Genomic DNA, 144,179 nt, shown 5'->3' with positions numbered 1-144,179 from the left:
AAACCTCACCTCTTCTCACCCTTCAGAATGTAGTCTCTTCAGGGACTCTCTATTTAAACAGCCCTCCTCCTGGAATTTTGCAATTCTGTTGGATGTTGACTTCTATATCCTTAAGCTCATGATGCAAAACAAACCACCTCAAAGTCAGCAGCTGAAAATGATCACCTATCTTTCACTCTGTGTGAAAGATAGGATGGTCCTCTGGTTTTAACCACCATGCCTAATCTTCTTGGGGCTCTCTGATCAGCTGGAGTCTGGAGGGTCCAAGATGGCCTCACTGGGGTGTCTGACGGCTGGCAGGCTGACGGAGCGGCATCCTGGTTCTCACATGTGGCCTTGCAGCCTCCTTCAGGCTGGCTCAGGCTTGTTTACTTGGTGGTCACAGCACTTCAACCACAGCCAGAGAGCAAACCTCAGTGCACAAGTGATTTTCCAGCCTCAGCTGGTGTCACATTGGCAAATGCCATTGTCCGGAATGAATCTCATAGTAAATGAAATAACCAAATGATGAATAAATGAAACATAATAATTTCTAAAGAAAAATACAACTTATAAAAATTGACTTCACTAGAGATATAGAGTCTAAACAAACTAATTACAATAGAATAAAGAAATTAGTTAGAGTTCTCCCTTCCAAACTGGTCTGCATAGCATATAGGGTCTGTCTTGGTTGCTGTTCACTCGCTAAGTCATGTCCGACTCTTTGCGACCCTATGGACTGTAGCCCGCCAGATTTCTCTGTCCATGAGATATTCCAGGCAAGAACACTAGAGTGGGTTACCATTTCCTTTTCCAGGGAGGGTCTATCAACTCAACTGTTAAGAATAAGATAGTTTCAGTTAGGAAATTTCCAGATTCTTTCTGTGCAGTGGGTTTAACATTGTTCCCTATGCTTGACAATGATTGCAATACAAAGAAAATTACAGGCAATTTCACCTATTAGTATTGATGTAAAAATTTAAAATAAATTATTAGCAAATACATCTAATAGTAATTAAAATTAAGAAACTATGACCAAATACTTTTTATTTCAGAAATACGAGGATAGATCAATATTAGGCAATGCATTGGTATAATCCATCATTTTAATTGAGTTTGGGAGAAAAATAATATGATTGTCTCTATAGACACAGAAAATACATTTGGAAAAATTCACCCACTCATGTGAGAAAGACTAAATGAAGTAGGAATCGATGAATACATCCTTAAAGATTCTTATATCCATTCTGTGTGTGGGTGTGTGTGTGAGTTCCAAAGCCTTCATCTTACTTAATGGAGAAACTCTAAGGGCTTTCTTATTAAATATGGGGGAAAATTCTCCTTATATTTAACATTGTGTTAGAAGAATTACTCATACAATTAGATGAAAATAGAGCAATTACAGGCATAAGGATTGGAAAGAAAAAGGTGAAACTGTCTGCACTTGTAGATGATGTGGTTATATATTTAGAACACTTCAAGGAGTAAAAGGAAAGTTACTTTAAATAATAAATTTATTTAAAATTTTTGTAATGTAGCAGGTTACCAAAAGCTTCTTATATTCAAACGCAAACCTGTTGTAGAATATGACATCTGTGTCTATGACAGCAAAACATAAAAAAATTATAATGCTAACTTTAAAAGTAATTTCAAAATTGTCTATGAGGAAAATGTATAACACCTGGAATGACACATTCAAATATTTATTTTCCTTGTTTTACCCATATTTTTATAAAGTAGTGTCAGAAAGCAAAATATATATCTATTTTTAACCTGTACACATTTGTATTTTTTAATCCACAATTTAAAAGTAAAAGGTATTCATTTTCCCAGACACAGTTCTAAACAGAAAGAATAAATGAACAAGCATGACTTGATTAAGTCAGAGCCCAATCATGGGATAAGTACAGGTTTGTTCAGAGAGAGAATTTGAAAGTGATTCAAGCAAAATGTTAGGTGACAAGCAGGAGACGGATGAGGCAAAGTGTGAGATGTTAATTGATGCCTTGAAGCTTAGTTTTGCAGCCAAGGCAAGTGTTAGCGGGAAAACCTGAACAAGAGCAAGTTCAACTCAAAACCAGAGATGAAGACTTAATTCATATTAAAATAAAGAGGCTTGGCTTTCCCACACCCTTTCCAGAAACGTCTGTGCTTGTGTTGTAATCCAATTTTTCTAAAGTTCTCCTAAAGCTCTGTGACATAATAAACAGAAGCCAGAGCTGGACCTTAGGAATTCAAAGTCTAGCTTCCCTGTCATATGGGAAACTACCCAACAGGCTTGGTTCCATCTGTTTTGACAACAGCTTAGGTTCATCATTTCTCATTAATGCTTCTTTATAGAGTATCTTCTCCTTTATTGCTCTGAATATGATTATCATCACTTTGTTAGTTCACTCACTGATCATGCGGCTAATTTTGGATTCTGTAGAGTTAGATTTTTGTATGCTCAAATTGCGTAGCAGTCCATGGGGTTGCAACAAGTCAGCCATGACTGAGCAACTGAACTGGCTAATTGCACAAATTGTAGGAGTGTTTAAAACACACACACATGCAAGCATACAAACACAGAAACACACACAAAGCTTGCTTCATAAGGTAGAACTTCTTCCATACCAGTACAGGATTTATTATAAGTAACATGACAATGGGCTTCCCAGGTGGCTCAGTGGTACAGAATCTGCCTTCCAATGTAGGAGACACAAGAGATGTGGATTCGAGCTGGGTTGGGAAGATCCCCTGGAGTAGGAAATGGCAACCCACTCCAGTATTTCTGCCTGGAAAATTCCATGGACAGAGGAACCTGGCGGGGTACAGTCTGTTGGGTCGCAGAGTCCAACATGACTGAGCAACTGAGCACATATGCAATATGACAGTAAATGAGATTTTTTGCTTTAATGTAATCCTATGCTTATAAATTTGCTGTGTTCCAAACAATTGCCAGATTTTGTTTTCGTTTTTTTACTTTTAAACACACACAGTGCCACAGTGGGTAGGTTCCTAGACAAGCACCCAGAAGGTCATTTATCGAATGCTGGGCCTGAAAGTTTTAGTTGCATCAGTTGTGTCTGACTCTTTGCAACCCCATGGACCATAGCCCTCCAGGCTCCTCTGTCCATGGAATTCTCCAGGTAAGAATACTGGAATGGGTTGCTATTCCCTTCTCCAAGGGCTCTTCCCAACCCAGGGATCGAACCTGGGTCTCCTGTACTACAGGCAGGTTCTTTACCATCTGAGCTACCAGGACCTGAAAACCAATAAAAACCATCTAGTGCTCTTTCCTTACTTATTAAAAAAGAGAATGAGGCCTATACCATATAATGAGATATCAGAGCCACACAACAATAAGTGGTCCGGGTGGGTCTGGAGTCTGGGGTCCTACCCCTAGTATACAAGATTTTTTCTGTGATCACTGCTTCACAGCATGTTCTCAACTCATGCATTGGTTACAAACTATTTTCAAAGCCCAGCAAAAGTGGGGTTTTATCAGGAGCCTGAATCTCTCTGATAGCCTAGGCTACCCTGAGACCGGAGACTAGCCTTGAAATTCCTGTGATTGAATGCAAGGAAAGTTGGCTCCTCTCTCCCTTTGGGTGGCAGGGGTTGCTACGGGCCCTGGTCTCTGTAGTCATTAGAGAAACCTTGTGAGCAGAGGGTTCATGGCCTTTCGGTTGTTTTATCAGCCACGTGTGGCCCTTTTGGTGGTGGTGGCATAAGCTATTTTATAGTGAAAAATACTTGGGATAAAATGAATAACAAACACATTAAAGATTCTTTTTGAAGGCTTGTGCTTGAACAAAGGTGGCTTCTTTGGAGCAAGAAGTGTTCATGTATTCAGATTGTGAAGGAGGCTATGGAGGAGATATGTGAGGACTTGCAAGGAAGGATTTGAAAAGCCAGGCGCTGGTCCTTTTCCTGGGTGAGCAAGTCCAGCCGCGTGATCCTAAGCCCATCAGACTCCAGGGGGATTACATTTGGCCTCATAGGGCAAAGGGAGACAGTTAGACATGTTCACACAGAATACATCTAAGTTTACAGCCCCATTTGGCAGATAAGATATGTGTTATCATCTCAGCTCTATGGATAAGGATGTGGGGAGCTCCAAGGAATTTGAGCTAAAAGTATTAAACAGTTGTTTGGCTGTGAGGACAAAGGTCTGGACACGACACAGTGCTTTCCCTCCTGTGTGTCCATGGGCAGCCGGCAAGAAAAGGGCAGATCCAGGACTGGAATCAACATTTCCTTACTCTGAACAACAGCTCTGAACTCTACAGTATGTTATTTCAGCTGCAAGGCAAGTGCTATGTGTGATAAATGCTGCTGACAATGGAATCTTTCATCTTCCTGGGGCAGGTAATAACTGACAGTCCTGAACCTTACATCAGGGGCTTCTGGTCTGGCTGAGCTGAGACCAGGATGTTATCCATAGGGATGTCTTTGTCCTCCTCCTCTACCTCACCTCCTCCTCCCCCGACCCAGTGTCTGCTGGGATCTACTGATGCCCACGTGGGAACTTGTGCAACTGGAAAGGGTGGAGGGTTTTAGTTGAGTGGTAGAAGATGCAGGAGATACGATGGCAACTCTTCCTCTTTAAATTCTGCAAGTTTTGCTTGAGGTACCAGGATGTTTGAAACTAATTTTCCTGAGAAATATGGAATGAGGCAAAGACAAGGAGTCAGCAGAACTATCCAGAAGACACTTTGTTTGATGTGAAAGGACTGTCATCGAATGGAAAAGAGAATTTCCCTTAGTTTTGCCCTGGACCTGTGCCTCGAGCATGTTGAAGCCTAAATGTTTTAGGGACACTCAGAGATGCTTTTTGGGATGAACAGTGGCATTTTCATTATGTGATGTGATGGTGACAAAGCTTTTCCAAGTGGCAAGTGTGGTCAGAAGGAAGGGGACGATAGGGAAGATGATGCTAGTTGGTTTGTGGCACTGGCAGGAACCTGTCTGGGCTCTCGAAGAAATAAATGGAGATTATTTCTGGAGGGAGAAGAAAGTCATGAGGTCTTGTTATTGTGGGGCTCAGATTCTTAGAGCCAGTAGGCATTAGGATTACCTGTCTTAATAACATATAGGAGTTCCCAGGCAGTGCTAGTGGCGGTGAACCCGCCTGCCAGTGCAGGAGACACAAGAGACATGGGTTCGACCCCTGGGTCAGGAAGGTCCCCTGGAGAAGGGCATGGCAACCCACTCCAGTATTCTTGCCTGGATAACCCTATAGACAGAAGAGCCAGGTGGGCTATGGTCCATGGGGTTGCAAAGAGCTGGACACTCCTGAGTGACTAAGCATGCATGCACAATAACATGTAGATTGTCTTATGGAAAAAAAAAACAAACAGCCAAATTGAGCCTGTTTTAATTTTTAGACTACTACCCCAATGCAGTCTCTGCAGGAATCTACTGACCTAAGGAAGAGATGCTCCTTTTAAGATAAAAATATTTCCTCTGCTATAAAATAAAATGCTCAGGATAGTTTTAGACAAGCATGCTCTTTCAAAGAAAAAAGAATAGAGGAAACGATTTAAGAGCACTTTCTGAATTAATCCCAGAGCTTGTGCTTGTAAACTGGATAAGGCTCCTATGGACCAACCCCAGCTGGTTTTGAAAACCCAGAAGTGTATTAGGAGCATACTCTCCCAGGGCTTGAGAGATGAAGAGGATGGCAGGTTTCCTTTTGTACTTAGTGTGGGCCATTCAGTGTGGCCGGGGCATTGCACAGCATTTCAGAGTGTGGAAATGGAACATGCAGGCAGATTGATGAATTCTCTCTGCCTTGGTGCGGATGAATGGTTGGCACATCTCCTAGCCACTGCAGGCATGCAGAGACCCTGCTGGAAAACCGGATGGCGAGGAGGCTGCGCTTTTCTATGACACAAACTGTTCCTTCCTTAACTTACATGTAGATGTCAAATATTTTTACAGTAAACACCTACAACATAAGCCTCATAAATTATTGCACAAGGCCATTGTCGTATCCACTCAAAAAGAGTCGTTTATTTTCTCATACAGGAAGTATGACTTAAAATAGTTTTGCCTCCAGAAATGACGGAATTTTTTCCAAATGGATCTGCCATTTTCCCCCCAATGACTTCACAATATTTTATCTCCCTGCCTAGCCTTTCCTTTGCTCACATGGGGACAAAAATATCCTTAAAATAGCTCCCTGCTTTCTACTGATGGAGATCTTCAAACTTGAATACATACACCCAGCCAAGAGACTTCAGAGTTAGGTTTGCCAGCTGACGTGATTGAACCCAAGCAACATTGTGGAAAAAATGATGAGAAACTGTATTATCTCATGCATGCTCTATTCTATCTTTTCAGTTCAATTTTAGAAAATATCTGATTTTTCTTATTTTAATTTCTTTTTTCAGGTGATAAAAGAAACTTATGAAGAGGTACAGATTTTCAGCTACAAAATAAGTGAGCCCCAGGTATGAAATAGAGAGTGTGGGGAAATCAGATGATAATTACATAATATCTTTGGATGGGGACAGATGGTAACTAAATTTACCCTTTTGAAATATTTTGAAATACAGAAGCATTGTGTTGTGTACCAGGAACTAACATAGTGTTATAGGTCAATTATATTTCAAAAATGTTTGCAGAGCAAGGATTCAAGCACATGTCTGCAGGAACACAGTGTTTAAACTTTTCACGAGGCCACTCAGCTCTCTGTTTTATGTAGTGTATACGTGAGCCACCACTGCAGGAGGCACTTTGCACGGAGTGTCTGATTTCACCTTCAGAATACACCAGCAGGTAAATATCCCTGTCTTCTGTCATAGGTGAAAAAAAAAAATAGATTTGGAGGGATGAAATTGTGAACTCAGGATCCTTTGATTTGTACCTGTCTCGAGTGGGTTGTTGTATCAATGCCATACTTTTCCTCTTAGATTCACCTCATCTCATTACTGATCTGCAACATGGTTTATTTGCTTATGAAATGCAGGCAACCTGGCCTGCTCCTTGTACCTGATATTGTTGTTGAGTAGCTAAGTCGTGTCTGACTCTTTGTGACGCCAGGGACTGTAGCCCACCAGGCTCCTCTGTTTATGGGATTTCCCAGGCAAGAATACTAGAGGGGGTAGCCATTCCCTTCTCCAGGGGATCTTCCCAACCCAGGGATCAGACCCTCCTTTCCTGCACTGAGGGTTGATTGTTTACCACTGAGCCACATGGGAAGCCAATCCTTGTACCTGATCTGATGGTTCTATCTGATTAGCGCCAAGTACAGCACTAGCATAATGTGGTCCCAGTGATTTCTAATTGAGTGAATTGAGGGTAATGTATGTGAATATGCTTTGTGCACCATGAAGCAGGCTTGTGTATGCTGTTACTCTGCAAGTTAAGACAAAAGGGGAAAGGAGATGAAGTGAGGACTGTATGGACAGGGGTGGAGAAAAGAAAAAGAAGAGCTAGCAATGCCTGCTGAGGGATTTTTCTGGTGTGATAGGAGTTAACATTGTTATTGAAGAGTTGTAAAAAGACATTTTAAAAAGAGTCCAGTAAATATGACCACATCAGCAGGAAAAATAAAGCCCAAATCCATTAAGGGGAAATGGTCTGACTTTGGAAATCAATAAAGAGAAAAGGGACCAATCTTTAATCATAGAGGCACATATTTATTTACTTTTTATTTAGCCCCTTTTTATTTTCCCATTATTGATTCTCAAAGACCAAAACACTAGTCTAGACTTCCTGACTTTTCCCGCATTTGTCCCGAGACATTTCCTTAATCCCATGCTTGCTGACCCTCCACTCAGCTTGTATTCCTGTAGATGTTACTCAGTTATATTCAAGCCTTTGTACCTTTCTTTCCCCACCTCCAAGGACTTCCAGAAAGTTATCCTATTCAATTCAATCTTTCTTTTGCCAGTTTGTTTGCAAATTGCAATCAAATATAAGGTCACTTCTAAAATGCAATTTCACTTAATTTAGCTGTTGCCTCGTTGTTTCAGAAGTAGCTGTTTAAGTTTCAGTGACTGATCTCTGAGCTGAACCGACCTCCATCAGCTCTCTTATGCAGCCGGCAGTGATAAATCACAGCATTGCATCCTGGCAGCCTTGAGACAAGGACAGAAAAGTGCTGAAAGTGAAAGTAAAAGTGGAGTCGCTCAGCTGTGTCCGACTCTTTTCAACTCCATGGACTGTAGCCTACCAGGCTCCTCTGTCTATCGGATTTTCCAGGCAAGACTATTGGAGTGGGCTGCCATTTCCTTCTCCAGAGGGTCTTCCCAACCCAGGGACTGAACCTGGGTCTCCTGCATTGCAGACAGAAGCTTTACCATCGGAGCCACAAGGAAAGGGCTGCTGCTACCGCAGCTGAGTCGCTTCAGTCATGTCCGACTCTGTGCAATCCCAGAGATGGCAGCCCACCAGGCTCCCCCGTCCCTGGGATTCTCCAGGCAAGAACACTGGAGTGGGTTGCCAATGCCTTCTCCAATGCATGAAAGTGAAAGGTCAAAGTGAAGTTGCTCAGTCGTGTCCGACTCTTAGCGACCCCATGGACTGCAGTCCACCAGGCTCCTCCGTCCATGGGGTTCTCCAGGCAAGAGTACTGGAGTAGGGTGCCATTGCCTTCTCTGAAGGAAAGTGCTGGGTCTGGTTTATTGCAGGCTCCTCCTCCTGTGCTGTCCCTGAATCGCAGATGAGGGGAAGTGGAGGAAGCGACAAAAGTGATAGTGGCTGCAGAGCAGAGAGAATGGAAGACTTAAGCCCCCACAGCTTAGTCCCCAGGTCTAGAACACCCACCAAGACTGTTGAAGGTAAAGACTAGCACTCATGTACTTCATTTCAAATCTGTGCATTTTAGGACTATTCATCTTCCTCACAAACTCTCTCCTTTCTTTTACTGTAGGAAGAAATAATATAATATTTTGATATGCAAAAGATTTCTTTTCTTTTTTCTTTTGCCTTCTCCATGGAATGAAGACATAAATTCTATCAGAACCCCATAAAGTGGCTGAGTTTTACCATTAACCATCAGAGAAATGCAAGCTATAATTCAATGCCGCTAGGCACCAACCACATGGTGGTATTACAACTCATGGTGTATAAGTTGACACAACCACTTTGCAAAACCATTTGGCAGTATTTATAAAAAGATGAACATATCACATCTTGTGTATGTGTGTTCGTTGCTCAGTTGTGTCTGACTCTTTGTGTCATGTTCGTTGCTCAGTTGTGTCATGACTCCCCCATGAGCCTGCCATGCTCCTCTATCCATGGAATTCTTCAGACAAGAACACTGGAGTGGGTAGCCATTCCTTTCTCCAGGGGATCTTCCTGACCCAGGGATAGAATCCAGGTCTTGTGCACTGCAGGAGGATTCTTTACCATCTGAGCCACCAGGGCAGCCCATACCACATCTTATGACATAGGAATTTCACTCCTAGATAATTCAGATACTTATGTATATTTGTGAATCTAGCACATGTATAGGAATTTCCATAGCAGCATCATTTGTAATAAACCCAGACTGAAACATCCTAAATGCCCATAGTAACAGGATGGCTAAATTAATTGTGCTATATTCTTACAATGGACTAGAGCAAGGAGAATAAATGAACACAGACAACAAAATGATTTTCGTATACATAGGGTTAGGCTTAAAGAACCAAACCCATAGAAGTATACAAGACAAAATACCATTTTTTTTTTCATTGCAGGCTAAGCTTATATTTGATGATAGAAGTAAGAATGGTGGTTATCCTTGCTGGAGAGGAGTGAATAGAAGCAGACTTGAGGGATTTACTAGGAAGCTAGTAATGTTTTCTTTCTTAATCTGGTGTTTGTTACAGGGTGAGTTCACTTTGTGAAAATTTATCAGACTCTTCACTTGGAATATGTGCACTTTTCTGTTGTATGATGCACTCAGGATAAAATCAAGAAATGGACTGGGTTTCAGAGATTCTTATGTATGAGAGAGCTTCTAGTGTTTTCCTAAAGGCTTTTTCCATGGCTTTTTGTCTACTCTACCTTAGAGGAATTCTGAGAGATATTAAATGCAGAAAGCACATTTTATTTTAAAAGGAAAAGAGATTGAGACCACTGGCAGTAAGGGTTTCTGTGGAACATAAAGCGTAGTGACCATTTTGGACAGGAGCCTCTGGAAGCTCTGAATTTAAGGAAACACTGACTTTTGCTTCTCAAAGCCAACTTAAAGGATGAGGAAAGTTGATGCTGGCAGTCTCAGCTCAGCATGTAACAACTGCTACCACCTCCACCAAGAGCGTGCTGGCTGGATTCATTCCATCCTCCAAACAGGTGGGTGGCTGTGGTGGCATTACCCTATTCCTACCTGGATGGTTTGGCAGATACTGTCCATGCCAGTTTCTGCTGATCTTTCCAGACCAAGTATTTCAACAATGAACACACTTTGGGTAGCTTTACCATGAGAAAAGAGAAAAGTGAGAAAGCTGGCTTAAAACTGAACATTCAAAAAACTAAGATCATTGCATCCAGACCCATCACTTCATGGCAAATAGAAGGGGAAAAAGTGGAAGCAGTGACAGGTTTTACTTTCTTGTGCTCCAAAATTACTGGAGATTGTGACTGCAGCCATGAAATTGATACATGCTTCTTGGAAGGAAAGCTATGATATACCTAGATAGCAAATTAAAAAGCAGAGACATCACTTTGCTGACAATAATCCATATAGTCAAAGCTATGGTTTTTCCAGTAGTCATGTACAGATATGAGAACTGAACCATAAAGAAGGCTGAGTGCCAAAGAATTGATGCCTTTGAATTGTGGTGCTGGAGAAGACTCTTGAGAGTCCCTTGCATTGCAAGGAGATCAAACCAGTCAATCCTAAATGAAACAAACCCTCACTATTCATTGGAAAGACTGATGCTGATGCTGAAGCTAAAGCTCCAATACTTTGGCCACCTGATGCAAAAAGCCAACTCACTGGAAAAGACTCTGATGATGGAAAAGATTGAGGGCAGGAGGAGAAGAGGGTGGCAGAGGTCGTGATGGTTAGATAGCATCACCAACTCAATACACATGAATTTGAGCAAACTCCAGGAGATAGTGAAAGACCAGGAAGCTTGGCATGCTGCAGTTCATGGGGTCACAAAGAGTAAGAAGTGATTTAGTGACTGAACAATGACGACAACAACAACCATGGTTCACTCATTAAGAGCATGTATATCATTTACTTACTCTGATAACCTAAACCAAAATAATCCCACAATTGCAGTAGTATTTATCTCTCATTCACATGACCTGTCCACAAATACAGGTTGATTGTCATGGCTTAATCCTAATTTCTTCTCATTCTGGGATGAAATCCTCTAAGATTTGCTTTCTTACTTGCTTATATCATTTTAGGTCATATTTCCTTGGCCAAAGCACGTCACATAACCACACTCATTTCTGGTACTGGTTTTGTATTTGTCTGCTTTATACTAGGCTGCAGTAACAAGTAACTCCCGAATCTTGCTCACATTGCACAGGAGTTGTCTTGAGTTGGAAGCCATGCCTCTTCTCCACATGTCTCCTCACTTTGGGATATGAGTTGAACGAGAAACCATGTTCATGGCAGAGAGAAGAGAACAAGATAGCTAGGAGAAACTCCTGATGCTTCTTGCTGTTTTCTTGTTCAGTCATGTCCAGTGCTTTGCGACCCATTGGATTGCAGCCTGCAGGACTCCTCTGTCCATGTGATTTCCCAGGCAACGATACTGGACTGGGTTGCCATTTCCTCCTCAGGGATCTTCCTGATCTTGATCAGATCTTGATCAGATCTTGATCAGATCTTCCTGATCTTCCTGACTCAGGGATTGAACCTGCGTGACCAAAGTGTATATTATGGACAACCCCAAGAGCAGTGGGAAAATGTTTTTGCCTTTCACATGGAGGAAGCATTGCCAACTACATGACAAGAGGTGAAGATACAATCCTCTCATTGACAATAGAGACTCATAGACAATGATTGACTCATAGACAATGATTGTCTCATAGACAATCACAGTGAGTGATTGGGATCAAAAATTAGTTGGAAATGATTTAACTTGAAAAAAGCAGAATATCTAACTGTCCCTTGAACTGATTGATAAGAAGTTATTTTTCTCATATAAAAGGAAGTCTAGAGGCAAATGTTTGCTAGAGTTAGATTTTAGTGTTAGATTTCTCACCAATATCATAGGGACTCAAATTCTTTTTTTTTTTTTAATCTTTCTGTTAGACTATCCTTAATGTGTTAGTCATTCATATTTTTACACATTGTTTTTAATGGCAATGAGACTGCAGAGTTCCAAGAATTACATGCATCTTGAAGAGAGGAAGAAAGAAAATGGATGGAACAGTCACATGGATACCTTCTATCAAGAATCCAAGCACTTTTCCAGAAGTCCCTTCCTTCATCCCAGCAAAGACATTGGCTTTCATCTTATTTTGTAGCACTTGGCTGCCATGAGTTGTAAGGGAGGCTGGAAAGTATTTAATTTCCACAAACTCTAATGAAGACAGGCCAAGGAGAGTGGGGCTTGAGTATCAGTTGACTTAGCCAATCGATATCGCTTCCCCAGAAAATCATTGGAAAGCTGGATATTTGAATCTGAGCATTTGTCTTTGTTTGTAACTGTTTATAACAAAAAAATTTACATCTTTTATTGGCCTAGTTGGTTAGGTTTTCATCTGTTATGCACATAATTTCTTCAATAATGCTATTAAATCTCTCAAACAATCTAGTCTCAGAGTTTATATGGATATACCTTGCTATTAAGTATATTGTTGTTTTCCTAGGTAACTCACATCTTCCGTAAGAGAGAAAAATGAATCACAGTGATGAAATCACATAGAAGAATAGACTTTAGGATGGAAAAAACCTTTTATTTTCATTTGACTTGCCTATATTTCTAAATGCTTCATAATTCCTTTATGTTACTAAAACAGAAAATAATTGTGTTGCCTAATGTGTTACTTAGAAATTAGAACTTACTTCCAAGGGTAGAAACACATTCTTGTTTCCTGAGAGGAATGTGTTATTAACGTCTCTCTCTGTTAAAATTGTGAACTGCGAGGAGTCTGACTGATTTGTGATAGTGTAATATTTTAGAAGAACCTCATGAATAGAAGATATTTTTGTAGCACAAGCTTAGTTTCTCTTTCCTCTATGTGTGTGTGTGTGTGTGTGTGTGCACACATGTGTGTCTGTGTTAGTCACTCAGTCTGGTCCAACTCTTTGTGACCCCATGGCCTGTAACCTGCTAGGCTCTTCTGTCCATGGAATTCTCTGGGCAAGAATTCTGGAGTGGGTTGCCATTCCCTTCTCCAGGGGATCTTCCTGACCTAGGGATCTAACCCAAGTGTCCCGCATTGCAGGAAGATTCTTTATCATCTGAAACACCTATGAATTCCACTATGGGTTCTGGAAACAGTGACAGAGTTCATTTTCTTGGGCTCCAAAATCACTGCAGATTATGACTGAAGCAATGATATTAAAAGATGCTTGCTCTTTGGAAGAAAAGTTATGACAAATCTAGGCAGCTTATTAAAAACCAGAGATATGACTTTGCCAACAAAGGTCCATATAGTCAAAGCTATGGTTTTTCCAGTAGTCATGTATGGATCTAAGAGTTGGACCATAAAGAAATCTGGACACTGAAAAATTGATGCTTTTGAACTGTGGTATCAAACCAGTCAATCCTAAAGGAAAGCAATCCTGAATATTCATTGGAAGGACTGATGCTGAAGCTGAAACTCCAATACTTTGTCCACCTGATGTGAAGAACTGACTCATTTGAAAAGGCCCTGATGCTGGGAAAGATTGAGGGCAGGAGGAAAAGGGGATGACAGAGGATGAGATAGTTGGATGGTATCACCGACTCGATGGACATGCATTTGAGCAAGCTCTGGGGGATGTTAAAGGACGGGGAAGGCTGGTGTGCTACAGTCCATGGGGATGCAAAGAATTGGACACTGAGTGACTGAACAACAACAAAATGAGTTCTGGAAGACATAGAAAGAAGGGATATCTCCTCCACGTGCTCCTGGTACTGTCTCCTGCTCAAGAAGTCAGGTAGCCTGTGATTGGTAGTTAAGACTGGAAGGGGCTTTACTGAGTTCAGAGGCAGAAGCCACCATCTTCGAACAGCAGTTGAAAAACTTCTACAGCACATGAATTCAGGACGCAGGATTTGGTAGCAAGACCAAGTAGCCACGTTCTCTGCTTTATGAGCATGCCCAGGTTAGGTGTACCTGGGCTAATGCAGATGGGACCTGTGGTTCCTGGACCATCATCTTTTTTGCACATAGTCTAAATTGCCTGAAGTTCACCAAGGCTCTGAATTACATTGAGTCAAGAATTAAGAGTTTTTAAAACTGTAAGCATAAGAAAAATAATTGTCTCTTGGTTATGTACGGTACTTACAAACTACCAAGGTTTTCAGTCCAGGACAGAGGCAACGAGAAAACAAAATGTGGTGCTAAAAGGGTAAAAAAATTGTCTTGAAATAAACTCTGTTTTCCAAAGCATAGTTTTATGTTGAATTTTCCTTGCTAAGAGAGTTAATAACATGTCCATGTCTTTTTAAATGTACAATTGAGAACAAACAGCCTTCATAAAACAAAGCATTTTGGCCACTAGAGTCAAACTTCATGAGAACTTGGACCCGTTCCACCTTGCCCTGACTGCATCTCCACCCCTGGAACAGCTCCTAGGACATCATGGGTGCTGCATAAAAAGTTAGTTGTGGAGTGAAGTCTCCAATTATGTGTTTTCATATTCATATGATTCAGTGTTTAAATGTTTGAATGTTTGATATATTTATTGCCTCTGATATCATTTATGGGTAACAGAAGAATCTCAGGAAAAAGAAACTATAAAATTATTACTAAATTTGAGATAGGACTGCAGTTCAGCTATTTCCATGCCCTGATTTTATTGTGGTCATTACAACAACATATGAATAAAGTCTTCACTTATTGTATAAATTTAATAGTTTATATTTCCATAAACATAATAGATATTCAACTTAATGAAAGGGAAACTATTTGGCATATATAATTTATAATACTGAAAACACACTTGCTGTTTCCAACCTTGCTAGTGATTCTTCAAATTCAGGAATACAAGACTGATAAATACAAATTTGCTTTTTTCCATAATAGCATGGTTATCACTACAACTCATTAAGATTGAAAAGAAGATAAATAAAAAGATGAATAGCTATTTATTTAAGACTGTCTGGATTAATTTTCTACTTTCTTCCAGGCAGTGAGACAGACATCAAAAAGGAAGGGCAATAAAAATGATACAGACTGGGCATAGTAATGATCTGGATTAGTATCAAGAGCTATTCACATCCACACGTATTTGGCTGTCTTAGAAGACTGTCAGATTAACTTGACTTACTTTTGTCTTTGGAAGAATGTGTTTGCAGTGGCCAGCTTTGAGCTGGCTTCCACCAGCATTTACTAACTGCTGTCACTATTCCTAATAACTCTTATTGATAGCTTGCCAACATCGGCACTAGGGGATAATGTGAGGATCAGCAGTTTCCTGATGGGTACAGACATCTGATTCCACCTTCAACATTGTTGTCTGGTTACAAGGCCAAGGTTTGAGTCCACCATAGTCTTCTGAGACAGCAGTTTCATTTTTGCACAAGAAAGGGGCAAGCGCAGAAACCAAAGTGATAGGAAAGAGGCAGTCTAAATCAACATTTTCTAGAAACTGTATGTTCATTAAAAGTTTTGGCTTTTATTTTGAGACATGATGGTATGGATATATATATCGGCTTCTCAGGTGACACTAGTGGTAAAGAACCCACCTGCCAAAACAGGAGACGTAAGAGACCTGGGTTCAATCCCTGGCTTGGGAAGATCCCCTGGAGAAGGAAATGGCAACTCACTCCAGTATTCCTGCCTGGAGAATCCTATGGACAGAGGAGCCTGGCAGGCTACAGTCCATGGGATCACAGAAGAGTTGGACACGACTGAAGCAACTTAGCACGTTCGCTGTATATATGGGCATTCTTTCCATTGTAAACTCTCACTGGGAAGAAATTTTCTAAAATGTTTCAATGATATGGAAGAAATGAGGAAGCCAAGTGATTGACTTCATAAAATAGATTAAGTAGCTTATTTTTTTGAGTTTATATCCAACTAGGACTAAGCCACACAGGTAACCAATATTCATTAGGATCTCCTTAAGTAATAAATACTGGGCTAGATGCTGGGGTTATGGGGATTATTTAGACATGGTCTCTATCCTCAAGAGGCTCACAGTGTGGGGGCAGATAGATAGGTATGTGAGAAGAGGCTGGTTTAGCTCAGTGTGACATCTCTCAGAAAGTCTCCCCTCTCTCACTTCTGTCCTAGGCTCCCTCCCCCAACATATGCTCAGAGCACACCCTTGTCTTTCTATCATCAAGGATCAAGTCCACTCATTTCACTCAACACATATTCCCTGGTGTTTTTTTTTTTTAATTACAGACTGTTTTCTTCAGTTGGAGGATAATCGCTTTACAATGTTGTATTGATTTCTGCCATATGACAACATGAATCAGTCACAATTATATATACATACCCTCCCCCTTGAGCCTCCTCTTCCCCATCTTCATATATGTGGAATCTAGGAAAAGAGCACTGATGAACTTATTTACAGAGAAGAAATGAAGATGCAGACATAGAGAGCAGACTTGTGGGCACAGTGGGGGAAGGAGAAGGCGGGATGAACTGAGAGGTAGCATTGACATACACACACTAGCATGTGTAGGATAGATAACTAGTGGGAAGCTGCTATATAACACGGGAACCCAGCCTGGCGCTCTGTGATGACCCAGAACACATAGTCCTTGAATGTCTCCTACACATCAGTCTATTCCACGCATATAAGTAAACACATGCATTTTGATATATATATATATATATATATAGTTATATATCATATGTGAGCTATATGGTATGTGTATATATTTTCTTCTGGTTTCTTTTATAGACCTGTAAATAATAAGAATGTATACTAAGTGAATCTTTGCAAAATCCAGGTCATTAAATGCACTGTTTTTGAGCTTTGAACACACTCAGTGTTTCTCTTGACATTAAGTATTCATTGTCAATGTGCTTGTAATATAGAAAATGCATCAGATTCCCACTCTGTGGTGAACACAACTCAATCTGTTTAGTCAATTCCTAATTAAGAGTCATTTGGGTTTTAACTTTTTCCTATTACAAATATTACTAAAACTGTTGTTCCTCTATGCAAACCTTTGATTGCATTTTTATCACAAGATTATAATTAGCAGTCAAACTTCAACGCTAATCAGCCTTTGGAATCAGATATGTTCTCTTTGGCTCCTCAGTTAGAAGTTTTCTTAGCTGTGTTGTGTGATGTAATTTCACTTTTGTGTTTGACCAAGTTTAGATTTCTAGCTCTTTATCAGGGTATGGAAGAAGTCAGTCACAGAGAACAAAGACTGTGCTTTAGCTCCTCGTGCAAACTGACACACACTTATCTGAGTGTATAATGTACAATCCTTTCTGTCACTGGCTTGGAAAGTGAGGAGGATCCTCAGAGGGCATGAGGTTGGGGGAAGTCTGAGGTGGACACTGTGGTCCCAGTGCTGGAGTGGCTGGTAATGCGACTCGGCCCCCCAAGGACTAGTTTCACCACTATTTCCAGTTTTCAAGGCTACAGTCTGGATGATCTTCTCCCCAGTCTTCTCTGAGTCCTGTTGGAATGTCAGGAGAATGGGAGGTGCTAATTAGGGGTTGAGCTGTGTGCTCCCCAAAAAGATATGTGGAAGTCTTACCCCAGTGACTCTGGATGTGACCTCATGTGGAGAGTCGTTACAGAGGTAATCAAGTTCCAGGGAAGTCATTAGAGTGGGTCCTCATTCAATATGACTGACATCCTTATACAAAGAGGGCATGTGGACACAGAGGCAGGCTTAGTAAGGAAGGAGACAGGTGAGTGAAGATGGGTTATGCTGCCCGAAGTGAAGGAGCGTCTGGGCCAGCAGGAGCTGGAGGGAGCTAGAAGGGTCCTTATTTGTAGGTTTCAGAAGGAGCATGGCTTTGCCAACACCCTGATTTCAGACATCTAGCCTCCAGAACTGTGGGACAGTCTATTTTTGTTTTTTGTTCATGGTTTTTTTGGCCATGCTGCGTGGCATGTTAGATGGAACCCATGCCCCATGCAAGGAAGTGTGGAGTCTTCATTGAACCATCAGGGAAGTCCTGTTTCTGTGTTTAAAGCTCCCCGGTCTGTGGTATTGGTTACGAGAACCCTAGGAAACTAATACCATACTTACATGCTGTGACTAATGATCCCAGCTGATATTTGGCATGGGTTTACTTTTTAAAGTTTTATTTCTTAAAATATATTTACTTATTACTTTTTATTTTTATTGGCATATAGTTGCTTTACAGTGTCATATTATTTCTACTATACAGCAAAGTGAATCAGCTATAGGTATTCGTATATGCCCTCCTTTTTGGATTTTCTTTCCATTAGCTATACAGTGGCAATCACACCCCACTCCAGTGCTCTTGCCTGGAAAATCCCAAGGACGGAAGAGCCTGGTAGGCTGCAGTCCATGGGGTCGCTAAGAGTCGGACACGACTAAGCGACTTCACTTTCACTTTTCACTTTCATGCATTGGAGAAGGAAATGGCAACCCACTCCAGTGTTCTTGCCTGGAGAATCCCAGGGACGGAGGAGCCTGTTGGGCTGCCGTCTATGGGGTCACACAGAGTTGGACACGACTGAAGCAACTTAGCAGTAGCATGTTCTCATTAATTATCTATTTTATTTATTTATTTTATATCAATAGTGTATATATGTCAATCTCAATCTCCCAAATGCATCCCATCACCCCCATACCTGCTTGGTGTCCATACATTTGTTCTCTATGTCTGTGTCTCTATTTCTGTTTAGCAAATAAGTTCATCTGTACCATTTTTCTAGATTCCACATATCAGATCAGATCAGATCAGATCAGTCGCTCAGTCATGTTTGACTCTTTGCGACCCCATGAATCGCAGCACGCCAGGCCTCCCTGTCCATCACCAACTCCCGGAGTTCACTCAGACTCACGTCCATCGAGTCAGTGATGCCATCCAGCCATCTCATCCTCTGTCGTCCCCTTCTCCTCTTGCCCCCAATCCCTCCCAGCATCAGAGTCTTTTCCAATGAGTCAACTCTTCGCATGAGGTGGCCAAAGTACTGGAGTTTCAGCTTTAGCATCATTCCTTCCAAAGAAATCCCAGGGCTGATGTCCTTCAGAATGGACAGGTTGGATCTCCTGTCCCTTGCAGTCCAAGGGATTCTCAAGATTCCACATATAAGTGATATTATAAAATCTTTGTTTTTCTCTGTTTGACTTACTTCACTCTGTGTGACAGTCTCTAGGTCCATCCACGTGTCTACAAATTATGACATAGAAGAATGAGACTGTAGCATTTGCTAGAGTGCAGCTCTCATTGGAAAAGAATTTGATCCTGGGAAAGACTGAAGGCAAAAGGAGGAAAGGGCGGCAGAGGATGAGATGGTTAGATAGCATCACTGAGTCAATGGACGTTAATTTGAGCAAACTCCAGGCGATAGTGGAAGATAGAAGAGGCTGGAGTGCTGCAGTCCATGGGGTCGCAAAAAAGTTGGATACAACTTAGAGACAGAATAACGTCAACAATATGTAATGAAACCTAAGCAGCACAGTAGTTGACACATACTTAGTGCCTATAGACAGCACATGATCAGCTGTGGGACCAGCAACAGACTTCCAGATGGTACTGAACAATGGGGAGAATGCCCAGGCTTCGGATGTAGTCAGATGGTGGGAAGATGCTGTGGCCATCACTTGACTGGAGTCATATGCAGGTCTGGACTGTAATATCATCTCATGTACTCTGAAGAATGCAGCATACCAGGGCTTTCCCCATTTTTAACCTTTTATTTTCTTATTCAGTTTAACACGTTTCTTTGATCCCCCTGCCCCCTCCTAGAATTCAGTTTCTTGGCAGTTGACAAAAGATCTTGAAGTAAAATCCAATACCATAAGTGCCTTGTTTCAGCTCTTCTGTCTTTTGCTCCAGCACCATCTAAATTTTTATATTAATTTAGATTTCCATCAAAGTCTTCTGTCAGTGATATTAAAGGTTTTGAATGTAGACATCACCATCAATGGAACAAAACCCTTTCAGTAGCTATCCTAAAAGAGAATATCTTGCAATTCTTTAACCCTTCCCAGGGGACTAACTGGAGACTTTCAGAGGCAAACTTTATGGACGATAAGAAAAAAACAGTCCCAGGGCAGAAAAGTTATGTAACCCCAGTAAACACCAAAATAGCACATAAGCTACTGCACAGAAAGGCACTGAAATATGGAGCTGTTTATTGTGTCCGACTGCATCAGATTTCCACAGCTTTATAGGGAAGGAAATTAGAACGGTGAGTCTCAATTAAATTACGAACATGAAATCTCCCTCAATTGCGCTAATAGAAAACCCTAATGTTGATCCTGGCATAACTTCTGAATTTTAAACATGAATGCTTTTCATTACTCATAATCACCATTAAAACTTAAGCACCATCCATAAAACTAGTCTTTGTTTTTAGATGCCAAAAGGTAAAGCAAGAGCAGTTGAAGTTTCTAAATGTAATAAAATGCCAGGCAGAAATATCAGGTTATAGACCTGTTCATTTTCAGAGATCCCCAGCTCTCTAGGGGCCACTGGGAGTTTATCCAGTCTATTTGTAAGCATACATGCTCAGTCACTTCAGTCGTGTCTGACTCTTTGTGACCCTGTGGACTGTAGCCTGCCAGGCTCCTCTGTCCATGAGATTCTTCAGGCAAGAATACTGGGAGGTTGCATTCCTTTCTCCAAGGGATCTTCCTGACCCAGGGATTGAACCTGTGTCTCCTTCATCCCCTGCACTGCAGGAGAATTCCTTACTATTTAGTCACAGGGGAAGCCCATCTATTTGTATAGTTCAGATTACTAGTACAATCTTACCTGATTTAGGGTATTTTGGTAAATAGTTTCATTTATTAGTAGGGCTTATAATGTTAGAATGCTTCTGTCGATACTATGGTTTTAAACCCGCTATTATGCTTTGAAGGCTTCTGGCATTCTTTTTTCCTCAAAAACCTTTTAAAACTTTCAGTAGAAGTGGCTGTTGGTGCTTGTGAGGTGGGAAAGGTGATAGCATCTCCTAAGGTGAGCAGGGGAAATTTTCTGTAGCGCACCTGGGGCCAACTGGCAAGAAAGCGCCTAACACCTATAACTGCAGACTCGTTTTCAGCTCAACTGCAAGTACGGGAGGGGCTCAGGACTCAGATAACCCAACTCTCAAAGGGTGGGAAATGCTAAGATTCAGTCTCTTGACAGCAGGGAGTTTCCCCTGAAAATTAAAAATAGATCTACCATATGCGCCTGCAGACCTACTTCTGTGTATATATCTAAAGGGAAATAAAATCAGTATCCAAGAGATAATATAATGAAATCATCATTATATTATTATATTCATTGCAGTATTATTCATAGTAGCCAATATATAACAATCTACACATCTATCAGGAATTCCCTGGTGGCTCAGACGGTTAAGTATCTTCTTGCAATGCAGGAGACCTGGGTTTGATCCCTGGATCAGGAAGAGGGGAGCCTGGCAGGCTATAGTCCATAGGGTTGCAAAGAGTCAGTCATGTCCGACTCTGGAACCCATGACTGTAGCCTGCCAGGCTTCTCTGTCCATGGGGATTCTCCAGGCAAGAATACTTCAATGGGTTGCCATGCCCTTATCCAGGGGATCTTCCAGATCCAGGGATCTGTCTGTTACGTCTCCTGCATTGGCGGGTGGGTTGTTTACCACTAGCACCACCTGGGAAGCCCTTGACTTCCTCTGCATCCACACGATTCTAATCAAAAGGTGCAGAGGTTAATAAAATTCCAGCTAGAAAGTGACAGCTACTCTAAGATTGTGCAAAGCCAGTGGTCCACGTGGAGAGAGTGGAGGTCCTTTTCCAGAGCAGCACTGGATAAATGTGACTGGGCCCTGGGATTTCAGCTGAAATTATACTAATTAACCTTTGCAATGGGGCCAAAGGAAATACACATTTTGCCCAAATCTCTCCAGAAATAAAACATCCTTCACTTTTCCTGACACCTAAGAACACAAAACATTATTGTAAAGGGTCAGTAGAACAGCAAACCTCCTGAAATATCTTACTACAGGAAACATCAGACTATTTAGAATAGCTCCTAAATGAATCTCTATCAGTAGGATGAAAAAAAAAAAAAAAGACCTCTGTGAAATAGGTCCAAAAGGCAATAAGAGAATGGGTTGTATTAATCATGATTCCTTTGCAATAGACAGAAAGCCCAGGACAAACCAGCATCAGCAAAAAGGATTTAACTAACTCCCTTATATGAAATGCCCAGGAGTGTGCTGGTTTTAGATGCTGCTGCATAGAAGACTCCAAACTGTGTTCTCACAGAATGATTTCTTGCTGTCTTGCTCCTCTTTGAGAGAAAAACTACCATCCTCTCTGTGGGTTCTATCAGAAAATCTCTTTCTTTTGGGTAGAAGGATAGCTGTGAGCTCCAGTCACACCTTTCAGGTTCGGTATCCATGGAAACAGAGCGGTGCCTCTCACCCAGCACCTCGCTCTTGTAACTTCATTGGCTGGTCAGGTCAGGTTGTCTTTCTAGAAATCAGTTGCTGGGGCTGATTTCACTGAGCCGCTTTGGTGCAAGATTCCTGCCTTTCCCTGAGACTTGTCAGGTCACAAAGACTTGAATAAATCTCTAAGGTAAACCAGGAGACTTGGCTTGGAACAGTGGAAATGAAAACTGGAGATGCAAACAGAGGCCCACTACTTAGGGTAAGATTACAGTGCAGCAGAGCATGAAAAGATTCATGATAAAATTAAAACTAAAACAGATTTGAGTGCAATGCACAAGGATGGCAAAAAATTTACTGGAAGGACAGAATCAAAATTTGCATTGGGACTAGTTAGAGAAAAAGAAAGCAAAGTGGTACAAATATTAAATTGTGATATGAAGGAAAAATTAAGAAAACCTTCCAGAGCACAGAGGAAAAGGAAAAGAGGAAACTAAAAGTCATGAAAGACTCAGAAAAGAAAACCTACTTAAAATTAAATTTTAAAATAGAGAGTCCATGAATAGACCCACATAAGTATAGTCAACTGAACTTTGAAAAGGAGCAAAGGAAATACGATGGAATAAAGATAGTTTTTCAACAAATGAGTGAACAACTAAGCAGCCACAGGCAAAACCCTGAATCTAGATACAGTCCTCACACTCTTCACAAAATTATCTTGAAATGGGTCATAAGCCTAAATCAAAAATACAGAACTAGAAAAATCCTTGATAATAACAAAGATGAAAACATAGATAACCCTGGGTATCATGATGACATTTTAGATACAACAAAAGAATGATCCATCAAAGAAATAATTAATAAGCTGCATTTCATTAAAATTAAATTTCTGCCTTGTGGAAGACAATGCCAAGAGAACAAGAAGACAAGTCTCAGGCTGGGAGGAAATATTTGCAAAAGAAATATCTGATAAAGAACTGTTATTAAAATACACAGAGAACCCAAGACTCAACAATAAGAAAATAGACAACTCAACTAATATACAGACTAAAGACCTTAACAGGCTTCCCTGGCGGCTCAGATAGTAAAGAATCTGCCCGCAGTGCAGGAGACCCAGGTTCAACCCCTGGGATGGGAAGGTCCCCTGGAGGAGAGAATGGCAACATGCTCCAGTATTCTTGCCTGGAGAATTCCATGGACAGAGATATGATCCAGGGAGTCTCAAAGAGTCAGACATGACTGAGTGACTAACACTTTCACTTTCTAAAGACCTTAACAGACACCTCATCAAAGAAGATATACTGATAGAAAATAAACATATAAAATGAAGCCCCTACCTCATATGTCACCAGGGAAATGCAAATTAAAACAACAATGAGATGAAACAACACACGTATTAGACCAGATGCTGTGATCTTAGTTTTTTGAATGTTGAATTTTAAGCCACATTTTTCACTTTCCTCTTTCACCCTCATCAGGAGGCTCTTTAGTTCCTCACTTGATTAGTAAATCTTAAAAAGTTATGCTCTTTGTTGTTTTTCCAAAACTTAATAAATTAAAATCCTTCACATTTGGAGGATTAACACTTCCTATTTTCAATTGTGGGTGGGCTACAGACTTAGTCAAAACTTCTCTCCTACTAACCACTGAATCCATCAGTTACTAGCAAAAGGGTATTCAAGGTTCACTGCATATGTCCACAAACTTATTCCGGAGAAATTATTCCAGTGTCTTCAAGAGAACTTAGAAGACGCATCTGATCTGTAAGGACACCAAATAGCTCATTATTCAGATTTTTGGAGAGAGGGACCATGGGGAAGACAGAAGCATTTCATGATCCCAGACCCAGGACCTGTGGGATAGTAAATGTGAAATGTGTTATCCATGAAAAAAAAATGGAAAAGAACATCAGACTTATTCATTTCATTTCCTTAAGATCAAATAATAATAAAGTCAGTTAGAAAAATGTACGTACATGTTAAGCTTCCTATTGTGTAAATAATCCAATATCTGATTTAAAGGAAAAAATCTCCAAATGGGTATCACTTCTGTGTTAATAGACAAATGAGCTCATAGGGTCTTTCTTCTCAGCCTACGTTGAGAATAGTTAATTAAATAGCATTCGCTGTACTCAGAAACTACCAATAACAAGCCATCAAAAGACATGAGGACATAAAAATTAAACTTCTCACATCACGAAGAGCAAATTCAGGGAGAATCTGAGTCTCTGTTCACCACAGGCTTTGCTCCCATGTGGTCTTGGCAGGATCCATTTCACTGGTGGTGTCAATTTATGCACACTGGTGTTCTGTAGAGAAAGTGATTGAACAAGACCCTCCAGAGTTTGCTCCACTCTTTCATTACCCATACAATTTTTATTGTATTGTGCACTGGCTGACATAAGCAGAACACAGATTAACTTGGTGAGGGAGGCTTGTGCACCTGCCAATAACCTATTCATTCCTATGTGAGTTTTATTACCATTGTGTCATTTAGTACCCGGATGGGAGGGGGAGTTGTAAGGGTAAAGAAACAGTCTCTCAATACACCTATTCATCTCAGCCTCGTTTGTTCCTACCTCATTTTTCTTCCCCTCCTTGACTGTGTGCAGCCCTTGAAAGGACAGTTATCAGCTATCATTGAACCAGCCACCTGTCTCCTTGACAACTCTTATCAAGCTGTACAGGCTTCTGGTGAATACCTTCAACCCTGCACTGAATAAAGAGCTTCAGACTGTTACCATCTGGTATACTGAGTTCTTAGAAAATATCAGAAGACTTGTATCTGACACTGTCTACACTATTCATTGTATAAGAAGATGTATTGGAATTCATAAAAGTTGAGAGGAAGAGAGAACATTCATTTTGCAGATGAGGGAAAAATACTTGTTGATCCCCTTTGTGAACTAAATATATAATTTTATGAAGAATGTTTGTCTCTGACTCTGATCAATCATATGTTAACATTCTTATGGTTTTCTCTATATCCACATCTTACCACCACATCCAGCTGCTGAAAGATAAAAGGAAGCTGCTTTCCTTAGGTTCTTTGACAGATCAATGTCTTTGACAGATATACGTCTTGGGCATATATCTTGATAAAACTGTAATTCAAACAGATACATGCACTCATTTGTTCATATCAGCACTATTTACAATGGCCAAGACATGGAAACAAACTATATATATATTGACAGATGAACGGACAAAGATGTATGTAATGGAATATTACTCAGCCATAAAAATGAAGGAATGCCATTTGCAGCTACTTGGATGGACCTGGAGTTAACCATACTAGGCAAAGTAAGTCTAAACTAGAAAGACAAATGACATATGATATCATTTATATGTGGAATATAAAATATGACACAAATGACTTATCTACAAAACAGAAACAGACTCACAGACATAGAGAACAAACTCGTGTTTGACTAGGGGGAGGAAGGGGAAGGATGTAGTGGGTGTTTGGGATTAGCAGATGCACACTGTCTTACATAGAATGGATAAACAAGGTCCTACTGTATAGCAACTATATCCAATATCCTGGGATAGACCATAATGGAAAAGAATATGAAAAAGAAGATGTATATAATATCACTTTACAGCAGAAATTAACACAACATTGTAAAATCAACTATAAAAAAAGACTAAAGGAGACACCATGGCTGTCTGCTGTCCCTGAATCACTTCTCCCTTCTTACCTTCAGCAGAGTTCCTTATTTGTCAGAGTGTTCAGCCTCTGACCCAATACCCACAGGCTCAGGAGTAAATTCTTACTAATTTAAGCTAATCACAGTGATTTTATTCCCTTTGCCAGTGATGACTTAGAAAAGGATCTTCACCTCAATGCTGGTTAATGAGAAAAGAGAGGAAGCCAACTTGGAGAGCTTTGGAGGGTTTCTTAGCCAAAAAGAGACACGGAGGAAGAAACAGCATGATGAATTGGAATTGGGAAAGCCACCTTCAGAGCTTGATGATACTGGTTGGGGGTGGGCAGAGGAGAGAGATGTGGCCAGCCTACTCCTTGATGACATCAGTGAGCTATTGAAGTAATTAACTTTAAAGGAGCTCAGCATTGGGGTTTTTCTTAAAGAAAGTAGAATTATCTTATTGTCCATGACAATTAGTTAATTTATTTTTACTGTCAACATCCTAAATATACTGTTCTTATTTTTAGCATCCAATTATTCAGAGTACTTCTCTCTGAAACCTTGCTTGGAATCTGAAATCATGAAATCCTTCTTCATCCATAGAAGTGCACCATGGACTGAACCATTGATCTGAGTTAGTCAAAAAGCAACCATTTGCTAGGGAAGCTGACTCAAGCATCTTTTAATGTCAAGTGGTTGTCACCTTAGCTTACATTAAAGATTTGATATAAGGGAAGGGATCACTATTATAACAGTAAGGAAATGAACTCCATTAGGGGTTCTGAGTGATGATGGAAGAACCAGCAAGAGGGTTATTGCAAAGAACAAGGGGGGCTCACTTTGAAATAGGAGTAGAGAGAGAATCAAGCCATTTAGTAACTGTACAAAGAAAGAGGAAGTGTCAAAACAGCCAGATTTTCACCTTTCTTTCTGGGAAGGTGAAGAACTGTTATCTAAAGCTGCTAAGTCAGGAAATAAATGGACAAATTTCTATTTCCAGAGTAAAGCTTTTTTTGCTTCTTCTTACATTAATTAAACTTTTTATTTTGTATTTTGGTATAACTGATTAACAATGTTGTGATAATTTCAGGTGGACAGTGAAGGGACTCAGCCATACACATACATGTATCCATTCTCCCGCAAACTCCCCTCCCATCCAGGCTGCCCCATGACATTGAGCAGAACTCCCTGTGCTATACAGTAGGTCCTCGTTGGTTATCCATCAGAGTAAAGCTTTTAGTTCTGACATTTGAGGGACTACAGGCTTAATCTCAGGTCACTCCCACCCCCAACACAGACATCCAAGAGAAGACACCCAGTAATACCCAGGACTCTAGAAAAGCTTCACATTAAAGAGGTGGATCTTACCAGAATGTGAATCTTCCTAGAACAAAGCAAAGAAAACCCGCACTGGCCAGCTTATATTTCATTCTTACGTGTGAACACATTCCTGGGATGACCACGTAATGAGGACTTAGAGAATCATGGATGTTGATTGTGGAAGATTGTAAAAAAATTAATAAAATAAAAAAATCGAATTGGGAAGATGTTTAAGGGTAAGAACTTACAACTAGTAGGTAAGTTCTGGAGATTAATGCATAGCATAGTAATTGTAGTCAATAATACTGCATTATAAACTTCAACGTTGCTAAGAGACTAGATCTTAACTGTTCTCACCACAAACAAGACACAATAATTATGTAACATAATAGATGAGATAGCTAATTCTACAGTGGTAGTCATGTCTAAATATATAAAAACATCAAACCAGCAAGCAGTACACCTTAAACTTATGCAGTGCTATATGTCAATTTTATCTCATTTTTAAAACAAAACTAATAGTGGAGGAAATAGATGCTTTCAAAACAAAGAGAGCTTGGAAGAATTTCTAATTAGAATACTAAGAAAAAAATTTTTTAATGTGATTTCTTATAAAATTAGAATAAGATGAAGAGAATACTCAAATAATGTGACAGGTCTTTCAAAGATTAAAAATATTATTGTAAGAAGAAAAAGCTTAATTAGAAGACTTAAAAACTAAGTGGCAAAATTTCTCAAGATGTAGAGAAAAAAATTTAGAAAGACAAGGAAGATAATTAGAGGGGAGGAAAAAGATCTACAGGGTCAAACCAGGAGGTGTGATATCAGACTATGGCCAGTTTTAAGAAGAGAATAGAAAAATGAGAGGAAATTATCAAAAAAATAATTTCATAGAACTTAAAAAAGGACAATGATTTTCAGATTTCAAAAAACAAAAAAATGTACAAAAATACTAAGCTAGAGATGGGATTTGGATGATGTAGGACTCTGCAAGACAGGTATTCATGGGGGAAAAATAAAGATTCCAAGCAACAATTAGAATAAATGATGTGATGGAAAGTTTTGAGGGTATTATAACGAACGTTATTCTTTTGTCAATAAGGAAAATGTTGGTGATAAGCAAACAAAAACTACATTAAGGCATCAAAAGAAAGGTAAAGGGAATTAATAGAGCTTACATAGTGATTATCACAGAGAAGGCAATGGTACCCCGCTCCAATACTCTTGCCTGGAAAATCCCATGGACGGAGGAGCCTGGTAGGCTGCAGTCCATGGGGTTGCGAAGAGTCGGACACGACTGAGCGACTTCACTTTCACTTTTCACTTTTATGCACTGGAGGAGGAAATGGCAACCCACTCCAGTGTTCTTGCCTGGAGAATCACAGGGACGGGGGAGCCTGATGGGCTGCCATCTAATGGGGTCACACAGAGTCGGACACGACTGAAGCAACTTAGCAGCAGCAGCAGCAGTGATTATCAAGGTGATAATTGAAAAAGGAACAGCTACTGTTTAAGTTTAGGAAAGTAACAAAGAGTGTAACTGAATTTATCAAACATTCTTAGGAAGAAAACGGAAGCAGGGCAAACCCTCATCTTTCATGGTGGAAAGGTATGAGATTATCATCTAAAATTGAGAAATTGGCCTTAATTTATTTCTAGCTAAACATGGTGGATTAACAACAGGCAATGATTTCCTTTTTCCCAGAGATGCCATTAAAACTGTAACAAAAGAATTTTAAAAAAAAATCTAAGATGACAGACAGGATGGAAGAGTATTCAGGAAGAAAATGACCAAGATTAACTAGATTCAACTGGATTCTACATGTGAACATTAAATCCAGCACCCTAACAGAATATAAGTAGGTAAGGGTCTACCTCCCAATCTCTGGCAGGAATTCAGAGGAAACCTTCTCTAGAAAGATCTAATAGCATCAAAGAAAAGACGTCCACAGTCTGGCATTTCTGGGTCACTCAGCATCATGCTGGTCATTCCCAGTATCATATCTGTGAATGAAGCTGTTCAACCCACATACAGACTCCCTAGTCAGCTTGTTAGTACCTAACTTGTTTTCATTTCTTTCTTTCATATATAATATTTAACACCTTCAAGATTATGTGATGTCTATGTAAATTATAAGGACTTCCCTGGTGGCTCAGTCGTAAAGAATCCACCTGTCAGTGCAGAAGAAGAGGGTTCCATCCCTGGGTCAGAAAGATCCCCTGGAGAAGGAAATGGGAACCATTCCAGTATTCTTGCCTGGAAAATCCCATGAACAGAGGAGTTTGGTGAGCTACAGTCCATGGGGTTCCTAAAGAGACGGACAGGTCTAAGCGACTAAACAACAACAATGTAAATAACAAAGCATAATAAATAAAAACCAAACACTGGTGAAACCTCAAACCCATGGAGAAGCTAAAATTAGAGTTACTGATAAGGTGCAAACAGGGTGAGTTTCTTTTCTGTATCACATCGACTCCTTTCACCCCAGTTTGTCACAATCCTGAATTTTATATTCATCATTCTTATACTTTTTAAAAAATATAGCCTTACCATGTGTTATTTATTTATTTATTTGCTGTATTATATGTTGTTTAGTTTCACTTGGTTTTGGACTTTATATAAAAATTATATTCAAAATTCCGTTTTTAATTGTTCAACCTTATACTGATAAGATATTCTGGAAAAGATCAGAGAGTAAATATTTTATCTTTGTGAGGCATATATGATCTCTGTGGCTCTGTTCAACTTTGCTATTTTAGTAGGAAAACAGCCAGAGCATCATGGTTCTTTCCATCATAAAGCAGTTTTAAGTTTTATATAAACAAATTTAGTAGTTTTTTTTTTAATTGTTAACTTTGTTGTCATGTGAACTTCTTCCACCTTTGTTGTTACTGAAAAAAGTCCATTTTTCTCCTAAGTGTTTACAGTATTTTTAAAATTTAATTCATATAAAAAATTTTTTAAAGAGTCATCTGGAATTAAATTTTAGGTATTCAGTAGTGGTTTAACTTCTCATTTCAAAAAAAGTTATCAACTTTCCAATTGCCTTTTACAGAATAACTTATAATTTCTCCACTTATTGGAAGGACATAGTTATCAGATTATAAAGTATAGTAAGTGTTTGTGCTGTTTACATGTATCTCCTGTATGTCCATGTGTGTATTTGATCTCATTTTTAGAATCTTTGCTTTACTCTAAAAGTGCCATGGATTTTCAGTTACAGTAGCTTTAGAGTAAGTTTGAATAATAGAAAGGCCTGCCTCCAATCTTTTTAAGACTGTCTAACCCACTACTACCCATTTATTCCTTTTTGTGAAATTCTAAGTCTTCTTGGCAACTTTTTCTCTCCTAAAAAAATATGACCTGTGTTTTTATTGTAAATGCATTTCATTTATGTTTCTCTGGGAAAGAGAAGTGTGGTCATCTTTACCATATTGTCTGCCCACCTGGAAAGATATAAATTTCTTGAATTACTCAGATCTTTTATTTTTATAACCAAAGTTAAGCCTTTGGGAGCTATAAACTTTCCTGACAAATTTTTTGAAGCATAAAACCCTGACATCTGGGGAAAATTGCATATACACAAACACAATATTTTGCATAATATTTCTGGAAAGTACATTTTTGAAAGTTCATCCATTAAAATATCTATCCATTAAAAACTGTCTAATACTTTGAAGAATAGTTTTAAAAGGTTTCATTCTTCTTGTGGGTTCTGCCTATTTCACATACTTTTTTTTTTTTTCTGTTCAGCTTTTAGATAATCTTTTTATTGTTTTCCAACATGTCAATGTGTCTTGGTGCTGGTCCCTAGAGCCGGTTCACCTGGGATCGAATCTTGACTCCTCCACTTACTACTAGCTGTGTAAAAAATCACTTAGTTTGATTGTATCTCCATTTTCTATCCTTAATATAGTGATGTTAAAGTTAGTATTCTTCATTTATTTTTAAGCCTTTTTATTTTGTATTGGGGTGTAGCCAATCAACAATGTTGTGATAGTTTTGGGTGAAGAGTGAAGGGGCTCAGCCATATATATGCATAGATCCATTTTCTCCCTAACTCCCCTCCCACCCAGGCTGCCACATAACACTGAGTGGAGTTCCATGTGGTATATGATCGGTAAAGGCAGTATACTTTAGATTAGGTCTTGCAAATACTTATGTGTTATATAAGTGTTAATTAACATTATTAAAAATAGAATATATGTTTAAAATTAGTTAACTATGTCTGGCTACTTTCTCAACTCTCTTTCATTTTTAGCAGTTTTAAAATGTAATCTCTCTTAGATTTCCAGAGCAGTGTACATCATCTGCAAATAGCACTAATTTTATTTCTTCCTTTTCAATATTCATACTTGTTTTTTCTTCTTGCTGCTTTATATTGGCTAAAACTTGCCCCAAAATGTTTTATTCTTATCATAATGGGTATGATGCTGTGTTACACTATAAAATATGGTTGCAACTAATGGGTTTTTATTATGATAAAAGAATATCCTACCATTCCTGGAAAAAATAAAAGATTTTATATTTAGCAATAAATTGAAGCTGTCTTTTAGCAATTACTTCTTTGGCATTTCTTTGGTAATTATAATATTATCCTCCTTAAAATACTAATATGAAGACTACTGTTGGCTGATTTCTAAATGCTGGTCCCAGATTGTCCCCACAGTTACAGTCAGGCACCCTCTAAACCCTGATCTTTTCTGATCCAGTGGCTTTCTGCTTCCATGACTGTCTTGGGACTTCAGAACATTTGCAAGCTAAGAAAGCCAGGTCCATGGTCCTGTCTCTGTAGACACACCTTGAATTTATTTCTCTCTGGGCTTTGCCAGGCAGGAGGAATTTATAATCCATTAATTCCACTGCCTGAATTGTGAGCAACTTGGCTTTGACCTCCCCTTTCCATAGAACAGCAAGAACTTTGCTTCAGTTGCCTCCAATCAGTGCTGAAGTATGTTTATAATACATCATTTTAGAAGGGCAGAGAAAGGGTGAAAACGAGACGTTAGCTGTGTTTCCATCTTTAATCCATCTAAATGTTTATATCTTAACTCACCAATATTTTATTTAAAATTTTGCATCCATATTCATAAGCAAAAGTTGGCTGTAATTTTTTCTTGGTTGATCTTTGTCAGATTTTAATATCAAAGTCCTAAAAAAATTTGGAAGCTTGAAATCATTTTCTATCCTTTAGAACACATTAACTGAAATCAGAATTATCTATTCCTTGAGGTTTGATAGAATTTACCATCTGTACACAGGGAATATTTTAGATAGTTCTTTACAGGTTTTGATCTCTTTCATGATTATTAGTCTCCAGAATTCAGTTTTGTTAATATTATTTTTCATGCCACACTTTAATAAAATATGTAACTCTTTTAATAAAACATGTGGAAACTAGTGGTCACTCATGATCTCCAGATCTTTTCCTGTTAATTCTTCTCTAGCAAGTTGTTTCATATCCCCTGTGATTTATTGGCTTATGAAACTATCTACAGAGAGTTAAATTGTGTTATGGTTTTCATATATTCAACCAAACTTGCCTTATTATTTCTTTTAATTATCCCTACCACCACTTGAAATGCAATTTGCTGAATATTTTTCCCTAAAAGAGACAATGGTAGGGTATATTTAAAGCTGAAGAACTGCATTTACAGCCCATATCAGAGTTGGAATTGACAGTCCTACCGGAATTTCCTTTAAAACAATGCCATGATTTAAGTGAAAGTAGTGACATTAGTTGGCAGTATATTGCTGCTAGATTTGTCAATAATGAAATATAGAACAATAAAAAACACACAAAAGATAAACTGGGTATGAAGTCAAGAAAATGGTTTCGCGACCCTGAGTTCTAAAACTCCTAGTAACTGTCCCATTCTCTCACTTTAAAAATACTTATTTAATAGAATTGAAGCCTAGAGAAGAGCTCAAACAACAAAAAATGAGGAAGTTTTACATTTACCCAGGAAACAAATTGTAAAGCTAAATGATCTGTGTATTCTGGGTTATTTTTTATTTTCATGAGGTGCCAAATTTCTCATTTCAAGTTGGTTCTTTGTTACTCAGATTCCTAGAGTAGAATCGAATTACATTTGTTTGTGGGAGGATTATTAGTTAAGTGTAAAAAAAAATGACTCAAAATATAATTATGATATACAGTACATGTATACATACATGGGCTTCCCTGGTGGGTCAGTGGGTAAAGAATCTGCTTGCAATGCAGGAGACACAGGGTTTGATCCCTGCATCAAGAAGGCATTGCAACCCACTCCAGTAGTCCTGCCTGGAGAATCCCATGGACGGAGGAACTTGGCGGCCTGTGGTCCACAGGGTCACAAAGAGCTGGACACAACTTAAACGACTGAGCGCACATGCACATATACATACATATTTTCAAATTGGACCATCTCCATACTGCACAAAAGAATTGATGAGAATTTCTTTAAGATTTCTCTCTATATATAATCAATGTGCCTTGGGGACGTGATTAAAATAAAAGAGAATTGTCCAGAAAACTGTACCTCTATTTCATTCAGTCAGTTAGAACTATGTTGCAATTCATAAAATGCTCTTTTCCAAAGGTTAGCAATGCATACTGCCACAGAGAGGATCAGACTGGATTAAAGCAAATCTAGACTCCACAATTTGGAGAGAGCTTGTTTGCTGTCTCATGGGAAGGTGCAAGGGGAAGAGAGCATCTTTCTGGATTAGAGAGCTAAGATTTCAAGGAGTAAAGTAAAAAAATATATTAAATTGAAGCTATTCCTACAACTGCAACTTGGGTCTCTTTTGAATGCTCAGGCTGGTAGATGAACAAAAAAGGGAGTCACTGGCCAGGGTAATTCACTACGATTAGCTGGTGCTTCTGTTACACAGGTATGGGACGTGTATCTGGAAATCAGTGGTTTGGTGGGATCCTTTCCTGGTGCTCCCATGCTCAGTGATAATAGTCACCAGAACCAAACCAAGCTATCAAGTGTGCTCAGACCCTGGAGGTGGAGTCTTCTAATCGTCTAGCCATCTAGGAGCAGCTGAAGACTGGCTGGGGATGAGAAAAATCTAGAAGGGGACTGGAACACAGGAGCAAGATGATACATCTTTGGTAGGAGCTGCATGACTGGGAACTAAGGTTTGTCCTGTTGCTGTGTGTGTATTTGTTAGAGATGGTGCCGACTGCCACCTTGAAGAGACAGTGATAAGTTGATGGGAACATAAGCAGATCTGAGCCACCTGAGGGTGAACTAAGGCATTTATGACTTTATGCGCAGCTCTAGAGAACAGTCTTCAGGCTACCAACTGCATCCATCTCCATCACCCTCTGTCCATCTCTGCTTTCCTGCCTCAGGCCTTTTATTTGTTTGAGAAACAGAAGCCTTTTCAGCCCAGATATAGATACAGCTGAGAAATGCAGGGGACTTAGCACTCCTAGAACAGCCCTCAGGTGGTGGGGGGAGTCAGGGAGTGGTGGTAGCTGGTGGGTACCCATCCTGTGGTACCCAGCTGGAAAATTCTGGGAGGCCTCTCACAGGCACACCCTCACCCAAGCACAGTCTCCTGGTTTCTCCTCCTTTATTGAGTTCCTTCTGTTCCTCACTTGTCCTCTTTTTCTTTCTTTTTTGACATGGACCATTTTTAAAGTCTTTTTTAAATTTGTTACAATATTGCTTCTGTTTTATGTGTTTTTTTTTTTTTTTTTTTTTTAAGCCCTGAGGCATGTGGGATCTTAGCTCCTCAATCAAGGATCAAACCTACACCCCCTGCCTTGGAAGGTGAAGTCTTAACCTCTGTATCACCAGGAAAGTCCCTGTCACTTCTCTTCTTATCAACCTCCTGCTTACAAGACCTGTTGTAGAAACCCAAAGTAAGAGATGGGATTTAAACTTTTCTCTTTAAATTATCAATGTTTGCCCCTTTGGAAGTAAATTTTTTATCCCTAGGACATTCATTCTTTAAAAAACTACGAGATTCTCAAACTGTGATTCTAAGTAAATCGGTAGAAGTATTTATTCAAAGAGATCTTATTTTTTTACTTGGCAAACCCATAAGAAAAAGAGATTCTATGGGATGAAAAGACCCAGAAGCTCTGAATGGCACACCACAACCAGACGACATGTGAAATGAAGAGTGTGTCCCCAAATTGCTCATCCTACTCCTTTGCATGAAACTATTGTGACATCCATTCCTTTCTCAAGGCTGCTCTCCTTTGTTTGGGCTCTTCCTCTAGGTTTTGTCTGTAATTTCACTTGTCCTTTCCTCTTTTTGCCACAGCCTCTATGTATTTTCTTATGGTGGTTTAGTTGCTCAGTCATGTCCTACGCTTGCAACCCCAGGGACTGCTGTCTGCCAGTCTCCTCTGTCCATGGGATTTCCCAGGCAAGAACGCTGGAGTGGGTAGCCATTTCCTTCTCCAGGGGATCTTCCCAACCCAGGGATCGAACATGGTCTCCTGTGTTGCAAGAGGATTCTTTACCACTGAGCCACCATGGAAGCCCACGTGTATTTCCATACATTTTCTTTTTTCTCTCTCTTTTATTTTTCTTGACATCTGCCCCTTCTCATTCAGTCTATAAATACTTGTGTCATTTGAGGCTTATTGTAATTCAGATTCCCTCTTAGATTCTTGGAAATTTTTTTTTTCCTTTTCTTTTCATGTTAGTACAACAATTTTTGAGAACTTGTCTCAACTCTCAGATTTCAGAGAGTCTCCCAGATTGCCAAGCCCTATGTCTTATTAGTGGGGACAGCCTAGACAATTTCTGACAAATTAAAATGTCCAAAAATAGATTGAATGTTTTTTAGAATCCTATTAACCTGAAGTATTGAAAACCAATTGCAAACACAGAACTCTATATCACAAGAGTTGAAAGCTTTTATGTCAATTATACCTCAGTAAAGTTAGAGGGGTGCTTCCATGGTGGCTCAGCCGATAAAGTGTCTGCCTGCAATGTGGGAGACCCGGGTTCAATCCCTGGGTTGGGAAGATCCCCTGGAGGAGGAAATGGCAACCCACTCCAGTATTCTTGCCTGAAAACTTTCCATGGACTGAGGAGCCTGGTAGGCTAAAGTCCATAGGGTCGCAAAGAGTTGGATACGACTGAGCAACTTCACTTTCTTTTCCTAAAGCTAGAGGGGATCTGAAAGCAAAAGCATTCCCATGTAAAGATACCACTACAGTTATTTTTACATGGCATCAGAGAACAGAGTGCTGTAAATTCACTGATATGTTCTTGCCTCAAGTTCTTAAGAAATAATCAAGATAGTCTGTGGACAGCTCAGAGCCAGAACTCCATAAATGAAAATACGTGTTGCTCACTGTGGTTTTTCTTTAAAAAATTAATATTTTATCATAAAAAACTTTTAAAAGAGCACATGAAAAGGTTTTGTGGCAAAAGAAGGATTTCAAAGGTGGACATAGAAGGATGCTGGTGCTGCTAAGTCACTTCAGTCGTGTCCGGCTCTGTGCGATCCCATAGACGGCAACCCACCAGGCTCTGCCCTCCCTGGGATTCTCCAGGCAAGAACGCTGGAGTGGGTTGCCATTGCCTTCTCCAGTGCATCAAGGTGAAAAGTGAAAGGGAAGTCGCTCAGTCGTGTCCTACCCTCAGTGATCCCATGGACTGCAGCCTTCCAGACTCCTCCATCCATGGGATTGTCCAGGCAAGAGTACTGGAGTGGGGTGCCATTGCCTTCTCCGACATAGAAGGATAGAAGATGCTAAATATGTGTCAGAAACTAAATATTCTTTCTATGAAAAGTATCTAGAAATGGAATGTGAGAAGAAAGCAAACAGCATCGGAACTTATTTTGACTTTTCATACTCTTTTCTCCTATTTTGTTTAATTCTCCAAGTTTCCACAGGATCTTTCATTTTGAAACAGTAATATTTAAAATTAATTGAATTGAATTTATCTGTTTTTTTTTTAAATTTATTTACATGAAACAGGTCAGCATGAAAACTGAAACAGTTGACTTAAGAACCAGACACTGTATATCCTCATTATTCACCACATATTGGGTTTTGGCTTCTTACCACCTCCACACCATTTCCCACTTGAATAACCAATGTAGCCCACGGTTTACTCCTGCACTCCTCTAAGACTTGACTCTTTGTGGGTTTCCTAAAAAGGGTTTCCTTCCCTTGAATCTATTGCTACCTCCTCTTTTTTTTTTTTTTTTTTTCATGCATTAAATCACCTGAGATATGGCACACTCCCATCAGGAAAAGTGGTTCAATGTGACACTTCTGGGGGTGAGTGTGCAAAATGGAATTTCAGAGAGCAAAGTTGTTTGGCCATGTGGTTCCCTCCCCCAGCAAGTGATGAGGATTTGCCACCAGAGCAGCCAGTGTCCACCATCTTCCAACTGAAGACCCTGCCCTCAGTCCTGGGCTAGTGGTGAGAAGGAGGTTGAATTAAAAGACAAGGTGAATTAGGGACATCCCTGGAGGTCCAGTGGTCAAGAATCTGTCTTGAAATGCAGGAGACACAAGTTCTATCCTTGATCCAGGAACTAAGATCCCACGTACCAGGGAGCAAGGAAACCCTTGTACCAGAACTACTGAGGCCAAGTGCTGCAATGAAAGATCCCGCATGATGCAGTGGAGCTCCACGTGCCTTAACCAAGATCTGATGCAGCCAAATCAAGTAACTAGTTCACTTAAAAAAAAGACAAGGTGAAGTACATGGTAGGAAGGGTGGAAGCTGACATCTCAGTTTAGATGTCCTCTCACTCTGCAGAACGTGTCCTACACGGTGAGTCTCTTTCTGAAGACTTGGCCTCAACAAACACTGACGTATCTCCCAAACACAGTGAACTGTGGAAAAACCCTTGATGTGAATTTACAGAAACAAAGCTGATTGGCTAAATGGGTTGCAGGATCCCACGAAAGACAGAAGAGAAATTGGATCTGATGTGGCAGGAAATGTTTTGTTCTCCAAAACCTGCTCTAGTTAATGAGGTTGCCAGAGTTTCTTAGCATCTGCAATGTGACTGTGTCCTCCTAATCATGAAATGTTGGTATTTCAAGACTCAGGAGTTTGGAAATGGAAGGACATTTTGTGCAATAGGTAGGCACGCTCTGGACATTAATGAGGTCACAGCTGAAGGGTAAAATAGGATTTTTCCAGTTTCTGGATTTATTCAGTATCTTTTGTATCAAGAGAGGAAAATACTTATAGGGGAAAAGCACGCTTTAAAGGGGCTTCCCAGATGGTGCTAGCGGCAAAGAACCCACCTGCCAGTGCAGGAGAGTGAAAGACACCGGTTCAACCCCTGGGATTCCCTGGAGGAGGGCATGGCAATCTGTTTTAGTATTCTTGCCTGGAGAATCCCATGGGCAAAAGTAGCCTGGTGGGCTATAGTCCATGGGGTCGCAAAGAGTTGGATGCTATTGAGGTGACTTAGCATGCACACACACAAGCTTTAAAGAGCCAAATATGTAAAATCCCACACATTTGTTTCCAATTACTTATTACCTAATCCATGTTTAATGCTAAGCCAAATCTGTATTCTGCATTATTTACAATTTAATTAAATGCTCCTTTCTGTTAATTGCATAACTACCTAGCCATTATTCATTACCAGCCTCGCCACCCCTCACCCCCCACCTGCTTTTTTTTTTTGCGTGCTGGCTGTATTCCAGACCATGAGACAAGGCTGAGTGACCATAAGGGCCTTGTGTTCACAAGAGCCCTGCTGTCCCAGGGAGGCGGGGACTGTCTCTCCCCTGCGTTGTTCTCTATGTTCTTTGGTGCCGAGTATCAGTCTGTTAGGTCAGATCGTTTTGTTTAACCATATGTATTTATTTAAAATGAACTTTAGACTTAAATATTGTCCTTGTTGTCAGTGTGACTGCTGGTTCCTTCCAAAATGTAAAGAAAGTTGGTTCCTATGATTTTGTGGTTTGAAAGGAGCCAGACCACACCTTCTCCCTGCCCCCTGCCCTCCAGAAGAATACCAGAGGCTCTGGCATTTTCTGGAGAGTACTGCCAACTCTGAAATGGTATTTCTTTTTTACACCTTTGTCTAAACTCTTTTGACCTGACCTACAGCCCCAGTTCTCCTCCCTTCTCCCTCAGGGGTACTTTTTCTCAGACCACAGAGCTCTCAATGTCAGGGGTCCACGACTCTTCCTGGGTTTTTTCCCTAAAAGAATTCCACAGTCAGAGCAAGCTTATGCTAAAAAGATATGAACAAAACCAAAATCTAACTAAATAAATCTAGTTGATGCTATTAATAACTCAGTTCATTCATTTTTCAATACATTTTTGAATGTTCTGTTTATCTCTATGATACTTATTTTTTTTTTTTTTTTGGTTTTTATCAGGACTTCTACTTTTCTGTTAGAAGAATGAAAATATTTGTAAAGGTGCTGAGAAATTCTGTCAACTTTCCAGTACCTTTGATGGACATAAAGGCAGATTCTAGAGACTATTTCTTACTATCATTTTCTCCTAAGAAATTTAACATAATTCTAAATTGTGTTGGCTAGAAAGTGATACTATAGAATAATGTATTGTTTCCTTTGTGTTTATTACACCAGCAACAAAAAATTATAGTATGCCCTTTGCTTTTGTTAATTTAATTACTTAATAGTAGATGGAATTTTGTTTTCAGCAAGAGAGTTATTGAATGCTAAATAGCTCTATAGAATAGTAGTGATTTAAAAATAAATGATTTGTTCAGATTTTTTAAAGGATAAAAAGCATAAGAAGGAAAGAAATCTTTTATGTAGGCTCAGGCTTCAGTGTTTATGAATATCGAACTTTATTTAGGCCAAGTTAACCCCGAACACATCAACAAATATGCAAAATTACAAATAAATAAGAATTTTTGCTGGAAAATATGTCATATTTATTTAATCTTAGAGCTTTGTTATAAAATTCTGCAAAGTATATTCTGTCAGCCAGCGTAAATGCTTCCCGTTTGTGGCTGGACTTTGACCAGTGACCGTGCAGTAAATGACTTTACAGAGACGTCAATGAGATGGTACTTTTAAAGAAGAGAGACTGTATCTTGGTAATGAATGAAAGGGTTGTGCTTCCGGAATGTGCTAATTTTGGCAAATATTCTTCTAAGGAAACTTTTGAGGGAAATAACTCCCAATGTGGGAGATACTGATTTTTTTTTCTCCCTCAACAAATGATTTTATTGCTGCTACATAAACATGTAAGAATATATTAACATAATGTGTGAGTGCGTGTGTGCTCAGTCATGTCTGACTCTTTGCAACTGCGTGGACTGTAGCCTGCCAGGTCCATGGAATTTCCTAGGCAAGAATGTTGGATTGGGTTGCCATTTCCTTCTCCAGGGGATTTTCCAAACCCAGGGATTGAACCTGCATCTCTTGTGTCTCCTGCATTGGCAGGCAGGTTCTTTACCAGCCTAGCCACCAGTGAAACCCATAGCCATATGAGAAATAGTGAATAACTTGACAGTTCATCTCTTTTTTTTAACTAACACATATTTTAACTAACACATATTCAGTCGTGTCCGACTCTGTGCGACCCCATAGACGGCAGCCCACCAGGTTCCCCCGTCCCCGGGATTCTCCAGGCAAGAACACTGGAGTGGGTTGCCATTTCCTTCTCCAATGCATGAAAGTGAGAAGTGAAAGTGAAGTCGCTCAGTCATGTCCGACTCTTAGTGACCTCATGGACTGCAGCCTACCAGGCTCCTCCATCCATGGGATTTTCCAGGCAAGAGTACTGGAGTGGGGTGCCATAGCCTTCTCTGAACACATATTAAGTTTATAGTAAATCGATCTATAGTATATCACTGTATCTCTGCATTTGTTTACATCATGATTCATGGGAGGGAATGAAAAGAACCCAATTTTCTTATGACACAGTCTCATGAGAAAGATTCTTATTTTTCTTGTGTGATTTTGATTTGCCTCCCAAATGCCGTCAGTTTCTGAAAGGTACAACCTGTCAATCCTAAAGGAAACCAACCCTGAATATTCATTGGAAGGACTGATGCCAAAGCTGAAGCTCCAATACTTTGGCCACTTGATGTGAAGAACTGCCTCACCAGAAAAGACCCTGATGCTGGGAAAGATTGAGGGCAGAAGGAGAAGCGGGCAACAGAGGATGAAATGGCTAGATAGCATCACTAACCAATGGACATGAATTTGAGCAAACTCCAGGAGACAGTGGAGGACAGAGGAGCCTGGTGTGCTGCAGTCCACGGGTCGCAAAAGCTCAGGCATGACTTAGCGACTGAACGATGACATCAGACAACGTTCGTCCAGTATTAGGTAGATACTGCCTGCGTTTTCCCTTGATTGTTGTGCAGAGGTTGTAGAAAGCCAGATTTGTCTCAGGGACATCATTATAAACATAGATTGCAAAGTACAGAGCATGAAGGGCTAGCAGTTCTGTTTCTCATCTTGTGCAGAGGAAGAATAGACCTGAAACACAAATACACCTGGGGTGATCCAGGCAGAAACCCCATCCACAGACTCTTTGCAGCAGGGCTCATTCTTTCTAAGGGCCCTGTAAATTATCGGTCAGAACCATTGCTCATGACCGTTGAATAGCCAGACACACTTAAAAGACCAGCTGCCATCATTAGTAAATAAAAAAGATTGCTTTAGGGTCAAATTCAATTTTGATTGTAAATTGACATTGAACCTCCAGGGCAATGACGCATGGCATTTCTTAAATAGTTGAACATATTTATATGGAGAAAATTATTTTGTCTCTGTACACATATGACCTCCCTGGAGCATCTCTGGTAGACCAGTCAGATCCAAGACCAAGGCAGATTTAACTGGAATGCTTACAAAGAATACGTGGTGACATCATCACACTTAGGGCATCTACTCTGTGCAACTTAGTCTCTCGATTTCATTAAATAACGCTTTTCAAACATTTATTGTCAATGGCTACACTGAAGTATATTAGAGGACACATGAAATATTTTAGTACACAAAGGATGCTGTAGCTCATTTGTAATTTTACTGGGACTTCCTATGGTCTCTGTCAGCTTTTTAACCAAAGGATTCTTTCAGAAGCTCTTTGCCAGCTCATACTATCGCATAGCTCTTTTTTTTTTTTTTTTAATTGGGCTATTTTCTCATTGAAATGCCAGAGGAAATCTTTGTTAGGATCACTTTTTAATATTGTTGTTGTTCAGTAGTTAAGTCATGTCTGACTCTTTGCAATCCCATCAACAGCATACCAGACCTCTCTGTCCTTCACTATCTTGCTTAGATTGCTCAAACGCATGTCCACTGAGTCAATAATGCTATCTAACCATCTCATCCTCTGTCACCCCCCTGCTCCTTTTGCCTTCAATCTGTCCTAGCATCAGGGTGTTTTCCAGTAACTCAGCTCTTCATGTCAGGTGGCCAAAGTATTGGAGCTTCAGCATCAGTCCTTCCAGTGAATGTTTAGGGTTGATTTCCTTTATTATTGACTGGTTTCATCTTCTTGCAGTCCAAGAGAATCTCAAGAGTCTTCTCCAGCACCACAGTTCAAAAGGATAAGTTCTTTAGTACTCAGTCTTGCTTATGGTCCAACTCTCACATCTGTACATGACCACTGAAAAACCATAGCTTTGACAATATGGACCTTTGCTGGCAAAGTGATGTCTCTGCCTTTTAATACTCTGTCTAGGTTTGTCATAGCTTTTTTCCCCTAGGAACAAGCATCTTTTAATTTTATGCACTCAAATTGATTTTCAAACTGTGGTCCATACATAAGGAAACCATCTTGGCCAATATTTTTGTGGGCTCTAACAACCTTTAGGAGCATTTTTGCTTCATTTAGTGCTGTTTGTCAACATACTTCCAGCCATTTGGAGAGTTCTCTGATCATTGGCAGTTGTAAGTGGAGTTGTTTCCAATTTAACATTTTTAATCATGTCGTTGAAAGACTAACTAGGGAGATATGAGACTTCAAGAGCTGAACTTGGTAGTGTAAGTGTTGGCATTTTGTGATCCAATCCAATCAATTTTAATGGATGAAAATACCATTAGAATAAATGCATGGAAGCCACAAAATAAAGTAGCAATGAAATAAATGCTTTGCTTGCCTGTTTAGTCACTCAGTCGTGTCCAACTCCTTGAGACCCTATGAACTGAAGCCAGCCACGCTCCTCTACCCATGGGTTTTTTCAGACAAGAATAATGGAGTGGGTTGCCACTTCCTCCTCCCTCCAGGGGATCTTCCCCACCCAGGGGTCAAACCTTCATCTCCTTCAGCTTCTGCCTTGCCAGTGGATTCCTTGACATAAGCTGCCACAATTCTGAGAACTGGCCTCAAGGAAATGGAACAAACTTCTTTGGAACTAAAAACTGTCAGACTGCATGACTAATTTCAGGATGACTGTCAGAGCTGACCATGCTGTTTCTGCATATAACCTGCTCCCTCAACTTTTTAAAAATGCTTGCCCACTGTTTGTCAGTCGGGGGGGGGGGAGTTGGCCTTTGGAAAAAGACCACCCCCTTACCATGGTTGCCAGCATCCAAAATAAAGCCAACTTTGTGTGTTAGTTACTCCGTCGTGTCTGATTCTTTGTGACCCCATGGTATATATAGCCCACCTGGCTCCTCTGTCCACAGAGTCCTCCAGGTAAGAAAACTGAAGTGTGCGTAGCCATTCCCTTCTTCAGGGAATCTACCTGACCCAAGGATCGAACCTGGGTCTCCTGTATTGTAGGCAGATTTATCATCTGAGCCATCTTTACTTTCCACCATACTTACCTCTTTAATGGCTTTTGAGCATCAAGTAGCCAGACCTGCTTTCAATAACACCTCCCTCCCTTCTTTCCTTCCTTCTTTTCTTCTTTCCTTCCTCTCTTTCTCTTTTCTCTATTTTCTCCATCCCAGTTCAGTTCATTTCAGTTCAGTCACTCAGTCGTGTCTGACTCTTTGTGACACCATGAATTGCAGCACACCAGGCCTCCCTGTCCATCACCAACTCCTGGAGTTCTCTCAAACTCACATCCATTGAGTTGGTGATGCCATCCAGCCATCTCATCCTCTATCGTCCCCTTCTCCTCCTGCCCCCAATTCCTCCCAGCATCAGAGTCTTTTCCAGTGAGTCAACTCTTCGCATGAGGTGGCCAAAGTACTGGAGTTTCAGCTTTAGCATCATTCCTTCCAAAGAACACCCAGGGCAGATCTCCTTTAGAATGGACTGGTTGGATCTCCTTGCAGTCCAACAGACTCTCAGGAGTCTTCTCCAACACCACAGTTCAAAAGCATCAGTTCTTCGGCACTCAGCCTTCTTCACAGTCCAACTCTCACATCCATACATGACCACTGGAAAAACCATACCCTTGACTAGACGAACCTTTGTTGGCAAAGTAATGTCTCTGCTTTTGAATATGCTATCTAGGTTGGTCATAACTTTTCTTCCAAGGAGTAAGCATCTTTTAATTTCATGGTTGCAGTCACCATCTGCAGTGATTTTGGAGCCCCCAAAATAAAGTCTGCCACCGTTTCCACTGTTTCCCCATCTATTTGCCATGAAGTGATGGGACCAGATGCCATGATCTTAGTTTTCTGAATGTTGAGCTTTAAGCCAACTTTTTCACTCTCCTCTTTCACTTTCATCAAGAGGCTTTTTAGTTCGTCTTCACTTTCTGCCATAAGGGTGGTGTCATCTGCATATCTGAGGTTGTTGATATTTCTCCTGGCAATCTTGATTCCAGCTTGTGCTTCTTCCATCCCAACAGAGTATAAATCCGTAGAAAGTGGGAGCTCACTTGGGACAAGGGTAGAGCATCTGAGAGGGTGGGGTCTGAGACGGCAAAGCAAGTCCTGGTGGGGATGATAGTGGGATGCTTGCGGGGGTGGAAGTGGACACATCAAAGGCGGACAAATACCTCCCAAGATCTCCTGGACTCTGAGACTACTTTCTGGGCAACTCAGGCTTTGAAAAGTACTTGACAAGTAGCTTTACAAATGAAGATGTATGCTACAGTATTTTAAACCGCACTTCAGGGTCCGGGCTAACTATTGTTCAGATTGAAGACAGAACAGGCTGGACTACATTGCCGCAGGGACAATATGTCCCACTCACCAGGCAGAACTAAACCACCCCTGACAGAGGCTCAGCTTTAATCTCTCCTTCAACTAAAGAGCAATTTTACTCTTCCTTGAGAATGCACAAGTTCTACAGAATGGGAACTTCAGAAGTACTTTACCTTGAAGTCATCCTCAGTATTACCTTAATTGCCCTCTTTATTTTGTCATTTAGACTGGGAGGCATTTCCAATTCCTGTTGTGCATGCAGGATGATAAAGTAAATAGCTCTCATTAAGAGCTTATCTGGTTTTTATTCCTACTACTAAATGTTCTTCTGTCATTATATATATTCCTGGAAAGATATATAGGAATGAGATTGAATTCAAAGGATAAAAATATATTTAGTATCTTAAAAGATGTGCTGTGCGTGTGTGCTTAGTCACTCAGTCGTGCATGACTCTCTGTCACCCCATGGACTGTAGCCTGCAAGGCTCCTCTGTCCATGGAATTTTCCAGGCAAGAATATTGGAGTGGGTTGCCATGCCCTCAGAATATGAATTTAAGACAGGTTCTAGATTTCAATTTTTTTAATTCAAGAATAATCTTAGTTAATTGGCATTCTTACAAGAAAGTTGAGTACTTCTTAGAAAACTTTTTCTTCAGTCTTTTTTTCTACTACTTAGTGTTTCTACATTCTTTTATTGTAAAAGATTTGTGCATACACAAAAATAGAGTTAATAATATAATCAGGTCAAAACCCAGCTTCAACAATGATCAATATTTGGCTATTTTTCTTTCATCCATATTTCCTCTTTTAATATTTTCCTCCACATTCTTATTGTTTTAAAGCAAATTTTAGAATTGTGTATTTTCTCTTGTAAATATGTAAGCATGTATCTTGAAGAGAAAATCATTTTTTAACACTACCAGAATATCATTATGATAGATTAAAATTTTATTTTTTAAAGCAAATTGAAGAAATCATGTAATTCTAAACACATCTATATATATTCTAAAAGATAGGACTGTAAAAAGCAAAACTATCACACCTAAAAATAACAGTAATTTAAAAATAACTTTTAAGTTCAGTTCAGCATTAAACATTTTTTTAATTGTCTCATAACAGACTTTCTTTTAATAGTTACTTTGTTCAAATGAAGTTCTAAAGATGCAATGGCATTTGGTTGGTAGGTTTTGTAGGTCTGTCCCAGTTCTTGAACCCCACATCCAGTTTTTCTGTTCAAACATACAGATCATTTTCTCAGTAAAATTTCTCATTCTCTGTCCTTGGTTGACCGCAGACTTTTACTGTCTTTAAACAAGTCCCTTTTCCTCCTGCATTTGCATAGCATTGGATTCAGAGGTTTTGTTGGGTTTAGTCTGGGGCAGGGTCACATGTCTAAGTGATACTATGTCCTTAAATGCGTTACAACAGGAGGCACACCTGCTTAGTGCTCAGTCGTTCAGTCATGTCCAACTCTTTGTGACCCCATTATCTGCAGCCCTACAGGCTCCCCTGTCCATGGATTCTCCAGGCAAGAATATTGGAATGGGTTGCCATTTCCCTCTCCAGGGGATCTTCCTGACCCAGGGATTGAACCCGTCTCCTGCCTTTCAGGAAGATTCTTTACCACCTGAGCCACCGAGAAAACCTGAAATATACAATAGTCCTCCTTTATTCCTGGTGTTGTTTTCTGAGGGTTTCAGTAACCCATGGTCCAGCAATATTAAATGGAAAATTCCAGAAATAAACAATTCAAAAGTTTTGTATTTCATTCCATTCTGTGTAGTGTGATGACACTTGCTCTATCCTGCCCTGTGCTGCCTGGGACATGAATCATACTTCTTTCTGTCTATGCTACCTGTTTATAGTAGGGGAAAAAACATAATATATATAGGGTTTGGTACTATCCATGATTTCAAGCATTCACTGAGGGTTTTGGACAAGGGGGCATCATTGAAATGCTATTTGCATATGTTTTAAAAGTACACTTATGTGGAGAAGGCGATGGCACCCCACTCCAGTACTCTTGCCTGAAATACCCCATGGATGGAGGAGCCTGGTAGGCTGCAGTCCATGGGGTCGCTAAGGGTCCGACCTGACTGAATGACTTCCCTTCCCTTTCCCTATGTGCTTAATATGCTATTATTATTTACAAAATGTTAATAAATCATGCTTTCCCAGTCATTTTAAGTTTCTTAATTTTCTAGTCTGTTTCTGTATCAAATAATCCAATGTAATAACAATTCATATGTTATCCAAACACACTTTGTTTTTAATAAAAGATGTTAACTAAAGGGTAGATATAAAGAGGAGATCGGCATTGTTAACTCTTTTTTATTGAAATTTTAAAATTCAAGAAAAACCATGCATTTGTGTAAATTGCAAATTAATACATCCTAAGAAATGGCTCATTTCATGGGTTGAAATATTTCAATCCCTTGAAACTAAAGACTTAGGAAGAGATACTTGATGATAGCCCAAATGTTTGGTAAAATATTAAAAATAAGATTCTGTGATTTACATTTAAAAAATAATTCTGTGGCTAATGAGGTGGTAAATTATTTCTATCCAGGATTATAAAACTTATAATTGGTCAGGAGCTAGAAACTGGAATATCTTCAACAATTTATGAAAATCTTTCTAACATATTCTCTTGAAATTTAATAAAAGTAGATGTGCAGTTCTTAACTATTACCTAAAGTTGCACAAAAATCACACTTCTCATATGTAGGTTGTTTTGCCTTGAAATGATTAGGTGCTAAGCTAATTACTTTGGCCACCTTATGCGAAGAGTTGACTCATTGGAAAAGACCCTGATGCTGGGAGGGTTTGGGGGCAGGAGGAGAAGGGGATGACAGAGGATGAGATGGCTGGATGGCATCACCGACTCGATGGACATGAGTTTGAGTGAACTCCGGGAGTTGGTGATGGACAGGGAGGAGGCCTGGTGTGCTGCGATTCATGGAGTGGCAAAAAGTTGGACATGACTGAGAGACTGAACTGAACTGAACTGAAGCTCCCTCAAGGTAACACAGACGTCATAGAACATATAACAGAATAAAGTGACATTGGTCCACAGGATGTACTACATGTTTTCCTTCCTTATGGCTATTCGGGGAGCATACAAAATAAGATTTGTGGTGGTTTGGTAGCTAAGTTGTGTCTGACCCTTTGTGACCCCCTGGACTGTAGCCCACCAGGCTCCTCTGTCCATAGGATTTCTCAGTCAAGAATACTGGAATGGGTAGCTATTTCCTGCTCCAGGGGATCTTCCTGACCTCGGGATCGAACCCTAGTCGCCTGCATTGGCAGGCAGATTCTTTACTGTCTGAGCCACCAGGGAAGCCACAAAATAAGATAAGTTTCAGAAAAATATGATACCAACACGTTTTGAGTCATGAACATTGGTCATATTTGTTAAATGACGGCAGGTCCTTTCTCTGTTTATGAGACATTTACTAAAAGTGGAATCGTGAAGTGAGTCATAGAAAAACCAAAAGGTGAGTGAGACGAGCATATAAAAAGGTGAACTTTCAGACATAACCATTATGGTTTGAAATTGGGCCAGAACCACATCCTTAAGTGATGACTTCTCTGTTTTTATAACTTTATAATAACAATTAATTTTCACCTAGTTGATGCAGGTTTTAAAAATACATGGTCCAAATGACTGAATTTGAGTAATTTCATTTCAAATGAGAATGAAAGAAAAAGAAGAAAATAGTAAAAAACTAAAAATAAGAAGAAAAGTGTTTTAGACATTTTGAAGACAGGCATTTGCATATTTGTGAAGATTCTGTGGCACTTATAATATCAAACATGATGGTAGCCCATCAGGTTCCTCTGTCCATGTGATTCTCAAGGCAAGAATACTGGAGTGGACTGCCATGCCCTCCTCCAGGGAATCTTCCTGACTCAGGGATTGGACTGCATCTCCTGCATCTCTTGCATTGGCAAATGGGTTCTTTATGACTGAGCCACCTGGGGAGTCCATAATATCAAAGAACATAGGTGGGGTAAAACTGGCTTATTATAGAGAAAGAAGTGTTATTTCCTTTTGTGTGGTTGATTGCTTTTTTCTCTTACATATTTGGAAGAACTGACAGCTTTATAACAAAATACATAGACTTGAAGGTTGCTGCAGTGATTCTTGATATGAAATCTTCAATTAGAAGGTCCCTGGGTTTATAAAGCCCAGGGCACATGAGATTCTGTTAGAATGCTCAAGTTTTTGTATCCTTTGCAAAAGAGAGAGAGAGAAAGAGAAGTGTGTGTGTGTGTGTGTGTGTGCGTGCACGTGTGCGCGCACAGAAGGTCCTGATGCCCTGCCCTACACCTTTTCTGTCATCATTGCAGGACACAGGATTGTCTAGACAATCAGGACCATCTGTACAGCTGGGGTTGGGTAGGATTCAGTTAAGAAGGAGAAGACAGACATGACAACCATGGGTGCCCACCACAAACGTATTACTGTTCCCAATGACTTGATACATTTAATGAGAATGAAGCATTCCTGGTCCACATTGTCTCCTCTTCCCAACTGTTTATTCCAAAGGTAAAAATGTAAGGTCTTTGGTTGAGACCACAGATCAGTATTTCAGAAGGAGGCAGCTAATATGAATGTGCAAAGTAAATTCCTTTCTTTGAAGCAGGGAAACTTTACTTAAGCCTTGTGTGTTTTTTGTTGTTGTTGTTGTTGTTACTCTATATTAGCAAAGAAAAGTCTGTAGGGGCTCCATATTAACCCTCAGCCTATTTTCTGGACTGGTTCCTGAAAGATATCAGGTGTTTTATTTCTAATTCCTAGGAAAAATTTAAAGAAACTAGAGAGATCAGATCAGATCAGATCAGTCGCTCAGTCATGTCCGACTCTTCGCGACCCCATGAATCGCAGCACACCAGGCCTCCCTGTCTATTACCAACTCCCGGAGTTCACTCAGACTCACATCCATTGAGTCAGTGATGCCATCCAGCCATCTCGTCCTCTGTCGTCCCCTTCTCCTCCTGCCCCCAATCCCTCCCAGCATCAGACTCTTTTCCAATGAGTCAACTCTTCGCATGAGGTGGCCAAAGTACTGGAGTTTCAGCTTTAGCATCATTCCTTCCAAAGAAATCCCAGGGCTGATCTCCTTCAGAATGGACTGGTTGGATCTCCTTGCAGTCCAAGAGACTCTCAAGAGTCTTCTCCAACACCACAGTTCAAAAGCATCAATTCTTTGGCGCTCAGCCTTCTTCACAGTCCAACTCTCACATCCGTACATGACCACAGGAAAAACCATACCCTTGACTAGACGAACCTTTGTTGGCAAAGTAATGTCCCTGCTTTTGAATATGCTATCTAGGTTGGTCATAACTTTTCTTCCAAGGAGTAAGCGTCTTTTAATTTCATGGCTGCAGTCACCATCTGTAGTGATTTTGGAGCCCAGGAAAATAAAGTCTGACACTGTTTCCACTGTTTCCCCATCTATTTCCCATGAAGTGGTGGGACCAGATGCCATGATCTTAGTTTTCTGAATGTTGAGCTTTAAGCCAACTTTTTCACTCTCTTCTTTCACTTTCATCAAGAGGCTTTTTAGTTCCTCTTCACTTTCTGCCATAAGGGTGGTGTCATCTGCATCTGAGGTTATTGATATTTCTCCCGGCAATCTTGATTCCAGCTTGTGTTTCTTCCAGTCCAGTGTTTCTCATGATGTACTCTGCATATAGGTTAAATAAACAGGGTGACAATATACAGCCTTGATGAACTCCTTTTCCTATTTGGAATCAGTCTGTTGTTCCATGTCCAGTTCTAACTGTTGCTTCCTGACCTGCATACAAATTTCTCAAGAGGCAGATCAGGTGTTCTGGTATTCCCATCTCTTGAAGAATTTTCCACAGTTTATTGTGATCCACTCAGTCAAAGGCTTTGGCATAGTCAATAAAGCAGAAATAGATGTTTTTCTGGAACTCTCTTGCTTTTTCTATGATCCAGCGGATGTTGGCAATTTGATCTCTGGTTCCTCTGCCTTTTCTAAAACCAGCTTGAACATCAGGAAGTTCACGGTTCACATATTGCTTAAGCCTGGCTTGAGAGATAGATAGATGCAGTTTGGGTATTATAGTTGGAGAAGGCCTTCTGTCCACCCTCCAACCAAAAGTTAGTATGATTATTCATACCAAGAATAACTCTTGGTCCCTTCCCATATACAACAAGATGATTATCTAATTGCTGTGGTCATCATACTAGGAAACCCTAATGAGTGCTTTGAATATACTAGTTCTAATATACTAGTTTTTGTTACTAGTTCTCAGAGGCAGAGGGCTCACTCATTGCCTTTCTGATAGTTCTTGGGTCATCTTCACCCTAACTCTTCTTGATCATACTGATAAGTGACAATGTCTCCTGTTGACTTCTGAGGACCTGACTCTCCCAGGAGAAGGAAATGGCAACCCATTCCAGTCGTCTTGCCTGGAGAATTCCATGGACAGAGGAGCCTGGGGGCTACAGTCTATGGGGCTGCAAAGAGTCGGAAATGACTGAAGCTACTTGGCAGGCATGCATTCTCCCAAGAAGGGTTTTTGTCATCTTTATATTGTCTTAAAAGTCTGGTCCCTTAAGCATTATATTTATCTGAAATCCTGAAACCTTTAATCACATGGTTTTTTGAGTTGATGTATGCTTCCCTTATGTGTGATAGTTTATTATTTATGCACATTTGGAAGAGAAGGGAGGACTAAATGTCCGGGCTTTTGCTTAACTCAGAACTGTCTTGAAAAGAGAATTGAAAGGATAGAGGATAGAGTTTAGTGAAGAGAAGAGTATATTATATTCCACGTTTGCAGAACAGGTTAGAGAAAAATTTGGAAAAACAGGCCTAGAAACAGGCTTTGCTTAGGTTGGAAGATGCCTAGATTAAGTGTGATTTCATTACCGACATCCATCACCATCCCCACCCTTGCTCTCGTCCTGAACAAAAATCAATAATTGGATTTGTATTTGTTTAGAGTTCTGTGCTATTTGCTGCAGATTTATGCTACCATGAGTCCTTGTTGAAAAGGTCAATTTATGTAGCTGTTATTGCAAATGTAATGATCATCTTTATAATGATTAGGGTTACACTATTCTATTAATAACTATTGAGTTTATGGAAATAGATTCATCCATGAAGAAAAATGATAGAATGAAGGTTGGTAATTAAAGTGAGTTTGAAAACATGACTAAGAGAAAAGGTTTGAATTTCCTTGAATGTTAAAAAAATCTAGCAGAAACACTATTCTCCAGTATAATTAGAAATAGCTATTTGTTAATTATTCAAAAAGAGGTGGTTAAAGTCAGAGAATTGTTACATAACCGATCATGCCTTAACATGAGATATCCAAATGACTGTAGAGAATAGAGTGGGTTCCCCCTTGTTTATGTAACATAAATCACATTGTAACGTGATGGATTATACCCAAGGAAAGCACAGAATGTTCTGAGCAAGAAGCTGGGAAACACAGTGAAGAGCTTGTGACATGATCCCTCACCATTTGGACTTCTTGTCTACTGTATGATAAATGGGACTTTTTCTCTACAGGAAAATGGAGACCAAAGGGTATAAAATGACCACATGTAAAAAAGAGAAGGGCCAGATCCCCCGTGGAGAACATGCCAAAGTTGACCACCACCCACCCCCACATGCACATCCCATCATCTGGGGCCCTTAGCCATTATCCACCTCATGTTTGGTAGTCAAGGAGACGAATCAGGAGATGATGGGGAGAGAAGCTTTCCCTGGGAAGAGTTCTTGAATGGTTGGCTCTGTGTCTTGGATCCCAGTCTGATGGCAATTGAGAGTGCTCCAGAGGACAAGCATGGACCTCTGACACCAAAAAGAGCATTCTGAGTGTCCACAATTTGCTGAGCTATTGCCAAGGGCTGGGGAGAGAAGTGAAAAGCACCCTTGAGTCCCAGAAGTTTGAGAGAAATGGAAGTGGGGAATACCCCTTGCCTAGAGAAGCCCCTGGGTGAGAAGATTTGGCATCTTCTTGATGGTGGAGCAGGAGAGACTGGTGGGAGAACCAGGGAGGCAGAGTGCTTTTCTGGGTCAGAGGACCCCAGGGATGCAGGCAGGCTTGAATAATTCCAAAGATTTCTTGCACAGGCAAGGTGGAAAAAAGCGGAGGTGTGCTTCAGACTGAAATGCTTGGTGAAGCTGGAGAAGTCACAAGGCAGAGTGTAGAGTTCACACCAGTGAGGGTTTCTGTTTAGGTCCATGTGGAGGAGGTCTCTGGAGAATGCACGAAAGGTCCCACTGTTAAAACGCCAACACTCATCTTCATGCCATTGCTGTAAGGATCTGAAGCTCCTTCCCCAGAGTAGACCTGCCCCATCCCTCCCTTCATTTTTCTCCCCAACTCTAATCCCACAGAAGCCAGAGGCAGAAGGGAGAGTCTAGAAGAAGCAATGGAAGATTAAGGTTTAATAGTGAACAGTAACCAATTTCCTTTCTCTGCTCCAGGACTGAACTAGGCAAAGGGAGAAGGCTTATATTGGAAGAGTTTGACTTTGTTATTTTTTTTTAGATGGAGCTAAACTACTTTGTCCTCAATATCCGAAAGTGATCAGAACAGCTGTAGAATCTCTGTGACATTGTTGGGGAGGGGACAGCAGACTGAACACAGCATGGGCGGAAGGGATCCAGGGAGAAACGTGCCTGTTTACCCTCTAAAGAGCAGCATGTGGATGTAATATATACTCATCGCTCAGTCATGTCTGACTCTTTGTAACCCTATGGACTGTAGCCACCCCCCAGGCTCCTCTGTCCATGGGATTTCCCAGGCAAGAATACTGGACTGGGTTGCCATTTTCTACTCCAGAGGATCTTCCTGATCCAGGGATTGAATCCACATCTCTTATGTCTCCTACATTGGCATGCAAATTTTTTTTTTTTTTTTTACCACGGAGCCACCTGGAAATTTCAGTGTGTGGATATTGTCTAAAAATTGGCCATAATAAAATACACAGAAAAAAAAATGCAAATGGTGCACAGACATGGAAATAACTTGTCATTTTTAATTGCTGGATATCCAATCTAAGTTGGACCGTGAAAGCCCCTTAAATGACTCAATTTAATATTTTCTCATTAGTTTAGCATCCAGTTCGAACATGTGCCATCACTGTTAAATGTAGGATTAATATGAGTAGCATCCAAGTTCTCTGATTGTCATATTTGCTGAATTTGACTGGTGTTTTTATTGCAATGTAACTTGAATTTTCTAAATAGTTTAATACCACATTTTTTACTGTTGATCTAAGCAAATGTTTGAAATATATCTAGCACCATAGAATAAACATATCTTGAAACAGATCCAGTGTTGGAGAGTTCATAACTACCTGTAAGCACTGACAGTCACCTCTGCTACCCTGAAGTCTTAGGCTTGTATTCAACTCATGCCTTTGAGTGACTTGGTCCTGGAGAAGCACAAAGTCAGAGGTAGTTAATGGGCACCTTGATCGAAGTGCAGTGAGATTCTTGTTTTCACCCTTGAGAAAATGGGTACTAGTCACATTGGATTAAGAGAAAGCTAAGAGTCTATAGGGCTTCCCTGGTATCTCAGCAGTAAAGAATCCACATGCCAATGCAGGAGACATGGGTTTGATTCCCTGGAGGAGAAAGTGATAACCTACTCCAGTATTCTTGCCTGGAAAATCCCATGGGCAGAGGAACCTGGTGGGCTACATACAGTCCATGGGATTGCAAAACAGCTGGACAGGACTGAGCAACTAAACAACAACAAAGAGTCTACAACAGGGAGAATGTGGTGGAAAGACCTTGGAGTCCCAGAACAAGACATGTCCTTTATGTGATCCTAAATTCTGTAAAACTTTATGTATCAGCAATGCAACAGAGAGATTTTCTCCAGAAAGTGCTAATTCAAGACTCTCCTGCTTTGAATTTATTCTTTTTTTTAAAATTTTATTTTATTTTTTAACTTTACATAATTGTATTAGTTTTGCCAAATATCAAAATGAATCTGCCACAGGTTCATCTTAGAACATACAATAGTAACTGGATTTTTGAAGTGTCATAGGATATTAGTGATGACGCTTATTCTACCCTGTGCTTACGTTACTCTGCCAACAAAAGTCCGTCTAGTCAAGGCTATGGTTTTTCCTGTGGTCATGTATGGATGCGAGAGTTGGACTGTAAAGAAAGTTGAGCGCCGAAGAATTGATGCTTTTGAGCTATGGTGTTGGAGAAGACTCTCGAGAGTCCCTTGGACTGCAAGGAGATCCAAATGGACTGCAACCAGTCCATTCTGAAGGAGATCAGCCCTGGGTGTTCTTTGGCAGGAATGATGCTAAAGCTGAAACTCCAGTACTTTGGCTACCTCATGCTCATGCGAAGAGTTGACTCATTGGAAAAGACTCTGATGCTGGGAGGGATTGGGGGCAGGAGGAGAAGGGGATGACAGAGGATGAGATGGCTGGATGGCATCACCTACTCAATGGACATGAGTTTAAGTGATCTCCGGGAGTTGGTGATGGACATGGAGGCCTGGTGTGCTGTGATTCATGGGGTTGCAAAGTGTCGGACACGACTGAGTGACTGAACTGAACTGAACTACCTTTGTGGATGGCGGGCCATGCTTCCCCTTGAGATAAAAGTCCCCCACCTTGCCCCACCACCTTTGCCTCCTACACCTGCCCTACTGTGTACGTGGGCTGAACATCCTTCCATGCTTATCAAGGCTCCTTCCCTTTGCGTGTTGACCCATCTGCCACTTCTCTGCGTATCCTCCCAGCGAAGGCAGGAGTGCCCCTCGGGACTGAGCACTTTTTGTTGGTGCAGACGAAAGAAGTCGAGCAGGGAGAACTACAATCTGCAATCTCAAGGATTTAAAGAAGGAAAAGAAAGATCTTTTCACAAAATTGCTGAATGTGCTGCTGAGCCTCTGGGATTTGAATCCACAGAGCCTTTGAAGTCAGGAGTGGCCGCGGTGGGGTTTTGTTGGCAGGATGCAATGGGGCAGCCCTGGCTTAGCTGGTGTGTGGGGGGGAGGGGCGCAATTCTGAGTCCATCTCTGGTCAGCAGACTCTGGGAGGTCATAAACTTCCTTGGCTGCCCGTACTGTCCCTTTGCTTGTTTTTCCCACTAAGTGCTTGAATTGAGCAGTGGAGACTAAGAATAAGGCCAAGGAAACGGTTCTTTAATTGTAAAGAATAAACCCAAATGAAAAACCGGATTTCCCTGCACACACATACTCAGGCCAGTGTGTCCAGTAACAAAAGGGACCGTGGAACAGAAACAGCACATTTGGTTCTAGAAAGCTTTTCCCAGCTGAGTTGCTGTGGAGTTAATCTCAAGATAAGGAGAGAAGATGCTGACCTATTTTTGGAAGGATTAACTCCACAGACAACTATTGTAGGTGAACAAACGTCTGGTCCATTTCTATGCATGAAGGCTGCTCCAGGCTCTGATGCTGCCAGAAGGTCACTGCTGGGTCCAAACAGAAGAACCGTGATGGTGGCTGCCTTTCAGTGACCAGGGACACCACTACAGGGACCCGTTTATCAGGCTGGGAGGCTGAGGAGCTGGTTACAAAACCCTCTTGGAAATCTGCCTGAAGGTCATTTCCACCTTCACAGCAGCTTTCAACCATCGTCTGATCCATATCTTGAAGGAAGCCCTCTGGAGGGGCTGTGACTTGCTCCCTCTGCTGCTGCCATACCTAGGCATCCTGGAAAGAAAACTCAATCCAGCACTGCTGCCTGTCTTTCCTTTCTGAGGTCTAGAAAGCCAGAGGAATCTGCCAAACGTTGCCTGATGGTCCTTACATGGTTGTTGAAAAAACTCACATGTATTTGTCACATCAAGTCAGCATGTGAATTTTCTCTGGGACTTAGCTTCTTGGAATATTCTCAGAGGGCACATTCTTGCCTCCCTACTACCCAGGGCTGGAATGGGTGAGCCCCCGGCCCTTAGACAGAGGACACAGGCTGTCCTTGGCACAAGCTGCCGTGACCAGTACCCTTTGATGGCTCCTCCTTTCTCTTCCTTTTTCCTCCACAAATCCCTTCCTGATGGAATGTCTCACTGTGTTCAGCTCTTATTTTTCTGTTTCTTGTGGTTGGTCATGTCTATCCAAATTACACAGATGCCTGGACATGGAAGGTGATGGGTCAGCAGGCCTGAGAAAGTGCCACTGAGTCTCTTACATCTTTTCATCTCCACTTGAAAAAGAAGACAGTCCGATGCTCTTCAGAAATGCTCTCTACAGAAATGCAAAGGATAAGACAGTGCTCTGTGATGATCTTCTTCATATTAAAATGCTTATTAATTTATCCAACTATTGCTCAGCACCAAGAAATACAATATCAAGGTAGGACCATGATTCTTACTCACAGCGATTCCTCAACCTTGATGCTCTGGACTTTGTTCCAGTATAGCTTCAGAATATTTTTGTCAGAAAATTATTCCTGGAGTTTTTATTCTTTGGCAGTACTCTTGAAAAATATAGGCAATTCATTCAAAGCACTTGGCCACCTAGGCAGCTATTTTATGACATCCAGAGGCATGTCTGTCAAGGATGAAAACATGGCATTTATCTATAAACAATGATAGGATAAAGGGGCCAAGTTGAAGTTTTCCCTGGAAACATGTCCTGCCACACATTCATCGCCTCACGGAAAACCACGCGGTGCACGCCAAGTTTTGCATCCAAAGTCCCCCATGACTGGGGCTCGTCCACCCCTTCAGGTCTATTGTGTGCACACTTCATGTGTCCCAGAAACGCCCAGATAGTCCGTGTTCTCTTTGTTTCACGTTCCTGTGCCTCTGTGTTTGCCAAGCCCCAGTATTTCACAGATGACAATAATTAGCTGGTGCTTTGTGCTCTCTGTGCTCGTCTCTCATCTCCTGTACTCAGGGCTGCTCTAATATGCAGATGAGACAAAAAACAATCCTTTGTTGTCATTTCCAGGCAGTCCTATTGGGAGAGTGCATCCTGACAACGACAGGGTCTTTTATTTCCTGAATACAGCATATTCATCATCTTCCATACAATGCTGGTCAGAATGATTTACAGTTTACGTAGATACACAGATAAGGAAGTCACAGTTCAAATACAAAAAGGGACAGTAAGGAACAGAAATGACTCCTTCCCCGCTCTGTCCCCTCTGTTTCCCAGCCATCTCTCCTGCTTTTCTCCTCCATCTTGTAATTTTTTCTTCATCTTTCCTGAGACATTTCCATGTATATAAAAGTCAATATCAACATATCAGCAAAGGAATATCAACATTCCTTTTCCTTCCTCAATTTGTACACAGATGACAGCATACTATAAATGTTCTTCTGCAATTGATTTTTAACTTAACAATAGCATTATCCTGAGGATCCGTCTCTAATGATATGTAATGAATTCTCTAATTCTTTTTTTTTTTTTTTGGTATTTTATGGCTGCAGTTACATATTACCTATAGATGGACACATGAATTGCTCCCAAATGTTTTGTTTTTACAAAAATGCTACATTGAATAGCTTAAAAAAATGTATTTATTTATTTTAATTGGAGGACAATCACTTCACAGCACTGTGGTGGCCCCTGCTTGCCCTGCTGCTATTTTCATGTCTTGACACAACTCTAGTGTGCATTCTTCTTTTTGTTTTAATTGAAGTAGAATTGATTTACAATGTTGTGTTAGTTTCAGGCCTTCTACTTTATTTTCATTGACTTAGCTGCTCTTGCAAAAAATGTCTTAGATATTTGATTTTTATGCTCTTTTCATATCTGATGGCTGTTAATTTCCCTGTAACAAAGGTTTGTTTGTATCTCACAAATTTTGATATGTATTATTTTCATTATCATTTGGTTGAATATATGTTTTATTTCATTATAATTTCTACATAGATTTGGACCTATAGGTTATACAGAAGAGTGTTGTTTATTTTTGAATGGGGGGAGGTGAATTTTTATCTTTAACAAATGATTTCTAGCTTAATCCTCTGTGGCCCGAAATCACAAGTGACCAAACTTCACTTCTTTGACATGTGTTGTTATTTGTTTTTTGAGCCAGCATATAGTCAATTTTGATAAACATGTCTACCTGAAAAAATATGTGCTCTATAGTCATTGGTCTCAATGTTTTTTAAATGGATAGAATTTCATTTGTTAAGCATATTTTTCAAATCTTCCTCTTATTTACTAGTTGTTTCTCCTTTTAATACTTTGACCACCTGATGCGAAGAACTGACTTATTGGAAAAGACCCTGATGCTGGGAAAGATTGAAGGCAGGAGGAGAAGGGGATGACAGAGGATTAGATGGTTGGATGGCATCACAGTCTTGATGGACATGAGTTTGAGCAAGTTCCAGGAATTGGTGACGGACAGGGAAGTCTGGTGTGCTACATTCCATGGGGTCACAAAGAGTCAGACACAGCTGAGTGACTGAACTGAATTGAAAATTTTTTATCATGATTGTTTATTTCCATTTTCATAGTTTTAAAATTTTTATTTCATAGTGCATGAAAATTTAGGATCATTTTGTTTTCCTACTCTGTTATTATTTTGAAATAATCCTTTTTATTTCTGGAAGATTTTCTAGCCTATCTAATATTACTAGAGTTATACAAATCTTTTTTGATTAGCATTTATATAGCATGTATTTCTGCTTTCTTGACTATGCCAAAGCCTTTGACTGTGTGGATCACAATAAACTGTGGAAAATTCTGAAAGAGATGGGAATACCAGACCACCTGACCTGCCTCTTGAGAAATCTATATGCAGGTCAGGAAGCAACAGTTAGAACTGGACATGGAACAACAGACTGGTTCCAAATAGGAAAAGGAGTGCGTCAAGGCTGTATATTGTCACCCTGCTTATTTAACTTATATGCAGAGTACATCATGAGAAATGCTGGACTGGAAGAAACACGAGCTGGAATCAAGATTGACAGTAGAAATATCAATAACCTCAGATATGCAGATGACACCACCCTTATGGCAGAAAGTGAAGAGGAACTAAAAAGCCTCTTGATGAAAGTGAAAGAGGAGAGTGAAAAAGTTGGCTTAAAGCTCAACATTCAGAAAACTAAGATCATGGCATCTGGTCCCATCACTTCATGGGAAATTGATGGGGAAACAGTGGAAACAGTGTCAGACTTTATTTTTGTGGGCTCCAAAATCACTGCAGATGGTGACTGCAGCCATGAAATTAAAAGACGCTTACTCCTTGGAAGAAAAATTATGACCAACCTAGATAGCATATTCAAAAGCTGAGACATTACTTTGCCAACAAAGGTCGTCTAGTCAAGGGTATGGTTTTTCCAGTAGTCATGTATGGATGTGAGAGTTGGACTGTGAAGAAAGCTGAGTGCTGAAGAATTGATGCTTTTGAACTGTGGTGTTGGAGAAGACTCTTGAGAGTCCCTTGGACTGCAAGGAGATCCAATCAGTCCATTCTGAAGGAGATCAGCCCTGGGATTTCTTTGGAGGGAATGATGCTAAAGCTGAAACTCCAGTACTTTGGCCACCTCATGCGAAGAGTTGACTCATTGGAAAAGACTCTGATGCTGGGAGGAATTGGGGGCAGGAGGAAAAGGGGACAACAGAAGATGAGATGGCTGGATGGCATCACCTACTCAATGGACGTGAGTTTGAGTGAACTCCGGGAGTTGGTGATGGACAGGGAAGCCTGGCGTGCTGCGATTCATGGGATTGCAAAGAGTCGGACACGACTGAGTGACTGAACTGAACTGAGCATGTTTTTAACATTCTTCTATATTGAAATTTCCTATCTTTATATTTAAAGTGCAGTTATTATAAGAATTTAATTTTTTCTCAATACAAGTTTTGTTTCTTATTTTCCTTCTTGCTTTGGAGTAGTTTCAAGAAGGAAAAGAGGCAACGATTTAAGAATCTAGGTCCTACCTTGTATCGGGCATGCACTCACTGGAAGATAGTCATTGCTCACATAGAGAACAGACATAGACAGAGAAGGGGGAGGAAGAAGAGAGTGGAATGTATGGAAAGAACTGAATGGAAAATTATATTAGCATATGTAAATAGATAGCCAGTGGGAATTTGCTGTACAACTTAGGGAACTCAAACAGAGGCTCTGTAACAACCTAGAGAGGTGAGATGGGGAGCGAGATGAGAGAGAGATTCAAGAGGGAGGGGACATATTTATACCTATGACTGATTCATGTTGATGTTTGCAGAAACCAATACAATTCTGTAAATCAATTATCCTTCAATTAAAAAATAAATTGATTTAAAATAGATAACAAACAAGGACTTACTGTATAGCACAGAAAACTATGCTCAATATTCTGTAATAATCTAAATGGAAAAGAATTTGAAAAAGAATAGTGAAAGTGAAGTCGCTCAGTTGTGTCCGACTCTTTGTGACCCCATGGACTGTAGCCTATCAGGCTCCTCTGTCCATGGGATTTTCCAGGCAAGAGTGCTGGAGTGGATTGCCATTTCCTTCTCCAGGGGACCTTCCCGACCCAGGAATCGAACCCAGGTCTCCCACATTGCAGGCAGACGCTTTACCATCTGAGCCACCAGGGAAGCCATCTGACTATGTCTGCTGTCTATGTGAAAAAGAATAGAGGCATGTATATGTATAACTGAGTCACTTTGCTGTACACCTAAAACTAACACAGCATTTTTAGTCAACTATGTTTCAATGTAAAATAAAAATGAAAAAAGAAAGATAGTCATTGCTCATGTGTATGCAGAGTGGAGAGAAAGGGCAAATTAAATTTGTTCTTTGATGCCTGGAAAACTGGGGGGCTCAATAAAAAAAGTCTTAAGGGAATGGGAAGCACTTGACTGCTGAAAGCCAAGAAGAAAGACCAAGGTGTGAGGGTGTCTAATGAGTGCACTGATTGTTCCAAGTGGAGGAATTCTATTTTGGAAATTGAAAACAAGCAAACAAAGAACACAAAGAATGGAATCCTGCTCTAAGGTTGGTATCCAATGATAACAGATTATTCATGACAGCCAGTCATACATGGCTTACAATGTGGTCCTGGAAAATAAGTGAGGTGCTGTGGTCTATTGAAGATGAGAAGTGAATCTTTGGGGATAAATATCAGAAGAGGGAAGTTGGAGATGTTTAAGAAGGGATAGAAACAGAGATGAACTAATTATTAGAAATATTTCTCAAATTTGGCTCTGCCCTGGCATGGACTCCACCATGTGGAGCTAGGATGGGCTACTTGCAACAAAACATGTCTTATAGATGTGGGGAAGGTGGGGGAGGAGGAGACAGGGAGGGAGCGAGCAGTTCTGTGAGGCTGGGTCTGAGAGGACTTTGTGTTCATCTCCAAAAGTCCGGTTGTATCCTGTGCAAGAGTTCCCTGGGCATCACCTGGGCCAGGCAAGATGTATCCATATCAGTCTAGGGAAGATGCTGGATGAAGCTGGAGCATGAACTGCATCCTGGGGAGAGTGGGAAGATGGAAAACCACCTCCAAGACTCACGTGCCAACTCAAACAAGGGATAAGATTGATTATCAGATTGATTTGACTTACTAGTTTTGTGTTTTTTAAGTATTTCTTTTACTTAAATTTTTAATGATAATATTTGACATTTTGAGTATTCACAAAATCATGATAGAGACAAGTTCTGTGAAATGAAAAGCTTAGAGAATTGAATTTTGAAATTTTGTACGAACTGAGCTGCAACAGTAGAGATCCTATTTGTAGGTGTTTCACAGAAAACTGAGAGAGCTGAGAGAGGCACATCATGAACCCTCAGGTCAGACTTCCAGGTGGTGATGAAAGGAGACTGTTTTGTCTCTCTGGGGGCAGTAATAGCTTTCTGTATGTTACATAATCCACTAAGGTTACATAAGAAACCCACTGCACTGTGAGAGCCAGGTTCTCACAGAAAAACAGCAAAATGAGAACGGCATGTGTGTGTGTATGTTTCAGGGCCAGGTCCATGAGAAGGTGGGGAATATAGTGCTTAGAAGTTCTGGATCAATTTCCTTATCACCTGGAAATTAATCCTCTTGAAGTTTAAATGAAAGAGGGAACATGGTGCCAATGGAAGGATCGGACTGAAGAATTCCAATTTAAGATAATCCTGCAAACATTTAAAACAAAACAGTTAAGCCCACGTGGCTTTAAGAAGAAAATACCAGCAGTTGCCTGTAGCAACCATATGCCCGTCTGCCTACCTGTGTGTCTGCAGGTGCATGAAAGCCAGCCAGAGAAAGCTTATTTCCTTAATAAACACAGGCTGGATTGAAACTGCTCACAACTGGAGTGAGTGAAATGTAACTTTTTAAAAGGTCAGTAAAATGTAACTGTCTCAGAGATCATTCCAGGCATGGCCCTCTAGTTATGTTACAAATTATTACCTGAGTAATTTTATTTATCTGTAACTGGAAGGTAATAATTCTTAGTATCTTTTGTCTGAAAAATGTTTTCTGATTGTTGGATTGGAACTATTCTAACATAGCGAAGGTACTCACTCTAGAACCTGAAAGGGGTTCACCCTAAGATTTAGGCATATTCTAGGTCTCATAAAGAAGGCTTAGCACCAAAGAAATAATGCTTTTGAAATGTGGTGCTGGAGAAGACTCTGGAGGGTCCCTTGGACTTCAAGGAGTTCAAACCAGTCAATCGTAAAGGAAATCAACACTGAGTATTCACTGGAAGGACTGATGCTGAAGTTCCAATACTTTGGCCACCTAATGTGAAGAACTGACTCATTGGAAAAGGTCCTGATGATGGAAAAGATTGAGGACAGGAAGAGAAGGAGGTGACAGAGGATGAGAGGAAGGATCCTTGCCTTCATGCAGCCCAGATGTCACCCATAGCGACCACACCGTCAGCTCTCTCTCAGGAAATATTGATGATGTGTGAGAGTTCTTGATTAGGAAGGTGGGAAATCATAATTTTTGAACTATAATTTTACAAAAGAGCAAATTCACTTTTGTGGTTCTCTTATCAACAGAGCTTATGTGAGTAGTGAAACCAAACTGAAAGGCAGGAGGATTAATGTCACGTGGCAGCCCTGAGAAAGTTTTGAACACTCAGATAATGAGCAATGACTGGTCACAGGATGAGGGCATCGGCGGGAGTGAGTATGACCCCAAGAGAAGCCAAGCTTGGAGCCAGGTTCAACATGATGCAGAAAGGAAGGGGCAAAGTCTGGAGTCAGTGTCAGGACTTCCAGGCCTCCAGAGGTCTTCTCCAGGCAGGACTGTGACTACATAAAAGTGAAAGTGTTAGTTGCTAAGTCATGTCCGACTCTTTGCGACCCCATGGACTGTAGCCCGCCAGGCTCCTCTGTCCTTAGGGATTCTCCAGGCAAGAATACTGAAGTGGGTTGCCATGCCTTCCTCCAGGGGATCTTCTCAACCCAGGGATCAAACTAGGGCCTCCCACACTAAATAATTAGGCAGATTCTTTACCATCTGAGCCACCAGGGAAGCCCCCCAAATACTGGAGTGTGACTATGTATACAAGCTCAAATTAGGCAAAAAGAAGACAAAGCAATTGCACTGACTTGGAGACTGGGCGGAGTGTGCGAAGGTCCTGAAGAGGCAGGACCACCCAGCAACAGAAAATGAGAACGCATGGTGCTAGAACAGAGTCTGGCTGTCCTCTGCCCTGAGAACCAAAAGATGTGTCTACAGAGATCCAGTTTCAGAAGGCTGGTCACTCCTGAGGTTGGACAGCAGGGCCCTCTCATTGCCCGGTCTGAGATGCAGAGTCCGGGTGATGAATACTAGTCCGGTAACTTGGAGTCACAGACCCTTTCCAGCTGTGTGGCTTTGGGTGAATGACTTAACCTTCCCGACACTGCTTTTTCACCTCCATGTGGGATAATATTAATACCTCCCTGGCATTACTGTCAAAGAATTCAACAATAATGACTTTAAAGTCTTTTGTTCTGTGCTTGCGTGTGTGTATGCAGGCTCAGTCGTGTCTGACTCTGCCACCTCGAGGACTGTAAGCCCTATAGGTTCCTCTGTCTATGGGATTCTCCAGACAAGAATACTGGAGAGGGTTACCATTTCCTTCTCTAGGTACTTGCCCCATAGATAAAACTTAATAAGTGGTTATTGTCTCTGTTAAAAGGGTACTTGATGTAGAATTACACCATAAAAAGATAAGATCAACAGTAAGTTAAATCTTTTGTTTAAATAATGCAGATAATGGTGAAGCTGGAAGATAAGAACATTATGTTTTGCCGTTGAGAAGAGTTTCCCAAGTCTATCAAACCACAACGTAAGTTTATTATGCTGTCAGCATTGCATTGACTTTTGCATCATGAAACAAATGAGTCATTCCCAATCTGCCAAATGCTTCCCAGAACCAGAAATGTATTTGATCCCAGTTGCCATTTTGGAAGGAAATAGTTAAATCCCTCTGAAATCCTTTTATCATCTGGGAAACAAGTGGGCAAAGACAATACATCTACAAGATTTTCAGATCCATTAGAAATGTCAGAAGACAGTCAATTATTAATTGAAAAATAAATGTATAATCAGTGAGGTAAACTTATAAAGACAGGTCTGAAGCAAGAGATAGCAAGAGATTTTTAAATAAAAAATTAAACATTACTAGTTGAGGGCTGTTGTTAGCAAACTTAGAATTTAATAAGAAGTTGTTAGACCAGATTTGCTCAATCAGAAGTAACTATAGTAAATTATAAACACCTCAGTTAGTGATTCGTTAGGTGATATTTTTGACACATTTTCCTTAGAGGCTGTCAAAAACAAACAATAAAGAGAACAAAGCATTTAGCATGATGATCCACTGAGGCACACTGGCAATTCCCTTCTCCAGCTGACTTCTCTTTATCCTGAAAGTTCAGAGGGCGTGAAGTAAATTATTTTTTCAACATGTGTGCTTTTTATTGTTCTGAGATGTAGTCAATTTCCAGTAAGCTCTTTGTATATCAGCCTTAAAACATTGCAAAACACGACTAAAAAAAGCTGCAAAATTACTATGCATTTTTACATCACTTACTCTACTCTGATGCTCCTTCAACTTATTTTGTCCTTACATCAGTCCTCTGGGGTAGGTACTACCAGTATTCATCTTGCACAGATGAGGAGACAAAGATGTGAAGCTAGGAATAAGTCTCCTAGACTTTTCCTGGCAGAGCTAGGCTTCAACCGGGGAAGTCTGGGTCTAGACTCTGCCCTGAGGCTGGCCAAGGCTCCCTGGTTTCATCTTAAGTATGAATGCCTTTTCCTCTTTGGGAGCTCTGCCCCTGACTTTATTTATTTCTGGACCTCAAGGGCACAGAACTGACTTCACCAAACAGCAGATTTTTGTCATATGTTTCTTCAAGCACTTCTTCTGTTTGATCATATGTTGTTTTCTTCCTTCCCATCTACACCGGAATGTATTTAACATGCCTTTCTCCAATTCATCCTCCATGTGTCTATGACAATGCATGTAATTGTAGATCCTTAAAAACTGTCAGGATATTTGCGTGTGTGCTTTAAAAAATTACTTGAATTGTACTGTGCATAGATCTTCTTGCTGATGGTATGTTGTGATAGACTCTTGGAGGGAAATAACTAAATATTTTTCAAAAGTCAAGTTAAGAAAGTATCAAACTATTGTACTGATTCATAAATATATCATTGTAATACATAGTAGATACATGAGTAAATTGACCAATATATTTTTAAACCTCACTTTAAAATATCTTTCAAAGTCAAAGTTATAAAATATTTCATATATTCTAAAGTAGTTTATCTGTTTTTCCTCTTTTCTTATTATTTAGATTCTATCCTCTTATTGTTTAGCTCTTATTGTTTTACCTTTCATATTTAGAAACCATACATTTTTGAATGATTTTTTAAGGTAAGAATCCAGCTTTATTTTGATATTATATATCAGCTGTTGTTACTAACACCATCTGCTTAATAATCCATATTTTCCCTGATATTTACAGTGACATATAGAACATGTACCATGTTTCCAAGTCTGTTTCTGGGATCACAATCTTGTTCCATTTATCTATATGTTCTTGTGCTGGACTAACCTTATTACTCTTATTTCTGAAAAGATTTCTTAATTATTTGAGGACATTTATTATTTTATTTAATTTAAAGTGGGGCTTCCCACATGGCACTAAAGTGGTAAAGAATCTGCCTGTCAATGCAGGAGGCTCAGATTCTATCCCTGGTTCCGGAATATCCCTGGAGAAGCAAATGGCAATCCACTTCAGTATTCTTGCCTGGGAAGTCCCATGGACAGAGGAGCCTGGTGGGCTGTAGTTCACGGGATTGCAAAGACTCAGACACGACTCAGGATGCACACACAGACATATATGTTAGCCATTGGTGACTTAGATAATTGTGAAATGAGATTTCTAGTCACTCATGTTTTACTGCACATGGCTTCCTCCTCTTTCTGAAGAACTCTGCCAAGAGTCCTCCCAGAGTCTCCGTGTGATTAACTGTGTGAAGCTTAGTACATCCGATAAAATCTTCATTTTGTCCTCACTTTAGATAAGAGTTTAGCTCTGTGTCTTCTCTGTTTTGAAACTATCGCTCTGTTCTTTCTTCTATCCTGTGTTACTGTTTTGAAATCTGATGCCCTTTTGAAGTACTCTCCTGTTCCCTTCCAGAAGATTGTAGAATGCTCTCTGTCATTGATTTCATTGAACATTACCCTAATGGGTCTGGCAGTTGAGGTTTTCTTATCTCTCCTGTTGGGCATTCTTTGTTTGAACCTGGGAAGTTTTAAGGAAATGTTTTCTTGTATTCCCCGTCCCCCTGCCCAGACCACTTGCCAATTCTTTTGTTCTGGGACTCCTGCTAGGTACCCACTGACACTCATACTTTTACCCTTATCTCTTGAGGTTTCCCTCCTTCCTTCTAGGCCTTAATCCTTTTCTGACGCCTAAGACTTCCTCAGCTGTACCTCCCTGCTGCCTGCCTGCTAAGTCGCTTCAGTCGTGTCCGACTCTGTGCGACCCCATAGACGGCAGCCTACTAGGCTTCCCGTCCCTGGGATTCTCCAGGCAAGAACACTGGAGTGGGTTGCCATTTCCTTCTCCAATGCATGAAAGGGAAAAGTGAAAGTGAAGTCGCTCAGTCGTGTCCGACTCTAGCGACCCCATGGACTGCAGCCTACCAGGCTCCTCCGTCCATGGGATTTTCTAGGCAAAAGTATTGGAGTGGGGTGCCATTGCCTTCTCCGGCTGTACCTCCCAGCATGGGATAATATGCTGCTTTCTGGGTATCGTCTATTATTCAACTCATTGATCACATTCTTTATTCTAATGGTTGTGTTCTTCACAACAATACCCCCAGCTGAACATTGTTACTTTGAACTCAAGTTTCCAGTGTCCTTCTTAGATCCCTGAAGATATGTACTTGTGCTTACCTGAAACTCCTGCTCCAGTTGGTCAGTTCAGTGACCCTTGCCAGGTATACTTTCTTGCTCTTCAAAGTGCTGCCGCTTCTCAAGTATTATTACTTTTTCCTTTTGAGTTCTTATTCCCCTTGGAATTCTCTGTTACCCAGAGCCAGTGATATGGGTCTGGGAAAAAGGAAGAAATCTGAAATCTTAGCTTGCTTTCTCCTAGGAGGTTTGGGTTTGGGGCATGGGGTCTCAGGACAGAGGCCTCCCTGGACTTGCAATCTAAACTCCACCAATCCCCATTTCCTCTCCTCCTCCTCTGAGGACCTTTTTTTCCCTAGAGAAGCCCTGGTAGCTCTGCCATGTACTGCTCTTCTACATGAGGTCATCCTCTGATAACTTTTTAATCCACACAGTGGTGTTAGAGGGATGGAGGGAGGAGAGGATTCCAGGGGTGACCTTTGCTATGAATATTGATATATTCAGACATTAATTAATCTCCTTGACCAGGGATCAAACCTGTGCCCCCTGCACTGGAAGGCAAAGTCTTAACCACTGGACCACCAGGGAAGTCCCTTAACCACCTCATTTTTGTGTTCTCTCCCGAGTGGCTTCAGAAGAAGATGCCAGCAGCTCACACAAGCTTACTGTCTTCTCTAGCACTAAAAATCCTATTCAATTTAGGAGAAAATTCCTGAGATAGCACTTCTCATTTTATACATTCATTTGTTTATTTTCGAGAAAAATGACAGCAGAGTTAGCACTAGTGAGGTCCAGAGATTTATTGAAGTTCAACGCCGACACTAGCAGTTAACATCTCTATTTCTCTGGGCCTTTAACTTCTCTGAGTTTCAGTTTGCTCATCGGCAAGTTGGAAAAAACAGCATTAATACACTTTCATTCAGCAGACACTATGCGCCAGGCACTTATATGAGGCCCAGATGACTTCATAAGACAGCTGGGGAGAATCAAAGGAGATAAAAATGCAAAATAACTAGATCGGCAGAACATACTCCGTTGAGGTGTGAAAACTGCATAGAACTTAAGGAGTTGGTCTGTGGAGTGAGAAAGAGGTGCATTTAAATCATGTCAGTAAATTCTGTTATTTTTGAGTATGTTCCCTAGTGTATCTGGGTATTAGTTTCTTAAACTGTCAAGTGGAGGTGATGCCCACATCAAAAGATTGCTGTGAATTTATTTTTTTATTTTTTTAAATTTTATTTTATTTTTAAACTTTACATAATTGTATTAGTTTTGCCAAATATCATAATGAATCTGCCACAGGAAATGAGATAATTTGATGACACACTTAGTGGTTACACTTCTCTGATATGTTCAATAAACACTGGCTGTTATTTGTCTGATATTTGCTCCTTCCTGGAGTGGCCATGCTGCAAAAACTTAATCACTTCTCAAAGGAAATTAAAGGGACATTGACCTTAAATAGCTTAATGTTGCAGAATCTAAACGTAGTAGGTTCTTTATTAAATATTGAATAACTATAATCACTCTTTTTGGCAAAAAAGCATCTCTCAAATTCTTGAGCTATCTGGCTCAACATTGTGGTCTTTGAAACAATGGGTAAAGTCTTTTGAATTATTGCCCAAGATCTTGATCTTGAGGGACACTGCAGGATGTTGAAAAATGAAATGCTATGAATAGTGACAGTTCAAAACTTAAAAACATGTGTGGTCTGGATTAGTCAGTTGGGGGGTGTGAGTGGAAATAAAGACAGGGGCTCTAAATTGAAGAGCAGGAATAAGACACTGGGTCAATGATTTCAATGATCCTGGTGTGGATTATAACTGAAGGTATAGAAGCGGAGAGTCATATTTCAGAACAGCACAAGTTTTTCTGTCCTGTACAGCAGCGACTGGCCACATGTGGTTACTAAACACTTGAAATGTGGTTAGCATGATGGAGACGAACCTAAAGTTTATTTCATTTTAAATTGAAATTGAAATAGGCAAGTGGAGCTGGTGTTTACTGTATTGAGCAGTGCAATGCTAGAAAAGGGAATTGGCCAAAAAAAAAAAATGATGCCAGATTAAAAGTGGGTAATGAAGGAGAGAGAAAGATAGGTGTTCACAAAAGCCCTCAGGGGAAGACTTCAGGGAGCCAGGGAATATGGGTATCTTTTGTTTCCTTCAGAATCCTTTCAAGAACCATCTGTCATCACCACATTCAAAGCTGTAGGCATCTGTAACCTTGTCATCACCCTGCAATGCCTGTTAACAGGTTCCCAGGTCCTAAGGTCCTCTATCCTTGTGCTCAGAGCCCAGGGGAGCCGCACACCATGTGGCACAGAGCTCTACTAAGGCTGGGAGAGCAGCGCTGATGCCAGGGTGAGGAGAGTAGCACCCACAGCATCACAGCATTTCCTTCTGGACGCGCAGCACTTGCCACCCCATATGCTGCAGTGCAAAGGGCAGAAAGCTGCCTTGTGAGATGGCAATACAATCTCCCCAGGCTTAGTCATAGAGAGCCAGAGCCTGTAATTTACTAAAAAAAGAAATTTTAGCTCCATTTCTTGTGTGTTTGGGCAGGATGTATATTTAGATGTGGGATGTATTTTGTGTGTGTGTGGTTAAGAACACATAGCTCAGTGTTAGAGATAATATAACTTTTTGCACAGGAAGTTTAAAGAAAGGAAAAGAGGTACTTGCTCTTGTAGACTAAAAGATTTGAAGATGAACCCATACTTGTTTGGCCCTGTGACTTCTCAGCCTTTTCCTGCTTATCTGGTGCAGTCCTGACATTTACTTTCCTGGGTTGAAACAGCAAGGCAAGGATTTTTCCAGGAGCACTTGGGAGCTCACCTGAGTCCCCACTCCCACTTCAGCATCTATATAGTGGGAAAATGTTCTCTAGGGAGCAGATGAGTGGTTGGTTGGTCAATTATTCCCAGGCAATTCTGACTGCACTAGAGAAAGCAGCAAAAGTTGGCTAGAGAGAGATCAACCTTGTAGAGGGAGAATCCTCCTTCCAGGTCACAAGAAGATCTCCCCTGACAAAAGCAGAGAGCAGGAGGACCCGACAAAACGGTGTAAGTGGAGCTTCTTTGATTGCTAAGACTCATCACTACATGGTAACAGCTTTCAATCGTCAGAACATTTTTATGGTTTTAGGAAGACGTAGCTGTCTTCTGTGGTCATGGTAAAAAGCATTTTATCCCATCCCCTGAAGGGTGCTCAGCTACTTACAATATTTCATGAAACCAAATGTTGCAGTTTATTGAAACATGAAAAGCTGAGATTGGATGTATTAATATTATTGGCCTAAACCCTAAATTAATATAAAGTTCACAAAGAAAGTCTCAAAGGGTCACCAAACACACGATGCAAGGCAAGTTAACTCTGACCCTCAGGTTTGGTCTGCTCCAGAGTATCTTTTAAGATTCTTTTTTTTTTTTTTGATGCTGACCATTTAAAAAAGTCTTTATTGAATTTGTTACAATATAGCTTCTGTTTTATGTTTTGGTTTTTTGACAGGCTGGCATGTGGGATCATAGCTCCTGGCCCAGGGGTAGCTCCTAGCTCAGGGATCGAAACTGTACCCTCTGCACTGCAAGTGTGGAGTCTTAACCACTTGACTGCCAGGGAAGTCCCTAGAATATCTTTTAACAAGTACAGATTTTAGGTCTGTGGAGCTCAACAGCTGCCCATAGAGATTTAGTATTGTATTTTTTTAAACTTAAAAATGTCCCCTCTTTCATGAAATCCATCTTGGGCACATTCTATGGTGACAGTTTATTGGAATTAGTCTTTTGGACTTATTTTGTGTATATGGCTTTGTGACATCGCAGTGCCCTTGTTATTGTGAGTTAACACTTGCCTGGATGGCTCCACTGTCCCCTGCTCACTCAATGATGCTGGAATCAGATGCCCTTTGAGGACAGACGCTGCTGAGGTCAGCCATCATCACTCAGATCCAGGATGCAAGGGCATCCACGGAAGCTGCTGACTGATGTGCCCCTGGTCCCCGGGCCCTGGGAAGGCGGAGGTGTGGCCATCACTGATGGCTGATGTGCAGCCTTCAACGGTCTGCTTCAGGAAAAGAGTTGAGGTGAACAATCTGTTCTTTCTTTCCAAAAGGCAGTGTTCAGCACATCCTTTGATTTACTTTGCAGTTGACAGGACACTACAATGATAAAGCAATTTCTTAGAAGAAATTCTGTTTCTAATCAAAATCTGCTTCTGGCTACCAACCTGCCTGTCCTTTCGGGTCCCCAAACATCCACTCTCAACTTGCTTCTCTTGTGTTTCCACCGAGAGAACCATCTGCTTCTAGAGAGGAGCAGAACAAAACAAAGTAAAACAAGATGCGCCGAAGGCCCTGGTAAAGGGTAGGTCAGGATAATATGTCTATGTTAATAGGCTGATTTTCCTCCTTCCTGCCTGCCTTCTTTGCATCTCTCTCTATATATATCTCTGTTTCTTTCCTCCTAATTTTTTTTTTTTTTTTATGTCTAGAAAGAGACACTACAGTGGAGGCTAAATCCACGTTTTCTTGATTGTTTAAAAGAGAAAGTGACCATTGGGGAAATGACGAGGGGTCAGAACTTCCTGATTCATATTCAGGAGCCCTCAGCTCACTTGTTCTGACTCCCCTTCTGCAGCCCTTCCAGAGAGAGAGGGAGGAGAGTGAAATGAAAGAGGATTTTACCAAATGCTTTGAAAAGAAAAGGGAGAGCAAGAACGGGAAAGGAAGCTCATTGCGGGGAGGCTTGTATGTGTGTGTGTGTGTGTGTTGGGGGAACAGGCTAAGAGCTCAGAAAATGCAGTGACGTAAATCAGGCTTGTGCTGAGTTTCCTGCTTTTTTATTGGGTTGTTCCCTGTGGTGCTTTCACTAAAACTGCTTCCTCTTTCTCTGCACTCATTTTGTTCCCAGTCCAGAGTGTCTTGGATGATGTTGGTGAGATGCCAAACATCTGGGTTTGAGAGAGAGAGATCACCACAGTTAAGTGACTTCATCTTCTCCTGCCCCTGGGATGCTCTGGTCTGTATGTTCCAGAGGTCTGATGACTGTTCATTGCTGGATATCTATTGATCATGTGGGAACCAGGCCTGATGCTCATCTGTGCACCTCAGAGATAAATAAGAGGTAATAAAGTTTATGATATTTTTCATAATACCTGGAGTTGTCATGGTGACTCTTTGCAACCCTCTAGATCACAGGTAGCAAGGCTCCTCTGTCCATGGAATTTTCCAGGCAAGAATACTGAAGTGGCTTGCCATTCCCTTCTTCAGGGGATGTTCCTGATCCAGGGATCCAACCCACATCTCTTGCATCTCCTGCACTGGCAGGCAGGTTCTTTACCACTGAGCCACCTGGGAAGCCCTATCATGGTGACACCATACCCCAATATGTAATATTTAACATTTTGTATATAAGCTTTACATGTGTCATTATTAGAAGCTCCACGTTAGAGTGTCACTTTGTGCCAGTCTTTGAGATAAGTGCTTTACACACATTAGCTCACTTAATCTGCATAATAATCCCAATACGTAATTGGTGTAGTCATTCTCATTGTACAATTGAGAAAACTGAGGTTCATAGGAGCTATGTGAGTTGCTAGAAAATAGTATAACTGATCTTTAAATCTTAGTCTTCCTGGCTTTAGAATCCTGAGCAATGATTTTTTTTTTTTGATATTTCAGTTGATAATTGTAAGTACTAATATGGAGAATGAAACTAACAAGTGAAGCAGTGAGAATCCCTACTTTGTTCATTTGAGGATGTTTAATTAAAATATTGGTTTTCATTTTCTGCACTCTTTCTCCACCTATATGATCTCTTCAGTAGCTAACAAAAGAGAGATGTGAGCTGTTTGTTTTTCAAGGAGAAAATCTTAAATCAATAAATATGAGGCTCCATTCTTGATACAAATAACTTAGAGAAAAAGTAAGGCATTAGATTAAAATGCATTGAGAATATTGTGAAAATGTTCCTTGAATCAGCCACACTTCTTCCTTCTAAATTCTAAAAAACTGAGTATAATTACTATCAATTACTTAATATTTCTTATGTGTAACTCCAATTATTATAATATTTATTGCTATGGAACAAACTACTCCAAAATTTAGTCACAGTGCAACAACTACTGTATAATACCTCACAGCTTTTGTGAGTTAAATATTCAGAAATAGCTCAGCTGACTTGGTCTTCTGCTTCATGTGACATTGCCTCCGGCCACCCAGCAATTGTCAGCTGATGTTGGAGGTGGCTTTGAGCTGTCAAATTACATGTGTGCATATAATTTCAAGTTTTCTTATAAATTTGAAAGTTTTCTTATAGCCATATTTAAAAAGTTTAAATAAATAGAGTGAATTTTAGTAGCATATTTTATTTTAATCTAATCAATCAAATATTATTATTTAAGCATCTAATCAATATGCAAATTTTAATGAGCTGTTTGTGGTATGTTTTTTGAAATCCAGTGTGCATTTTATCTCACAGTGCATCTCGGTTTGGACTGTTGACACTTGTGGATGGTGGCTGCCATACTGGATTGCACAGGTTGCTAGAGACACCATAATATCTTTGCTTTCATGCGAACCACCGTGCTGGAATTGTCTGGAAGGCTGGGCTCACTAAGTATTCTCTGAGTATTCTCTGCTTCTCTGAGTATTCTCCAGAATTTCCCATGGGATTTTTCCTGCAGGCAGTCAGTCTTCTTATAAGGCGGCTCAAGTTTCCAAGAGATGGAGGCAGAAGTTGTGAGCTCTTTTAAAGGATGAGTCCTAAACTGGTGTAGCATCATCTGGGTGCAAAGGGAAGTAAAACTGTCCCATCTCTCAATGGAAGACTGATAAAAGGACTTAAAGCTATCTTTAATATGCCAGGAGAACATTTATTAATGTTTCTCAAAGTGTTATGCAGTAAACTTGCATAATTTAAAAACTCTTTATACACATTTTTAGGATACTGAAACACAGTGTATAATGGAAGTGGAGAAATAGTTACATATATTTTGTAGACCCAGAATTATAATAATATATGAATTATCATAGATGTTTAGAGTCATATATAAACCTTTAGAAAGGACAATTTATCATTTGTGATTTACTTCCTATTAGATTCTTGATTAAACAACACAACACCTAATATCAACACTGTTCCTACAGGAAAATAAAAACCATTTTTCTTGTTCCACTATTTTCTAATGTTGCCACTACACCATGGTGAAAACAGGGGGTGCCCATTTTAATTTTACAGTTGTGACAAAAGCATTATAAATCTTTACCTTATTTCTCTTTGGACATTTATTTTAGTAATTGCTCAGCCACAGGCTCTAATGTTCTGAGTAATTGTTCTGTCAACAGTTCTAAACCTTGTTTGGATGAATATGTAACAAGTTGGAGATGGTTATTTGTTTTCAAATAACCTGCTGCAAATACAAAAGTGGTGACTTTAGAAATTAAAAAACAAAGAGAAACATAGGGCTTATTTTTATTTTTAAAACAATTTTCCAGATACTTGACTAGGTCAGATGAACTCTCCTGTATATTGAAATCAATAATTTATGAGCGCTAACTACAGAGAAATAAATTAAGACAAGGGAATAAGGAACTTAGTGAACAGCTGTCTCTGGGTAATAATTAAGAGTGATTCTGAAATATATTAATTTTGTCACTAAGCTAGAGAATAGCAGTTGGGCTGGACTATTTTAACACGGCCATCAAAAGTCCTTGATTGTCCCTGGGAGGGATCGGTCTCTGTGACTAGTCACAAAATTCACCTAAACTCATTGCTTTTGATAATGACAAGCAGTAGCAGCATGCTCTGCTGAGCAAGAGCTAAGATTAGTGATTTTATCAGGGGTAGCAGAGATCCGTAATGCATCATAGACCATTGTGTGAACTGAAGCTGAATCCCCTGCCACAACAGGCAAGGTGGATTTTCCAGGTCTATCAATCCTCAGATTTCACAGTGTGCCTGAAAACAGGTGGTAATTGAAAACGTAATCACTAAAACTGGAGAGGAGAAATTATGTTTTCAGTTCAGATCTTCACTGGATTATGCAGAAGAAGCCAATGTATAAGTTTGCATACAAGCCAGACAGTTTATTTAGTGTGATTTGGTGATTCAGTCATTTCAGTTCTCCCACATGGAACAGCAGAAGAGCCTATAATAGAATTTAATGAGGAGTTTGGAGGGCACGGTGATCAATAAATTTGCTCTTGGCTTGTAAGGCAATAAGTGTCTTGCTCAAATTCACCTTCTCAAAAGTTCTGAATTGAATTAGAACTCTTATTCTCGGTGTATTCTGAATAAGTGAGATGTCAGGTTAAAATTAATCTTGAAAATTCAGACCCAAGAAACAAATAAGATAGATGAATCACGTTAAAAGTCCCTGGGATTTATGCACTCAACCTACTTACTGCTGTCTTCCTGTATTCTGTCCTTCAATTTTATACATATTGCCAAAGACCATTCAGTAGAAGGAAAGTGGTCTAACATGTATAAAAAATAAAAATTTTAAAATCCACTTATAAAATCAATCATTATGTGCTAGAGATACTGTGTAAGGCAATGTACCTATATGTTCCTATTTGTGCTGGTGGGGCCATCACAGGAACTGTGCCTGGAATCAGACTCTCTTTCCTTTCTCCTGCCTGCTTCTTCCCCTCTTGCGCTGGGTTCTTCTGGTTCATAGACCACTTATAGACAAAGCCTTGTCTTGAGGTATGTATTAATATCTGGGGACCCTGATATAAGACCCCAAAGATCCTTTTGACATCTCTCATTGTCTGGCAGTTACATGTTTGGAAGAGAAGAGTCCTTCCATCCATCTGCCCCAGGGACTTACAGACACAGAAGAAGGCAAGCCCCAGCCAGTCACTTCATAAAAACATCTTTCATGCTTTTATGCTACCCCTACTTGGTTAAAAATAATTCAGCAATCCAGTCTGAACATTAAGTTTTCCATTTTCTGCCCGTCCCCAACAATATTTAATAATGCTTTCAGAAAGTTCGTCTATTTCTGCTTGTATGTTTTGCAAATGGATTTTACTTTGCTATACTTTTGGAAAATAATTCTCTCTAGATAATCAAGTTAATAGATGAATTTCAATATAAAATATGACCAGAATGCTGAAGTACTTAGAAAACTAAGTATAATGAATGACTTTATAGAGCTATACAACTAATCAAATTTTTATAAAAATGTGAGTGTAGAGAACAGTGATTGGGGGCAGATAACTTTCAGGTTAACATTCTACAAGATTGTAACAATTCCTCCTTAGTGATAATTCTTGATAAACATGAGCATTGCACTTTAAAATCCTTCTCCTAAACTAGTAGATCTTTTTCTACTTGTCTCTCTGCATTTTCATCAGAGGAAATAAGAGCTTATTCAATATTATAAAATAATGACGAAGTTTGTTTGCTCTTTGGAGGAGGAGATCTATGAATATACAGGTATATAAAACCCCATGGATTTATGATGGATTTGAAACTGTGAAATTTACAGGACTCTGATTCTAATTCTGAACTGAAAAATAAAAGGAAATAAAAGTCTCAGGGCCAAAGAGGGGTAAATTGGGGTTTGGAGAACTTTCTGGATGGCCCGATTGGGACCTCTCTGTGCTTCTCTGGCTTCTTTCTTTCCTCTGCCTCTCCGACAGCTCCAAAGTCCTTCTAAGAGTGGCTTCTAAGTACACCTCACTTGTTTTGTTTTCGTCTTTCCTGGAGGGATGAGTGAGAAGGTGAAGACTGCAGAATGCAGGGCGTAGAACATGGCAGCATTTATTTGCATGTGTGAGTCACTTTGGAAAGAGAGTCTAAAATGGGAAGAGACGTGTTATAAATGAGAATCTTTCTGAGCCTGTATATTTTTAACTAGTAAAATGGGGTAACATAATCTTCCCTCCTATCTTACTGTTGTGTGAAACTGTGTAAATCTAATTGTTTTGAATTGGTTCATGGTGCTTTCCACGTGTACTACATCCTTCTGCTTTGCTGTATATTGATTCTATTAATTTTTGAGAGTTTGTCATTGAAACTCCAACTAAAAATCCTAATTTATCCACTTAAAAAATAACTGTAACATGTAGTGGAACTATATGTAACTTTGTTCTGTATTTTCGAAGTCTCCTGTAAATGTGTTATCACACTTTCATAATTTAAAACATAAAAAAGAAAGAGAAAAAATCCCTCCCCATTTTCTCAGATGTAAATAGGTCAAATGTGCGAACAGTCCTCACTTGCTAGAGCTCAATTAATGGCCATTTCTTGGTCTGTTTCCTGTGCCTATGCCCTTAAACACCACCAAAGGAGAATCAGATGCCTTGGAATTTAGGGGGGATGTCTGTTAGATTGCCACATGTGCTCAAACACTTCACTTTTGTAAAATCTAGGGTGTACATGAACACATTAATTCTGCCCAGGCACCCAGATGTGCAGTCATGGGATGAATTAACTTGAAGGCAACTGTTGAGATTTTGCACTGGGTTAATTCCAGTTCAGCATATGAGGCCAGCAGCTGCCAGAGGAGCTGTTCCTTGAATATTTCATTATGAAACTCTATTTATAAAAAAAATTAAGCTTTCTCCCCCACCCAACTCCACTCCATTCTCTCAGGTGCCCAGGTATTGTGGCCCTGGGCAGACTCCCCAGCCATGTTTCCCGCCAGTGGACACTCTCTGCTGACCTGTGTGTTATCATCGCTCATTCTCCACTGGAGATAATCTTCCATAGCTACTGCACTGAGGTGTGGACTCCTATGTATTCCTGGAACAGTGATTCCTTCAGAAAAGCTCATTTAAAAAATATTAGAGAATAGCTCTAGCTTGAAAGTAGATTTTCAGCTTGAAATGCATTCCATAAAGGCACATGGTGTTCTAAGGATGCAACTCAGAAGAAGCCACTGGAAGATTTTGTTAATGTATCCTAGTCTTTCTTCAAATCCCTGAATTTGTGAATATTCCTTACCACACAATACGCTACTTGGTTTTTTTTCTCCATAGATAGAGCTTCACTATATCTAATCCATCATAATCAAAATCAAACAAAAGACAAAGCAGGTATGTGGTAGGTTAGAGCAGTGCACAGGTGTTTTCTCTTATGGTCTGTCTTGGCCTTGGCTGATCACTCATGTCTCAGCTCCTCCTGGAGAAATGACATGTGGGTGAAAACCCAGCCCTACAGCTTGGACAGATCACTTCACCATGCTCTGCCTTGATTCACAATCTAGAGTGTTGGGATGGTGCTGACAAAAGCGTAACATCCAAGCTTGTTACAAGGATGAAATGCATGTACAACACTGAAGAAGTATACTGCAGTATATTCTCCATAAGCGTTGATTACTATTGCTAAACACATACTTCAAAGATATCACTTCCCATGATTTAACCTTAAGATACTTCAGCTTACGAAAATAGGCTGTTGAATAGGTACTGTTTCGATTCCGAAAAGTTGCATTTTCTTTTTAACCATAATTTACATTTCTTTTTTTCCCCCCTCCTTTTTTTTTTCTCTTTTTCTCTTCCCATGCCACATGTAGAATCTTAGTTCCCCAACAAGGGGTCAAACTTGTGATCTCTGCAGTGGAAATGTGGAGTCTTAAACACTGGACCTTCAAGGAAGTCCCTATGCATTTCTCTTTTATTGACTTCCACTTTAATGATGACTTCTCAAGGCCATTACTTTCATTACATTAAATCCTCACATATGTTGCAGAAGATAATTCCAAAAAGAAGACATACAAAATTTAACATATCATATCAAATATATCATAAGAGGTGTTAACTTATTTTAATTTAAAAATTGAAAAATTATAGGGCAAAACAATACATGCAACTTGTAAGAAAAGTAATGAAAATAATAAAAATTACATACAATTTTAAAAGCAAAGGAAAACATTTAGTATGCATTTAAATTCTCTAAGTATTTCCTGAGCTTCAGCCAGGATCTAGAGAGAAGGCTGCTAGACAGTTGCTATCCTGGAGACTCGGGCAGTGAGAGGCAGACGCATCAGGAAGCACTTGAGTGTAAAGTGACCACTGCTGTAGCAGCGACTTGCAGAAATCACCGTGGGAACTGAGTGAAGATGGGGCAGCAACAGGGGAAGAGATTTTTACAGAAATAAATGCATTTTTTTTTAAGGTTAAGCCACATGGAAGGGTGCCTTCTTATTCAGGGAAATGTAATTTAAAATATGAGGCTATCACTTCACATATATTTGACAAAAATTAAAAGGATGACAATACCAAGTGAATGGAAAGATGCGTAGAAATAGAATTCTCATGTGATGCTGGAGGGAGTGAAAACTGGTCCAAACACTTAAGGAGCAATTTGGCAATATGCAGTACAACTGCAAATGCACATCCTCATGTCATTCCTAGGATGTCGTTCCTTATGCTGCTAGGTACATTTCCCGGAGAAGCACTCAAATATGTGCATAGGAAACAAGAAAATGAATATTCATAGTAGCACTGTCACAGCAGTGAAAAATGGGACTAACCTAAACATCTCTCACTAGGGAGATGAACAGGAGTCCATGGTTAGATATTGTTTTATATTCATGCCACAGGTTTTTATACAGCAGTTAAAAGGAATGAAATAGATCTATATTTCCCTCGAAGAAAAAAATGGTAAATGAAGAAGTAAATTTCAAAAACAAAATCCATATACAATCATACCATAAAAATTCAGAGTAGAAGCTGACCTTTAGGGAGGGAGGAAAAGGAACAGAAATGGAAGGAAAAGGGAATTTAAATATCATGTGCATTAGTTAGCTATTTTATACACAGTAGTGTATTAGTCGATCTATTGTGTCCGACTCTTTGGGACCCTGTTGACTGTAACCTGCCCAAGTTTCTTGCATTTCCTGCATTGGCAGGCAGATTCCTTATCACCAGCACCGCCTGGGAGGCCCTTAATTCATACACAGTAGTGTATATGTGTCAATCCCAGTCTCCCAATTCATCCCACTCCCCTTTTTCCCCTTGGTGTCCATACGTTTGTTCTCTATACCTGTGTCTCTATTTCTGCTTTGCAGATAGGTTCATCTGCACCATTTTTCTAGGTTCCACATATGTTTGTTTTTCTCTCTCTGACTTTACTCTGTATGACAATCTCTAGGTCTAGTAACAGTATGGCTGATTCACTTTGCTGTACAGTAGAAAATAACACAACATTGTAGAGCAACTATATTCCAATAAAAACTTGAAAAAATTTAGTATGCATTCTTTGCTTCCCATGTAGGCTGGGCAAGCTCACCCAGGCTGAGGCCCACTGGAATAGAACCACCCTGAGAAGCAGGTACCAGGAAACAGGAAAGGAGAGTGGTAGGAAGGGAGGTAGGCGTACCAAAGGCAGGATTTGCTCTGTTTGGTTTTTACTATCATGAGGCCTGCCTGCCTTCATGGATGCAAAACCTCTGCCCTCTTCACCTTCCTGCCTGTGCTTCTCTCCCACTTACCCTGTTCTCTCCTTATTCCCTGGTAGCTCAGATGGTAAAGAATCTGCCTGCAATGTGGAAGATCTGTGTTCGTTCCCTGGGTCAGGAAGGTCCCCTGGAAAAGGGCATGGCAACCCACTCCATATTCTTGCCTGGAGAATCCCATGGACAGAGGAGCCTGGCAGCTACAGCCCATGGGCTCACAAAGAGTCAGATATGACTGAGCGACTAACACACAAACTCCTTATTTCAGGATCCCTTCTCAAGTGAGCTTTTCAGTATGTTCTCTTTCAGAAACATTGCAGAGGAATCAGTTGCAGAGATGGTCAAGGAGTGATTAAGTATTTTTCTTTATAAAAAAAAATAAATCTAATTAAAAGGACATATACCTGTTTGTACTAATTTTTCTGATTTTATATGTTTTACAGACAGGAAATCAGTCCAGAATATTCATTGGAAGGACTGATGCTAAACTAAAGCTCCAATACTTTGGCCACCTGATGTGAAGAAATGACTCATTGGAAAAGACCCTGATGCTGGGGAAGATTGATGGCAGGAGGAGAAGGGGATGATAGGGGATGATATGATTGGATGGCATCACCAACTAGATGGACATGAGTTTGAGCAAGCTCTGGGAGGTGGTGATGGACAGGGAAGCCTGGCATGCTGCAGTCCATGGGGTCACAAAGAGTTGGACATGACTGAACGACTGAATTGAACTGAATTGAGAGACTTAGAAAAGATGGTTTGGGTGAAGAAGTAAGATGACTCTTTTCTGACAGTACTGGAATAGATGGGTCATTTCATTCATCATTGTTGAAAATGATTCACAAGTGAGACATCTATTCCTGGTTCTCAGGACAAACCATGTCATGACCACATGGGCCCCTCTGCTGCCTGTACCAGGGGCCAGCAGGTAAGCTCTGAAACCACTGTCTACTATCAGGTGATCCCAAACAGGTAACCACACTGAATGCTTCCCATTGTCATGGTGAAATAGCTCACATTATCTCTGAGATAAATCAGAAGAGCAAGGGAGCAGGTGGAAAACAGTTTCAGCCAGGACAAAGGAAAGCGTGATTAAGGGTTTTCCCCTTATCCTCAGTACACTGACAGGTATTTCTCTGGGATAGAAAATAATGTTCATTATGGGCTAGCACCGACAACTTTAAGTAATGATAGGTTAACTGAGTATTATGGTGGTATATTTGATTGCCTTTGAATATTTTATTTTTGACTTCCTGGAGATCATCTGAAATAGCTTTTCATATTAGTAAGAATAATTGCGTTTCTAGAGCTATCAAGCTCCCTATCCACATCTTTCAAGAAGACGGAAGCTTAGCGTTCTCTCCTCTTATCCTCCCTGACATCCCTCTGCTCACCTCCCCTCCCCTTGCCTCCGGGATCATGAGCATCACTGCCGAAAGTACTCCCTGCTCTTCCTGGACTCTTTCTTTTTACCGCAGTCTCTTTCTGCCACAGGTTCCAACTCTCTGCTTTCCTCCTGACGTGTCCTTACTGAGTTGAATGCCCTCCAGGTTTTCTTGCCTGAAAGAGAGAAAACACTACTCCCCTCTGGTCGGATTACCCTCTCCTTGGGCACCCCGTTTGATTTCTCTGCTTTGCTCCAAGCCTGGAATCTCCACCTTATTTATTCAAGTAGCTTGCCCAAGGCCTTGAACACACCCCGCCTGGACCGAAACAAACTCAAGTTTCCGTCTGCATCCCCCTGCCTGCCCTGGGGTCCTGTGGACAACTTTCCCCGACTTCCTGCCTTCCCTTGAGTTTTCATTTTCATGGAAAGTGCTTGCTGAACTCGTGTTGAGTTCAGTTCAGTTCAGTCGCTCAGTCGTGTCCGACTCTTTGCGACCCCATGAATCGCAGCACGCCAGGCCTCCCTGTCCATCACCAACTCCCTGAGTTCACTCAGACTCATGTCCATCGAGTCAGTGATGCCATCCAGCCGTCTCATCCTCTGTCATCCTCTTCTCCTCCTGCCCCCAATCCCTCCCAGCATCAAAGTCTTTTCCAATGAGTCAACTCTTCGCATGAGGTGGCCAAAGTACTGGAGTTTCAGCTTTAGCATCATTCTTTCCAAAGAAATCCCAGGGCTGATCTCCTTCAGAATGGACTGGTTGGATCTCCTTGCAGTCCAAGGGACTCTCAAGAGTCTTCTCCAACACCACAGTTCAAAAGCATCAATTCTTCAGCGCTCAGCCTTCTTCACAGTCCAACTCTCACATCCATACATGACCACAGGAAAAACCATAGCCTTGACTAGACGAACCTTTGTTGGCAAAGTAATGTCTCTGCTTTTCAATATGCTATCTAGGTTGGTCATAACTTTTCTTCCAAGGAGTAAGCGTCTTTTAATTTCATGGCTGCAGTCACCATCTGCAGTGATTTTGGAGCCCCCCAAAATAAGGTCTGACACTGTTTCCACTGTTTCCCCATCAATTTCCCATGAAGTGATGGGACCAGATGCCATGATCTTCGTTTTCTGAATGTTGAGCTTTAAGCCAACTTTTTCACTCTCCACTTTCACTTTCATCAAGAGGCTTTTGAGTTCCTCTTCACTTTCTGCCATAAGGGTGGTGTTATCTGCATATCTGAGGTTATTGATATTTCTCCCGGAAATCTTGATTCCAGCTTGTGTTTCTTCCAGTCCAGCATTTCTCATGATGTACTCTGCATAGAAGTTAAATAAGCTACTCGTGTTGAGTAGCTGAGACCAAAGACACAGACCAGGAATCACCAAGATCTTCTCCCTGTGAAACTTGGAGGATCTTTGACAAGAAAGATTAGCAATCCAAGTAGCTTTGGAGCGGGCTTGGGGAGAGATCACAGAGATACTGCTGTCAGAGTTTGCAGCTCTAGAGTGTGTGAGACGTTTATCAGGACTCTTGCTTCTTCTAGAAGTCTGCTAGCTATATAAGCTAATGACATGTATTTTTAGTTAAATAAATTAAGGCATCAATAGCTTATGGCTAAAACCTTAAAAAAAAGTGGTAATATAATGCTTTTGAACTGTGGTGTTGGAGAAGACTTTTGAGAATACCTTGGACTGCAAGGAGATCCAACCAGTCCATTCTGAAGGAGATCAGCCCTGGGTGTTCTTTGAAGGAATGATGCTAAAGCTGAAACTCCAGTACTTTGGCCACTTCATGCGAAGAGTTGACTCATTGGAAAAGACCCTGATGCTGGGAGGGATTGGGGGCAGGAGGAGAAGGGGATGACAGAGGATGAGATGGCTGGATGGCATCACTGACCATATGGACATGAGTTTGAGTGAACTCCGGGAGTTGGTGATGGACAGGGAGGCCTGGTGTGCTTCGATTCATGGGTCACAAAGAGTCGGACATGACTGAGCCACTGAACTGAACTAAATTGATATCCTTATATCTATCTATCTATGTATTATATGCCTAATTTTTTCCTTTTCCCAATCTACTCCCGCTTTTTTAAAACAACCACACTTAAGCTAAGCATTTATTGTAGGCATGCATGCACCTACCTTCAGGCTTTTATATTCTATATAATGAGAAATAACTTCAAATAAAAACAGAATAACACCTCACATACTGCTTGTCTGCTTGTATTTGTCATGCTGATCATGGATATTTCACAATGTAGATATTTATACTACATATTTAAGTACCTATATGGAATTCCAATGCATATGGTATTTCCATGTCCACATTTCAGTTTTTCTATTGAGGAAGGAGTAAGCACATAAAACATTTCTTGCTTTGAACTAAACTGCTACTCTTCAGTCAAAAAATTCATATTCCTAATATAGTTTTCCCAGTTAGTTGAATGGATTTGGCTTCCTAGGTAGTAGTAGTGAAGAACCTGCCTGCCACTGCAGGAAATGTAAGAGACGTGGGTTTGATCCCTGTGTTGGGACGATCCCCTGGAGGAGGGCATGGCAATCCATTCCAGTATTCTTGCCTGGAGAATCCTCATGAACAGAGGAGCCTGGTGGGCGACAGTCCATAGGGTCACAAAGAGTTGGACACGACTGAAATTAGACTTCAATAGTGTGTGAACCAAGAACTCCCAGATGTTCAAGCTGGTTTTGGAAAGGTAGAAGAACCAGAGATCAAATTGCCAACATTTATTGGATCATAGAAAAAGCAAGAGAATTCCAGAAAAATATCTACTTCTGCTTCACTAACTACAGTAAAGCCTTTGACTGTGTGTATTATAGCAAACTGTGGAAAATTCTTAAAGAGATTGGAATACCAGACCACTTTACCTGCCTCCTGAGAAATCTGCATGCAGGTCAAGAAGCAACAGTTAGAACTGGACATGAAACAAAGGACAGGTTCCAAATTGGAGGAGTACGTCAGGGCTGTATATTGTCACCCTGCTTATTTATGTACTCTTATCATGCAAAATGCTGGACTGGATGAAGCACAAATTGGAATCAAGATTGCAGGGAGAAATATCAATAACCTCAGATATGCAGATGACACCACCCTTATGGCAGAAAGTGAAGAGGAACTGAAGAGCCCCTTGATGAAAGTCAAAGAGGAGAGTGAAAAAGTTGGCTTAAAGCTCAACATTCAAAAAAACAAAGATCATGGCATTTGGTCCCATCACTACATGGCAAATAGTTGGGGAAACAACGGAAGCGAAGAGAGACTTTATTTTTTGGGGCTCCAAAATCACTGGAGATGGTGACTGCAGCCATGAAATTAAAAGACGCTTACTCCTTGGAAGAAAAGCTAGGACCAACCTAGATAGCATATTCAAAAGCAGAGACATTACTTTGCCAACAAAGGTCCGTCTAGTCAAAGCTATGGTTTTTCCAGTAGTTGTGTATGGATGTGAGAGTTGGACCATAAAGAAAGCTGAGTGCTGAAGAGTTGATGCTTTTGAACTGTGGTGTTGGAGAAGGTTCTTGAGAGTTCCTTGGACAGCAAGGAGATCAAACCAGGCAATCTTAAAGGAAATCAGTCCTGAATATTCATTGGAAGGACTGATGGTCAAGCTGAAGCCCTAATACTTTGGCCATCTGATATGAAGAACTGACTCACTGGAAAAGACCTTGATGCTTGGGAAGATTGAAGGCAGGAAAAGAAGCGGACAACAGAGGATTGAATGGCATCACCAACTTGATGGACATGAATTTGAGCAAGCCCTGGGAGTTGGTGATGGACAGGGAAGCCTGGTGTGCTGCAGTCCTTGGGGTTGCAAAAAGTCAGACACGACTGAGAGACTGAACTGAACTGAACTGAAGCGACTTAGCATGTAAACACACGTGTGATTGAATTATTCAGAGTGGTTCAGCTTTAGATTTTATTTTAAACTATGAGACAGATACAACATTTGCAACTAATTTTTAAATAAGAAAACCAACATTTTCATAGCTTTCTGGAGTCCTAAGGGTCAGATCTCACTTGAAAGGTAACCTGACAAGCCACCTGTTTATGTCAGAATCTGCTCTGCATCACTGAAGCCAGGAGGTCATGAAGCCTTGTTTGCATATGGCCAATTACAGGGAAATCACTATTTTCAAAAGCAGTAAATTCTTTTGATGCAAAATGCTCTAGCAGGAGAAAGCATGGGTTTGGAGGTCACCTACATTTGGGTTGAACTTCCCTTCTTGTAAATCACTGGATTTAGACATTAGATAGGTTACTAAAATGTCTCTATTGGCTACACTGCTGCTGCTGCTGCTGCTAAGTCGCTTCAGTCGTGTCCGACTCTGTGTGACCCCAGAGACGGCAGCCCACGAGGCTCCCCTCCGTCCCTGGGATTCTCCAGGCAAGAACACTGGAGTGGGTTGCCATTTCCTTCTGCAATGCATCAAAGTGAAAAGTGAAAGTGAAGTCGCTCAGTTGTGTCCAACTCTTTGCGACCCCATGGACTGCAGCCCACCAGGCTCCTCCATCCATGGGATTTTCCAGGCAAGAGTACTGGAGTGGGGTGCCATCGCCTTCTCCATGGCTACACTGCAGCTTATGTTAAAAGTGTATGCTCAGGCTTGAACGGAAAGTGGTCCAGAATGTTCCAAGGACAGGAGCTGGGAAACTTTATAGAGAAAAAACAGAAGCAAAGTAAGGAAATTATTGATCAGCTAAAGCTACAGTCCAAGTCGGCTGCTTTTGACTGAGTGACCTTGGGTTTTGATTTTGTAACCTTGAGGTAGGTGCAGGCTTAGGTTCTGAATTAACCTAAATAAGCTGACCTAGCATTTGACCGCTTCCATCTGATGGCCTCCTTGTTCAATTAATTTCACCCCTCGTTCTCTGTTTCCCCGAGTCCTATGGAAGCTCTGTAATCAAATCCCACTGGCTTTCAAAATCAGATTCCCTGGGGATTCCCAGTCCCTTGGCCAGATCCCCAGGCTGGGGAGCCTGATGTGGGGCCTAGAAACTTCACAACAGTGTGAGAGCTGCTTTGGTATAATTGTTCTCCAGTTTGTGAGTCACCCACCTGTCCAGTAAAGGATTTGATTTTATCATAATTGTGCCCCTCCTACTGTTTCGTTGTAGCTTCTCCTTTGTCTTGAATGTGTGGTATCTTTTTTTGTGTGTGTGTGAGTCCCATTGTCTTCCTGTCGATAGTCATTCAACAGCTAGTTGCAATTTAGCTGCCCTGGCAGGAGAAATGAGAGCATGTCCTTCTACTCCACCAATCTGCCTCCCCCCTTATTCTCAAGGGACAGCTGAGCAAGTAAAGAGGGGACTACACGCTCCTACATGAACACCACACAGTGCTGGAGTAAACGATGCCTAGATGAAACCCTGATGGAGTTCGCAGTCAGGACTCCCTGAGCGTGTGCGGTAAGAGGTGCAGATTAGAAGCTGCACCTTGGAAAGAACAGAAACAAAGGAAAGAACATTCCAGGCAAAGCAATCAAACCCAAGACACTAGAGAGAACATCTGTTTCTGGGAGCCGTACAGGGCAGGGTGCATGGTGTGCAGAGGAAAAGCAGGCGGTGATGAGAGATGGAGGGAGAGTCATTTTTCATTGCTGCCATAACAAATTAGCCCAAACATAATATTTTCAAATATCTAGCTCTTATCTCCCAGTTATGCCAGAAGCCTGACAGAGAGCATACCAGGGGCCTCGTCTGCTTAGAGTTTCCTAAGGCTAACAGTAGGTGCTGGCAGGGCTGGGTTCCTTTCTGAATGCTCTGGGGAGGAACCCACTTGCAGGCTTATTCAGGTTGTCATGTGCTTGCTAAGTCACTTCAGGGGTGTCTGACTCTGTGACCTCATAGGCTGCAGCCTGCCAAACTCCTCTGTCCATGGGATTCTCCAGGCAAGAATACTGGAGTGGGTTGCCATGTCCTCCTCCAAGGGATCTTCCCCACCCAGGGATCAAACCCACATCTCTGATGTCTCCTGCATCAGGCGATGGGTTCTTTACCACTGTGCCACCTGGGAAGCCCATATTCAGGTTGTTGGCAAAATCCATTTTCTTAAAGCCCCATTTCCTTGCTAGCTGTCAGCTCAGCTCTCTGATTCTTCCAGATGACCCTCTATATCTTGCCATCCCATAGGACTGTATACATTTGCATTCTGCAAAAGCTGCACCATTGCTCTATTGTCTTGGATGAATTAAGTAGAGCTGCTATTAACAAAGAACCACAGACTAGGGGTGCTTAAAAAATAGAAATTTATTTCCTTCAGCCTCAGTATCAGTCTTTTCAATGAATATTCAGGATTGATTTCCTTTAGGATTGACTGATTTGATCTCCTTGCTATCAAGGGACTCTCTAGTGTCTTCTCCAGTACCATATAGCTCCAGATATTTTTTTTCCCCTGGGGATCTACTAGTGGTTCCAGCAGATAGACTTACCTCTCCATCCCCAGCTTGATCTCTAGAAATTTTGAGTGATTCAGGCTTGGTCAGTCAGAGACTTGGCTTCCTCTGGCCGCAGTGGTTGGTTGGAGAATGAATGTATCACCAACAGAGTTAATGAATATATATAAAGTCAGATATTTGCTGAGTCTTCTGGATGGGAAAGGGGCCATCCTCTTCCTCTGCAGAGTGCATCTGGCTAATGTATGAGACACATGAGAACGAGATGCACGCAGAGGGCAGCAGGGGTGAAAGGCAGAAGAAGCCATAACATAGTAATTTTGCTTAAGTCCTGATCAAGCCTTTCCTGAATTCAGTCCTTCCTCTAAAGTTTTTGAAAAAGTGAAAGTGTTAGTTGCTCAGTCACATCTGACTCTTTGTGACCTGCCACGCTCCTCTGTCCATGGAATTCCCCAGGCAAGAATACTGGGCATGTTGCCATCCCCTTGTCTAGGGGATCTTCCTGACCCAGGGATCAAACCAACGTAGGTCTCCTACATTGTAGGCAGATTCTCTACCTTCTGGGCCATCACAGAAGTTCTAAATTTTTAAGGTATGTGGAATAATTAATTTCACTTTGATTAACTCAATTTGCTTTGGTTATTCTGTCACTAATGATATTTAACTGGAGGGAATGGATTCAAATTATCGTTAGGAAAAGATGGTGAAAATTACTAAGAATATCTTCTCCAGGGTTTCTGGGCTGATAAGAGAATTTCTTTTATTAGAAAACCTATGCATTTCCATGAACTCATTCTCTGAATTAGAGAAGCAAAACTTTTTGCCTAGGTAAAAGTGAAGTGAAAGTGTTAGTTACTCAGTCATGTCTGACTCTTGGTGACCTCATGGACTATAGCCCACCAGGCTCCTCTGTCCATGGAATTCTCCAGACAAGAATACTGGAGTGGTTTTCCATTTCCATCTCCAGGGGATCTTCCCAACCTAGGGATGGGACCTGGATATCCTATGCATTTCCATGAACTCATTCTCTGAATTAGAGAAGCAAACCTTTTTGCCTAGGTAAAAGAACTAGCAATTCTTTAATAATAGAAAAAGTAATATAGTGTTGGAAATCTTTGCATGACACTCCTAATTTTTTTTTGCCATCCAAAGGGCATTTTGAAGGTCAGACATGGAGGACTATGTAATCAGAAATTTTAAATGACCTTCTGTCTTGGAAGAGTAAGAAGGGGGTTTTCTTGCCTTCACCCTCTGTGCTGGGCTTCCCTGGTGGCTCAGACAGTAAAGAATCTGCCTGCAATGTGGGAGACTTGGATTTGATCCCTGGGTCTGGAAGATCCCTGGAGGAGGGCATGGAAACTGGCTTCAGCATTTTCGCCCGGAGAATTCCATGGACAGAGGAGCCTGGTGGGCTACAGTCTATAGGGTCACAAAGAGTCGGACATGACTGAGTGACTAAGCCCAGCATACTCTGTGCTCCCTCCCTCTCTTGACAGATACTCTCCCTCTGGGCACAGGCAGATTCAGGTCTTGGCTTTTGTCACACTCTGACAGGTTTTTGTTTACCTTAAGTGAGACATGGACAAGAGGAAACACAAGACAGATGAATGGGAAAGTATGAATAAACAACTCTTGCATCTGCGTAACAGATGGCCACAGGGCCTCGGCAACTCCACAAATTGATTTGCAAGGTTTCTGGAAGGAGATACTTGCTAGTGTTTTTCTCAAACAAAAGTTATAGTGGTAGAATAAAAATGATCTCATCTTGGTAAACTTCTATAAAAAACAACAACAACAAAACCATGGAGTTTCTATTATAAGGCTGCCAACCAACTTTCCCGGGTGTACTTTGTTTGTTACAAACAGTGGGGAGCTGGAGATGCCAAGGAGAATAAAATGACCCTTCCCACTCCCCCAGTCAGTTCTCCCCCAGCACCCACCCCTTTCCCTCCAAAGAAGCTCTTAGATGAATTGAGGAGAATGTCTTGAAATCTCACTCCCAGCAGTGCAGGCTGGAAAAATGCACAGTGCAGTCATGGATTCCATGTTGCCCACAACACATGGGCAAGTGTCTGGACTTTAGAAGCAGACAGAGTCAACTGCCTCCTGAGTGGTTCTGCCTGACTCAGCTTCTACTTTTCCTTATTATTATTAAAATAATAATACTTATACTTTATTTGGGCTTCCCTGGTGGCTCAGATGGTAAAGAATCTGCCTGCAATGTAGAAGATCTGAGTTCGACCCCTGGGTAGGGAAGATCCCCTGCAGGAGGGCATGGCAAGCCACTCTGGTATTCTTGCCTGGAAAATTTCATGCACAGAGGAGCCTGGCAGGCTACAGTCCATGGGGTTGCAAAGAGTGGGACACGACTGAGTGACTACCACTTTCACTTTCACATTTTATTTATTCAGGTAACATCTACTAGACACTGTCGTCTTTGGACGCGGGGACAGAATAAGAGGGCACAGGAAGCAGCACATCCTTCTGGTGGGAAGGTGTAAAGGTCTGTCACCTTTCTCAGAGGCTGTGGTGACAATTTTTTTTTTTTTCGTGGTGAAAATTTATTAGGGCTTTATGAAAAACTTTTTTTAAAATATATAATTTAATATTATATTTATATTTGAAATCCTTTGCTAAAAATTAGTAGTTTGTTCACCCACCTAGTCTATGTTCTGTTCACAGAAGACAGCTGCTTTACAATACTATATTAGCTGCTTCTTTTGGGATGTTTCTCACTGTTTTATTTCGGAGAAGGCAATGGCATCCCACTCCAGTACTCTTGCCTGGAAAATCCCATGGATGGAGGAGCCTGGAAGGCTGCAGTTCATGGGGTCGCTGAGGGTCATACACGACTGAGCGACTTCACTTTCACTTTTCACTTTCATGCATTGGAGAAGGAAATGGCAACCCACTCCAGTGTTCTTGCCTGGAGAATCCCAGGGACGGGGGAGCCTGGTGGGCTGCCGTCTATGGGGTCGCACAGAGTCGGACACGACTGAAGCGACTTAGCAGCAGCAGCATAGTTGCTATACAAGGTTGTGTTAGTTGCTGCTGTACAACAATGTGAATCAGTTGTATTGTTGTTGTTCAGTCACTCAGTCCTGTCTGGCTGTTTGTGACCCCATGGACTGCAGCACACCAGGATTCCCTGTCTTTCACTGTTTCTTGGAGTTTGCTCAAACTCATGTTCATTGAGTCAGTGGTGCCATGTGTAAATGAATCAGCTATATGTATACATATATCCCTTCCCTCTTGGGCCTCTCTCCCACCTCCTCCTACCCGACTCCTCTAGGTCATCAGCAAACACTGGAGCTGAGCTCCCTGTGCTACACGGCAGCTTCCCAGTAGCTTAACTGTTTTACACATGGTAGTGTATTTATATAGATGTTACTCTGCAGACACAGATAACTTGTGGACACAGTGAGGAAGGGGAGGGTGGGAGGAATTGGGAGCATGGTGTTAGGGGTTTATTGGGAAGGCAGCTGTGGTTGGAACAAACACACCCTGGAGTCAGATTCCTACGAATGTTCTGCCTCTGAACTTACTGTGTGACCTTGGGCAAGTTACTTAACTTCTCTGTGCCCAATATGCTCACTTTGAAAAAGTGGGATACTAATATAACAGTCTTACTGGGTTATGATAATAATTAAATCAATTAATAATACATCTAGAGACTTTAATGCAGGGTGTGGAATCTAGTAAACCCTAAAGAATAGTGAGTGTTATGATAATAAAATGAGACAAAATCTAAAGCACAGAGAGAGGTTTGTGAGTCACAGAATATATGTCTAGTAAACATTTTGTTTCCTGAAGAATCACCAAGCACAGACCTCATAACAGCTTATTATTGAGATTATTTTTTATCAGATAATGAGCTAAGTATCACAAGTTGAAAATAGTAAGGTTGTCTCACCTTGAATGTGATCATTTTAACGTACAATGCTATAACCAGACTAGACAATAACAGACATCTATGTTGGCTTCCATTTAATTAATTAATTGATCATTTAAATTAATTATTAGTTTTCTTATTGGGCTAAGCCTAGGTGTTTTGTCAACCCTAGCTGTGCAGTATTTTCTTTCTGGATTTTGCAGCAGGACGATTCAAGCCCCTTTGCTGTAGATTTAGGAAAACAGCTGTCTGTCCTCTGGGATGCAGGGCACGACTCACGGAAGGTGAAGTCAAGCAGCGCTTCCCACTCTTAAGTCTGCACAGTGGCTTTGGAGCTCTGGAGATGCAGGTGCACGCTGGCTCCAGGACACCCGTGTTGCTGGAGCGACCCATCTCAGTTGATATCTTTTTCTCCTGTTACGTGGCAGAGATGCTCTTCTTATATTTTTCTGCCATGGTCAGCACTGCTGGGAGACTGTCTCCGGAACTGAGGGACTCGCCAGCAGGCCGGCGTCTGGAAGAGGCTTGCAGACACTGTGTGGTTCTGCAGCATCCAGGCCACGAGCCTGGCACCAGGAGCGCAGAGATGCAGAGGAAGGTGCGTGCACAGCCCCGGACGCTCCTTCGACTTTTAAGGCTCTGGCTTTTAAGCACTTTAGGACCAGTGCTTAAAACTTCTGTTGATATTGCCATTCTTTTTCATATTAATTTTTTAGCTTTTTTAAGGAGAAAGCTCTGTGGTCACCTGCTGCCTCTGCAAGGGCTTGCACTGCGGAACTACTTGAGATAGGCCGTCGTTGTAGGTGTTTCTTAGTGCAGTGAAATAGCACCTTCACCTGGCTCTTGACTATAAAGAAGGCTGCCCTCCCCGACTCCTGACCCCCGCTCCCCCAGCCAGGATGGAGTTTGGGAGCGTGAGGCCTTTTGTTAAGACCACATAGAAACAGCAGTGCATCTGAAAGCTCATCCCCACCTTGACCTGTTGTGGACCCTCCGGGGAGGCGCCCTCTGGGTCAGGAGCTTTGTATCTGATGGTGATACAAGAGATGTTAAGTATATATATCTACTGAGCTCCTCTAAGAAAGCAGCTTCTTTCTGAAAAAGGAGCCAGCCTGGAAAGCAAGCTTGCTATTATGTCTTCTACCCCTTGCTTCTTGCATTTAAATATGGTGAGAGGACCAGTGTTTGAGACAGTGGCAGCCACTTTGAGACAAGGAGGGAACTGGCCCGAAGCGGGCAGGGGTATGTGTAATCATGTGTTCTGATTTGCCTAAGGCAGTCCCGAGTGAATCGTGCTGCACAATGTAATGACTGATTATTAGAATATCAGTATTGTAATTAGTTCCCTTGTAATGAGCTTCCCTTGTGGCTCATCTGGTAAAGAATCTGCCTGCAGTGCGAGAGACCTGCGTTTGATCCCTGGGTTGGGAAGGTCCCCTGGAGAAGGGAAAGGGTACCCACTCCAGTATTCTGGCCTGGAGAATTCCAAAGGGGTGGCAAAGAGTCGGACATGACTGAATGACTTTCACTTCTTCACCTCATTGTAATTACTGATAATTGACCCCCTTCCACACTCAAAAGTGCTCTGAATTAGACAACAAATTTATAGTCAGTCTCCATGAAAGCTTCAGATGCTTAAAGTGACAGAGAGGAGAGACTGATAGCATCAACGTTGTAGAGTAGCCCTCCCAGTTCTGGATGATTTACTAATATTACCTAATTTGGAAGTTAAGTAAACAGCAAATGTCTCCTGTTTAAGTCTGTGTTAGTCCATTTTTCTGTTACTTTCAGCTAAAAGCATTCTTTCCTGATATATTTATCTTCAATTTAGGGATTTTGGAGAGCAGTTACAGCTTGACTATTACTTTCATACTAAAGCCTTTTAACATTCTGGAAGTGTTTGGCTAACTTTTTCATTCTATAATTCCTGAATTGGCAGGACAATTGCTGAAATATTGCACAGAAGGCTTATACTGTGGTATTTCCAATAGGAACCAGAGTGAAAGTGTCAAAATTCTCACCACAAAGCTTGTTAGGAGAAGTTCCACGCAAGCTGGCAAACCTGGGGGGTTTGGAAAGCACAAATATGAGGTATAAAAACACCTTCCTCAATTCATCTGATTTTACAGCTTTCAGTTTTTCCAAACAGACAGTACGCTTCTCATAAATCTTTAAAGGTTTTAATTATAACCTTTTCTTTTATTTTGTTTTAAACACAGACCAAATTGTCAAGGAGATGAGGACTTCAATCCTGGAGGAAATTATACTTTACTGTCTATTACATCTGAAAAGAGTTTCAGAATAGTTTTTTATTTGGAAGAAGTTAAGATGATCCACACACTAAAAGTAGTGAGAAGAAAGAAAGATGAGAAATTGGGCCAGGAGAGAAAGAGTTTGCTCTCTAAGGAGTATTTTCAAATTTTCTGTTAAGACAAAAATCTAAGATGAAATTGTTTTAAAATCACTTATGGCTATTAAATTGTATGTCTTTAAAAACATTTTCTGGGTCTTCCCTGGTGGTCCAGTGGTTAAGAATCCACCTTCCACTGCCAGGGATATGGGTTGGATCCCTGGCTGGGGAACAACGATCCCACTTGCCACTGGGCAACTCCCCATGTGCTGCAACTAAAGACAAGCCTGCACCCACAAATAAAACCTGATGTAGCCAAAAAAATAAATATTAAAAACCATAAAATCCCACAAATGCTGTTAAGAGAGAAGAATCTTAAAACAACTTATACTAAAATGTGAATTTATAATCCATGTGACAAGTATTTTAATTTCAAAATGAATAAACTTTATAAGCAATGACAAAGCTGAGACAATGTTATTTCAGATATTATCGGAAGAAGGCTGTCTGTGAAAGAGGAGGACCAGTCCTCTTAACACTGGGGAATTGATGCCATGCAGTTATCACCAGTGCTTTCCAATTGTCTGGGCTCTTCGTTGGGTAACTTCCCATGTGCCTAGATGATGGAGAACACTTGACTTACTTGATGTATACACATTGTTCAAGATTTTTGGACATCAAGTGGCCTTTCCTGCATGCTTCTTGTGCAGTATGTAAATGGTGCTGCCTGGGAACTTGTGCAGAGCTGGAAAAAGAAGACCACGATGACACATCAGGGTGTTATGAAGGGAAACTGGTTATGCTGGATGGGCCAACTTGCTCATATATTTAACTTCTCTTGCTCCTGTCTGAAATGCTGGTACTTCCATCATTTCTCATTTATCTCCTGCATCTTTTCTTAAGCACTAACACTTTCTAGACCTTTGTTGGCAAAGTGAAAAAGGTCTGTCTAGTCAAAGCTATGGTTTTTCCAGTAGTCACGTATGGATGTGAGAGTTGGACCATAAAGAAAGCTAAGTGCTGAAGAACTGATGCTTTTGAACTGTGGTGTTGGAGAAGACTCTTGAGAGTCCCTTGGACCATAAGGAGATCCAACCAGTCCATCCTAAAGGAGATCAGTCCTGAATATTCATTGGAAGAACTGATGCTCAAGCTGAAGCTCCAATACTTTGGCCATCTGATGCAGAGAAGTGACTCATTGGAAAAGACCCGGATGCTGGGCAAGATTAAAGGCAGGAGAGGGGAGTGACAGAGGATTAGAGGGGAGAGATGAGATGAGAGGATGAGATGGTTGGATGGCATCAACAACTCAATGAATATGAGTTTGAGCAAGCTCCAGGAGTTGGTGATAGACAGGGAAGCCTGGCGTGCTGCAGTTCATGGGGTTGCAAAGAGCTGGACACGACTGAGCGACTGAACTGAACTGAACCCTTTCTAGAAGCCTTCCCTGTTTTTTTCCCACTGGGCTATTATTCGATCGTTCTCCCTGCTCTTTCTTTAGCCTTCCAGAACACATATCTTTGTGCATATCTTTATTTTAGTATCTATCACGCTGCATCCTAGGAACAGTTTCTTCTGCCGCTTCAATTTTGAAGGTAAAGACTCAATATCTAGAAGCTTCTTTTCTTAATTTTTTAAAAAAACTTAAAAAATTATTTAATTTTAAATTAAAATTTTTTTTAATTTAAACTTTTTTTAAAAAATGGATTCCTTCCGTTTTTAAAAGCACTAACAAGCAAATGGTTTTTGAAAATTTTCTGAAAATTCTCTGCAATTTATAAAATTGCTCATAACCTTTGGAATGTATGTGCTATTACCATAGATGATTAAACCAATGTGATATAGAATACATTTTCTGAACACTCCAGACCTTTAAAAAAATGTTCTTGAAATCTAGAAGTTTACAAACGTCATTATTGAATAAACACTAGGATTAAATTAAGGGAGAGTTTAAGGATTACCTTTAAGGTGCATTCTACATCACATTGGTTTAATCATCTATGGTGATAGCACATACATTCCAAAGGTTATGAGCAATTTTATAAATTGCAGAGAATTTTCAGAGAATTTTCAAAAACCATTTGCTTGTTAGTACTTTTAAAAACAGAAGGAACCCATTTTAAAAAAAATTTAAATTAAAACAATATTTTAATTTTAAAATTAAATAATTTTTAAAGTTTTTTAAAAAAAATTTAAGAAAAGAAGCTTCTTAGATATTGAATGATCCAGAGAGTTTGCTGCAAACTGCCTCTTACACACATGAAGTTGGTGATGTATTGTAAGAAGTGCCAAGGGGGCAATGATAAAAGATTTATTTTGTCACTGGGCAAGTTCCTGGAAATTCTGGCAAGATAAGTTTATTAAATGAAACATTGTATACTTTTGGCTTCCCAGATGGCTCAGTGGTAAAGAATCTGCCTGCAATGCAGGAGTTGTAGGAGATGTGAATTTCATCCCTGTGTCAGGAAGATCCCCTGGAGGAGGAAATTGCAACCCACTCCAGTATTCTTGGCGGGAAAAGTCCTGTGGACAGAGAAGCCTGGTGGATATAGTCCATCGGGGTCTGCAAACTGTGCGTTTTCGGTTGTATTGATCAGGAAAATGGCTGTGCAAGCTTGAAATGAAGATGTATACACCTCTTGCATCTCCTTGAATCCTTAGCTATAGATGATTAAAAAAAAAAAGACTTTGACAGCTTAAAAAGAGTGCAACTCCTGTGACGAAGGAATGCGTGACAAATAGGTCAACTCTCCTTATTTTCCAGGGTAAAAGCAAACTGTCTTGCCTTTGAATTTATAATACATCATTTCAGAAGCCATAAACTTGTGAAGACTTCAATATGAGTTTTACAGTTTCATCTTAAAAGAACTAGGGTTACTGAGAAATCGATCTTATCTTGTGTACATTCATACATGTTCATAGCTCTTCACTTGGCCCTACCCAGTTCTCAAATGATGTCTACACTAATAAAAATTTCTTGTTTCTTTATATATGATCACTTGTTTCTTTTTCTTTATTCACATTTTAATTCAACTACTGTATACACTGTTTAATTCAGCTACTACTTATTTGATGGTGCTTTCCTGTGTAATGTATTATTTATTTTTGTTGAATGCATACTACCTGCAGGCAAAGATTCTCATATATAAAGATCTTGCAAAAATGTCTTTTAAAGAGTAGATTAGTAACAGATACGGTTGAATTGATGAAAGATGGTTACAAGAACTCCAATGTAAGCATCTTAATTACTTTTTCCCAGGAGGCAAGAAGTTAAAAAACTGAAAATTTTGGTTAAAAATTTACTTGTCTAATGAGCCCAAATCAACTACTGTTATCACCCCAGCACAAATACATTCTTATCTTGCTTATCTCATCATTGTATTAGGAAGGCAGAATCAATAGGATATAGTCATAAAGATAGAGAAGGGAATAGCAAACCACTTCAATATTCTTGCCTTGAGAACCCCATGAACAGTATGAAAAAACAAAAACATAGGACACTGAAAGATGAACTCCCCAGGTCAGCAGGTGCCCAATATGCTACTGGAGACCAGTGGAGATATAACTCCAGAAAGAATGAAAAGACGGAGCCAAAGCAAAAACAACACCCAGTTGTGGATGTGACTGGTGATGGAAGCAAGGTCCAATGCTGTAAAGAGCAATACTGCATAGGAACCTGGAATGTTAGGTTCATGAATCAAGGGAAATTGGAAGTGGTCAAACAGGAGACGGCAAGAGTGAATGTCGACCTTCTAGGAATCAGCGAACTAAAATGGACTGGAATGGGTGAATTTAACTCAGATAACCATTATATCTACTACTGTGGGCAGGAATACCTTAGAAGAAATGGAGTGGCCATCATGGTCAACAAAAGAGTCTGAAATGCAGTACTTGGATGCAATCTCAAAAACGACAGAATGATCTCTGTTCGTTTCCAAGGCAAACCATTTAATATCACAGTAATCCAAGTCTATGCCCTGACCAATAATGCTGAAGTAGCTGAAATTGAATGGTTCTATGAAGACCTACAAGACCTCCTAGAATTAACACCCCAAAAAAGATGTCTTTTTCATTATAGGGGGCTGGAATACAAAAGTAGGAAGTCAAGAGATACCTAGAGTAACAGGCATTTTGGCCTTGGACTACAGAATGAAGCAGGGCAAAGACTAATAGTGTTTTGCCAATAGAACGTACTGGTCATAGCAAACACCCTCTTCCAACAACACAAGAGAAGACTCTACACATGGACATCACCAGATGGTCAAAATGAAAATCAGATTGATTATATTCTTTGCAGCCAAAGATGAAGAAGCTCTATACAGTCAGCAAAAACAAGACCGGGAGCTGACTGTGGCTCAGATCATGAACTCCTTATTGCCAAATTCAGACTTAAATTGAAGTAAGTAGGGAAAACCACTAGACCATTTAGATATGACCTAAATCAAATCCCTTATGATTATACAGTGAAAGTGAGAAATAGATTTAAGGGATTAGATCTGATAGAGTGTCTGAAAAACTATGGCCAGAGGTTCGTGACATTGTACAGGAGACAGGGATCAAGATCTTTCCCAAGAAAAAGAAATGCAAAAAAGAAAAATGGCTATCTGAGGAGGCCTCACAAATAGCTGTGAAAAGAAGAGAAGTGAAAAGCAAAGGAGAAAAGGAAAGATATACCCATTGGAATGCAGAGTTCCAAAGAACAGCAAGAAGAGATAAGAAAGCCTTCCTCAGTGATCAGTGCAAAAAAATAGAGGAAAACAATAAAATGGGAAGAAGACTAGAGATCTCTTCAAGAAAAGTAGAGATCCCAAGTCAACATTTCAATCAAAGATGGGCTCAATATAGGACAGAAATTGTTTGAACCTAACAGATTCAGAAGATGTTAGGAAGAGTTGGCAAGAATACACAGAACTATACAAGAAAGATCTTCATGACCCAGATAAGCATGATGGTGTGATCACTCACCTAGAGCCAGACATCCTGGAATGTAAAGTCAAGTGGGCCTTAGGAAGCATCACTATGAACAAAGCTGGTGGAGGTGATGGAATTCCAGTTAAGCTATTGCAAATCCTAGAAGATGATGCTGTGAAAGTGCTGCACTCAATATGCCAGCAAATTTGGAAAACTCAGCAGTGACCACAGGACTCGAAAATGTCAGTTTTCATCACACTCCCAAAGAAGGGCAATGCCAAACAATGTTCAAAGTGAAGTCACTCAGTCATGTCTGACTCTTTGCGACCCCATGGACTGTAGCCTATCAGGCTCCTCCATTCATGGGATTTTCCAGGCAAGAGTGCTGGAGTGGATTGCCATTTCCTTCTCCAGGGGATCTTCCAGACCCAGGAATCGAACCCGGGTCTCCCGCATTGCAGGCAGATGCTTTACCGTCTGAGCCACCAGGGAAGCCAAAACTACTGCACAATTGCACTCATCTCACATGCTAGCAAAGTCATGCTCAAAATTCTCTAAGCCAGGCTTCCACAGTACATGAACCATGAACTTCAGATGCTCAAGCTGGATTTAGAAAAGGCAGAGGAACCAGAGATCAAATCCCAACATCTGTTGGATCATTGAAAAAGCAAGAGAATACCAGAAAAACATCAATTTCTGTTTTATTGATTATGCCAAACCCTTTGACTGTGTGGATCACAATAAACTGGAAAATTCTGAAAGAGGTGGGAATACCAGATCACCTGACCTGCCTCCTGAGAAATCTGTATGCAGGTCAAGAAACAACAAGTTAGAAGCAGACATGGAACAACAGACTGGTTCCAAATAGGGAAAGGAGTACGTCAAGGCTGTATATTGTCACCCTGCTTATTTAACTTCTATGCAGAATACATGATGAGAAACTCTGGGCTGCAAGAAGCACAAGCTGGAATCAAGATTGCCGGGAGAAACATCAATAACCTCAGATATGCAGATGACACCATCCTTTATGGAAGAAAGCAGAGAAACTTAGGAGCCTCTTGAAAGTGAAAGAGGAGACTGAAAAAGTTGGCTTAAAGCTCAACATTCAGAAAACTAAGATCATGGCATCCAATCCCATCACTTCATGAGAAATAGATGGGGAAACAGTGGAAAATTTTTCTGGGCTCCAAAATTACTGGAGATGGTGACTGCAGCCATGCAATTAAAAAAAAAAAAAAGCTTACTCCTTGGAAGAAAAATTATGACCAACCTAGACAGCATATTAAAAAGCAGAGACATTAGTTTGCCAACAAAGGTCCATCTAGTCAAGGCTATGTTTTTTTCAGTAGTTATGTATCGATGTGAAATTTGGGCTATAAAGAAAGCTGAATGCCGAAGAATTGATGCTTTTGAACTGTGGTGTTGGGGACAACTCTTGAGATTCCCTTGGACTGCAAGGAGATCCAACCAGTTCATCCTGAAGGAAATCAGTCCTGAATATTCATTGGAAGGACTGATGCTGAAGCTGAAACTCCTGTACTTTGGCCACCTAATGTGAAGAGCTGACTCATTTGAAAAGACCCCGATGATTGGAAGGATTGAAGGCAGGAGAAGAAGGGAAAAACAGAGGATGAGATGGTTGGATGGCATCACTGACTCAATGGACATGAGTTAGAGTAAACTCTGGGAGTTGGTGATGGACAGGGAGGCCTGGCATGCTGCAATCCATGGGGTCACAAAGAGTTGGATATGACTGAACGACTGAACTGAACTGAATAAAGATATTCATATTCTTGCCTTTGGACTTGGACTGAAACATTGACTCTTCCTCAGTCTCAGTTCTCCTATTTTTCAGGCCTTTGTACTGAGACTGGAACTACATCACCAGGGTTCCTGAGTCTCCAGCTTTATGTTAAGGTGGTGCAGTTCCAGCTTGAGTCCAGAGTTTTGACAATCAGGATGACAGATGATGTAATCCAGTTTTGAAAGACAACAGGCTTGAGACGCATGAGGAACTAATGCTTCAGTCAAGTTCAAAGGTGGGAAAACACTGTTGTCTCAAAAAGCAGTCAGACAGGAGACATTCTCTCTTATCTGGAGAAGGGTCAACTTTTTTGTTTTATTCAGGCATTCAACTGATTGGATGAGGCCTACCAGCATTAGGGAGAGCAATCTGCTTCACTTAATTTTACAATATTTAATTGATTTAAATATTAATTTTATCTCAAATGCCCTCACTCAAACACCTGGAATAATACTTAACCAAATATCTGGGCATTCCATGGACTAGAGGACTTGACATCTAAAAGCAAGCATCTCAATCATCATCATTACTTAATAATCATTAGTAGAAGATGTCATATATTAAATGTCTGTGAAATGTCACTACTCATCACTACTAAGGAAGCCATGGATTCTCCAGTAAATAACAACCAAAATGGCATCATCCACAAAATAATCTTTCATTTGGGAAAAAATTGTTTTGAAGAAGAAAAATTGTGATGGGGAGAAAATATGTTCATGAATTACATGAGAAAATAAATTTGGCTAAATATTGAAGAAAATGATGTTTGATGAAAGAAATATATTCTAAATTAAACCTCAGTCAAATGAATACTAATTGCTTTCAAAAGTGTTTGTCTCATAAAAATTCTTGCTCTGTGTTTATTATGGCTACTTCTTTGTCTAGAAGTGTATAATGTAAAATTTCATGGAAATTCCAATGTCACAAACACAACACAATAAAATTAATAGTGTTTTAGCTACAAGTGAATCATGAGGCTATCTTTCGAGTTGATGCACAGGAAAGATGTTAAACTAGAAAATATATTTTCTCATAATGATAATTTTGGTTTTTGTTTTCCCTTCCTTTTGTTTGTGTCCTTTGTTGGAGGGAGAACAATAATTTAAGGAAAGAACTGTTGCAGACTGAAGTCAACTTTATAAAAGTTCAGTGACTTTTTCTGTAAAAAAGAACACAGACAAAGGACTCTAGAGTAAATAATCTACTTAAATGTAGGGGTAATGAGTAGCTTACTAATATTTAGTTTATATACTATTTCATCTGGATCAAAATATTGAAAAGCACCCAGTGAGACAGACAGAATAGAATTCAAAGCCAGGCTTTGATATTTAATAGCTGGGAAATCTTAGAAAGGTTGTGTAAATTCAGGGCCTCAGTTTTTCCACCTATAAAACGGGGGTGATGGCAGATAGCTTTCCTCAATGCCTGGGATGTAAACATGGTACCCAATGAGGCACCTAACAGGGGCTCGGTCACTGACAACTGTTACTCTGTAAGACTGACTACTGCCTGAGTGCAGCAATCATTTCAATACGGTTCATCATTTGTCCCCAGAATCCAGCACACAATGTGCATTGGGTAGATATTTATTGATTAATAGATTTATTAATGAATTTTTTTCAGACTTTTGCAAGATTGAGCTAGGGAGGGAAGAATAACTATGCACTTATTGCTATTGCTAAGTCACTTCAGTCGTGTCCGACTCTGTGTGACCCCATAGATGGCAGCCCACCAGGCTTCTCCATCCCTGGGATTCTCCAGGCAAGAACACTGGAGTGGGTTGCCATTTCCTTCTCCAATGCATGAAAATGAAAAGTGAAAGTGAAGTTGCTCAGTCGTGTCCGACTCCTAGCGACCCCATGGACTGCAGCCCACCAGGCTCCTCCGTCCATGGGATTTTCCAGGCAAGAGTACTGGAGTGGGGTGCCATTGCCTTCTCTGATGCACCAGTGACTCACAAAAAATAAAAATAAAAGCCTCCTTAGTGTACTAGTCTTGTACAGGATCATGTAAAGAATGGTTAAGTCAAGGAAGTGTAAATGGATAGCTGGTCTGCATTTGCCTCAGGCAAAACTACTTCTGTCAATGGTAATTGGATTTAATATTTAACATTTCATTTCATTTGTACCTGTGTTAAACTCTGTGACCCCATAGACTGTAGCTTGCTGGTCTCCTCTGTCCATGGAGTTTCCCAGGCAACAATACTGGCATTTGTTGCCATTTCCTTCTCCAGGGATCTTCCTGACCCAGGGATTGAACCTGGATCTCCTGCATTGCAGGAGGATTCTTTACCAATTCACCACTGGGAAGCCCCTTCATTTATTTGGGGGATGTGCTGAAATGCTTTTTGGTGAACCAGTTTTAATGTCACAAACATGTCACTACGATGTGTTCGTTACTAGAAAATTAACGAATAGACAGAAGATAGTTTGATTGCTTATATAAGGCAGTGCCAACTCCCAGGGAGATGGATGGATTTCTTTCTCTGGAAATCTTTTCAAAACAAGATAGTGATTTGTTTTCCTGAGATAATTTTGCTCTGTCTACTCCATCACAACTGGATAAGTTAGATCTACTTTTACCTCAGTTACCTGGAAAATGGAAATTAAAGTCCAATTTTATAACCTACCCTTTGCACAAAGACTGCTGCCATTATCCAGTTCCGTGTTCACAATGAAAACACGGGAACAACGCATAATCCTACCCAGAAACAGAGCTCCATTCACACATGGCTGACTACGTCCCCTCTGGGGACTGGTGCAGTGCTGGTCAGTTCAGTGACACTGCAACTTTGGTACAGCCGAGGGCCAGCCTTTAACACTGTTCATGTTAATTGGGCACAAACTGAACCCTGCAGTGATTAGATCTAGGCATCTGCAGGCTCCACTTGCCTTGGGCTCCATAAGTTAATGGGAAAACTGCCAGAACTTCTGGCTGGCAAAATATAAAAGGGTCATAAAGCTTCCCCAACTAATGTTTTTCAAAGGAGGCATTTTTTTCTTGACACTTTTTGTAAGTCCCTTGAGTGTCTTGATAGCATATAAGTCTCTGACTACTTATAATAAAAATTTTTCATGCTGGATAAAGTAAATGAATTTAATTGGGAAGAAAATATTACCCAGGTGGCTTCCACTACATAAGTCCCCAGAGATGGGAACAAGTGGATTTAATACTCACAACCTCAATGGGACTTTGACAAGGCAATAAGCTAAAAATGATTCAGTCTCTGAAATAGGCTATAAGTCAAGCTTTTTCCATATAAACTAGTAGTGAGGTGAATATGTTTGTGTAATGGAGGTGACAAGTATTTGGGGAACAGTCTATTAGAAATGATGAGGGAGAAAGTTTCAAAGAAAATTTCAGTGGGGGTAGACTTTATTTTTAACTTTTTATTTTGTATTGGAGTATAGCCAATTAATAATGTTGTGATAGCTTCAGGTGAACTGCAAAGGGACTCAGTCATACATAAACATGCGTCTGTTCTCCCCCAAACTCCCATCCAGGCTGCCACACAACACTGAGCAGAGTTCCATGTGCTGTATAGTGGGTCCTTGTTGGTTATCCATTTTAAAAATCCTATCTATGTGTGTTGATCCCACACTCCCTAACTATCCCTCATCCTCCCCCTTGTAAGGACCCGTGCTGTGTGCTTAGTCCTTCAGGTGTTCCCAACTCTTTGCAACCCCATGGACTGCAGCCCACCGGACTCCTATGTCCGTGCAATTCTCCAGGCAAGAATACTGGATGGGTTGCCATTTCTTCTCCAGCGGATCTTCCCAATCCAGGGATCAAACCCAGGTCTCCTACACTGCAGGTGGGTTCTTTACAGAATTTACACCAAGGAAGCCCTTGGAAGGGTAATTATCTAACAGAATTATTTATACTACATCCAATCCCAAATCAATAAATCCAAGGCTAGAATTTGACATCAAATAAGTCATTCTTATTTCTACAAAAAATATGCAACCAAACGTCCTAATGAAGGCACTTGTAACTTAGATAACTTTAAGTCATGACAAAGTCAAGTCAATAACTATGAAAGGTCTGAAATTTTATCTGACTTGTCAGCCAACAAGTTTCATGGATGCTGGTAAATGACACAGGATTCTGACTCGGAGACAAAAACTATGTAGTATTAGTCATAGTAAGAGCAATAGATGATGCATCAGCATTCCCATCAGTTTCTCAGGCGACCCTGCACATGCCACAGGGCACATTATGGGGGGAAAATCTCCAAGCTTGGGAAACCTAAATCTTTGATAATGGGCAATAAACCTGCTGGAACTTTGTCCTGGGAGGGAGACAGTATTTTTCTTATGGTAAAGAACCCAGCCCTTTGCCTAGAGGAAGACACAATCTCAATATTCTAAGGTTCTTCACTATACAAATAATTTAAAAGATGGTATGAAACCAATACAGTCAGTGTTTCTGATTGTAAGACAAGAAGAAGCACAAGAGACTCTTGGAGAATTATCTCCCAATAGGAAGTTTGGAGCTACATGGAAGATATTTAAAATTTGAAAGCAGTTTTCTGAGTTAGAGCCACTCACTTTGAGTTAAGAAATAGGGTTGTGCTGGTAAGGATAAGCACTTCAGAGAAGGGAACATTTTTATTCTTGGAGAAGGCCCATGAAGGAAGAGGAACCCACCCTGGAGACTGGGAAGATCTCACTGCCCAGCAGGTAACTCACTCATGGGCATAGAAGTCCTGGGAGACTGAGTGCTGGAAAACCTTGCGTGACCTCAGCCAAAACACGTATTCAACCTCCAACAATTAGAGAAGGGATGGGGAGGACACCATGGCTCCTTCCATCTTTAATTCTCTAGTTTTGGTTTGCATCAATAGTGAGTAGAGGAAAGGAGGCAAGATCAATATACCAAGGAATCTCTGGGGTTGAGATGGCATGCATTACAAACCCTGTGCCCTCAGGTAAATATGTTGGTCTCTGGATTTATTCCAATAATCTCGTGTGGACACAGAGGCACAGCCTCAGATGTACACAACAGTTAAACCCAGTTGCTATTAAAAACAGTAGCTATCATGACATACTATCTGTATCTGTGGTCATCCATTCTATTTTGTGAGATGCTTGCATTTCTGTGTCAGGTCATCTTCTAGGACCTGTATTAAAAACAACAGTAGCACTGGTTCCAGTGGCATTTCTGTTGATGTTGGTGCTGGGAAAGATTGAAGGCAGGGGGAGAAGGGGACAACAGAGGATGAGAAGTTGGATGGCATCACCAACTCAATGGACATGAGTTTGAGCAAACTCCAGGAAATAGTGAGGGACAGGGGAGCCTGGCATGCTGCAGTCCATGCGGTTGCAAAGAGTTGGACATGACTTAGCAAATAACACATACACACAGAATTAAGATATTAATAGTCTGGAGAATTTCAAGTTTGTTTCAATGGTTGAAGCATTTGCTAGGATGACTTTTAAAAATTCAGAGTCTGTCTGTGTGCCAGGCAGGATCTCTCACATTATGAAAACAAAGTTTATGCCAAATATCTTATTCCTGGAAGTAAAGCAATCTTAAAACCCAACAACAGCAATATCTTAATTAAGCAGGAAGTATAGCATAGTGTGTTGGTCATCTGATGTGAACAGATGACTCATTGAAAAAGTCCCTGATGCTGGGAAAGATCAAGGGCAGAGGGAGAAGAGGGCATCAGAGGATGAGATGGCTGGATGGCATCATTGATGCAGTGATCATGAACTTGGGCAAACTCTGGGAGATGGTGAGGTACAGGGAGGCCTGGCCTGCTGCAGTCCAAGGGATCGCAAAGAGTCGGACATGACTGGCAACTGAACACCAACAACAATAGCACAGTGAAGACTGTTTTCAGAGATGATCTAATATTCTTATCTGAGTAATTTTTTAAACCTCACCTTCAGAGTTTTTAAGATCTGGATTTATATAATCATCAGTATTACTTATCGAGATACCCTTTATCTCTAAAGTAATGGTATAGCTAATGAGAAGCATTTGCCCTTAAGTAGATTACTTTTGCGGAGGAAACACATGCACTGAGTATTGGCTGTGAGCCAGGGAATTGGAAGATGCTTCTTAATCCTTATCTGATTCAGTCTTCACTGCAGTCCTGTTAGGATGGCATTGCTCTTCCCAATGAGGTGATGAAGAGTCAGCATGTTAAGTGTATCATCTCATTTCTTAGCAATAGAATTTGCATTTCCTTCTCCTTGACTCAAAAGACATCATTCTTTTTAGGGGGCAGCATCAGAACACAGGGTAAGTAAGCTTCCAAGGACTTCTTTTCTGATGCCAGAGGGAGAGCGCTCTTCTTTGCAACAGTCAGTGATGTACTACTGGGCCCTTGTTCACTTCTGTCTGGATGGCTTCCTAGCGTCCCTGGAGGTCCACACTCCTCCTAAACATGGAGTCCCAGACCATTCAGTGGCGGTGTTCTATGCCTTAATTTTCCCCTCTGTATCTTAATGTGAGTGTGTGTGTGCTCAGTCAATTCAGTCCTGTCTAACTCTTTGCAACCCTGTGGACTATACCTGCCAGGCTCCCTTGTCCATGGAATTCTCCAGGCAAGAATACATGGGGTTGCCATATCCTCTTCCAGAACAATCTTCCTGACCCAGGGATCGAACCCAGTTCTCTAACATCTTCTGCATTGGCAGGCAGGTTCTTTACCAATAGCGCCACCTGGGAAGCCCCTATCTAAATGTATTTGTATCTAAATCTCAAATACTAGCAATTATTTTCCCCAATGATGATAATGATGATGATTAGAAAACAACAGACTTCTTTTTCTCTCCTTCATCCATTCTTTCTTTCTTTTTTTCCAATTAATGATTTTGAAGCTCCAAATCATAGTCTGGGTACACAGCTGATAAACGAAGACTCCTGAATAAGTTTCGTTTTTTTTTTTTTTTTCTTTTTACTTTTTTTTTTCTGAATTAGTATTAGTTCATAAACCTGATTTCTCAGAAGTTGCTCATCAAGACATAACAGTTCTGAAGTTATGAGAGTCAAGCGCATCTTTGTCAGTACTGTTCTTGCTGATTACTGGCTTATGTGACCTCAGTGTGCATCCCAGGACAGTGTCAGCAAGGCTCCACCACACTCTTATTCACAACAACTACAGAAGTCACATGCATTTAGATTTCTTGGAGGCTGCAGTTGAGTCTGTTGCCAATTTCTGTGAAGATTAGTGGAATAAGAATTGCAAATGTGTAAAATCTTACCATTTTAAATTAGGAATAATGAAGCCTGCCTCTTCCGGGGTAAATTTATGAGATTCTGGTCGCCAGTCTTGAGCGGTTTTCAGGAGGCAATTCCAGATGGGATGTAACAGGCTGAAGGCAGGAATTATTATTATTTTCCATAGTTCATAAAAATGACACCCCTATCGATAGTCTCAATAGTTTCATAATTAGAATGTGAACCAGTTGAGTTCTGAAAAGAAAGGCTGTGGAAGGAACAGGAGCTGAATTACTAGATACTGATCTCTGACTGAGATGCCACTAAAGCCAAACCCGGAGGCCTGAGTTCCTGATGTACCACACCAAGGAGCGCTTATGAACTTATGCCACCTCGCCCAGTGTCTCTGAGACATCTCCCTTCAAGTTCTTGGTGGTAGCTATTCATCTATTCACATATTCTTCCTCATAAATCCTTATCATATCACCCTACTTTTCCAGCATCGCACTCCTTCCCAATCTCACTTTCACCTGAAATCATCTGAGCCTTCCATTTGTCTGCAATGAAGGCTTCTGACTTTGTAAGACATACGTTTTTGTTCAGTGTCCAGTCCTCTTTACTGATTTGGTAAAATCAGTCCACTCTCGGACAAGTTCTCACCAGACTGAGGATCTGTTCAGTGGTTTGCTTTCTCCAATGACACCCTCTGCCACCAAGCAGAGGGTTTAGTTACTACAAGAATATGTGGTTGGTTACCAGTCTTAAGAGAGAATTATTTATGCTTGAGGAATGCATCACCCCTGTGGTTTGTGTGTATGTCTGTGTGTGCGACAAGTACGCACTGTTCTTAATTACTCATGTAATTTTAAAAATCAAAACAGCAGCCACACTTTATTAAGTTTTGAATTAGATCATTTAGCAGAGCAGTTTTAATTGTTTTTTGATTTGCACTCATTCAAACGATTGCGTCTTTAACCATTTAAGTCAGAGAGGTACTTATCTAATATTACTTGAATACTGTGCAACCAAATGAGTAGAAATAAAGCTTATTTACAAATTTTTAAAGTTTCTATGACCCAGTGACCTTAATTTGGGCAGAGTTTAGATAAGCTTTCATGTGTTCATATCATTGTAGTCATATCTCTGATGAAACTGTAAATTTCCCATGATACTTATCCATCCTGAAGAAGAGATCCAAATCACAAAGCCTTCACTAACTCCAAGGTCTCTCTTTGGTCTTATAGGATGTACTTAAAGTAGGCATATGTCCACCTCTGGATTTGAAAGTTCAGTGTCTGGAATGCACATTCATTTTGTTTTCTGAGGGGTGTAAGATAATAATCAAAATGATTTTGAGCAGGACTTCCCTGGTGGTCTAGTGGTTAAGAATCTGCTTTCCAACACAGGGGACAGGGGTTTGATCCCTGGTTAGGAAACTAAGTTCCCGCATGCTGCAGAGCAACTAAGCCCACACTCCACAACTACTTAGCTCATGAGACCACAACTAGAGTCCGTGTGCCACAGTGAAAGATTCCACAAGCTGCAACCAAAGACCCAATGCAGCCAAAAAGTGAATATTTTTAAAATGACTTTAAACAACATTGCTAAGGGAGGTGTCAGTAAAGCACATTCCAAGCTAAGAGAGAGTGTGTGTGATAGTGTCAGGAAGGGACTTTGCATGTCACATGGTCAAGAACACAGGGCAGAAGGCTGGAGGGAGAGTTGTGTAGGTCCAGCTGAAGGCAGAGAACCAGTTGGACAGTCGTCCCAGGAACATCTCATCAGGCAAACACAGGTGTCAATAGAATTATGTTCTGTCATTCTAGTATTTTGATGAATATTTCTTGAGTGAAGAGGCCACAGAAATTTTAAGTTAATGAAGATTTCAATAAAATAACAGACAGAAAGCTTTAATTTCAGATACCCACACATGGAAAACTGCATGCATTATAAGGTGTGTAGGAGGCTCACAGGCATATGCATTGCTAAGGCAAATACTTCATCTCGAGTTGTCTACTTAAACTCATTTAAAAAAGGAATCAACAATATTGTCAGAGCACATATAAATAAGGTCCTTAATGAAGAGTCTGGATGGTCATTCCTGGGAGAGTGGGAGGTATTCAGAGTTTGAGAAATGCATCAGCCTCATGGAACACAATATTTGCTAGTCATCAGAGCACAAAGAAATCTGCATCTCAGGAGGGGATGGTTGGCTGCGAGGTGGCATCACAGTGAAACAGGAGGCTGTCTTCCCCGCTTCCTCCTCTGGGTGTTCCAGCTCAGGTGGGACATGTGGGACCAGGCCCTGGACTCGCTCAATTCATAATGCTGACTCACTCCAGATTTGCATGAAGCACAGGAGAGCCAACGGCCCTCAGATTTGTAGGTGTTAAGGAGAATAAAGAATTTAGGTATCTGCACTGCATCTTGACTTGGATAGTAAGTGACTTTCAGAAAAAGACATTGTATATGAAGATAGAAAGAAAAGGAGAGATGTTTTCAAGGCAAGGGACTCCCAGCCTTGAGGTGGTATCCCGGGGATTTGGTGCTCAATTAAAGCTTGCAGTGTAGACGGAAACAATGGAAAGCGGAAGTGAAAGTATTAGTTGCTCAGTCATGTCTGACTCTCTGTGGCCTCATGGACTGTTGCCTGCCAGGCTCCTCTGTCCATGGGATGCTCCAGGCAAGAGTACTGGAGTGGGTAGCCGTTCCCTTCTCCAGGACATCTTCCTGACCCAGGGATCCAGTCTGGGTCTCTTGCGTCTCCTGCATCGCCAGACGGATCCTTTACCACCAGCGCTACCTGGGAAGCCACAGCTGTAACCTATAGAACAAAGAATCAAAAAGCAAAAGATTTCAGTACTAAACAACAACCTGGACACATTAGTTTAAAGTTATATTACATTGTTACTGTGTTTCTGGCAAGGAGCTGTGTGGATGAAACAAAATCTAAGGCAGAGAAGTATCCTTCAGTATCATTTGACAAAGACTCCTTTCCTTCTCTGTATGTCAAGCTTGCTCTAATTCATTGTTCTTAGTCTGTGTGTATCACCCTTGCTCAGTTGCTCAGTCGTGTCTGACTCTGTGATCAGATGGACTGTGGCCCACCAGGCTCCTCCATCCATGGGATTTTTCCAGGCAAGAATACTGGAGTGGGTTGCCATTCTCTCTTCTCAGGGGAGGAGAGATCTCTCAGGGGATCTTCCTGACCCAAGGATCAAACCCATATCTACACTGGCAGGCAGATTCTTTCCCACTGGGCTACCTGGTGATAGAATGTGCTGCTGCACAAAAAACTACCCTCAAACAGTGGATTAAACAATAAACAATGAATTAGCAATGATTATTAACTACTATTATCATTCTCAAGGCCTCTCACACAGCTTAGAGTATGCACCCTTCCTGTCATGAGCCAACATCCCCTTCTCCTCCTCCTCATGTGGGTAGCTATCATCCAATCCATTGAGCATCTGCGTAGAGCAAAGAGGGGACCAGAAGGGAGAATTCTCTCTCTTCCATGCCAGTAAGCTGGGACACTGATTTTCTCTTGCCCTCAGGCTGGGACTTACACCACGGCCCTCTTGGTTCTCCGGCCTTAGAACTGGCTGAAACCACACCACTGCTGTTGACCTGCACCCCACAGGCCCTAGAAACCTGCATTCGCCCAGCCTGAAGACTGAAGAAACAGCCCGGAGTCAGCAACAGAGACATCAATGGTTTAATAGACTGGGAAGCCTACACGTCTGAAGCAGGGTCCTGGAGAGACTGGCAGGACATGGTGGCTGTCCTCGATCCCAAGAGGGAGGGGAGCCTGCCTGTCATAGGGGGAACTGATGTCAGGCTGGCCTAATAGTTACCAGGGAAACCAGCAGAGTGGCGCACCCCAGGAGCAAGTATGTTGGAAGGTGAGTCCTGTGCATGGGGCATGGGTGAAGCAGAGACTGGTTGGGCAGGGGAAGGTCAGAGAGCAAGAGGACAGCTACCTTGAGTGGTCCAACCATACAACTGCCTTCTCTCCAGCTTGCAGATGGCAGGTGGTGGGACTTCTCAGCCTGCATTATCATGCAAGCCAATTCCTTACAATAAAATTATATTCCTTATAATAAAATTATATCCATATAATTTTATATTATAAAATTATATTGTATATAACATATAAAAATGGTTAGGGAGTTTGGAAAGGTCATGGACATACTGTTATATTTAAAATGGATAATTAGCAAAGATCTATTGTACAGCACTGCTCTGCTCATTGTTATGTGCCAGCCTGGATGGGAGGGAAGTTTGGGGGAGAATGGATACATGTAAATGTATGACTGAGTCCCTTCATTGTTCACTTGAAACTACCACAACATTGTTAATTGGCTGTACTCCAATACAACATTTTCTTAATGAGTCCAGGAAAACAGGACACCTTGGAGAAATGGTTGAACCCAAAGCTGGGGTGGAGACAGTACAAGACGAACCTGGAATATCATATGCCAGGAAGTACTCAAAGAACAATGTTCCATTGTCCAAATCAGGGACAGTTAGGTATAGAAATAAGTAATGATAATAATGGATTCAAACTCATTAAATAAAATAGGAAAACTTGAGTTCATATAACTCTAAATCATAAAGGAATAACTTGAAAATGTCATGAGAAATAAGATATTGACATAGTTGCAAAATACCTCTCCAGATTAAAAAAAATTATATTCCTTAAAATAAAATTATATCTATGTAATTTTATAATTATATTATAATCTTGTAGTATAAAACTATACTGTATATAATATATAAAATTATAAATATATAATTTTTAGAATTATAATAAAATATATACATTTGCTAATTGTCCCGATTCCTCCTCCAGGTATATAGGTCTTAGGTCTGGCTACAAAGATAGTTACCTTCATGTTCTGCATTTAGTTACCATTTTGAAGCTGGCCCTTCTTTTCATCTAAGAAACCCCTTGGGATCTTAAGTTTCTATAAATTAGAGGCTTATTCCCATACTTTGGCAAAATGCCTTGTCTTTGGGTGAAAATTTGTACTCCTCTTCCCTAAAGACATTTCCTTAAAGAATGTGCAAAATTGATCTCTTTGAAAAAATTCCTTATTTCCAAATCAGAGAATGCTTTTGTATCTCTGTTTCCTGTGAAATTTCTTTCACTGCCTTACTCCAGGCTGAATGGATTTTGGCATAAATCTCAGACTCTGAGGGACTGTCTTAAGAGGACGAATCTTCCAAAGGAATTTCATCCTCAAGCATTTTTCAGTCACAGATGTTTTACCCATTATATCTGAATGATACAAACAACTTTAAAATTTAAATCCATCTCCCTCTTTCCTGCATTCCACTTTGACTTTAGTAATATTAACTGTATTCTATCTTATGGTTACAGTAGATATATTTACCAAGAGTCTCAAAATAAAATACATTCATTTCCAGGGTGCTGTAAAATTAAACACTTGACACTAAGAAGTCTTTGGTCACCCCTTGCTGATCCAATTTTTTGAAACAAATCAAATTCAAACATTAATCAGTCTCATTAATCAGTAGTTCTTATGAAGTGAGCCGTATATCTTGTCATGTCACTTGTCAGCCAGCTTAAATCCACATGAAAATCAATTGCACAGGACAAAGTCAACAATTATACCAACATCAACATCAGGAGTCCCTTTGAAGTGTGTACTAAAGGATGAAAAGCAATCACACCCCATTTGTAAAGTGTTAGTTAACTGTTAGTTAAATCAACTCTGACACTGGAGAAATATTCTCTGTTTTGCTCACCTATTTCTGAGTTATAATAATATAACTTAAGGAGGTATCTGTTGCATTATTCAAGTTTCCAGAGATTTTTTTTTCTCAATTCACATGGACAACTGGACATTTGAAAATGATGCTGATAAAGTTGCATATAAAAAGAAATAATTTGGACTTCTCTGGTGTAAGAAACACCTGGAGTAACAGGCAAATTTGGCCTTGGAATACAGAATGAAGCAGGGCAAAGGCTAATAGAGTTTTGCCAAGAGAACACACTGGTCATAGCAAACATCCTCTTCCAACAACACAAGAGAAGACTCTACACATGGACATCACCAGATGGTCAATACTGAAATCAGATTGATTATATTCTTTGCAGCCAAAGATGGAGAAGCTCTATACAGTCAGCAAAAACAAGACTGGGAGCTGACTGTGGCTCAGATCATGAACTCCTTATTGCCAAATTCAGACTTAAATTGAAGAAAGTAGGGAAAACCACTAAACCATTCAGGTATGACTTAAATCAAATCCCTTATGATTATACAATGGAAGTGAGAAATAGATTTAAGGGACTAGATCTGATAGACAGTGTGAACTAGCCTGATGAACTATGGATGGAGGTTCATGACATTGTACAGAAGACAGGGATCAAGACCATCCCCATGGAAAAGAAATGCAAAAAAGCAAAATGGCTGTCTGGGGAGGCCTTACAAATAGCTGTGAAAAGAAGAGAAGCAAAAAGCAAAGGAGCAAAGGAAAGATATAAGCAAGCAATCAATGCAAAGAAATAGAGGAAAACAACAGAATGGGAAAGACTACAGATCTCTTCAAGAAAATTAGAGATACCAAGGGAACATTTCATGCAAAGACGGGCTCAATAAAAGACAGAAATAGTATGGACCTAACAGAAGCAGAAGATATTAAGAAGAGGTGGCAAGAATACACAGAAGAACTGTACAAAAAAGATCTGCACGACCAAGATAATCACGATAGTGTGATCACTCACCTAGAGCCAGACATCCTGGAATGTTAAGTCAAGTGGGCCTTAGAAAGCATCACTATTAACAAAGCTAGTGAAGGTGATGGAATTCCAGTTGAGTTATTTCAAATCCTGAAAGATGATGCTGTGAAAGTGCTGCACTCAATATGCCAGCAAATTTGGAATACTCAGCAGTGGCCACAGGATGGGAAAAGGTCAGTTTTCATTCCAATCCCAAAGAAAGGCAATGCCAAAGAATGCTCAAACTACTGCACAATTGTACTCATCTCACATGCTAGTAAACCAATGCTCAAAATTCTCCAAGCTGGGCTTCAGCAATACGTGAACTGTGAACTTCCTGATGTTCAAGCTGGTTTTAGAAAAGGCAGAGGAACCAGAGATCAAATTGCCAACATCCGCTGAAAAGCATCTATTTCTGATTTATTGACTATGCCAAAGCCTTTGACTGTGTGGATCACAATAAACTGTGGAAAATTCTGAAAGAGGTGGGAATAGCAGACCACCTGACCTGCCTCTTGAGAAACCTATATGCAGGTCAGGAAGCAACAGTTAACTGGAAATGGAACAACAGACTGGTTCCAAATAGGAAAAGGAGTACGTCAAGGCTGTATATTGTCACCCTGTTTATTTAACTTCTATGCAGAGTACATCATGAGAAACGCTGGACTGGAAGAAGCACAAGCTGAGTCAAGATTGCCATGAGAAATATCAATAACCTCAGATATGCAGATGACACCACCCTTATGGCAGAAAGTGAAGAGGAACTAAAAAGCCTCTTGATGAAAGTGAAAGTGGAGAGTGAAAAAGTTGGCTTAAAGCTCAACATTCAGAAAACAAAGATTGTGGCATCTGGTCCCATCACTTCATGGCAAATAGATGGGGAAACAGTGGAAACAGTGTCAAACTTTATTTTTCTGGGTTCCAAAATCACTCCAGATGGTGATTGCAGCCATGAAATTAAAAGACACTTACTCCTTGGAAGGAAAGTTATGACCAACCTAGGTAGCATATTCAAAAGCAGAGATATTACTTTGGCAACAAAGGTCTGTCTAGTCAAGGCTATTGTTTTACCAGTAGTCATGTATGGATGTGAGCGTTGGACTGTGAAGAAAGCTGAGCACCAAAGAATTGATGCTTTTCAACTGTGGTGTTGGAGAAGACTCTTGAGAGTCCCTTGGACTGCAAGGAGATCCAACCAGTTCTTTCTAAAGGAGATCAGTCTTGGGTGTTCTTTAGAAGGAATGATGCTAAAGCTGAAACTCCAGTACTTTGGCCACCTCATGCGAAGAGTTGACTCATTGGAAAAGACTGTGATGCTGGGAGGGATTGGGGGCAGGAGGAAAAGGGGATGACAGAGGACGAGATGGCTGGATGGCATCACCGACTCGATGGACGTGAGTTTGAATGAACTCTGGGAGTTGGTGATGGACAGGGAGGTCTGGCATGCTGCAATTCATGGGGTCACAGTTTGACATGACTGAGCGACTGAACTGAGCTGGTGTTCCAGTGGTTGAGACTTCACCTTTCAGTGCAGAGGATGTGGGTTTCATCTCACGTGTCTCCTGGCCAAAAAACCATTGTAAAAAATTCAATAAAGTCTTTAAAAATGGTCCACATCTCTCTCTCTCTCTCCCTCTCTCACACACACACAGTGGGGGAAGGAGACAGTGGGATGAATTGAGAGAGTAGGATTGAAATATATACATTACTGTGTGTAAAATAGATCACTAGTGGGAAGCTGCTATATAGCACAGGGAGCTCAACCAGGTACTCTGTGATGACCTAGAGGGGTGGAGTGGGAGGTGGGTGGGAGGGAGGTTCAAGAGGAAGGCGATATGTGTATACTTATGCTGATTCACATTGTTTAACAGCAAAAACCAACACAACATTGTAAAGCAATAATTCTCCAATTAAAAATAAATCTTAAAAATATATTGAATTAAAAGAAAAGTAAGTCTGAAGATAATTAGTGGGAGAATTTCATACACAAAATCAACCCAACCGTGTCCCTTAGGTGGAAGTGGCTTTCTGTGGGCAAACATCAAGTATTCAACTGAACTCTTGAAGGAAGTTCTCTTCTCTTCCTTCCTCCTCCATTTCCCCATTCTCTCACAAAGGTATGGGGACCACAGTGTCCTGCTGGTTGCTGCAGAATTCCGTCTGCCCCTCATCTTCTTTCTTCTCAACTGTCTATGGCCAAGAACTCTTGAGAACTTGAGGAAACATTAGCTTTAGTTCCCTATTCAGCTACTTAGTCTCTATGGGTTGAGCCTGAGATTAAATTCTTTCATCTCGCTTTCCATTTCCTTGTTTCTCTCAATGAGAGGACCACTTCCCTGATTTATCTGAAGATGGGTGATGTGTATACAAGAGGATCTTTCCTGGCAGAGCAGCACTGGGCTACCTTCCCTGGCTAACAGTGACTCCTGGCCTCAGGATTTCTCATTACAACAACCTGTTTGGGAAAATAAGCAATGTATATAGCTGAAAGTGAGTTGCTATTGTTGTTCAGTGGCTAAGCTGTGTCTGACTCTTTGGGACCCCATGGACTGCAGCAGGCCAGTCTCTTTTGGAGACTTTCTCCTCCTCCACTTTCTCCTGGACTTTACTCAAACTCATGTCCATTCAGTCGGTGATGATGTCATCCAATTATCCGATCCTCTGTCACTCCCTTCTCCTCCTGCCCTCAACATTTCCCAGCATCAAGGTCTTTTCTAGTGAGTTGGCTCTTCGCATCAGGTGGGCAAAGTATTGGAGCTTCAGCTTCAACATCAGCCTTCCAATGAATATTCAGAGTTGGTTTCCTTTAGGATGGATTGGTTGGATCTCCTTGCTGTCCCTGGGACTCTCCGGAGTCTTCTCCAGCACCACAGTTCAGAAGCATCAATTCTTTGGCGCTCATCTGTATGGTCCAATTCTTATTTGCCCTATTCCAATCTCCCTCTCCCTCTCTGCAATAGTCTTGAAACCAACTGCCTTGCAAAGATGGTAGCTATGAAAACCAGCAGCCTGGAAGCTCCTAGAGAGGGTAAAAATGGGTTTGGTGCTGTCCCAAATCTCCATCCCCAGAGAATTGCCACTATTCATACTGTCTGGCAAATCACTGGGAAAGGCCCATTCTAAGCTTGATTTTATTTGATTTAATTCAGGGTTCAAGCAGGGTGAACAGTCCTAGCCCCAGGGCGTTAGTTTAAAATAATCAACAGCAGTTGTTGAACAGAGCAGCTATTCCAGGCAGCAGTCCCAGTTGTAGCAAACAAGAGACTGGATAAAAACTGTAAAAGGAAAACCTAGGAAATGAAGTGTTTATAAGGCTTTTTTTTTTAAGTTGACGTATTCCTGGAATTCTATCTAGATGTCCGTGCACATGAGCAAGGTTAGTGCACGCCCAGGAAAGGCCTGAGAGAGCCCTATGTTCTTGACTCCGATTAACTGTGAGACTCTGGGCAAGCAGGAAAGGAAGGTTTAGACAGGGTTATAAACAGCTGGCGCCTTGAAGGTGTCTTTGACAAAGACTGAAGGACTTGTTGGCACAAGGCATTTAAGCAAATCTCTGTTCAATCATTGAGTGAGTGAAAGTCACTCAGTCATGTCTGACTGTTTGCAACTGCATGGACTATAGCCTGCCAGGTACCTCTGTCCATGGAATTCTCCAGGCAAGAATACTGGAGTGGGTAGCCGTTCCCTTTTCCAGGCGATCTTCCCAACCCAAGGATTGAACCCAGGTCTCCCGCATTGCAGGAAGATTGTTCAATGGCTAAGCCACCAGGGAAGCACTTAGCTGACCACGGACCAAGCAGAGACCCCAGTGGCTGCACACAACAAAAAATGCAGACTTTATAAAAATTAGTCCAGAAAAACTACTAAGCAAATATACAGCAACAACAGCAACACTGAATCCTAGGAAGGAGGGGAAAACCAATGTACAGATTTGACATATTCTTTTCTTAAAATATTCAATTTTTAGCAAAAAAAATAAAACCTGGAAGATGTGAAAAGAAACAGAAAGGTATGGATCATAACTGGAAAGAAAAAACAGAAACTCAGATATTTGATTTATTAAACAAAGACTTTAATTCAGCCATCATAAATACATTCAGTGAAATCAAGAAAACCACATCTAGAAATTTAAAGGAAAGTATGAGAATTTCTCACCAAATAGAGACTATCAATAAAGAGATAGAAATGACATAAAAGAACTAATAAAATCTTGAAGTCGGAAAGTAAAATAACTGAAATAAAAAAAATAGAGGAGCACAACAGCAGATTTAAACTGTCAGAAGAAAAGTATCAGTGAACTTGAAGATAGGACAATTGAGACTTTACTGTCTGAGGAACAAAAAGAAAGTGAATGGAAAATATTATCATGGCCTTGTAGAGCTGTGAAAGCCTTGTAGTGTTTTATTGATCCTCATGTATGCCTAACTGAGGGTAGCTGTTGTTCAGTCACTCAGTCGTGTCCAACTCCTTGCGAACCCATGGACTGTAGGAACTGCCAGGTTCATCTGTCCATGGGATTCTCCAGGTAAGAATACTGGAGTGGGTTGTCATTTCCTTCTCCAGGGGATCTTCCCAACTCAGGGATCAAACCTGTGTCTCCTGCATTATGGGGCCCCATGGACTGTAGTCCCCAGACTTCTCTGTCCATGGAATTCTCCTGGCAAGAATATTGGAGTGGGTAGCCATTCCCCTCTCCAGGAGATCTTCCCAATCCAGGGATTGAACCCAAGTCTCCTGCATTGCAGGCAGATTCTTTACCATTTTAACCACCAGGGAAGTCCAATGTCATATATATATATATGGGACATTCTATGTATATGACATATTTATATAAATATATACAATGACATGGCTCTCACTTGAGTGACAATTTTATGACCTGGGAGCATTGAGAAAGAGCACCTTTGTAATCAAGATAGCTTTTCCCATGTTTCATAGAAAAAGAGTTCTAAGCCTCGTGTGGAATGTAGATGGACTTTTTAAAAATAAAATAAATCAAACTTTTGTTCCAGAAAACCAATGACTAATGGTGTTTTCTTTACTCAGAGTTGCCAAAATTGGTCTTTATTACATTCCTTGAGTGTGTTAATTTTTTTCTCCCTCTATCAGTAAGTCCAAGTCCAGTAGATAAAATATACTTGGGGATTATGAAATCAGATGAAACTTGCTTTTGGAGTTATTCAAGCCTGAAGACTTAAGCAGTAGTTTTATCCTACTTGAACTCTACCTTGGGACATATTGACTTGTGGCCAGTACTTTGTCTAACAGGAGGGCAATAAAGATTTGATGGAAGCAGGAGTGTGCAGAAACAGACACTGACCTTCCTTTGCAAAAGAATGTCACCTCAAGGGCAACTGATCATGAGCAGGAAATTAAATCTTCTGGTTTAATTATGGATTTTCAGTGAGGAAATTTGACTACTCTATTTTTCTCGCAATAGGCACAGGGATCTCACGAGCTGTTGAAGACAGAGACGCACCATGCAGCATGTAGACCAGTGAAATGATCTCAATGACAAAGTGGAAACTGGCAGAAAATGTTGAGGCCATCACGAAAAACAGTTTATGGAAAATAAGTACAGTGCTTTCAGAGGAGATATTCTGTGTCTTCTTCTAGTCCAAAGCAGAATTAGGACAAGCATGAGACTCTGAGCAGTGGGTAGAGGGCTGGAGTAAAGGGTGGAGAACAGCAATTTCAGAATCTGAGGCCTTGTTAAAGTGGGTGATGTCTCAGTTTAGCAGGATAAGATGGGGGCAGACACATCACATCTGTGTGACATTGGCCAGGCTGCATTCTTTCCTCTTCTCATCTAGAAGATGGGGGTGGTGGGATAACTCCTGTCTCACTCACCTCAGTGCATGAACACATGCTCAGTTTAGTTCAGTTCAGTCTCTCAGTCATGTCCAACTACATGCTCAGTCAGGTCTAACTCTGTACCACCATGGACTGCAGCATGTCAGGCTTCCCCTGCCCTTCACTATTTCCTGGAGTTTGCTCAAACTCATGTCCATTGAGTCAGTGATACCATCCAACCATTTCATTCTCTGTTGCCCCCTTTTCCTCCTGCCTTAAAAGAGTCTCTTGTTGAAAGTGAAAGGGGAGAGTGAAATAGCCCACTTAAAACTCAACATTCAAAAAACAAGCATCATGGCATCTGGTCCCATCACTTCATGGCAAATAGATGGGGAAACAATGGAGACAGTGACAGACTTTATTTTCTTGGGCTCCAAAATCCCTGCAGATGGTGACTACAGCCATGAAATTAAGATGTTTGCTCCTTGGAAAAAAGTTATGACCAACCTAGACAGCATATTGAAAAGCAGAGACACTTTGCCAACAAAGGTCCATCTAGTCAAAGCTATGGTTTTTCCAGTAGTCATGTGTGGATGTGAAAGTTGGCCCATAAAGAAGGCTGAAGAACTGATGCTTTTGAACTGGGGCGTTGGAGAAGAAGACTCCTGAGAGTCCCTTGGATTGCAAGGAGATCAAACCAGTTAAGCCTAAAGGAAATCAGTCCTGAATATTCATTGGAAGGACTAATGCTGAAGATGAAGCTCCAATACTTTGGCCACTGACTCACTGGGAAAAAACCCTGATGCTGGGAAAGATTGAAGGCAGGAGGAGAAGGGCATGACAGAGGATGAGATGGCTGGATGGTATCACCAACTCAATGGACATGAGTTTGAGCAAGCTCTGGGAGTTGGTGATGGACAGGGAAGCCTGGCGTACTGCAGTCTGTGGGTTTGCAAAGAGTCAGACACAACTGAACAACCAAACTGAACGAAATCTTTCCCAGCATCAGGGTTTTTCCCAATGGCTTGGCTCTTTGCATCAGATGACCAACAAATTGGACCTTCTACATCAGTCCTTCCAATGAATATTCAGGGTTGATTTCCTTTAGGATTGACTGGTTTGATCTCCTGTTTACCTCAGTAAACAAAATGCACATAGTTGAGGATTTCATCTGCAAGATGGCATCATTTAGTCTGTTACTTTTTTAAAATTTGTGTTAAAACATAGAAAATGGCTTTTTGTGAATGTTCTAGATAAATTTTGAGGGGTTTGTGAATATTACTTCATTTCTAGGATAGACATGGCCATAATTAAAGACTGATTAGGTAAAATGATATTTATTATTACTAATGACACCCTATAAATGATCAATGAATAAAGCAATGAATCATTTGAATAATGGTTTTGGCAGATGGTAAAGACAGAGCAATACTGTGTCACTGAGAGAGATGTGTTCTCCTATATTTAGAGAGAAAATCAGAATAGAGTCTGTTTAAATAATTGTATGATGACTCATTAAGCCTGCAAGATAGACAGAAAGCATATAACAAGTAGAGAGGCATCACCAAATTGAAAGGCATGAAGAGAGACAGGATGACTAGGGCATTAAAGTGACTCCTTTAGTGGCTCCATTTCTGAGCCTAAGAATGATCTTCCATCCTGAACAGTCTTCTCATCTACAGGTGGTTGTTTAATGTACAATTTGGCTGACCCTACTGGTCTATTAGTAGAGGTTTAGCTGGAAATATATGGATAATAGTTGTGTTAAAGACTGGTTTGATTTATGTTTTCCTGTTTAATTAATATTTGGGGGGGGGGCGTTAAGGGGTAGAGACATGACAAGTGTCCCTGCTTTGTCCTGGCAGCACAGTTGAGCCACCATCCTCTGTGATTCCCTCAAACACTCACGACTTGGGCTCTGGGTTCAAGGTAGGTCAGTCTGCTGGCGAGAGACAGCTGACCAGCTTCCATGTGCTAACTGTATCCTGTGTGCATGCATGCTAAGTCACAAAGGACTTCTGTGGTGGCCCAGTGGTTAAGAATCTTCCTCCTAGTGCAGGGGATGCAGGTTTGATCCTGGTTGGGGAACTACGGTCCCACATGCCTCAGAGCCATTAAACCTTTCCATAGCAACTGGAGAGAAGCCCAAGCGCCGAAATGAAGAGCCACAAGTAAGACCCAATGCAGCCTAAAATAAATTAAAAAAAAAAAATACCCTTTAAAAAAAGAAAGCCAAATTGAAGAGTGTGGTCCTGGACCTTAACAAACCGTGAGACCTGGGAATTACTGTTTTCAGGAGCCATCTGAAGATACTGTCTGTGGTTTCCTCCAACACCTTCCACTTTTTTTAGAGTTCTGTTTATTGGATGACTAAGCCATCATGGCCCCATTATGTTCTAGGAATGGCAAAGATATGTTTCAAATGCAGGTAAAGATCTCTACGTCATACCTAAAAGACCTTAAAATTGGAAGAAGCAGCTCCATGCATGGGTGCTACTTAGCATCTTCAGATAATTTCCACAGGGTCACTTGAGATACTTAGGCTTGAAGTCGGAGAAGGCAATGGCACCCCACTCCAGTACTCTTGCCTGGAAAATCCCATGGATGGAGGAGCCTGGTGGGCTGCAGTCCATGGGGTCGCTAGGAGTCGGACACAACTGAGCAACTTCACTTTCACTTTTCACTTTCATGCACTGGAGAAGGAAATGGCAACCCATCCCAGTGTTCTTGCCTGGAGAATCCCAGGGACGGGGGAGCCTGGTGGGCTGCCGTCTATGGGGTCGCACAGAGTCGGACACGACTGAAGCGATTTAGCAGCAGCAGCATGCTTGAAGTGCTAGAAACTGCCAAGGAGTAAAGCAGAACTCTCAGCTTTTAGGCTGTGCGTATTTTTAAGTCTACAATAGGAAAATTTAAAGGCTGTTCATCCTAGTTGGTCTTTTTCTGTTTGAAGGAAATTATTCAATTGAGGGGAACATTTCAGAAAGTACACAGTTTGAGACCCAAATGTCATTGTTAATGATTTTCTATCATTGTTGTCACTTGTGCTTCTACAGGAATGGCCATTCACTGGCCTAATGGTCAAATGGCATTTTTCAGTTAGAAAAAGTTATGTTTCTGTCATATATAAAGCATGGCAGTGTAGTCTGTAACTCACTACTAACAATTACAGGTCAGTATCCACGGGTGAGTCACAAGAACAGAGCACTATCAAAATTAACTGTACATACAAAGCCATATTCGTATGCAATGCTTTATTCTCAGTAATTTTACACAAGGGAATGGGAAAGGACATGACAAGACTGCCAAATGTATAACATAATTGAACTGGTCTCTAACACCTATCCAAATGATAAAATAAGATTTGACACTTCAGAATAGTCAGACAGGTGGAGGACCTAGTGCTAATTCACACTTATCGCTAAGAGCCAAATGAATATGACACTGGCTAGATGATAGAAAATAAATGAGAAGAGCTCTTCTGGTATCAGACTGGTGGGGAGCTAACTCTTTCTGACAGTACCAGGGAAATTCCCTTGACCAGAAGATGTTCATTTAAAAGTTTTCAATTCTTGTTTCACCCAAAGATGTTTCATGATTTGGAAATTTACCATCCAGAACAAGCTACTTAAGCCAACTGTAGCTTGAAGACTCCACAAGAAATTAAACCCAGGGTCTTTCCTGCCATGAATGCTTTAAGAACATCCTGTAAATGTTCTGAAAACAGGAAGTCTTATGAAAGATGAAGAACTGAAAGTAATTGCATGGATATCAATGACCACAAAAGCTGATTCAATAAGCTCTGGTCTGTAAAAATGGAAAGATTTTTGGAGCAGTTTATTTTTCTGAGTCATTGATGATATGCATTCCCTTTGTCTGCAGCTAATCTTTTTAGCCAAAAATACCATGTGAGCAATTCTGAAATTGTGCAAGAAAAAACTGTTTAATTACTCATTGTTGAAAGATTTCCAAGTTTCACTATATTGCTTTATCCCAGGTTCTTTGCTCCTCTCTGCCTCCATTTGTAGGCAATCAACTAGGAGACTTTCATATTATGAACTATTCCTCCTGAAGCCAAGCATTAGTTTGGGTACACATGTAAGGCAGTACAGTTACAGAGCATTTATAAACAGCAAAATCTTTGCAAAGAGCACAGATGCCAGAGGTCCCAGGTGCCAATGTCAGTTTATGACTTAGGAGCGTGAATGGGTCCCTAGATGTATCTGTCAATCTCTCTCTGTACATCAAACTCCTCATGTGAAAGAGACTGGTAGTGTTACCTAGCTCACAGGATTGGCATCTTGAATTGTAAAAGCATTCTGTAAACAGCACAGTGTTCTACATGTGTTATTCATTGTGTCAGAGGAACCACGGTTGGGTGATGGAATGGTGCACATCAGTACAAAAATACCTGCACTAGTAACTACCCTGAACATCTCAAAAACGGTTCTGCATTTTTAAGGATGGCAAAGCTTTGCCAGTTGGTGGATACCTTTCTGTGAAATGACCTTTGGTCATTTCAGGATTCATTCTTCCTATATATTAATCCAGGTTGGCATCTTGATAATTTATGTAGATGTTAGTATACAATGAGTTAAATAATTATGCAATGGCAATTGCTTCATCCTGTTGAAACAAATATTAAAGATGTGTCATACACATATAAAGGTAGATAAATATACATTTATATAGTGACAGAAATAATTATTTATTAGACTAATAAATATTAAATTTACTCAATACGAGTAAATTGAAAAAAATTACCAGGTCTGCATAAAGCTCCTTGAATAAGCACACGTTTCTGACTATTAAGAGTGTCAACTTCCTCAGTGCTATAAATTTAACAAATTAAGAACTGATAACACGATGATTGTAAAATGCAAAATCCTTCAAGGAATACAATCTTCTCACTCATTGCTCTCTCTAGAAGAAACAAGATTACTTTTATTTAAATTGAGTATAATTTCTACTTAAGTTATGACTTTGAATCATACTTTGAGATACACCGAGCATGAAATCATCCTATAAACATAAATTTCCTTCTACTCCAATGCCACTGATGTGACAGAGTGGAATAATGTTGACTATTTTTCCTGAAGAATTTAAAAGATGGAAAATGGACTGAAAAATTTGCTATGTGTTTTAGTCTCTAAATGACAAGCACAGCTATTTTCAAAGTTTACAGGCAGCAGAAGTAGCTTAAACTGAGTCAAACTTAGAGTGAAAATTATTCTTCATAGTTTGATCAACATGTCCTATAAGTTTCAATAAATTCTTTGGAGTTTCTTTTTCATTTATAATATTTAATATTACACTTCATGGTGAACAGATCGGGAAAACATAGAAATAGTGACAGATTTTATTTTTCTTGGGCTCCAAAATCACTGTGAATGGTGACTGCAGCCATGAAATTAAAAGGCGCTTGCTCTTTGGAAGAAAAGACAAATCTAGACAGTGTATTAAAAAGCAGAGGCATCACTTTGCTGACAAAGATCATATAGTCAAAACCAAGGTTTTTCCAGTAGTCATGTACAGATGTGAGAGTTGAACCATAAAGAAGGTTGAGCACTGAAAAGCTCATGCGTTTGAACTGTGATGCTGGTGAAGATTCTTGAGATTCCCTGGGAGAGCAAAGAGATGAAACCAGTCAATCCTAAAGGAAATCAACCCTGAATATTCACTGGAAGGACTGATACTGAAGCTGAAGTTCTAATACTTTGGCCATCTGATGAAGAGCTGAAAGATTTGAAAAGACCCTGATGCCAGGAAAGATTGAGGGCAGGAGGAGAAGGGGGCTTTGTAGGGTGAGACGGTTGGATGGCACCATCGACTCAATGGATATGAGTTTGAGCAAACTAAGGGAGATAGTGAAGGACAGGGAAAGTCTGGTGTACTGCAGTCCATGGGGTCGCAAAGAGTCAGATACGACTTAAAGACTGAACAACAATGACAAAAACAATCAATTCATGCTGTTACTCAGATGTTCTAATGGTCTAATTGTGAGGCCTTGAGTATGAAATACCCAAATAAGAGAGAGGGGCGCTTTTACTAAATTGCCCCAAAGTAAACTAGAGTTTGGGGAAGGCAATGGCACCCCACTCCAGTACTGTTGCCTGGAAAATCCCATGGATGGAGGAGCCTGGTAGGCTGCAGTCCATAGGGTCACTAAAAGTCAGACACGACTGAGTGACTTCACTTTCAGTTTTCTCTTTCATGCATTGGAGAAGGAAATGGCAACCCACTCCAGTATTCTTGCCTGGAGAATCCCAGGGATGGCGGAGTCTGGTGGGCTGCCGTCTATGGGGTCGCACAGAGTCGGACACGACTGAAGCGACTTAGCATAGCATAGCATAGCATAAACTAGAGTCGGTTAAGCTGCTGCTTCTCCTGTGCCTCAATATTCTCACCAATAAACAGGACCAACCAAGTCTGCTTCCTATCTGTTCTCTGTGTTTGTGAGTCTGTTTTGTAACTGAAAGTCATGGAAATGGAAAAAGAAACACACTAATCTTGATCTGTGGAGCTGGGGAGGCATTCTAGGCAGAAAGAAAGTGTGATCAGGGAGAGTGAAATAGCAGACAGCTCCTTTGAGCAGTTTAACATCTAGTGCGACAGAGAGCTCAACTTGGTGCCCTGTGGTGACCTAGAGGGGTGGGATTGAGTTGGGGGGGGGGGGTGGGAGGGAAGCTCAAAATGGAAGGCATATATGTATACATATAGCTGATTCACACTGATGTACAACAGAAACTAACATGGCATTGTAAAGCAACTATACTCTGATTTAAAAGAATCTACTCTTACCTAATCTAGTCTAACCTCTGTGTGCCTGAGAGCTTATTACAAATGCAGTTTCCAGATTTTCTCTAGAGAGTCTGACCAGGGGAGTAGGAACGGGGTCCAAGAACTAGTGCCTCAGATTGTTTTGATTCTGTGTAAAGTCTTGGCCTGAATGCAGATGATAGAAGGTAGGCAGGAGATGAATTGAGACTGACAATCTGTTTGGGATTATGAAGGAAAGGGCTTCCCAGGTGACTCAATGGTAAAGAATCCACTTGCCAAACAAGAGATGCAAGAGACATGGGTTCAATCCCTAGGTTGGGAAGATACCCTGGAGGAGGAAATGGCAACCCACTCCAATATTCTTGCCTAGGAAATCCCATGGACAGAGGAGCCTAATAGGCCACAGTCCATGGGATTGCCAAGGGTCAGACATGGCTGGGCACAGCAGCACCAGCAGCAGCAGCATGAACAAAGATTCAGCCACTGAAGATGAGAAGGACAATTGATGAGGTAGGGTTGAGAACTCTAACTTTGGTTACGGTGGTGACGATGAATCACAAAGAGCCCGGAAACTTAGAGGAAGCAATGAAGACCCTCCAGCAACGTGACCAAGCTTTGAAAAGCCTCTGTCTGTGGGATGGAGCAGAACGGGACAGGTGGCGCCGCAGGACTTTGGCAAATACGACTCAAAGTTAGGTTGAGCAGAAGCCAAAATGGTGTGTGATCTCCAGTCTAAGAGATGTGTATTGTGTGCTCAGTCATGTCCGACTCCTTGTGGCCCCATGGATTTTGGCCCACAGGGCCCTCTGTTCATGGGATTTCCCAGGCAAGAATACTGGAGTGGGTTGCCACCTCCCTTCTCCAGGAGATCTTCCTCTGGGATACTGTTGGATCTCTAGGGATCCAACCTGTGTCTCCTGCATTGCAGATGCATTTTTCTAAGTGTCAAGCCATCAGGGAAGCCAGTCTAAGAGATACTTACAACCAAATCAAAAAACAGAAAAGGAAAAAAATCAATGAGTTCAGTTTGAGACCTGCTGCCTTTGAAGTAAGACATTTCTACAGTGGTGTCTGCTAGGCTCTTAAAGACAAGTCCAGATTGCAAAAAAGAGGTCATGGTTGCACTCATTCATTCATTCAATCCTTTTTTTAATAAATATTAACCAGGGCCTTGACTTTCACTTGCATCACCACTTTATTCTTTCTTTTTCTGTGTTTCTTTCAACTAATAACTTCTTGTGTGCAGCCTTAATCCCTAGCATGTTATTTTCTTTTCTTTCTTGTTTCTGTTTATTTTCTAATTTTATTTTTGATTGTGCTCAGTCTTTGTTGCTGCATGCGGGCGTTCTCTAGTTGTGAGTGGGGGCTACTGTTCATTGTGGTACACGGGCTTCTCATTGTGGCGGCTTCTGTTGTTCCTATGAATGGGCTCTAGGGCATGTGGGCTTCGGTAGTTGTGGCTCTAGAGCACAGGCTCAGTAGTGCAGTGCATGGGCTTAGTTACCCCTTGGCATGTGGGATCGTCATGAACCAGGGATTAAGCTAAGACACTCTCAAGTCACAGGAGAGCAGGAGATTATTCACACTGAGGGTGTCTGGCAAGGATTTCACTGGCTTGCTTTTAGCATCTTTGTGTTGCTTCATAACAGAGAGGTATCCAGCTGTTAATAGCAAGCTCTCTTTTTTAAGTAATGAACATGGATGTGGAGAGCCTGCAGACTTCAGAAAATAGAAGCCAACTTCGACATAATGGTCTCTGTATTTTCCCTTTTAAAAATTTCATATCCCAATGTGCAATGTAAACATTTCTCTGATCATAACTATATGGATTTTTGAAGATTATTTTCAATAAATTTTCATGAAGGGGGGCATTGAAGAATGAGAAAGACTTCAATAAGCAGAAATCACTATTATACAGCCTAGATAGAGAAAAAAGTAAGCTCAAGAAAACAATGACTGATTTAATGCCATACTTAAAGAAATAAATTAAATAAGAGGTGGCTGATAAATAACTATGGTTGTTCTTCCAAGGGACTGTCCGGCTCATGTATGCTTTCCAGTGGGGTAAACGTGTGCTACTTTCAAGGTGAGATGTATCTACTGCCTCTTTGGGAATCAAAATGGCCCAGTGCCATAGCTGGCCAAATGGTGTTTATGTCTGTGGCTTAGGTTTTGGGGAATGGAGTCAGAGTAGAATTGGAAGAAGGGAAGAAAAGCAAGAATGCTTCCTTTCTGCTGGTTCATGGAGACTAAGTTGCTCTTTCTGGTATTTTTTTTTTTTTCTTCTTTCTGGTATTCAAAAAAAAAAAGTAAGTCCCATTTCCATTTCAATCACATAAGCAAATGGAAGAGAGCTTTTCACAATCTCTTTGAAAGTATCTCTGAAAATGCCATGTGTGATCTATGTGCTTATTTTAAGCTGTAGATTTGAAAGTTTTGTGTTAGAAAAATAAATGATTTTATATACCTAAAAATATAGATAGAATGAAAATAGTTATTCCCAAATATTTCACTTTATTTCTCAAGCCAGATTAATCTTATAATTCATTCTCTGTAAACTCTGTGGGAGAGCATATGCTTTTAATCTCCTTTCTTAAAGCCAAATTGCCATAGTTTCTGTGACCATGGTATCTATACGTTTATGACAAAATAATTTCATTTAATATATATCATGTTTGTCAATGTGGGAGGGAGTGAAGATAATATTTTTCCAATAAAATAGAGGAAATATGAAAAGGAGGTTGATTCTAATTAGTACCATTATATTTGAACTCAACATATGCCATAGAGATACAAAGAATTCTATCACATTAAAGAAAAAGTATTCATGATATTTGTTAAAAAATGGTAAGGCAGACTTCATTTAAGGTGGACCATTGGTTAGGTGGAGGGACCACTGCCCTGGGGTCTTATAGTGGGACAGAGAAGTTGGATTCAACTCAAGATGCAGCAAGGAAAAATGGGAATGTATAGCCAAGGACCAGAGGATAAGTAAATTACTAAAAGGAAATGTTAGGAGCCATGAAAAATTCTGGCCAATTAACCTGACAGCGTTCTTGTTAAAAGCAGGCAGATGGGAACAAATGGGGTGGAGGGACTAGGGGTAATAGATGACGAGGAACCCGAGTAGATTTCAAGGGTGATTAGATATGGAGGATGTGGGATTCTAGCTAAAAACTGCCTTAGCAGAATTCTTGCTAAAATTGGAAGACGCAGAAATGAACATGGAAACTCAAAGTCAGGGTCTCCTTGAGAAGAAAGTTCAGAGAGCCTGACCAGAGCTTGGCCAAGGAGAGAATCCATGTACATTAATAAAAGATAATAATTGTTGAAAATGTCTAAAAACTTTTTCTTAGCTTCTCACATAACCTCTTATTTTTTCCTATCTCAAGCTTTGCAAAGTTTTGCTTGTAAAGGAAAACAATAGGAAAAAATTTGTAATGACATAAAATGATAAGAGCAATATTCTTTTAAATCGCTCTCTTCATCCCTAGCCACTAACCAACACGCTGATGGTTGATGCTTAAAAATCACCAGACTTTTCTCACAGACGGGACTTTGTTTTCAAACTACTCTATTGTATTGTTCTTTCTTAGAACTTTCATTGGAAAGCAACTTTGTAGTTTTCTGTCTATGTCTTTATTTAAAAAATTAGTGTGCTGTTTAAGAATTAAAATCGCAATGTCTAAAAATATTAAAAGAAATGAATAAAGCTCTTCACATCCCAAGATATGAATTTGATCATAATAGTCTACAGATTTTGTTTTTTCACTCATTGATGAATTTATTCAAGAAATGTAAGTTTAAGCACTTATTTTTGTGTCAGATACTCTGCTAGATCCTAAAAATCACAAGAATAATGAGATACAGGAGCTCATATCACTATGTTCATAGTCTACTAGGGGGAAGCAGCACATTTTAAGATTATTATGATACAACATAGGGCTTCCCTCGTAGCTCAGTCAGTAAAGAATCTGCCTGTAATGCAGGGGACTGTGTTTCAATTGGGAAGATCCCCTGGAGAAGGAAATGGCAACCCATTCCAGTATCCTTGCCTGGAAAATCCCATGGACAGAGAAGCCTGGTGGGCTGCAGTCCATGGTGTCTCAGAGTTGGGCACAGCTGAGAGACTAACACTTTCACATTTCATGATACAACATGATCTATATAATAAGAGGAATATGCACAAAACAGGATTCCCTAAGGTAGTTCAAAACTTCTGAGGGGTTTGCAAAGTACTGGGCTATCATGACATTTCTGTTTTTTATAAAACAATTAATACATAAACTAAATATTTTTCCTTTAGGATAATGCAATTTGATAGCATCTGAGAGATTTGGTGAGCTTGTGCAGGAATTCAAAAAAGATACATAATGATAATGTGCTCATGAGTCATTGTTTTTTTTAATCATTCATCACTCCAGCCTCTGTTTACCTCATCACATCTTTTTAGACCCTGACCCTTCGGCTTCCCTCTTATAAGGACCCCTTATTTGGGCTCAAATAATCCAAGCTCATCTTCCCACACCAAAATTTTTAACTTCATCATATCTGCAAAGTCCCTTTTGTCATATTACAGATTCCAGGGATTACAACACAGACATTTTTGGGAACCATTATTCTATCAACCACAGTGTGTGTTTGGATAAATCACATATCGGTTTCTACCTGACAGTTTTCATACACAATCATCAATACCTCGTAACAGAAGTTTCCATTATTTTTTATCTGAAGTTGAAATAATTAGAAATTGTTGAATTTAGGAAATCAGAGACCTCCAAAAATTTGAGGATTTTGCTTCCAAATAATTTACTATATGTTAGTGAAGCAGTAAAAGGGGTTTACAAATCTAATTCAAGATTATCATTTACAGTTTTTTAAGTCCAAAATCACTGCAGATGGTGACAGCAGCCATGAAATTAAAAGACACTTACTCCTTGGAAGGAAAGTTATGACCAACCTAGGTAGCATATTCAAAAGCAGAGACATTACTTTGCCAACAAAGGTCCGTCTAGTCAAGGCTATGGTTTTTCCAATGGTCATGTATGAATGTGAGAGTTGGACTGTGAAGAAAGCTGAGCGTTGAAGAATTGATGCTTTTGAACTGTGGTGTTGGAGAAGACTCTTGAGAGTCCCTTGGACTGCAAGGAGATCCAACCAGTCCATTCTAAAGGAGATCGGTCCTGGGTATTCTTTGGAAGGACTGATGCTAAAGCTGAAACTCCAGTACTTTGGCCACCTCATGCAAAGAGTTGACTCATTGGAAAAGACTGATGCTGGGAGGGATTGGGGGCAGGAGGAAAGGGGGATGACAGAGGATGAGATGGCTGGATGGCATCACCAACTCGATGGACATGAGTTTGAATGGGAGTTGGTGATGGACAGGGAGGCCTGGCGTGCTGCAATTCATGGGGTCGCAAAGAGTCAGACACAACTGAGTGACTGCACTGAACTGAACTGAAGTCTACATCTTCTCAAACTTTTTTCTATAGTATATCAAGATGTTTAATAATTTTTAAGAAACTTGATAATATAAAAGTATACATACTAGATTTTTCATTTATTTAGTAAGAGGATTATTCACACCTTCCATGTCATATTAGAAAAGAACGGCTTGCAGAGAGGATCCTGTGAAAGTCTCTTTCAGCTTGTCATTTAGTAACAAATCATAAAGATTATTTTTAGAACAAAATAAAATTTCCAAGTATGAGGGTTTCAGTGCAGTACTAAAATTTAAGTCCACATTGCAATGTATATTTTGCACCCAAGACAAATACAATGTCATATTTTTATTTTACTTTTTAAAATTTTTGGCTGTGCTGGGTCTTTGCTGCTTTGCAATGACTTTCTCTGGTTGCAGTGAGTTGGGGACTCCCCTTCATTGTGGTGTGAAGGCTTCTCACTGAGGTGGCTTTTCTTGTTTTAGAGCATGGTCTCTAGAGCACAGGCTCCGTAGTTGTGGCACTCAGGCTTAGCTGCTCTGTGGCATGTGGGATCTTCCCTGACAAGGGATCAAACCTGTGAGCCCTGCCTTGGTAGGTAGTTTCTTATCCACTATGCTACCAGGGAAGTCCAGTGTTAAATTTTTAGATTAGTTAATGGCTAACCATGCTTTTTACTCATCAATTTTTAAATAAAAAGACTGATAATACATTAAGAGATGAAATTTAACCTTTACCTCCATATAGCATAAATGTTAAAGATTTCATTAAATGATATTAAATGAACTTTGTAAAACAACCTTTAATATCATACTTATCTAAAATAAAAATTTTAATTGAAACCTCCTTCTCTATCACACATCATATATTTTCTAAGAGGGAACATAGGATTATGTTAATATGAGACAGCTCATGATTTGAGCACTATTGGGAAGGCTACATATGGAATTAAGGGGATTCAGAAGTGAGCCGTTGTTCAGCCAGGGAGAAGTGGGGTTAGGAAAGCTCTCTGGAGGAGATAAGCTCTGAGCTGACTATGGGAAGATAAAAGGGAGGCAGGATACACAGAAGGGAAAAGAGAAGGATGGCATTTCAAGCAGAGAGGACGGCGAGGGAGACGCTGACATAAACTGCATAAAAGAACATGAAGAAACCTGGTGGGGAGAGTTTAGAAGGTAAGACTGGGGCGGTCAGCAGGGAAAGACCATGGAGGGCTTTCAGTGCTACATGAGGAGCTTGACGTGATACTGAGACTGAAGAGGGCGGGTCAGGAGAAAGATGAGTGAGTTCTGTGGTTCTGGTCCAGAAACTTTGAGAAAGATGGATTCTGAAGAAAGCAGCTGAGGACTTGGGTCCTGGGTTGGAAGCTGTGAGCTGACAGACGCAGAACTCGTGAGACCCTCGGCAGGAGTTGAGGGTGGGCCAATGTGGAGGCTGGGGGAGCCTAGTCAGGTGGAGGTTCCCAGGCTTCCTGGTGGCTTCTAGTAACTGCAGAGCAAAGTCATGATGAAGAAGACTTGGGTTCACTTTAGATGCATGTACCCAGGATGTCCGCTTGCCGAGAAGGGCTGGCCGACATCCCAGAGTAGAGGAGAGCACCCAGAGAGAGCATGTATGAGGGAAGAGGAGAGGCCAGCTGTTATGTGCAGAGCACAGGAAGGAGATGGAGAGATGGGTCACTGGTGGGGGGAGGAACCGGTGAGGTTGTGACAGATGGGAAGGAGAACGACCGCTACAGTTGCTAATATAGATGGCACTTCTCCGATTGCTTCCCACCCATCAACTCACTTAATTTTATAACAAACCTAATTTTAATAACCTAAATTTAATAACAAACCTAATATACTCTTTGCTGTTGTTTAGTCGCTTAGTCGTGTCCAGCTCTGTGTGACCCTATGGACTGTACCCCGGCAGGCTTCTCCCTCCATGGAATTTCCCAGGTAAGAATACTGGAGTGGGGTGTCATTTCCTTCTTCAGGGGATCTTCCCCACCCAGGATCGAACCCACATCTGCATTGGCAGGCAGATTCTTTATCAGTAAATTTCCCAAACTCACACAGTTACTAAGTCAGGAGCTAGGTTTGATTTGAGGCTGTCTGGCACTGGAGTCTGTGCTCTGAGGAGAGAGGAGTGGTCAAGGTTAAAAAGCAGAGAAACAGGAAGGGAGATGCTAAAACAAGGCTGCTGGATTTGCAACTAGCGGTAAATCACCAGAGTAGTTTCAGAACCAGCAGATCAGAGGGGAGAGAGGAGGAGGAGGACGCAGTAAAATACAAACCAAAGCAAGACAGAGGTCTCAGTATTTATGTTACAGAGTTGTTCACAGAGAACACACTTAATAAAATGTGTACACTTTTCTCCTGTTAATCTATCTTTGTCAGTTTAATTTTCAGGCCCAGCCTAAGACCCAAAGAGAATGGAAGAAATCTTTTTCTTTCCTGGAACTTCCAAACAATATTCACTGAGGAAAAAAGTCTGGAAAAAAGCAGACCAGGAAAAAGCACCATGGTAATGAGATGATTTTAGAAAGTGTTTTCAGAATTTGACAGGCTTTATAGGTAAAAATATGTAAGGACATATAGTTTAGGATAAACAGTTCTCTTTTGTAACTTCAAACTCTCCTCACAGTTCTAGAAAAACATGGAGATGTGGGTCCTCTCCCCCGAGAAGGGCCACACCAACAAAGGTGAGATGAGAGGGGAGCAGGCTGTGGGGGCTTGAAGTGTGTGGATCAAGCGGGCAGTGATAGAAGAACTCTCAGAAGAGTGAGATGATTCCTGACCTATCCAGGAAGAGTTCTCTGAAAGTTCAAGCCCAGCACAGAAACAAGGAAAATAATAATGGAAGCTGTTTGCCTCTGGGCTCCATCACTAAGTCATGTCCAACTCTTTGCAACCGCATGGACTGTAGCCCACCAGGCTCCTCAGTACATGGGATTCTCCAGGCAAGAATACTGGAATGGGTTGCCATGCCCTCTTCCAGGGATTGAACCCGGGTCTCCAGCATTGGCAGGTGGGTTCTTTACCTGAGAAACTCATTTGTCCTCAAAGACTGGGTATTAAAGAAACGAAACCTCTATGGACCAACAGAAGAGAGCACTTCTTAACTAAGAACACTCACACTACTACTAAGTCGCTTCAGTCGTGTCCGACTCTGTGCGACCCCACGGACTGCAGCCTATCAGGCTTCTCCGTCCATGGGATTTTCCGGGCAACAGTACTGGAGTGGGGTGCCATTGCCTTCTCCAAGAACACTCATAGGCCACTTAAATCTCCTCTTCCCACAGGGAAACAACTGTTATTAACAGTTTGGTAAAAATCTAAAATTCTCACAAAGGACCCAGAATCTGATGTGAAGCAGAAGAAAGCTGTGACACAGCCCCCTAATAAGAGTTAAACATCATCAAAAGCAATGCCAGGTAAGAAAGAACATCCAAATCAAAGCTCAAAGACTCAGCACGAAAGTGAACAACAAAATCAGAGAGATGAGCAGGAAGGTTTGATTAATTTCAAGAAAAAATGGAGGAACAGCATGATATCACATCAGAAATGAACACTAATTACAAATATCTAAAGGAGACGAGGATCACCTAAAAATATATCACAAGGGGCATTGAGAAGAGGTATGGAAATAGAAACACGAAAAAAAAAATAAACAGGAAAACAATATTAAAGATAAAGTAATAGTTATAGATATGAAAAAAATATACCTTGAAAATATTCCTTGAAAAATGCAAAAACCCAGTGAACTAAAATCATAGTCCAAAAAGACTCTTTTGGAAATAAAAGACCTGAATATACATATATAACTGAATTTATTTGCTGTATACCTGAAACTAACACAATATTGTAATTCAATTAAATTTCAATTAAAGATTAATTTTAAAAGACCTGAATACAAATGTTAAAGGGTCCTGTAGTGGATTTGGGTAAATAGACCTAAAACAATTAATTTATAACCTAAAAAAACAGCTATTAAACTTTTAGGATGAAGAAAAGTTTTTCTTCTAGGTCTTTGGGTCAAAAGATTAAGTCACTTTTTGATAAGTTGGAAAAATATTGGTTTGGCAAAAAAATTCATTTGGATTTTTTCATAACGTTTTACAGAAAAACCCAGCAGAACATTTTGGCCAACCCAATGTTTAAAAAGAGTAAATACACTTGAGAGTCCCTTGGACAGCAATAAGATCAAATCAGTCAATCCTAAAGGAAATCAACCCTTAATATTCATTGGAAGGAACAATGCTGAAGCTGAAGCTCCAATACTTTGGTCACCTGATGCAAAGAGCTGACTCATTGGAAAAGACCCTGCTGCTGGGAAAGATTGAGGGCAGAAGGAGAAGGGGACGACAGAGAATGAGATGGTTTGATGGCATCACCGACTCAATGGACATGAGTTTGCGCAAGCTCCAGGAGATAGTGAAGAACAGGGAAGCCTGGCGTGATGCAGTCCATGGGGTCACACGACTGAGTGACTGAACAAGGAGCAACAAATACACATACAAGAGTTTCAGAATCTCTCCCAACTCCAAACAAAGAACTGGACAATGGTTTGCAGGAACAGAACACATTGCCCAATTAAAAACAAAATCAATCCTGAAACCTGAAAAGGAAATAACTTTGATGCTGATTTTATGCTGTAACTAAGCTAATCAGGGTCTTGAGTTTCTTGTTCTTCTTTGAAATCTTGCCTTAGGCAAGCTATATAACCCTCCTGAACCTCAGTTTTCATATTTTTAAAATAAGAGTGATGACACCTTAAAAGATGGGTGTGAAAATTAAATGCAGTTATACATTAGAAATGTCTGGCACATCATACATGTTGGCAAAAGTGAAATGTTAAAGCATTTAATAAACTTCCATACAGAGCTAGTTTCTTAGCATCCTTATTTAGAAGAGTGTAGCCCATTTTAAAGGGCTTCCCAGACGGTGCTAGTGGTAAAGAACCTCCCTACCAATGCAGGAGACATAAGAGATGCAAGTTCGATTCCTGGGTTGGGAAGATCCCCTGGATGAGGGCACGGCAACCCACTCCAGTATTCTTGCCTGGAGAATCCCATGGACAGAGGATCCTGGAGGGCTATAGTCCATAGGGTCGTGAAGAGTCAGACAAGACTGAAGTGACTTAGCACACAGCACAGCCCATTTTAACAGTTCCCAAGTGGCTCATTGGTAAAGAATCTGCCTGCCAAAGCAGGAGACCTGGTTTGATCCTGGGTTGGGAGATCCCATAGTGAAGGAAATGGCAACCCACTCCAGTATTTTTGCCTGGGAAATCCGATGGATAGAGGAGCCTGACAGGCTAAAAGTCAGACATGACTTGGTGACTAAACAACAAGCCCATTTTAAAATGCAGTCATCAGCATCTTTTCCTGTAATAATTTTTGGTCACAGCTCTTCACATTAAAAACAACAACAACATTGAGTCTCATATAGTGAATGACTTTCAGAGTTATTTTGTTGATTATCATAAAGATTCCTACAGTAAGAAACCATACATGAAAATATTTTATTTCCCATTTATAATGCTTTTATCAATAAACCATTTCCTGCTCTTATTAATCTCTACTGTAGACTTGTTGCAAGTTTAAAATGTAATTTCTGTTGACCACATTTTTTCCCTAAAGAACTTTAATGGATTCCCAAAATATCACAATACCTGACATGAGCCTGACATCTTACCAATCAAACGCTCAGAAAAATAGAATTTTCTAGACTAGCTTTATAATATCATTTGAAATTTATATTTGTCAAGAATGTTTTTTTTTGATGCAATGGCTTCACATATGGATTTTCAACTGCTTTCTCCCAAAATGGGGTCATGCCTTTTATCTCAAAAAAAGATATAAAATGAGTTTCCTTTCATGGACTTCGTTTGTTTCCTCAGGAGCATTTTCTATCAGTATTTTTTTCATACATAATTTATAGCATGGGGAATTTCTTTCTAACGGGCTTTGGAAGCACCTAGAAAATTACCTCAACCTTTTTGACATGTGTGTCTTCGGCAAATAGGAGAAGGAATATGAATTCAGGCATTTCTCTGTTGGCAGGTAAACATGGTACAACTATTTGTTTTGAAAGGATAAATTAAACAAGCCCCAGGAGAACTCGAAGTGTAGTTTAGTTTCTTCTACCAACCATCTGTTGTATTTATTTCCAGAAAAAAAAGAGGCGAGGCAGTGAAATGGGGTTGTTAAATAGAATTCTAGGACTTCCCTGGCAGCCCAGTGGCTAAGACTTCACCTTCCACTGCAGCAGGTTAGGGTTCGATTCCTGGTTGGGGAACTAAGATCCCACGTGCTTCATAGCCAAAAAACCAAAACATAAAACAGAAGCAATATTATAACAAATTCAATAAATGCTTTAAAAACGGTTCACACACAAAAAAAGGATATCATAGGCCACCATTAGAACATCACTATAAAAATCTCAGACCTCTCCTTTGTAGCCATGATAGTCATGGGTATGGTGAGAAGTTGGTGCAAAATAAAAGCCACTCAGAGCTTTCATGTTTGTTTGTTTGTTTAGATTGTGTTCCTCAGAAAGAAGGCTGAAAGGAGATTGGTGTGTAAGAGGTTTTAGGGGCTGTTCTTGGGATAAACACGTGTGGAAGGAAAGAGCAGGATCAAGCAGAGGGAAGAGCCCAGCTGTGATGCAGTCACTTCTGCAGTCCTGAAGATGGATGACCCAACCAAACTGTCCCAAGGTCGGTGAGAGTGCCCACTCTTCAACCCTCCATCACTGGGGCCAGCTGTCCTGGAACAGTGATCTGAGGTGAGGAAGCCCCCAGCGGTTGTGCTAATCCCTAAGGGTGCTGATATCTGAGGATGGGCTCCCACCACCTGAGTAGGAGGTCCCAGTTCAATCTGGGTAATGCACTGGAAAGCCCACCCAAATGCTAGAAAGAAGGGAAATTAATGCTGAGAAATACAGAGTCATGGTGGTTTAGTTGCTAAGTTGTGTCCAACTCTTGTGACCCCATGGACTGTAGCCTGCCAGGCTTCTGTGTCTGTGGGATTTCCCAGGCATGCATACTGGAGTGAGTTGCTATTCCCTTCTCCAGGGCATCTTCCTGACTCAGGGATCGAACCTAGGTCTCCTACATTGCAGGCAGTATCTTGCACTGCAAGCAGATTCTTTACTGAGCCATCAGGGAAGGCAGAGTCATGTGAGATCATCAAAAAGGCTTTCAACCTAATTCAGCACAATTTTAACTGCTGTTCTCTGCATTGTGCTAGGGATTTGGGTTACATCAAAATAACTCAGTCTTGTTCCTGTCCTTAGGTAACCAATGACTTCTGGAAGGTTGAGAGCAGAGTCAGTCACTACACTGCAAAGTGGATCAGGCTAAGTGGCACTCAAAAGGTAACATGATACCAGAAAGTTCCAGAGAGGAAGTGGATAAGTAGTGTAGGAGCAGTTGACTTTGGGATGTGGGCGCCATTGGAGATGGACCTCAGAGAGAGTGAGACATGGAATATGTCCTTCCATCTCAGTAAACAAGGCTGTCACAGTCATCCGAAACTGCAGCCCTCCAATGTAAGCCAGTGAGCCCTGAGGGAACTCAGGAAGGAGAAGAATACCTGTGATCTAGTAGTCATCAGGCTGGGCCACTCCTCACAGTGAGCCCTGAGAAATGTAAGCTCAAGATGTGAAAACATAGGATATGATCCCAAATAGCTGGGATATCAAAGGAGTGATTTCAGGGAGTCCAGACCCTTGAATCTTCCTGGGCAAAGAAATGCACTAAATTCTTTAACTTGGGATATCGTTGTTTATTCAACAATCATCTTTTGATGTTAGGACTACCTGCCCTTTGTTACAAAATTCTATATAACCTGGTTTCCCCCACCCTCATCTCAGAGCAGTTCTTTCAGGGTTTCTTGAGATGTTGCCCTCAGGCTAAGTGCTAAAAATTCCCACAGAATAAAATACAACTCTCAACTTTTAGATTGTGAATTTTGTTTTTTTAATGTCAACAAGTGAAATGCATTGGAACAAAGGATGAAAGCCTTTCCGGCAGAGGGTTAAGGCTGTATTACCAGTAAGCTCTTGGTAATTGATCATTGATGATGACCTACGAAACCTTGACAAGATTGTCACTACACGCTCTTAGTGTAGAATTAATGCCATATCTTTGAGGTAAAGAGGAAGTTCTCTGTTCTTAGAAGTCTATCACTAGTAGAATTCTGGAAAAAAATATCTGCCTCCATACCAAATATTATATGTCTGAGTCCATCTCTTCTTCATTTTTCATGAAGGAAAAAACACTGTCCAACGTGTTCAACATAGCACAAGCTTCTGAAGAGTTTAGATTTACTAAAATATGAGTAAATAAAAATATAATGTGTACGGAGATCTATCCCCATGTGGCAGGTGCCTGCATCTGCATTAGAATCACAGTAAGAAAAGGATCTCTCTAACTCCCCTTCTGAGCTGAGCCTCAGGCAATAGCCAGAAGGCAGGTACTTCCCCTGATACTTCAATGCTCAGAAAAGAAAACTCGCAGTTGCCTCCACCTTTCCTCCCATCTGCCCACTCCAGCCTCTGTTGTGCAAGCAAATCACACCTTTTGATCTCAGGTCTGCAGGACAATTGTTCTCAGGCTGAAGCTCTCCACGCAGGCACTTATACTCCCTGGCCTCCTATTGTGATGATTTCTGTGCTGTTCTACAGTTATTTCTTTGGTACATGGTTGTCTTTCCAATTCTAAGTTCCTTCCTGGCCCAAATGCCTCTTTGAATCTCCCCTGGCACATGCAGAGCCATGCATGCCTTACGAGGTCTGGAAGAAATGTCTGCTGGTTTTGATTGACTGGGCACCTCTTGCAAATAGTGTCACCAGGCATGCCCATCAGTAAGCACAATACATTGGCACATTTAAGATGCCAGGGTACAATTAAGACGAAGACTCGTGTCACTATACCCTACACACTTGGTGGTCACTGCCACTTTTCAGAGACCACACTCTGCTCAGAGTTTAAGACCATCCTGAAAATGCTTGGGAAAGATGCTTTGACTGTGACACTGCCCTTAGGAAAGTAAGAGGGTTTTTGTAGGAGCAAATGTATGTTCTAAAGAGGACTTTTTCAAGTTGTGCTTATGGTTATAACAACTTTTCCCAGTGTCTCTGAAAATTTTTAGGAAACTCTAAAGTGTTCACCGAGTCAGTGGATATGAATTTGAGCAAACTCCAGGAGATAGTGAAAGATAAGGGAGCCTGGCTTCTACAGTCCCTGGGGTCGCAAAGAGTCGGACACAATGTAGCCACTGAACAA

This window comes from Bos taurus, chromosome 14 (genome assembly GCF_002263795.3).
Source record: "Bos taurus isolate L1 Dominette 01449 registration number 42190680 breed Hereford chromosome 14, ARS-UCD2.0, whole genome shotgun sequence".
NCBI classification, from domain to species: domain Eukaryota; kingdom Metazoa; phylum Chordata; class Mammalia; order Artiodactyla; family Bovidae; genus Bos; species Bos taurus.
Note: the sequence above shows the minus strand (reverse complement) of the source record.